Source organism: Bos mutus, chromosome 20, assembly GCF_027580195.1.
Source record: "Bos mutus isolate GX-2022 chromosome 20, NWIPB_WYAK_1.1, whole genome shotgun sequence".
Classification (NCBI taxonomy): domain Eukaryota; kingdom Metazoa; phylum Chordata; class Mammalia; order Artiodactyla; family Bovidae; genus Bos; species Bos mutus.
The window spans coordinates 26,487,134-26,631,312 of record NC_091636.1 but is presented as its reverse complement, the minus strand read 5'-3'; the positions used below and the strand labels follow the sequence as shown (position 1 = coordinate 26,631,312).

Genomic DNA, 144,179 nt, shown 5'->3' with positions numbered 1-144,179 from the left:
TCTGAAAACACCAAAAGCCATTGAAATGCACACTTTAGAAGATGAATCAGTAGTATGACTTGTCAATTTTATCTCAATGAAGCATTTCAAAGAGAGAGAGAAAATGCTGCTAAGAAAAGGGAGGCAGAGATAAGGACGGACAGAGAGTATTCTTCAGAGAGTGCCTGAGTCACTGGCTCTAGATTTTATTCTGCATATTCCATCCTGCTCTTCCCAAATTTTACTTGTTGAGCCAATAAAATCCCAATGCCTCCTTTTCCATTCTTCCATTTCCTTTTTTCTTTATTAATCTAATTCAAGTTGGCCTTCTGTCACTGTTATAAGAGGAGTAGCGGTTATATTTCTAAGGCAGTGGTGCTGTGCCCTCCATCATGGGACTCTGATCAAAATGACCACAGGACTTTATACATGATGGATGCTTGATAAATGTTTATTAAACATTTCCAAACTTAAGTGACAGAGTTTTCTCTATGGGGGGTTGAGTCCAAAGATCCTCTTCTTTCAGCTCAGGTTGGTTTTCTTTGATACATTAATGCCAAATTGTTTACAAAATCCTATCTGGAAGAGTTTTCTGGCATTCATAATTGCTCTTGAAAGAAAATGTAAATTTTCACTTATTGCCTTAAATTTATCTAAACTGTATTGATAGGCTAGTAGGTCTATTACTGAGTATTTCTGCGAGTCTCTAGGCAGGGGGCAGAGTTTTGAAAATGAAAGAATTTTTCCAAACCCAAGCAAATGTGATAATTGCGGGTCATAGTGGACAGCAGCACGCATGGATGCTGGCAACTGTGGTACCACTGGCCCAATACAGGGCAGACTTCTCTAGCAAAGGCTTACACACACCCACTCACTTCCGTGTCTCTGTAAATACAGTTTGTGTTGCCACATATTCTTTTGCTATTTCTGGCCTATGAGGTCATTAAGAAAAAACTGCTAGTGAGTTTCTATTACAGCCATTCTAATATGTGATAAACATTCTGCTTGTGCAGCACAATGGTTACATTTGAATTCCATATGGACCACATGTATATCAGTGGTTCTCAAACTTGAGTGTGCATTGTAAATCACCTGGAGGGCCTGCTAAACACAGATCCCAGGGCCCTATTTCTGGAGTTTCTGATTCAGAGACTGGGACCTGGGGACCCCACTTGGAGTGCCACTGAGATATAGTGTATGGTTGAATGCTTCATTTTTAACTGATGTTTAATTGTCTTGTGGGTTATTTAATTTGATTATATAAATTGGAATGTGACCCAGTGACCTGGATGTGAAAGTTTCATAGCTCATTTCTAATTCATGAAACTCCAGTTTTAAATCAAATGGTGATTATTTCAGTTTTCAAATGTTCCATTGCAAACATCAGTTTTTGTCCAGATCTATGGTTGCTCTTTCCATGTCGACTTAATCCCAATGTCATTATAATCTTTATGGGACCATTGGAAATGTAAATTCCCAACTGGACAGGGTCTGGCAGAGAAAGGAGAGGAGGTGGGTAGAATGGCTGGATTCTAAACTACCAGCTGCACAGCTATCTAAAAATAAGTCCTCTAAGTCAAAAAGACCGGCTGAGAGATGAAAATGAGATGATTAAGAACATTTTGCCGAACTGCCTCTGAGGTATATAAGTCTTCATGTGACATTTCCTTATTTTCCTTCACTGGGAGAAGCACAATCTGCTGAAATGCCTAAATACGAAACTTTCTGTGACTTCAAATAAAATTATGAGAAAGGGCAAGTCATCACAAGGGACAGAAGGAATTTCAGTGCTCAGCTTTAAAATGTGCTAAGATTAAGTCCTCCAAAAGAGCAGTATTATGTGCATATGTGGTATGTAGGAACCCAAGACATCTTTACACACATGTATCTGTGTCATTTATTAGACTTTGGGGTCTTACAACATTGTTAATGGAATCTGTACAGAGAATGGCACATTGAGTGTACAGCTTGAATTTTTACAATCTGTACACACCTTTGTAATCAATATCCAGATAAAAGAAGTCATTGCCATCTTCCCGGAATCCTCCCCATGTTCCCTCAAGTTACATTCTCCCCTGTAGGTAACCACTATCTAGTATTTTGACAGCATATATATTTGCCCTTTATTTCCTTTTTAATTAAACAGAATCACACAGGGCATATATATATATATATATATATATATATATATTATATATTCTTCTTCCTCGTTTCTGAGCACAGTGAAGCCCTAACACATTGTAAAACTTTAATGTTGTGATTTAAAAAGTAACACCCCTGGTAAAGTTAAAAAAAAACAAATTTCAAACAATGCCAAAAGATATAAAATAAAAACAAGTAGGTATGTGTGCTGTTTAGTGGTAGATAATTCACTTTCACTGGTGTACATGTTCCATTGTGTGGGTATACCTCAATCTATTTATCCTCTCTACTGCTGATGGGCTTTTGGGTAATTTCCAGTTTGAGACTATTATGAATAGAGCTATGGACTTTTTGAGCTTCCTAGGTGGTGCAGTGTAAAGAATCCACCTGCCAATGCAGGAGAACAAGAGACATGGGTCTGGTCCCTAGGTTGGGAAGATCCCCTGGAGGAGGGTATGGCAATCCAATCCAGTGTTCTTGCCTGGAGACTCCCCATGGACAGAAGAGACTGGTGGGCCACAGTCCATAGGGTTGAAAAGAGTCGGACATGACTGAGCACGCACACATCCTTCCATACTTGCCAATGTAGGCGACTGCCAGAGATGCAGGAGGAGATGCAGTTTCAATCCCTGGGTGGGGACGATTCCCTGGAGGAGGAAATGGCAACCTCCTGCAGTACTCTTGTCTGGAGAATCCCCTGGACAAAGGAGCCTGATGGGGTGCAGTCCGTGGGGTCGCACAGAGTCAGACACAATTGAGCGACTGAACACATACAGATTTTTAATATACTTCTCCTGATAAACACATGTATGTGCTTTTGTTGTTTTGAGAATGGACCACTAGGTCATAGATTGTGCATATGTTCAGCTTTAGTAGACACTGGCAAATCCTAGTAGTTTCAATAGGGGTTTTCCCATTGGAAACAAAAATATATAGAAGTTCTAGTTTCTCCACATTCTCAGAGATACTTGAGAAATTTTCATCTTACATTTTAGCCATTCTGTTGTCATGCAGAATTATCCCACTGTGGGTTTAAATGTACATTTCATGATGACTAATGAAGATGAACACATTTTAAACTTTTTTTTTGGCCATTTAGACATATACCCTCTTTGATGTTAGTATTGGTTTGAGTCTTTTGCCCATTTTTATTGATTAATAGAATTCTTTATATATTCAGGGTATATCTTTGTCAGATATGTGTACTGTGAATACCATCTCCTACTAGTAATATTTTTTTTCCACTCCTGGTGTTTTTAAATTATCTTTTATTTTAAAAATAATTATTACTTTGGGTGCCCTGTTTTGGGAGGTTTTTTGTCTATTGCAAGTTTACAAAGATTTTCTTCTCTATTTTCTTCCAAGATTATTGTTTTATCTTTCATGTTAAAATCTACAATCTTTGTGTAATTTTTATCTGTGGTATGAAGCAGAAGTCAAAGTCCTTTTATTTTCTCAATGGGTGTCTAGCACCATTTATTAAAAAGACCTTTTACCTCATCTGTGTCGTTTATGGACCTGAAGGCCTTCTATTACATATTTTTGCAATTTCTTATTCAAGATGGCTTTTGGATATTTTTTTTCTTCTTTGTTTTCACAAGCGTAATTCATGACTTTGGCTCCTTTACCTGAGGCCTCTGCCACAAACATCCTATTTGGCATAAACTAGTTCCCACTCTGGTGCCTCTTCTCCTCTTATTATTCTCATTAATTCTAGGTTAATTTCCTAAGCAACATTTGCATCATATTAAATTAGTTAAAAGGTATATTCATTTTCCATGGCTGCTGTAAAAAATTGCCACAAACTCGGATGCTGAAAACAACAGAAATTTATTCTCTCCCATTTCTGGAGGCCGTTAAATCTAAAATCAATATCAATGGATAAAATCAAAGGTGTCAGCAGGGCCACACTCCTGCTGGACGTTCTGGGAGAGAGGCTGTTGCTACTGTCTTCCAGCTTCTGGCAGTTACTGGCGTTCTGCGGCTTGTGGCTGCATCACTGTGACCTTTGAGTGCAGCATCTCCAAAACTGTGTTCTGTCTTCACGTCACCTCCTTCGTGTATGTGCTCAAATCTTTTTCTAACCTCCTCTTACAAGGAAGCTTGTGTTTGTGTTCGGGTCCTCTCTGACTCACCACCCCCCGCCATCCACGCCCATAAGCTGTCCTTCTCAGTCTTACTGAGTCAGGATCACCTGGGGAACTTGGTGACACTACAAAGGGCCTATCCACTGAGACAGGGCCTCTGCATTTTGTATGAGTTTTCCATGAGACTCTAAGGCACACTGAAGTTGGAGACCCACTGAGAAGGACCCACTGCTGTATGACACCATCAGGATATTGACAGTACTTGCTACAGGGGTGTGCCGTGAGGCTGCAGAAGAGTTTCTCAGACTCGAGAGAGCATTGGAATCACCTGGGGGCTTTGTTAAAATGAAGGTTCCTGGCTTCACTACTTGGAATTCTTATACTGTGGGTCTGGGGTGAGGGCTCAGAAAGTGACATTTCATTCTGAAGCAGATGTTGATCTACCATTTACAGGGAAGTTGTTTTGGAAGGGATTAACTCTTTGACGCCTGAACTGGTATTTGAGGGGAGAACAATACTTAAATGAGGAAGAGAAGAGAGAGACAAGAAAAGAGGAAAGAGAGGAGGGTGCAGGGCCTTCACAGAATGAGAAAAAGCAGAGAAGTAGGAATCTAACCACCATTTTGGTTTTTGCAAAAAAAGAGTATTCAGTTTGGCTAGTGCTCACATTCAAAGTGGGAGGCAGGTCAAGGCTGCATCAGGTAAGGTAGGTCCCAGCCTCAGCAATCAGGGGCCCTGACATATGAACTTCTCTGTACAAATCAGAGCTGTGAGGGTGTGTTATCACTTCATATGTTCATTCTGAAGCACTCTGACTCCAGTGGACACTCAAGTCTTCCTATCTGCCTGGTCATGAAAGCCCTGTGTCCTAATCAACACCTGCCACCTGAGGGGTTTTTAGAACTTTTGTTCTAGATCTTTGGGGCTCCTTTGGTGGCTCAGATGGTAAAGAATCCACCTGAAATGCAGGAAACCTGGGTTTGATCACTGGGTCAGGAAGATCCCCTGGAGAAGCGAATGGCAATCCACTCCAGCATTCTTGCCTGAAGAATTCCACAGACAGAGGAGCTTTGTAGACTACAGTCCATGGGGTTGCAAAGAGTCGGATACAACTAAGCAACTCAGCATGCATGCACATCATAGATCTGAGTTGGTTCAAACTTCTTTCAGTTCCTCACGTGAGTACTACATCATCACTGCTTCTTAAAACATACCGGACAAGAAAAGCATGTGCTCCACTTGGCTGCTCACTCTCCCCTACCACCCTCCTGGGCTGCTTATTGTCTATTACCCCTACACAGACTTCCATGCTGCTGCTCAGCAAGGCAGCTTTTTAAGTTCTTCTGATGCAAAGTCTGGTCAAAGCAGGCTGAAGCCCAGAAGGCACTCAGTTTAAATTCCAGGCTGAGGAGTGGTAGCTGGAAAGTGGTTATTTATATATTCCTCAGCTTGGAATAGTAAAACATTTTAAAAGGTATGGTGTTTAATCATGTCTGAGCCTGAGGAATGCAGAGCTCCTGTGAGGAATTCTGCTTCGTAAGGATAAAAATAAGAAATTGGGAGCTTCTCCTGTCAAGCTTTCCAAAGTGTGTTTGAATCTCTCACCCACTCTGCCCCGCTTTCTTTTCTTATAGTCTAATTTGCATTATGAAATATTGTCCTTAAGACCCACGTTCATTGTACCAAGACTTTGAGAATTCAGCCTCCAAATCCCCTCACCATTCCATGCAGGTCTCCCCTGTGTGTTTCCAAGGCAAAGAGAATAAATGCACATTTACTCCTCAAAGTACAGTGCTTGGTTGTATTTTCTATCAGGTAATTACCATTACTTTGGATTTCCTTTCCATTTACCATGGTCCATCTTTAAGAGATATGTAGTTTTCTGGATTCTCATATTAAGGGGGTAAATCCACCAACAAAAGGTGCTGAAAAGTAAGATGGCAAATTCCTTTTCCAGGAGACCAAGCTCATCAGTTCTGTCACATTCTTAGTCTCTCTTTACCCAGTGTCTGAGAATTTGATACTTGAACCTGATCTTCTCAAATTGCGGTGCAATATATGGCAATTACATCATCTGAAGATCTTTCTAAAGGGGAACAACTATTTTTAAACAAGGACAATCCTGACCTTAAAAAATAGTATTATTTAGTATGCAAACTTTGGAATCAAATTTCAAGGCACTGTAGGGTCCAAGCACCATTCAAACAGGTTTAACCTCAGACATGCAGGTTTGTACAAGGCACTCTGAAAGGTCACATTCTAAATGACAGACCTCTCACTTGAGCTGGGCCTGACACCCAGAATCAATGGAAGAAAAGACTGTCATTGTCATGGTCATAATTCACACTGTGTCTTGTAAATGAAACATTGCCTCCATAGAAAATAAGGAAAAGGAGTGTTGTTGATTATTTAATTTACTTCTCATAGGAACAAACATTTTATTTTTGGACTGTCTGTAAATGTTATTGAGTCCTCCCCCGATTTCTTCATGCTTACATGCCATATCATATTCAACTTTATTTTGGGTTCACAATTCTCAGCCAAACTTCCCTTGTGGAGAAAGAGAGACATGATATTGAGAAATCATACAAGAAGAATGATATTCAAGGCCCAGGTATATTCAGCATTAGTCAAAACTTCATTAAAATGCAGTTTCTAGTTTGGGGTCACTGCAGTTTATGATCACATGAAACACAAAAATAAGTCAAGTGGTGGACAACTGAACCTATAAGACTATGTCAGAGAAATAAAAATATACATATATACGAAATAGGTAGTTGTGGAATATTAGAAAGCTGTAGAGTATTTAGAGAGTTTCGAGTTCAACAGCCACTGCCTATTTCTACTACCACTGTTTTGCACATAATGAAACAGAGATACAGAGATGTAGAATTCATACAGAGATGATGAATTCTGTGCTTAAGTGGGAGTTGAACTGGGACCACAGCCCAGCACTCCTGACTTCTGATTTAATGCAGTTTCCACTAAGGTAAAAGGAGTGATTCAATGACAGAGGTCTCTGGATGAACTGATCTATGTGACTTCCTAATCTCTTAGCCTCTGCCTTGGTTTCTTCAAAGCAGGAAACGTGCTTTGCCTTCTATCTTCTAGTACGTGAACCAGGCATGCATGGTCAGTTGCTCAGTTGTGTCTGACTCTTTGCGACCCCACAGATTGTAGCCCATCAGGCTCCTCTGTCCATGGAATTTTCCAGGCAAAAATACTGGAGTGGCTTGCCATTTCCTCCTCCAGGAAACCTTCCTGACCCAGGGATCAAACCGGTGTCTCCTCCTGCATTTCAGGTGGATTCTTTACCTCTGAGCCACTGGGGAAGACTATTTGAATCATGTGGACATGAATTCCTGTTGAATGTGTATGTGCAAATCATTCTTGGTGATTTTGAAGGACGAAAAGATGAAACATTTTGTTCCTCATCAGGAAGTCCTTGACTTGTACTACCTAATGTGGGTGTAGAGGCTCTATACTCTACATTTGAAGAGAGAATAGAAAATCATCAGTTCTGACTTAGCTGGCATCTACTCTCTGAAGCAAATGCTAATGTATGCTTTCTTAAGATTCTCTCTAGATATAGGAGCTTGCAAGTCTGGTCTTACTTCTGGCTCACTCTTCATTTCTCTCCATGCCCAAGCAAAGCTCTTATATGAACCCCTTAGATCCTGTTACGGACTGAACTCTGTCTCCTCCACATTCATACAAGGAAATCTTAATTTCTCTGTGACTGTTTGGAGACAGGACCTTTAAGAAGGTAATTAAGGTTAAATTAGGTCATAAGGGTAAGGAATTAATCAGATATGCCTGCTGTCCTTATAAGAAGAGGAAATGACACCAGAGAACATGCTTGTCTGTGTATGCAGAGAGAAGGGACAGCATGAGGACGCAGAGAGAAGGCAGTGTCAGAAAGAGAAGCCACACCAGAGGTCAGCCTGATGATGCCTTGATCTTGGACTTAGAGCCTACAGAAATGTGAGAAAATCCCTTTCTGTTGGTTAAGCTACCTCATCTGCAGTATTATGTTACTATTCCTAGCAAACTAATACAGATTTTGTTAGGGTGAAGCAGAGAACTGCCATAACAAATGCCTGAAGAGTGGACGTGGATTTGGAACTGGGTAATGCATAGAGGCTGGTGAGTCCTGAGGTCCTTGTTAGAAGCTTAGAATTGTTGTGAAGAATTTATTGGCAGAATTATGGACGTTAGAAATTCTAGTGAGGGCTCAGAAAGAAGAGAACTGTACATAGAAAGCTTCTACCATCTATCTTGTTTAGTCGCTAAGTCAGGTCCAACTCTTTGAGACCTCATGGACTACAGCCCACCAGGCTTCTCTGTCCATGGGATTTCCTAGGAGAGAACACTGAAGTGGATTGTTATTTCCTTCTCCAGCAGACCCAGGGATCGAACTTACATCTCCTGCATTGGCAGGCGGATTATTTACCACTGACTCATCTATGAAGCTATTATCTATCTTAGAGATACACATATCATGATGAACAGAATGCTGGTAGAAATATAAACATTAATGGTGATTCTGGTGACATCTCAGTGGTAGCAAGGAATATGTTATTGGTCTGTGGAGGAAAGGTGATTCCTGTATAAATGGTAAAGGACTTGGCTGAAATGTATTCTTGTGGAACGTAGGACTTGTCAGCAATGCAATTGGGTATTTAATTGAGATTTCTAAGCAAGGTTTTGAAGGTGTGGCCTGGTATCTCTTTACTACTTATGGTAAAACGAGAGACGAGAGAGAGAAACTGAAGAGTCTGTTAAGCAAAAAGAAATTAGAACCTGAAGTTTTGGAATGTTCTTAGTCTGTTCATATTTCAAAAAATGAGAAGGCATGTGGCTTGCCAATCATTCCACAAAGAGATGGTCCATGTTCTTAATAAGTTATCTCAGCAGAAGCTCAGAATAGAGGTGGGATTATACCAGCGAGACACTGTCAGTTTGAACACAGAGATCAAGACAGGATGAAATGAAGGAAATCTTTCAGATTTCCAGGATTCTACAGGACAGGACAATACAGCTATCCGCATGTGAACATGATTTATCCCTCAAGAAAAGGGAAGGACCCTCTGAAAGGCAATTCAGAGATTAGCAGGCCATTCCTACTGCAGACCTAAAGCTTACACTTTAGGGGCAGAGAGGAGAGGCTGTTACCTCCTCAGTTTCAGAGGGTGGGACCATCTTCTTTCTTTCAGCAGAAACAGGCTACCCTCGCCCAGTGCCACAGGGGTGGGGCATCACAAAAACATGTAGAACTGGGGTCTGCCATCTAGGGCTAAAAGGTTGCTGCTGCTGCCCCAGTGGGCCAGAAGGCAGAACATGGAGCCAAAGATTATTCTCATGTTTTAAGATATAATGGAATTTGCCTTGTGAAAGTTTTGGACTTGCTTGGACCTGTCTTCCTTTTCTTCTTCTGATTTTTCTCTTTTGGAATGAAAATGTTTACCTTATGCCTGCCCATTGTATTTTGGGAGCACACAGCTAGTCTGTTTTCTCAGGGTCACAGCTGGAAGGGAATTTTGCCTTTGTATGAATTTTACCTTGAGTTTCATCTACACCTGCTTTAGATGTCATTTAGTGGGACTTTCAACTTGGAATTGATGATGAAAAGGGTTAAGACTTTTGGAGCTGTTGAGACAGGGTGAATGCACTCTGTGTATGAGAAGAACACAGATTTTGGAGAGCTAGAGGGACAAGTGTTATAGACTGAACTGTGCCCTCTGCCAAATCTGTATGTTGAAACTCTATCCCACTAGTGCAACTGTATTTGGAGACAGGGCCTCTGAGGATGTATGAAGGTTAAGTGACATCATAGGGAGACCTTGGTCAAAGAGAAGTTGGGCCCTTATGAGGAGAGGACGAGACACCAGGGAGCTCTCTCTAGACTTACACAGAGGAAAGGCCTTGAGAGAGCACAGTGGGAAGGTGGCCCTCTGCGAGGCAAGGAGAGGGGTCTCACCAGAAACCAACCGTGCTGGACTTGATCTTGGACTTTGACCTCCAGAAATCTGAGAAAATAAATTTCTTTGGTTTAAGCCACCTAGTCTGTGGCATTTTGTTATGGCAGGCAGAACAGATTAATACAGGTTCATTCTGACTTTTGTCTGCTTCCTTTATTCACTGACACCCTTTTTTCTTGACATTGATGACCCTCTCTATACTCTTTCAAATCACATTTTATATATTTTCTTTTTGGGGTCAAAATATGCCTAATTTTAAAAAATTATCCCCAAACATCAGTGACTAACTGTGCCTAATTTATTTTTTGCCCTCATGACTCATTCTACATGCTATATATTGTTAGTATCAGTATCATCTACCTTAAATTTTTAAAAAGTTTACACACAGTAAAATTGACTTTGCGCATCACATTTTAAAAATAAAAGGCTCCAAATACACAGAGAGGAATGCAATAAACAAATGAGCAAAAATGCAAGAGCTCACACCAAAACCCACAACTTTGGGTATTTATACGGCATTTTCAAAAGTGCACAATCCCATTGTCTCAAAAACACAGGATCCATAAAATGAAAATAATTTAAACAAATTAAACAAAATGCTGGAGTTAATCACTGAAAAACTTAAATTAGGAGTCATTATTTTGTAGTTCAAAGAAAAATAAGTGACAGCTAAAATGTTTTAGGTCAGAAGGACTGATCAGAGTTGTACTTTAAAATGAAAAAATATGAATTCCTTACCATTGGAAATTTGGGACATATGTATTTATATAGAAGCAAGGTACTCTGCAGCAATTGTTGCCAGAGATAGGATATTAAATATTCAGGTTTATGGAGTTTGATGGTTTAGTAGGTGTATTAGTGTGCAGGACTGCCATAACAAAGTACCATAGGGTGGTTGAGTTCAACAACAAAGTTATTATTATTTTTTTTTTTTTCTCATTCTGGAAGCTAGAAGCCTGAGGTCAAGGTGTTGGTAGGGTTTCCTTTTTCTATTCAGCTTGGAAATGGCCATCTTCTCCCTATGTCTCTACATGGTTTTCCCTCTGCATGTGTCTCTGTTACAATCTCTTCTCCTTATAAGAACACCCTTTGTCTTGTACTAGGGCCACTTACATGACCTAATTTTACTGTAATTTCCACTTTAAACACTGTATCTCCAAATATAGTCACATTTTGAGGTACTTGAGTCTCTGGGTTTCAACCTAGGGATTTGATGGGGAAGAGGGGACACAATTCAACCCCTAACAGTAGGGATTTCTTTATCAACTTATCTCACTATCAAAAGTGAAAGAAAGGAAGTGAAGTTGCTCAGTCGTGTCCGACTCTTTGCGACCCCGTGGATGGTACCCTACCAAGTTCCTCTGTCCATGGGATTTTCCAGGCAAGAGTACTGGAGTGGGGTGCCATTTCCTTCTCCAGGAGATCTTCCCGACCCAGGGATTGAACCTGGGACTCCCGCATTGTAGGCAGATGCTTTACCATTTGAGCCACCAAAACGGCTCTCTAAAGTGAGTTAGAAGTTCCTTCATCCACAACAAGCAGGAAAGTCAGGATTCAAACCAGGTGTGGGGACTATAGACCCCATTGATCACCACATTCCTAAATTTTAATTTATATCCAGATGTTCAAGCTGGTTTTAGAAAAGGCAGAGGAACCAGAGATCAAATTGCCAACATCCACTGGATCATGGAAAAAGCAAGAGAGTTCCAGAAAAACATCTATTTCTGCTTTACTAACTATGCCAAAGCCTTTGACTATGTGGATCACAATAAACTGTGGAAAATTCTGAAAGAGATGGGAATATAAGACCACCTGACCTGCCTCTTGAGAAATCTATATGCAGGTCAGGAAGCAACAGTTAGAACTGGACATGGAACAACAGACTGGTTCCAAATAGGAAAAGGAGTACGGCAAGGATGTATATTGTCACCCTGCTTATTTAACTTATATGTAGAGTACATCATGAGAAACACTGGGCTGGAGGAAGCACAAGCTGGAATCAACATTGCCTGGAGAAATATCAATAACCTCAGATATGCAGATGACACCACCATTATGGCAGAAAGTGAAGAGGAACTAAAAAGCCTCTTGATGAAAGTGAAAGAGGAGAGTGAAAAAGTTGGCTTAAAGCTCAACATTCAGAAAACGAAGATTATGGCATCTGGTACCATCACTTCATGGGAAATAGATGGGGGAAACAGTGGAAACAGTGTCAGACTTTATTTTTTGGGGCTCCAAAATCACTGCAGATGGTGATTGCAGCCATGAAATTAAAAGATGCTTACTCCTTGGAAGGAAAGTTATGACCAACCTAGACAACATATTAAAAAGCAGAGACATTACTTTGTCAACAAAGTTCTGTCTAGTCAAGGCTATGGTTTTTCCAGTAGTCATGTATGGATGTTAGAGTTGGACTGTGAAGAAAGCTGAGCACTGAAGAATTGATGTTTTTGAACTGTGATGTTGGAGAAGACTCTTGAGAGTCCCTTGGACTGCAAGGAGATCCAACCAGTCCATTCTAAAGAAGATCAGTCCTGGGTGTTCATTGGAAGGACTGATGCTAAAGTTGAAACTCCAATACTTCGGCCACCTCATGCGAAGAGTGGACTCATTGGAAAAGACCCTGATGCTGGGAGGGATTGGGGGCAGGAGGAGAAGGGGACGACAGAGGATGAGATGGCTGGATGGCATCACCAACTCGATGGACATGAGTTTGAGTAAACTCCAGGAGTTGGTGATGGACAGGGAGGCCTGGCGTGCTGTGATTCATGGGGTTGCAAAGAATCGGACATGACTGAGCGACTGAACTGAACTGAACTGATAATAATGTATTATATGATAATATATAATATTATAAACTATATCTTAAATTGGTTAAACATGTTCTATTTTGATAGAATATGCAAGGGCAAACTATGATTCCCATGGAAAGGGAATGGCAATTCACTCCAGTATTCTTGCCTGGAGAATCTCATGGACAGAGGAACCTGGTGGGCTACAGTCCGTGGGGTCGCACAGAGTTGAACAAGAATGAAATAACTGACACACACACACAAACTATGACTGAGCCCAATGGAGTTTTGTTGTAATTTGGGGTATTTGGTAGATGTACTTGGTTTTCCATCTTGTGTATACATGATGAAGAGGGTGAAATGATGCTTGAAACTTTACACTCTTTTAAGTCACTAGGGTCACAGTTAGCTTATTATTTACTTAAAAGGTAAAGCAAATAAATTCCTAATTTGCTCTTGAGGAAGTTCTTAAGCACAGGGGAGAAGAGAACCAAAGCTTTTCTCTCTGGGTTGGCTCTGGGATGGAGTCAGTGAGGTATTTTGATGAAATGCAATAATGCAACTTCTAAAAGAAATACTGTGCACAGTGGAGTATCTATCTATATATATAGAGAGACACACACATATATGTATATACACACACATACACACACATACACACATTATACATATATATACATACACATGTATTATATAAGTATGTATACACATATCATATGTATACATGGTATATGTGTATATGTCATGTATACATATGATACATGTGTATGTATCACATACATGTGTATGTATCACAAATACAACATATGTGTATCTATATATATATGCTATATACACATATATACACATACATATTTTGTGTATGTATAGCTATGCTATATATATAGTATATACAATATATAGCATATTATATATACAATATATACTATATGTATATATAAACATATACATATTATGTAAATTATATATTAAATGTATAAACACAAGTAATGTTCTTAGTCACTCAGTTGTGTCTGACTCTTTGTGACCCTTTGGACTGTAGCCCGCCAGGCTCCTCTGGCCATGGGATTTTCCAGGCAACAATATTGGAGTGGGTTGCCATTTCCTCCTGAAGGGGCTCTTCCCAACCCAGTGATCAAACCTGCGTCTCCTGTGTCTTCTGCATTACAGGTGGATTCTTTACCTGCTGAGCCATCAAGGAAGCATACAAGTAATATATAATATTAATACATTACTATTATATACCCATATTATTTATATTTTAATAGTTATAACAATTATATTTAGAAATTATGTATATGATATTAATATAATCATAAGTTGGGGGCTGAGATGGTGCTTGGAGAATACACATATATACCAAATACACAAATACATACATAATTCATGTATAGTACACATAATATACAATATATAGTATTATATATTATGTAGATATGTGTGCATCCTTCAGGCAGTAACCTGCATTTAAAGAGTTTTAATTAATGCTTTACTCTACTCTCTTAGGCATTTAGCAGAGGGGAACTTACACTATATGGACACACACCCCCATTCTCAGTATTACAAAAATTACCTACTTTTTTAACAGTGACTACATATAATAACTATAGTGAAAATATTTTTACAACAGTCCTAACCTAAAGATGGGCATTATAAATGTTATGGGAAGTTAAAGAAGATTCTCCAGCAGGTTGAAAATTTCCCACAAAAACTCTCTCAGAACTCAGGATTTGTGAGACATGGGATTTGTATGGCACTCAGGATTTGTAAGACATTTGTTATCTTGTGTAGGAAACATCAGGTTGGACGTCATCATTTCCCTTATTTTTGCAGATGATGATCACAGGGAAAGCCAAGTATGGAAAAACCTGAGCAAACATTAGGGTAAGACTGAGTGCAGCATAACACAGATACTGGGTATAAAGAAGGTATAACCCCAAAGTAACTTCCTAAACAAGTGTTTCCATCCTCATCATACCTTCTGACAAAGGTCAGGCAGCATGACGTGACCAGCAATAACAAACTGTAGCCCTTGGCTTTTGTGCTGGCCCCTGTTTCCTTCCTGGGATGTACAATAGTCTGCTCGAGATTACATAGGGGAGAGTTAGCAAAAACCTTTAGTCTAGATTTTCTAGGTCTTGATTTTTATACAATTACACTTCCCTACAATATATACATTTCTGACTAAAAACAGACCGAAGGAACGTAGTGCTGTATCATCTTATTCATGCATTGGTTGTACTGGAGCATTGTTTTTCCTCTGACTCCCCTCCCACCCTGAACAGAGCTACAGAAGAATGCTCTGCCTTGGTCAGCAGGGGGTTTTTCAAGAGTGGGTGGGCTGTCCCCATTAGACCGTCTAATTCCATACCACTGTCCTTATTGATGGGGCACATTATCAGTTTGCCATTCATTAATATAACTGGGTATAGAACACTTTCATGGGAAAACAGACAGAAAAAACCTGCTTTCTTAGAGCAGAAATCAGAATCACTTGACTATCCTCGCCAGATTACCTAAAAGTTACGCCCTCACATTTCTTCCCCAAAGCTCCTTGTGTAACTTCTCGTGTCCCTTATCCGTCCATGGGTATCTACCATGATGAACATCATAAAAGGTAGAGCTAATGGACTGAGCCACACAACTGACTGTTGGTAGACTAGAACTCACTGATATAATTCAAAATTAGAAAGATGATGACTTTGGAAGTGGGATGTCTGTGTGAAAGATGAGAACAAAGAACAAGTAACATTTCTAATTTGGGTCTGACAATGCCGGTGAAGTTAATGGGAAATAGAACCAGACCTTTTTCTCTGATGACAATCATGAATACTCATTTTAAAGGCAGAAGAAATGAGTCCAAGAGCAGAGATCATTATTCAGTTCACCAATCCTAACTTCAGTTACTAGGCTCGGCTGTATTATTGAAAAAGTTATTTCCCCTGCCTAAATTAAAATCAATTTTTTTGCCATTAGCCTGTTGTTTACCACTTCCCACCTGTGGCTAGTCAGAATGAAGAACCTCTTTTGATGACCAGAATCAGCAACTCTGTATAGGAGGTAAAATCATGTTCCAGAATCTGCTTATAAGTCAAAATCTTGAGAATCTATTGAAGCGACGTTCTCCTTTATCAAATATTCACTTGCATGCATGTGCACACACGCACAGACACACACACACTCTGCCATGTTAGGGACCCATGGGTTCATAGTAGCAATATCATGGGCCTTCATGGACTAGATGAATAGCTGTGATGTTGAATGTGTCCTTGACTCCCCTCCTCCTCTTCCATCCCTCGCTAAGCTGCCCCTTTATGGCCTCCTCCTGATCTTCTGCCCCTGGCTGTCTTGATCCCTCTCACTCTTACTGCAGCCAAAGTCCACTATCAAACTTGTCCACCTAGCCCGTTGCTCACCTGCTTCCATCACTTCCAGGATTTTCCTCTAGTCACGGATAGAGCCCCCACAGTCTGGGCCTTATCTCTGCATCCTCACCTTTCCTCATATCCTGACTGATACCCAATGCCCTGGAAGTTTCAGACTTTGTGAAACTTCCTGCACATATTTTTTTTGAGCCCATAATATTATTTTTAGTAGTCATATCAGCCTAAAACCCATATACCCTCCTCACTCCTAGTCTTTATTTGGTTAATTTTCTTTGGCCATCCATCATGTCTTGGATATATCCATATTGCTTATCACACTGCATTCTAATTATCTGCTTAGGTTTCTGTCTTTTCCACTAGACTGACTGTAAGCTTCTTGAGGGTAGGCCCTTGTATCTTATTCTTACTTGTATCCTCAGATATTAATAAAGGGCTTTTATCGAGTAGGCATTTGATAAGCATTTGATTGTCAAATGGATAAAAAATGAATAAAGAAAAGATGCTTAATATTTAATCACTGACTTTTCAACTCACTGTGCTGTCCCTTTTGGGGTAAAAGGTAGTCATTCTTATGCATCTCCAGGATGTAAAAGGGAACACATATAGAAAGGTAAGCTAAATGAATGGAGAAGGAAATGGCAACCCACTCCAGTATTCTTGCCTGGGAAATCTCATGGACAGAGGAGCCTGGCGGGCTGTAGTTCATGGGTCACAAAGAGTCAGGTATAACTTAGTGATTAAACAACAGCAAACTAAATGAAATGAAATATGTGAAAGAACTTAGTAGAGTGCTTGACATTGCATAATGCTCAATGCTGATTCTTTTCCCCCTTACATTAAATTATATAATTATATAGAAATTTAATTTATTTAAAATTTTATTACATAAATTCTTACAAAATGTAAAGTTATATTATTTTATATTTAAAATATAGCTTATAAATTGTAATATAATATACAAATATTTTATTAAACCATCTTTCAAAGTAGAACCAAAAATTAAGGAAAAATATTTTATTGAAGTTAATCAGCAGTTATTTTGAACATTCTGTCTACATGCCAACCACCATGCTAAGGTACTTCAGAGGGCAGGATTTGGATTTCCCTGCCTTCAGGGAGCTTATAATCATGTGGACCTCACAGTAACTGAGCTCTCCATCATGATTTCTCAGAACCCTGGAGCTACCCAGTACAATTTTAAGTATATGTTTCTAGATCAAAATTAACTGTTACTTCATCCTTGTTCTTTTTTTTTTTTTCAATCTGGAAAGAAGTCATTATTTTTATAAAATCATGGATGCCAGGGACAGAAATGATCTCTAATTTTAGATCTTATCTAAGAACAATTTATAAGGCACATTCTGTTATACATGCCATCATTCAGACATAGATTATTCAACCTCAGCCTGATCTGAGACTGCCTCTCTGGTACACCCACAAGAGAGGAAAAGGTGAAATGCCTTTGACTTCTTGGGGCTAATATACTCAAAGTTTATGTGGGGAGGAGGCTGCATGACTGTCGTCACATGGGGTTGGGGAATTGGAACTATGAACTCCAATGAGAATGTGGATGTTGGGAACTTGACAGTAAATTCCAGCTAGCCCTAATTAGATAAGCAGGCACCAATTCTCCCAGGAGAGTGTCCTGAGGGCTTTACTAACTTACAGCTGACTCCCCAGCCTCTCAGGCCGTAGCCCTGAGAATGTTCCCTGAAGGCACAATCTTTCCCAGGGGTTGAGCAATCCCTGACCCAGGCAGGAAGGTTATCAGTTGACTTGGCCTCTCCCTGGGTGGAGTCAGAATTAGTCTGACTTCCTTGAGCCCACAGTCCTTGTGTTAGGGATGAACCCTTGGCACCCCACAGCCATCACTCATGAATCCACCTCCTTGACCATATTCCAGTCTATACAGCTCACTATCTTCTGCCTTGGTTTCCTGAGTTACACTCACTCTGTTTTCCTTCTTGAGGTGTAGTTGTGCTATGAATCCAAGGCAGCTCAGAACCCGATGAGCTTTCCATTCTTTCAGCCTCTGAGAGATTACACTTGTCTCTGATAGTCCAGCCACTTCCTGGTATCCTGGTTTAAAATGGATAGCTTATCTAGACATATGGCACCGCCACCTCCATCTCTGTTCAACTCTCCAAGTGTCTCTAGTTTTGATGATGTCAGAGTTTGACACTCCCCTTTGGACACTGACCTCACCTAGATACCTCCAGAGCCCTGTGACTTTCTTCTGAGACTCGGCATGACTCACAGTATGGGTTACCTCCTGCCGCAGAGGTGTGATATTCTAGGTGTCATCCTGGGTCACTCTCAGATGGGGCAACGACCACCAACAATGGATTTGGGTGTCCCTATTCCACTTACATGTTGACACAGAATCTCATTTTGTGGTGGCGATTAAGACATGATATAGAAGGGCACAGAAGAGGGCTAGGAGAAAATCAAACACTAGCCAGCGAGAGCAATGTAGGGAGAGGGGATTATACAAAAGATGACGGAGGAGGAAAGGGAGCTGGTCATGGCTCTTGCTATAACCCAGAGGCAACCTCAGGTGTGGCTAGTCTGGATGGGGAGAAGCTGCAAACATTTGCCTGCAACAGCAGCCCTTCTCTTTTTATGTGTGAAATTAAACGGGTGAGAAAAGTTATGGAGAATGTCCTGTAGCAACTCAGCTGTGCTACAAACCAATCCCCTGTCCTGACAATCAGCTAGGAAGAAACACAAAGGTAAGGTGATTTTGGAATAGGGATTTGTTGTTCCATTCGGAAATGCTTTCTACAAAATAACAATCTCCTTTTCTCCCATCAGAGAATAGGAATGATGGGAACATTTACATTTATTTCTTCTCATTTTTTGCTGCTATAAATATTACAAAGTAATAAGTAAACAATAACTTGCATAACATTCATAAAGAGAAAAGAAGAACATACTAGCAGTTTTACTGGGCAAGCACTAAGTGATTTTCCTTCTGATTTTGATTTGGAGAAGGGGTACGAGATCTTGGAAGAACACAGACATAGGTGTCAAATGACTGTTAAAAGATGAATCAGATTAAAAATTTGTTGATTCTAGTTGGGCTGTGCCAAACTGGAAGTGGTTAGGAGCTCTACCCACAGGAGCTTGGGAGAAGACTTTCACAGAGAAAAGGCAGAAACAAAGAAAGGAAAATATTGATTGGCTATAGTCAAAAGCCTAGTTGACTGTTTGCAATTGATTGTCCTTAGGTTGGATTTCCTAACCTGGAAATGATACGTTATCACTTATCACTCCAACCTTCTAGGCTTAGAAGTTGGCTTGCTTAATTTGGGCACCAGGGCATTAGAGCCCCCCAGTCCAATGGCCTCCTTGGTTAATTAATTTAACTTGACCCAAGTTCACACTCTGTCATTAACTAGCAGTCTATCACTGCTAGTGATATTAAATATTCTTATTTAAAAAAATGTTCATATTGAACAAAACAGATATTAACATAGCAAAACTCCAGGTACTTATCACTCCAAGTTAACAATTTTCTAAATAATTTATTTCTTTATTTGGCTGTGTCAGGCCTTATTTATGGCATGTGGATCTTCATTGCGTCATGTGGGATCTTTCTTTGTGACGCAGGCTCTCTAGTTGTGGCTTGCGGGCTTCCTTGCTTTGAGGCACGTGGGATCTTAGTTCCTCCAACAGGGATTAAACTCACATCCCCTACATTACAAGGTGAATTCTTAACCACTGGACCATCAGGGAAGTCCACAAATTAACAATCAACATTTTGTAGTAGTTATTTCAGATTTTTTAAAATTAAAAATGACCAGTTTCCCCTCCTCCTTCTTAGAGTTAACTCCTACTTTGAGGTTGGTGAATATTAGTTCTATCCACATTATAATGCACTAATTCGTTCTTTAGCAAAATAGTGTTATTTTTTGTGTTTAAAAATTTTACATAAATAATGTCAAAATGTTTATATCAGCTTCTTGCTCTTAAATGGATGATTCTGAGACTCATGCATACTGATACTATAGAATGGAATTCTAATCCATTCATTTCAACTGTCACATAGAACCTCAGAGTATGGCTATCCTATAATTTGCTTAGTTATTCACCTGTTTGATGACCATGAAGCCTATTTCCATTTTTAAATTATGAAAATTATGCTCCAATGAACATTTCATGCATGTCTCCTTGTGCACCGGTGCAAGAATTTCTCTAAAGCATATACTCAGGGGTGGAATTTCTAGGGTAGAGTGAAGGTACAGCTTCAAATTTGCTGTGCAATGCCGAACTGTTCTTCAAAGCTGGTGTACCAAATAATCCTTCCAGTGAGAGTTGCCAGCTTCCCTTCTCCCCAGATTCTGGTTAAACTTGGTACTGCCAAACTTGGACATTGCTCCCAATCCAATAGGTAGGACATATTATCCCACTGCTGTTGTAATGTGTATTTTCATATTCATATATTTTTTTGTCCAGATAGATTTCTTTTCCTGGGAATTATATGCTTCTATGTGCATCAATCGCATTCCTAGCAGGAAACAGAAGGCACACTTAGATTAGAATAATTTAAAGGGACTGTTTACACAGTTGAGGGCAAAGGTTTTTTTTTTTTTTTTTTTTTATGGATAAGGAGCTTCTTTGCTAGCTGTTCAGTTCAGTTCAGTTTAGTCGATCAGTTGTGTCCAACTCTTTGTGACCCCATGGACTGTAGCACCCCAGGCCTCCCTGTCCATCACTGACTCCTGGAGTTTACTCAAACTCATGTCCTTTGAGTCATGAGCTGGATGGTGATGCCATCCAGCCATCTCATCCTCTGTCGTCCCCTTCTCCTCCTGCCTTCAATCTTCCCCTGCATCAGAGTCTTTTCCAATGAATCAGTTCTTCACATCAGGTGACCAAAGTGTTAGAGTTTCAGCTGCAGCATCAGTCCTTCCAATGTAGTTCACTATAAAGGTTTTCATTTTTTATTTGTTGAGAGAGAATGACAGTCTGTTAAAAAGGAAGAACTGTGATGTTTAAAGGTCTCTCTTTTTCCTTTTCCATTTTATTCCTGGCAGTGGGATTGGGAAAGAGTTCTGGGGCAGCAGGAATTTTCACTTTGAATTTTCTCCCCAAAAAGGGTACCACTGGTTTATCGTCCAAGAAAGATCCCCTAACTCTGCTATCTTCATTGCGAAATATGCTGTTCACATTTTGATGGGGGCGATTTTGCTGCTGTATCTCATGTTGAGTACTTCTATTCATTCATTTTAAATTATGTATCTCTTCCTTCTACTTTTCCTCCTTCCTTCTTTTCCTCTGAAGTCAGTCAAAGCTGTGTTCAAATTCCAACTCTGTCACATAACCTCTCTAAGCTACAATCAAGCTATAAGAGCTTCCTTATCTGTAGGGGAGTAATAATACATACACATATGCATAGACATTTATACAGACATATGGTTCACAAACATATGCAAACTGGGCACATACCATATGCTTAACAAATGGTAGCTTTCTGTTGCTGCTGTGAGTAAACACCTACTATAGGAACCTGCAATAGGCACTAGGGATAGAAGATAAATAAGGTTTAAGGCCTGCTTTACAGAGGTATTTGGATATATTTGTAGGCCAAGAAGTACAATGATGTATTTTAGTCACCATGACAAAAGTCTGAAAAAGATGAAAATGGGGCTGAAGGAAGGAAACTGGGAGGAAGTTCAAAAAAATCTTTAAGAGGAAATGATAGTGAATCAAATGCTAATGAGTAAGTATCTCCCAGGCAGACTGGTAGAAGTTTTCCAAGCAGAGTCTGCTCTATGAGCAACAGTATGATGAAGTAACTCATCCTATTTAGAAGCAAGCAGATTGGCACATAAGGTGCAAGCCAGGAGAATAGCTGAGAAGGTATAAGGTAAGAAGGAGGGAGAGGACAGAGGCTTTTCAATGCTATTCTATGGAAAATGCATTTTGAATAAAGTCCTGTGCACATAGTACACATAAAAAGTTATTCAAGGGTTCACAGCAGAAGAGTAGTATAATCTGATTTGCATTTTTGGAGGAAAAAATTATTCCAGCATCATTTGGCAAACTAAAAGGGTTTGCATAGTGTTTAAGAGTCTGTGCTCTGTTGGCTGACAAAATAGGTTGGAACTTTTGGTCTCCCCACTTATTAGTTTTGTCAACTTGGGCAGTTTATTTAACCACCCAAAGCCTTATGTAAAGCCTTACCCTGTCTGTAAAACGGAAATAATTATATGCTTATCTCAGAGAGTTGTTGGAGGATTAAATGACATAATTCACACAAACCACTTATGTAGTGCTTGGCATCTAATAAGCAAAGTTAGGAGGTAGAAACCCAAGGACCTTCCTGAGTTTATAAGTCTTTGGAACCATCTTACTCTATCCCAGAAGAGAGCTTACTCTTTTGAATTGCCTCAGTCCTCTCGACTAGCTATGGGGCTAAATTAATTCTAGTAAAGGAAGGGAAATAAATATACAAAGTAAAACAGAAATAAAAGACAACACCAACTGATAAAGAGTTTGTGATCTTTTCATGTGATGAAACAGAATGTGCATAAAAAGATTTCAGAATATGGAAATGCAAAGACGCCAAGTAGACATAATGCTAGTGGAAGGACATCAAGACAGAATACAGTGAATTTGGCCTCTCTCTGGGAACCATTGCTGAATGAGTCAGTCGTGGACACTGCATAATTCATTTTTATGACTTGCATTCAAAAAAATTTTCAGTGCAGGCCTAAATAGTCCATCTTGAATATTTAAATTCAAAACTAGTGTATGACATTGCTACTATATCTGTCTTGGCCTTGTTGAAAAATGGAGATCCTAGAGAAAAGATGGAAGTAGAAGAATGGAAATGGTGACACTGGAAATATTCATTTTCCTGGCACTTTTCCTCTAGTTTGGTATTCACTCCACTCCAGTGGATGTAAATATGGCTTACAGTTCCTTGGACAACGTACAGACATTTCTGGGCTTCCCTGTTGGCTCAGCTAGTAAAGAATCTGCCTGTAATGCAGGAGACCTGGGTTCGATCCCTGGGTTGGGAAGATCTGCTGGAGAAGGAAACAGCTACCCACTCCAGTATTCTGGCTTGAAAATTTTATTTTTCAAGATGAAGTTAAAAAAAATCAAGGAAAAGAATGTCAGAGCATGTGTATATGAGTGTGGTTGCATAGAGGGACACACCCCAAACAGGGCGCCTCTCATGATGTACAACCTGGATACACAATTTGCAGTCAGTCAGGATCTAAGACCTTGAGCAAGTCCCTTTGCTCCTGTAGCTTCAGATCCTTATGCCAAGAAAGGGAGTTGGGTTAGTAGATCTCTGAATCCCCTTCCAATTTTAAATGCTATAAATTTATATTACTTGCTACTATTTAAGATGCTTAAAAATCAAACAAAATTCAACATGTACTTTCTAAGAAAGGTAGTGTTTATCGGTTTCATAAAAAGCAAAGAATGAGAAAACGAGAATAGCAACTCTATTGAAATTTCAGATTTTTACATGTTCAGGGTGAATGGGGTAATGTACCACAAATATGTCCTTGTAGGAAAAGTATACAGTGATTCTTACAGGATGGGAAATGGAGTGGTGGGGTTGGGATAAGAGCAAATCTTGCCCGTAGGCTAAATCTAGTTCATTGCCTGTTTCAAGCAGAGAAGTCACGGACTAAGGTCTGTGTTTCAGAGAATTGCTTCTAGTGCAGTGCAGAGGGTCAATTTAATAGGAAAGGCAGACCAGTTTGAAAAGCATTCTGGGAGACAGGAGAAGAAATGGTAAGGGTTTGGACCTGGGCTGTAGTCAACCTGGCTTACAACTGAGATTTCACTGGAACATGGCCAAGATCATTCATTTAAATTTTGTCTATAGTGGCAGAGGTGCGTAGTTACCTTAGAGACTGTACTGCCCACAAAATTTAAAATGTTTATTCTCTGGCCCTTTACAGAAATCTTTGCAACCCTTACTATAGGAAATCAAACTAGTTTGTCTTAATTACTACTCATGGAGTCCTGCCCTTTATGTAAGATAACTCCACTTGAGGAAGGGTTTGGAAGCTCCCTCCAACTTGAGGACTCAGCAAGGACTGCATCTTGACACTACTTTTCATGGGTGTGGCCACTGGATCTTTAAATCTGACTCACATTGGCATTTCAGGGGGCCCTTGAGCTAAAAATGACTCTACTCAACAAGCACCTCTTTTCTGAAATGATATCAGTGATGGGCATTTTAGGTTAGAGAGCCTTTGGAACCGGGGACTTGGTCTCTTAAAATAACTGCCGAACTACATGCTGCTGTGATGTGAGGGGCAGACTCGGTGAAGGCCATGGCCGAGAGGATGGCTGGTGTAGAGCAGGGTGGTGATGCCCTGATCCAGGTCCTTATCATTTCTTGACCTGACTCCCAGGATCTCTTTAATTTTACTTAATTTTATTTTCTTTAACTTTTAATTTCCCTTAATTTTATTTCCTCTGTACCCCTTCATGTACCCTGTGACTGATTCTAAATTCCATAAGGGCAAGATCTGAGTGCAATTTATATTTTTATCCACTGCCTACTCCACTCCCTTTGTCTTTTTAAATAATGAAGATGCTGAAGATGTTGTCCGTTCCATTGATTTCTGTATTGCCAGGACCAGTGGTGCTGGAACAGTATGTGCCTTCAACCATATTATAGAGTGAATGGATGAATGAGTAACTGTGCTTTTATAATTAAAAATAATGTTTTTTGAAACTAAAACAGGATTGAAACAAAATTTGTATTTAGCTTAAAGGATACTACCCTAAAGATAAGGGAAAAAAGATTCTGATAAACTTGGGTTCTTGTCCTAGGTCTGCTGCTATGTGATAATAAGGAAGGTATCTTCCTTAGAAGATACCAAGGAAGGAAACTTTTGGTCTCATTTTCTTCATATGTTACAAAAAAGGAAATTAGTCTTTAGGACCTGTACATTTCTTTCTGCTTTAATGTTCTTATTTTATTGCGAATCTCCAAGTCTTCTTTTAATGCTTGGTGCCAGTTAGTATAGTATCAGGATACCTTAAATAGCACAATGAATCAAATAGGAATTTGTCCTCTGAAAAGTTTTAATAGAAAATATGAGCTCTGAGAAAGGGTTTAGAGAAGGGAAAATGCTTTCTAATTAATTAGAATTTTATGGTGACCACAGGGAAAATTTTAGAAAAGTGTACTAGCTTAGGGGAGATGGGTGAGAAAAACAGCAAAAATAAGAGAATGAATATGAAAACAAAGGGAAAATATATCAGTTCTTCCCATGAACCGTCTTTTTCCATATATGCAGGTGACCCTACATTTCCATGTGTAAATTTTGGAGTTCAAATCATGGTGGGTACGGTTGTATTTAAACATCTATGCTTGCAACCTTGATGTCCATCAGCAGACGAATGGATAAGAAATCTATGGTACATATACACAATGCAATATTACTCAGCCATTAAAAAGAATACATTTGAATCAGTTCTAATGAGGTGGATGAAACTAGAGCCTATTATACTGTGTGAAGTAAGTCAGAAAGAAAAACACCAGTACAGTATACTAACGCATATATTTGGAATTTAGAAAGATGGTAACAATAACCCTGTATGTGAGACAGCAAAAAAGACACAGATGTATAGAACAGTTTTTTGGACTCTGTGGACTGATATGGGAAAATGGCATTGAAACATATAAATTATCATATGTGAAATGAATCACCAGTCCAAGTTTGATGTATGATACAGGGTGCTTGGGGCTGGTGCACTGGGATGACCCAGAGGGGTGGGATGGGGAGGGAGGTGGGAGGGGGTTCAGGATGGGGAACACATGTACACCCATGGCAGATTCAAGTCAATGTTTGGCAAAACCAATACAATATTGTAAAGTAAAATAAATAAATAATAATAATAAAATAAGCCAATCTGAAAAAAAATAAACAAACAAAAAAATAAACATCTATGCTTTGTGATTTTGGAAAAGATTCTCTCTCTTGCTCTCTGTCCCTCTGTCTTTTTCTCTCTCCTCCCACCTTTCTCTACCTCATTTATTTTTTCCACACTGACTCCATACAACCCAGAATATTCTCTCAGCTCCCAGATCTCTGGTCCATTTAATGCACATGCCATTTAGTAAGGGTTCAAAGATTAATAAGGCAAATACATTAAAATGCCCTTAGCTTGGTAGAAAGGCCTTTTTAGCTGGCTGGGAAGTTATGATTCTGTGAAACTCCAAGACTCCCAGGAGGAGAGCAAGGGGTCTATTTAATTGGCCTCTCCCTGTCTGTGTCTGCGCTCAAGGGCACAAGGGCACTTCCCCTGGGAGGTGGTGGGGAGGAACCATTTTGCTTCCATGGCGTGTGAAATTTCCTGTGAATTTTATTTTAGTAAAGATCAAGGCTCTGAAGAAGAGACTTGACTTGCTGACAGCTCCATAAATTCATATTCCATACTGTCTGTGCACTTGGTATTCAGTGGGAAGACTCCTCACTGTTCTAATTGTCAGCTACAGTGCCTGCTAGGAAAAAGTAACATCTCTTCAGAGGATCCATTTCTTACAATGAAAAGAAACCAATCAATCACCAGGAACTAAAAAAAAAAAGAGAGATTAACTAACAGACTTTCATTTTTTAGATCAGTTTCACCTTTACAGAAAAAGTGTAGAAAAAACAGAGTGTGGCATATCCCCCCACCCAGGCCCCCCAGTTTTCCCTATTAACATCTTACATTAGTGTGTTACATTTGCTGCAATTGGTGAATGGTATTAGTGTATTATGTGAAATAAAGTTCATAATTTACATTAGGGTTCACACTTTGTGTTGTACTGTTCTATGGATTTTGACAAATGGGTGATGACATGTGCCTATCATTACAGAGTCATACAGAGCTGTTCCACTGCTGTAAAGAATCCCTTGTCTTCTATCTCTTCATCCCCTCTTCTCTCCTTCCCTTCCCCTGAACTCTGACAACCACTTTTTTACTCTAAGATTTGCTTTATCCAGAATGTTCTATAGTTGGAACCGTATAGCATGTAGCCTTTTCAAACTGACTTCTTTCACTTAACTGTATGCATTTAAGGATCGTCCAGTTCTTTTGTGGTTTGGTAACTCATTTCTTTTAATACCCAAATAATATTCCATTATATAAATATACCACAGTTTGTTTATCTACTGAAGCACATCTTGACTGCTTTCAAGTTTTAGCAATTACAAATAAAGCTGCTATAAACATTAGTGTGCTGGTTTTTATGTGGACAAAAGTTTTCAACTCATTTGCATAAATATCAAGGAATATATTGTGGATCATATGGTAGGAATATATTTAGTCATGTAAGAACCTGTCAATCTGTCTTGCCAAGTGGCCCTGGCATTTTGCATTTCCACCAGCAATGAATGAGTTCCTGTATTCCACATCTTCAACAGCATTTGGTGCTGTGGATCTGGGCCATTCTCACAGGAGCAGAGTGGTATCTCATTGTAGTTTTAATTTGCAATTCCCAAAACTCAGCAGTGGCAACAGGACTGGAAAAGGTCAGTTTTCATTTCAATCCCAAAGAAGGGTGATGCCAAAGAATGTTCAAACTACTGAACAACTGCACTCATAGCAAGGTCATGCTTAAAGTCCTCCAAGCTAGATTTCAACAGTACGTGAACTGAGAATTTTCAGCTGGATTTAGAAAAGGCAAAGGAACCAGAGACCAAATTGCCAACATCCACTGGATCTTAGAAAAAGCAAGAGAGTTCCAGAAAAACATCTATTTCTGCTTCATTGACTACACTAAAGCCTTTGACTGTGTGGATCACAACAAACTGTGGGAAATTCTTAAAGAGATGGGAATACCAGACCACCTGACCTGTCTCCTGAGAAACCTGTTTGCAGGTCAAGAAGCAACAGTTAGAACCGGACATGGAACAACAGACTGGTTCCAAATTGGGAAAGGAGCGCATCAAGTCTGTATATTGTCACCCTGTTTATTTAACTTATATGCAGAGTACATCATGCAAAATGCTGGGCTGGAGGAAGCACAAGCTGGAATCAAGATTTCTGGGAGAAATATCAATAGCCTCAGATATGCAGATGATACCACCCTAATGGCAGAAAGTGAAGAGAAATTAAATACCCTCTTGATGAAGGTGAAAGAGCAGAGTGAAAAAGCTGGCTTAAAACTCATCATTCAAAAAACTAAGATCACTGCATCTAGTCCTATCACTTTCATGGCAAATAGATGGAGAAAAAATGGAAACAGTGACCGTCTAGTCTCTTGGGCTCCAAAATCACTGCAGACAGTGACTGCAGCCATGACATTAGACACTTGCTCTTTGGAATAAAAGCTATGATAAACCTAAATAGGGTATCAAAAAGCAGAAACATTACTTTGCCGACAAAGGTCTGTCTAGTCACAGCTATGGTTTTTCCAGTAATCTTGTATGGCTGTGAGAGTTGGACCATAAAGAAGGCTGAGTGCTGAAGAATTGATGCTTTTGAACTGTGGTGCTGGAGAAGACTCTTGAGAGTCCTGTGGACAACAAGGAGACCAAATTAGTCACTCCTAAAGGAAATCAACCCTGAACGTTCATTGGAGGACTGATGCTGAATCTGAAGTTCCAATACTTTGGCCACTTGATGCAAGAACTGACTCATTTGAAAAGATCCTGGTGCTGGGAAAGATTGAGGGTAGGAGAAGGGAGTTACAGAGAATGAGATGGCTGGATGGCATCAATGACTCAATGGACATGAGTTTGAACAAACTCTAGGAGACAGTAAAGGACAGGGATGCCTGGTATGCTGCAGTCCACGGGGTTGCAAAGAGTTGGACATGACTGACAGACTGAACAACCACCACCACATAGACATACCATCACTTCCTTCTCCTTTTGTCTTCATTGCTTTGCAGAGGATGAGATGGTTACATAACATTACTGACTCAATAGACATGAATTTGAGCAAACTCCAGGAGATAGTGGAGGACAGAGAGCCTGGCGTGCAACAGCACATTGGGTCACAAAGCTAGTGACTGAACTTTAAGAACATACAATATTGAGCATCTTTTCATATGCTCTCTTGCTATTTGTATATCTTTTGCCCATTTTTTAACTGGGTTGTTTATTTTCCTATTGTTTACTTTAAGAGTCCTTTGTATATCTTGGATCAGCAGGTTTTAATGAACTCCTTCTGTTGTGATGAGACTCATGGGAGCCACAGAGGTTACTAAGCATATCTTTCCTTCATTGGGCTCATGATTTATTTGAGAATCAGCACCAAAATTAATGCACATCAGAGAAGAGCATAAGACAACAGGTAATTGCCACCACAAATGCATTAATTTTAGTCTGTAAGATACAATGGAATCTACTTAAATTTGTTTTATAGCCTTCTAAGTAGAGTGGTCTAGTGGACTAGATAAAGGTCCATCTAGTCAAAGCTATGGTTTTGCCAGTAGTCATGTATGGACATGAGAGTTGGACTATAAAGAAAGCTGAGCAATGAAGAATTGATGCTTTTGAACTGGGGTGTTGGAGAAGACTCTTGAGAGTTCCTTGGACTGCAAGGAGATCAATCTAGTCAATCCTAAAGGAAATCAATCCTGAATACTCATTGGAAGGACTGATGCTGAAGCCGAAACTCCAATACTTTGGCCATCTGATGCGAAGAACTGACTCATTGGAAAAGACCCTGATGCTGGGATAGATAGAAGGCAGGAGGAGAAGTGGACAACAGAGGATGAGATGGTTGGGTGGTATCACTGACTCGATGGACATGAGTTTGAGCAAGTGCTGGGAGTTGGTGATGGACTGGGAAGCCTGGTGTGCTGCAGTCCATGGGGTCACAAAGAGCTGGACATGAGTGAGTGACTGAACTGAACTAAAGTAGAGTGGAGTGTCACAGGTTTCTCATTTTTACTTATTTCATGGTTATCTAGATCCCTTTCTTCCACTCCACACATACAAATTGGCAATTAGGAGGCTAGTGTTTGATGCGATTTGTGGAGGAACACCTAGTTTTAGGTTTAGGTTATTTTCTAAATCTGTCTTATAATAAAAGTTTATTTTATTTAGCTTGTTAGTTTATTTTATTTAATTTTTCTTCCAGAGCCCAGAGAGTTTTATATTTAAAATTCACATTATAGAGATGTCAGAAGGAAGAGAAAGAGAGAAAAGACTTCAGAAAATATTTGAAGAGGTAATAACTGAAAACATTCCTAATATGGAAAAGGAAACAGTCAGCCAACTCCAGGAAGCACAGAGACTTAGGCAGGATAAACTTGAGGAGGCACATGCCTAGACACATAGATATCAAACTGACAAAAATTAAAGACAAATAGAAAATATTATAATAAAAGCAACAAGGAAAAAGCAACAAATAATATATAAGAGAACTCCTATAAAGTTATCAGCCAACTGTTTAACAGAAACTCTGAAGGTCAGAAGGGAGTGGCACAATATATTTAAAATGATGAAAGGGAATGATCTACAACCAAGAATACCCAGGAAGGTTCTCATTCAGATTTGACAGAGAAATTAACAGCTTTACAGAAAAGCAAAAATTAAGAGAATTTGGTACCACCAGATCAACTTTGCAACAAATGCTAAAGGAACTTCTCTAGGTGGAAAAAAGGCCACAACTGGAAACAATAAAATTATGAATGAATACCACAAAAAAAAAGGAAGAAGAAGAAGGAAATTACAGTCACTTGCTCCAGAAAGTGGGCATAAAAGAACAAACCTGAACATAATAAAAGACTTATATGCAAACCATCCGCTAACATCATACTCAACAGTGAAAAGCTGAAAGCATTTCCTCTAAGATCAGAAACAAGACAAGAATGTCCATTCTTGACACTTTGTTTCATCATAGTTTTGGAAGTCCTAGCCATGACACTCAGAGAAGAAAAAGAAATAAAGAGAAGCCAAATTGGAAAAGAAGAAGTAAAACTGTCACTGTTTGCAGATGACTTGTTACTACACACGAAAAATCCTAAAGATGTTACCAGAAAGCTACTAGAGCTCATCAATGAGTTCAGTAAAGTTTCAGGATCCAAAATAAATGCATAGAAATCTGTTGTATACAGATACACTAACAATGAAAGATCAGAAAAAGAAACTAAAGAAACAATACCATTTACCATCACATTATAAAGAATAAAAGACCTAGGAATAAACCTACCTGAGGAGGCAAAAGTGCTATACTCTGAAAACTATAAGATGCTGATAAAGAAATCAAAGATGACACAAGCAAATGGAAACATACACTGTTTTTGGATCAATGTTGTCAGAATGACTATACTACCCAAGGCAATCTGCAGATTCAATGCAAACCCTATCAAATTACCAATAGCATTTTTCACAGAACTAGAACAAAAAAATCTTAAAATTTTTTGGAAACATAAAAGACCCTGAATAGGCAAAGCAATCTTTAGAAAGAAAAGGAATGGAGCTGGAGCAATCTGCCTCCCTGACTTCAGACTACAGACTATACTACAAAGCTATAGTAATCAGAACAGTATGGTACTGGTACAGATAAAAGCAGAAATACAAGTCAAAACAGGACCGAAAGTCCAGAAATAGACCCATGCACCTATGTTCAATTAAACTATGACGAAGAAGGCAAGACTAGATAAATGAGAAAAAGACAATCTCCGCAATCAGTGGTGCTGGGAAAACTGGACAGCTAAATGTAAAAAATGAAATAGGAACATTATTTAATATCAAACACAAATAAACTCAAAATGGATTAAAATAAACTCAAAATGGACCTGTAAGACTGGATACTATAAAACTCTTAGAGGAAAATACAGGAAGAACACTCTGATGCAAATGTAGCAATATGTTTTTCAATCTGTCTCCTAGAGTAGTGGAAATAAAAATAAAAATAAATAAATGGGACCTACTTAAACTCAAAAACTTTCGCTTGCAAAGGAAACTATAAACAAAATGGAAAGACAGCCGCAGAACGGTAGAAAACATCTGCAAATGATATGACCAACAAAGGATTAATCTCCAAAATTTACAAACAGCTCTGGTGGCTAAATATCCAAAAAACAACCCAATCAAAAATGGGTTGAAGATCTACAGAGATTTTTCCAGAGAAGACATACAGATGGTGAACAAACACATGAAAAGATGCTCAACATTGTTAATTATTAAGGAAATACAAATCGAAACTACAGTGAGATATCACTGCACACCAGTAAAACAGCTATCATCAAAAAATCTACAAACAATAAATGCTGGAGAGGGTGGAGAGAAAAGGGAACCCTCCCATACTGTTGGTGGGAATGTAAATTAGTGCAGCCACTATGGAAAACAGTATGGAGGTTCCTTAAGAAACTAAAAATAGAGCTATCACATGATTCTGCAAGCCCATCCCTAGGCATATATCCAGAGAAAATCATGGTTCAAAAGGATACATGCACCTCAATGATCACTGCAGAACTGTTTACAATGGCCAAGATAAGATATGGGAGCAACCGTCATCGACAGATGAATGGATAAGGACGATGCGGTACAATTACACAATGGAATCTTGCTCAGCCATAAGAAAGAATGAAAGCATGCCATTTGCAGAAACGTGGATGCACCTGGAGATTATCATACTAAGTGAAGTAAGTCAGGCAGAAAAAGACAAACATAATGATACTGCTTATATGCAGAATTTAAAAAATGATCTCATTTACAAGACAGAAACAGACTCCCAGACTTAGAGAATGAACTTACGGTTACCAGGGGGAAAGATGGTTGCAGGCAGAGACAGATTGGGAGTTTGGGATTGACATGTGCACAATGCTATATTTAAAATAGATAGCCAACAAGGATCTACTATAGAGCACAGGAACTCTGCTCAATACTCTATAATAACCAAAATGGGAAAAGAATTTGAAAAAAAAATAGATACATGTATATATATAACTGAATCATTCTGTGTATACCTGAAACTAACATTGCTGTTCAACTACATTTCAATATAAAACAAAAATTAAAAAAGAAAGCCCAAGGAATTTGTTGAAGGATGTACCACTGATTTCAACTCATACCAGGGTATTTGACTCCAAGTTCAATGCTCTAGAGTGAAGTTCTGTCTTATGGTCTGAAGATTGTTATCCATAAGTGACACTGCTTAAAAAGAGTCTAGATCACTAAGTCATGTTTATATTGTGCTTTATAGTTATCTCTAGCAGACTTACTTATTTGTTTAACTGCATCTGTCATATTTATTCACAGCCAGATTTCCATTATATTGAATTCATTAAGTTTTATAAGATTTTCAAATTTAATATAATCAGTTAAAGATATAGGAAATAGTAATTGAATACATTAGATAAAATTAAGTGAAAACAGAATTATTAGTGTGACTAATTTTGCTATGCAAATGTACTCAGATATAAGAAATAATATTGGAAATTTATAAACTAAAATGTTAACAGATATTATGTCTAGGAGATAGCATTATGGATAATTTTAGATTATCTTTTTTTCACTTTCCAGATTTTCTCCAGTGACCTGCTATTTTTGTAATTAGGGTGAAGATAGACAAATAAATGCCATTAAAATGTTACTATAACCTTCTCTGGAGAAGGCAATGGCACCCCACTCCAGTACTCTTGCCTGGAAAATCCCATGGATGGAGGAGCCTGGTAGGCTGCAGTCCATGGGGTCGCTAAGAGTTGGACACGACCGAGCGACTTCCCTTTCACTTTTCACTTTCATGCATTGGAGAAGGAAATGGCAACCCACTCCAGTGTTCTTGCCTGGAGAATCCCAGGGACGGGGGAGCCTGATGGGCTGCTGTCTATGGGGTCGCACAGAGTTGGACATGACTGAAGCGACTTAGCAGCAGCAGCAGCAGCAGCAGCAGCAGCAGCATAACCTTCTTTGCTATAAATTCTCCAAGATTCTTTGGGCTGACATTAACTGGAAGTGAAGATCTCCACCATTTCTTCTCTGTGAGAAGAGGACATCATGAGGATATGAAATGGAACACACATTGACCACAGCAGCAGAGGTGCATCAGTAAGGGTTCCTAGGATCCTGCCTCCCCAGAGCCCCTCAGGCCAAGGTTGAAGCCAAATTGGGTTTTGTAGAGATTTTACCCAGTGCTCAGGAAGCAAAATTGTTGGATAGTGAACTTAAATCAGGTCCAAAACAGAACCAAAGAAACAAAATTCACCTTCAAAATATGGAGGCAAGAGCAGACATGTGGCTCAATTTCCAGTTAGGGCTGAGCCAAACTGGAAGAAAGGAGGTGCAGAAAACAGGAGCAAAATGGGCAGGAAAATAAGGAGTTTTGAGCAGTTGTTATGAACAAGTCTATAATGGCTGTAACACCTCCAGAAGGGTTGACTGGCTGGTTGGTTATCTTATCCTTTGTCTGGGGTAAGGACGGATGGAAACATCCTAAGGGAGAGGCCCACAGGCTTGCATGTTATAAAACTATATATATGCCCATGCATGTTCTGTATTAATAATATATGTAGATAATGCAGTTAAAACAACCTAATTACAGTCATCCAAAGTCTTTGCTGGAGGAGATTTGGATGGGTATTATAATCTGAGGAATAGAGGAAATCATGCCACTAGAGGTTCATTACTTTTTGTTAAATTTTTGGTGATCTAGGATTCCTCTTAATAGGATTTATTACGCTCATCATCTTAACTCTGCTGAGCCCCTTTCTGACACAGTGAAAAGTAATCTTTCCACCAAAATTCATTCCCTCTGACTCATTTTTCTTGCCCTCTAGAGAAGTTATTGATATGCCATTTCAATTGATTGCTAATGCTAAGGTCATACTGCTTCCCAGGAGTATGTGCATTTCATAAAAAAATTAATAACAAAAATCCTATCCCCAAATAATGAATCTCTGATGGCATAAATTTTACCTCTTCTGAAAGAAGCACTAAATGGATTTTTATCAGGTCTTCCCAAATCATACCACCTAAGAAGACTCATTCATGGCCTCTAGTCCAGAGCAAGGCACACATGCTCTCTGTATCTTTAAAGGCACCACCCAGGTCCTAACAGTTTGGTTCAGCACACTTTTAAGAAACTTGCTCAAACCTATTCATCTTATCATAGTTATCCTTAATGTTTGGGAGCCAGTGCTCTTTTAATTGTCTGGAGCTCTATGATCTTTGTTTAATTAATGTTTGCACAAGTTTTAAGAACTTTTATTGATGGAAAATATGACTCAGAGTGACTTGCTGCATACCATGTTGTTTTGAGGTCCTGATACCCAAAGATCTTAATTTTCTTAGGAGTACTTGGGTTCTAATGGCGTTGTCTACTATTGGTCTACTAAAAGTGTGTTTACTTTTGCCAGAGATTTTTGGTAAGTCATGAGTTTCAATTCTAGAGAAAGAATTTCATTACATAGCCAGAAGCCAGGTCCAGAACTGAAGAAAACTTTAAGGGTTTTTGATAAGAGCCTCCATCATCCATAGCAAAAGGAGGGAAATCTTTTGACCCTGGTGGATGAGAGAAAAATCATAACATTTCCTTTGACTTGCCATTCCAGTGACTTTGAACAGACTCATCAACAGGACAAACAAAAATGAAGTTTAGACTCCCTTGTCTAAAGCCAGAACTACATCTATTCAATGGAATTTCTGCCTATGGAACTCAGAGCTGCTGCTAAAAAGCACGTGGGGAAGAAGTGACATGAATGAGCACAGTCAATCCCTGGTCGTTCAAGCACTGGCTTTGCAAAGTGTGGAGCAGCTGAATCTCGGTTCCCCTTCTCTTCAAAGTAGTGACTTTCAGCCCAGATCCCTGCAATTTCTTCAAAGTTCACATTCCTTCCTCACAAAGTATGATCGGAGATAGGAAGAACTTTTTCTGAGTGTGTATTGGTTGAATGTATTCTTTTAGAGTTGGATTCAAATTTTACTTTTCCCAGGAGGCTTTTCAACCCCTTAAACAGAAAATCCAACTGAAATTCTTTAAAGTCTTTGCAAGAAGAGATCTGAGTCCTGTGTATTTATTGTGTGATGTGCATCTCTCTCTCTCTCTATCTTTCTCTCTCTCTCTCTCTCTCTCTCTGTGTATTGTTGCTGTTTAGTTGTCTAGTTGCTAAGCCGTGTCCGATCCTTTTGCAACCCCATGGATTATAGAACACCAAGCTCCTCTGTCCTTGGGATGTCCCAGGCAAGAATACTGGATTGGGTTGTCATTTCCTTTTCCAGGGACTCTTCCTACCCCAGGGATCAAACCGGCACCTCCTGTACTGGTAGGCGAATTGTTTACCACTGAGCCACCAGGAAAGCGTGTGTGTGTGTGTGTGTGTGTGTGTGTGTGTAAATATCCTCTATCAGAGTGTAAGCTTTTGCAGAAAGTAAATAGATTTGTGGGGAAGTAAAACTGGGTGCTTAAAAAATGGAAATTTTGTTAATATCTTCAAAGAGTAACTTTTAATTTCAGAAACTGTAGCTTAGTAAGGAGGCTGGCTGTGAAGAATCTAGGCTACATTTTTGGGGTTTGGAGGATGCTTCATCTCACAAGTAGAGAAGAAGTGATCCCAGAAGTGTTTCTTCCACCGGGGAAACAAGGCAGGATTTATTAGGATGTTGCTGGCAGGTTTGAGGAGAGAGTTTGTGTACTTTGTGTCATTTTCTTGCTCCATGAGCTCTGGTCCCAGTGTTTGTGTGTGTGTTTGAAGTCTGCACAGGAAGTTTGGGTTATGAGAGCCTCACTGCTAGATGAATTCCAAGGTCCTGGGAGTATGAGCCAAACCATGGGCCAAGAACTGTGCAGAATGCTGGTCATTGTTTGGAGAAGGGAAGGAGGGAAGGATATATCCTGGCCCAGTGGCAACGAAGCCAATGGTTTGGGGTCTGGGAGGAAGATGGGAAGAACATCATGACAGAACTATCATTAGGATTTCCTTAGCTGGCTGGATTTGTCTAAACTCCAAGACACCTGGCCGTGACCCAGTGTGGTAAGAACAAGTCTATGAGAACCTGGACCATAGTCAGCGTGGAAAAAGATGTTGCTTCACTGCGGAACGATTTTTACAATCTGCAATTTGCTATCGGCCAGCAATCCTCCCACTGACTGACTTGAAAAGAATTAAAAATAAATTTAGAATTTATGTATAATAGAAACTTTATGTGCCATAAAAAACTGTTTGTCTGGGACTGCGCTATGATCCTTGTCTGAGCCACATCTTCTGGAGTTTGTGTTTGGTGATGTGTTGATTTAATTTTCCAATCTTTGCCAAATGAAATAAACACCCCTATTTTTGATCTGGTAACACAGAGTGGATGGCCAAAGGGATTTGTGATCAAAGGTTGTCCTCCCACCAGGACTAACAGTTGAATGCTGTAGTTTGGGGTATTTTAGCTTCAGATTGGTCGATAGTTGGGCATATCCTTAACAGGGAGACATGAAGTAAAGTAATGGTAAAACAAATAATTCTGACTATGCCCAGCTAGTCATGGAATTGGCTTCAGTTGCATATACTTTCATTTAAAGTGGGTCAGCGGAACTCAGAATGTTCTGTTTGTAGAATCTTAGTTTGTTAGGATTATACAGAGCAAAATTAATTGTGTTTGGCTAACACAGTGAGAACGGCTTAATATTTACTTGGTTTTCAAAGTCTTCTGGAGAAACTATACTGAATCAATTCAAATCAGATAAGATGTGAACAGCGTCTGAAAATGAGCTATTCATATTGCTGAATGCCTGGTCCAAAACCCTGCCAAGCTCTGATTTTGGAGAGAACTCAAGTTTTTTTTTTTTTTTTTAATCCTTGAAGATGGCTGTGGCTTCCTCACGTGCACTCTGTCGGGGATGTGGATCCCACATGTAGGAGTAGCCAATCTCACCAGCATCCCCACCAGCCATCACCTTACTGGGAAGCTGCCATCTGATTTGAGAATGCATTCACATCTCCTCTGATGCTCCCGTCCTCACATCTAGGTAGGTGGACATGTTATCTCTGCTAATACTGAATTTCAGAAGCTTCTTAGATCTTCACACTATTATAGGAATACATATGGTAAACCAGTCCTCCTCCCGAAAAAGAAGGAACTAAATTTCAGGTAGGAATAAGTGTTTTGTTTTGTTTTTTGTGAAGGTGTTTGGATCACTTTCTTTAGATACTGCATGTTTGAGGGAAAACACCGATGGCAAATGTAAGAATAATCCTTGTATTTCTAAATTGTGGGTTTCAGTTCTAAACTGAATGATCTCTGCATGTTAAACAAAGTGGGAAACTGAGACAATGGAGAACTTCAGAAATACGTATGGTAGTAGTAAGCAGTGGAAACGGAGTCACAGGCCTACGCAACTTAGATCCCACTTTCTTCTAAAAATCCCAAACATCAAAAAATTCTAGCTTAAGTTTACCTCCTTTCCTTGTGTAGGTTACTTTGATTTTTCAAGAAGATTCCAATAAACTAAAGATCACTATTACCACAGAAAGCCATCGTCCAGTCTGTTTGGAGTGGATATATTAACCTAGATAAAGCCATTGTAAAGCCTGTTATTCAATTAACACAATTGTATAGAAGAGTCTAATTGCAGGGCTAGAAACAGGAACCTGCTGTTTGAACATTCCTGAACCATTAATGTTTGCAATTTTAATGGCTATAGCTAGCATTTCCCCCATTTCCCTTAAGTGGAAAGATCTCTTGCTGTAAATATTTATCTAACATATAGCCACGCACATGCATACACACAGAGTTACCATATATGCTTAAAGTTTCCAGTGTATATTCTCATTGGTACCATTTCATATTTAAGTCCTTAGAAAATATCAGCATTACAGCCTAGATTCCTTCAGCATTTTAGAACAGATTGACCACTTTGCTGTAAGACAGACCCCCAGCTACTGCGTTCCATAGGAAGATAAAGAATAAATATTATTTCCAAAGAAGTCATTATTTAAATTAAAATGCTTTTGCAAGCTCTAACTAAACTTTTAAACCAGTACTCCACTATGGGTAAAAAAATATTAATAGCTTTTTTTGCAATGGTGCCTAGAAAATTTGCGTGCACTCCATTATACTGAACCACTTTCTTTAAAATCACCATTATCCTAATTTAACTATCATTCTATGTAGGCAGATTTTAACAAGTTATGCAAAATTTCCAACATACACAAGGATAGAGAAAATAACATTATAAACCTTCATGTATCCATCACCAGTCTTTAGAAATTAGTAACATTTTGGGACTGGGTTTTGATTCAAAAGTTTGGCAGAGGATATCTTGAACAAAAAGAAGTTCACTGACATATTAACCCATTCTCAGTTTGGAATTCTACTAATTTAATAATGGCATATTCAGTTCAGTTCAGTTCAGTCACTCAGTCGTGTCCGACATATTCAGTGGAGAAGAATTCTTGGTAAACTACAGGGGGATGTTATATCCAAATTTTGAAATAGGAAGATGGCCAACGTAGAGAAAAGGATTCCCATTTCACTGTTTCATTCATTTTAACCTCCAATTACTAAGCAACTATTACACGCTAGACATTGCCAGGCACCAGGGAACAAAGATGCTCTCACTGGTCCCAGCCTTCCAGCCGCTGACAGTCTAGTACGTGGCGGAAACCAGCCCTACCTTACAGCTGTCCTCCACCTTAAAAGAACAGAATGGGCTGGAATGGAAAAGAGAAATCTGTTTTTGGTTTGATGGGAAGCTCAAAAACAGAATCTCAAAAAAACACACCACAAAAAATAAGAAAATTACCATGGAAATGACTACAGTTCAGAGGATAGACTAAAGAACCAGCAATGGCTTCAGTTCAGTGGCTGATATATGGGTTATAGAATTTCAGCTGAATTGAGTCCAACCATAAACCAACTTATTGGACTCAAGTCCTTAAAATGTTAAGGAAGATTGATAAAGACAAAAATTTTAAAGGGTTTTTTGCAATCCAGGAAGTAAGAGCAAAGAAAAGAAGTTTTTATTAACCCTCAGAAGAAATATTCTTCTAAGACTTACAAAGAAAAGAAATTGTATTTTCTTTGTATACTTTAAGTAGGCAAATCTTATTTCTATCTTTAAATATCTTCAATAGAAATGTCCTCTTATCTGCTGAATGAATGAGGAACAGCTTGCAAGATTAAGTATAGCAAATGCTTAAAAAAGGACCGGTTTCCTGTTGGGATAAACAGTGGGATAGAGAGAAAAAAGAAAAAAAAATGAGAGTGAAAGGAAGAATAAATGAGAATAGAGGGTTGAGGCTATGATGGATGAATAAATAAAGCTAGCAAAGTAGACTGGTGAATCGTAATAAGCATAAACTTGGCTTCCCTGGTAGCTCAGATGGTAGAGAGTCTGCCTGCAGTGCAGGAGACCCCTGTTCGATCCCTGGGTTGGGAAGATCCCCTGGAGAAGGAAATGGCAACCCACCCCAGTATTCTTGCCTGGAAAATCCCATGGATGGTGGAGCCTGGAAGGCTACAGTCCACGGGGTCGCAAAGAGTCAGACACGACTGAATGACTTCACTTCACTTGGCAGCCTAAATGCCTGGGCTCAAATTCTCCTTCCACTATTAGTTAGCTGTTAAGCAAGTGACTTAACATCTCTATGCCCCAACTTTCTCCTCTGGAGGGAATGTATGGTGGGGACAGTAATAGTTCTGCATATAGTGAGCTTGTTGGGAGTATTATTTAAGATACATAGGAAGGTACCTGTCAAATAATCATTACCACATAAATGCTTGTTATTTATCAATTTGCCCTCTTCTCACAATTCTTTTTACAAACAATAGCTTACTCTTCACTTAATAGCCTCAACGTAGGCTCCTGCATGTTTGCTTTTTGGGACAAAGATCCAGATAAACAAATTCTGTCATAGTTTCTTTAGAAAGCCCCAATTAACTCGTCAGATAAGGCCACCAGCATCTGCTTTCTGCAATCCTCTAATTGTCATGTAAAAAGAAATCCCAATAAAAGAAATAAGGTATTTGTGATGAAGTGTGTGTGTGTGTGTGCATACATAGGAAAAAGAGCAAGAGAGGGAGATGGAGAGATTAATACTCAAATATTTTGAAGTTTAGGAAGCAAAACTAGGTCAGAAATAGAAACCACAAGTATGGACATATTCAAACCAGAATTATATATGAACTGAGCAAGAAAGAATATTATGTCCTATTGTGGTTTATCCACAAATTGGAGTGCTGGCCCAAACCTGGAGATTCTAAGCCTGTTTTCAACTCATAAATTCCTGTGCTTTAGAAGAGCCTAGTGACTCTCCTAAAATGTTGACAAACCAAACACATTTCTGTGGGTAATGGGTCTACTTTCTATACTCAGAGAGGTGAGAGCAGGGCTATTACTTCAGTTCTGTAGGATGCTGAGACAACAGACCCCAAGACCTAGGAATGGATCTGGGTTCCCCCTCAGGGCAAAGACTTTTCCTGCTGCTGCTGCTAAGTCGCTTCAGTCGTGTCTGACTCTGTGAGACCCCATAGATGGCAGCTGACTAGACTCCTCTGTCCCTGGGATCTGCCAGGCAAGAATATTGGAGTAGGTTGCCATTTCCTTTTCCAATGCATGAAAGTGAAAAGTGAAAGTGAAGTTGCTCAGTCATGTCCGACTCTTAGCGACCCCATGGACTGCAGCCTACCAGGCTCCTTTGTTCATGGGATTTTCCAGGCAAGAGTACTGGAGTGGGGTGCCATTGCCTTCTACAAGACCTTTCCTAGAGCTATTTAAAGACACTGTTCATCTTTTTGCATTCATTCTTTTTCACTCTGGTGGAAGAGTGTCTATTGTTAAATGGGCCTCAAGATTCCTTGATCCAATGAGCAAGCTTCTGTTCTCTGCTGCTAGCAGACCCCTTATCTGCCTGGCTCCCCAACTACCAACTGTATCTGGAAAGTTAGGAAAGTGGGCTGCAACAATACCTCTTGGATACCTTTTTGGTCATTCCTTTAAAAAGGAACTGGCCTGACATGTGTACAATTTTTCATTCAATATCATTTGACGGAAGGGCACCAACACCTCAAGTAATATCCCAATCAGTCTGTGGGGAAATTCCATTCTAAGATTAATTCCATTCCCCTGTCTCAACAGTCCTCTTTTCAAATCAGCTAGTCTGAATTGACCTAGTCACTCCAGAACCCTAAGGTATAAGGACAAATTCTCAGATTTTTTTTTTCTCTAGGCACCTAGAGTCCTTGTAGAGATTGGGCATGTGGAGAAGAAACTCAAAAAGAAAAAAAAAATGCAGATAGTCATGGGAACAGGAAGGGTCATCTTACTACCAGACAACACAGTTAGGGGAAAGCAGGGTTCTATCACCAAGGAGTTTGAAAATTTTCATTCACAACTCCTATGTAGCTCATTTTCTTCATATGCAACCAAAGATAATGATATATACGCGGTAGAGTTGTTAAAAGGATGACATACCAGATGGAGAGCTTGCTAAATTTTCCGCTGAAGTGGGAAGGGCACCTAAAGGGTGGGTTGTGTGTGAGGGGTGCTTCCTGCATGCATACCTTCAAGACCTTCTGTAAAAGTTTAAAAAAACCACCAAAAACCTTTTTTTTTGCCATGAGGATTGTGAGACCTTACTTCCCAATGAGGGACTGAGCTTGCACTCATTACATTGGAAAGCAAACTCTTAACCACTGGACTGTGGGGAAGTCTCTGTGGGTCTGTGCTGTGGCATGTGGGCTTCTGTTATTGCAGCCATGTGGATGGATGGGCTTGTTGTGGTGGGTGGGCTTAGCTGCCCGTGATATGTGCACTTTAATTCCCCAACCTGTGATCAAACCTGCGCTCCCTGTACTGGAAGGCAGATCCTTAACCCCTGGACCACCACGGAAGTCCCAAAGTAAAATTTCTTGATTCATTTTGATATTTGGCAAAACTAATACAATTATGTAAAGTTTAAAAATAAAATAAAATAAAAAAATAAGTTTTATTGTAAAAATGTAGAGCTAGTTTATATTCTAAGCCAAAGATATAATTCTTCTTTCCACTTCTCCAAGTCTCTAAGTAAAATGTTTCCCTGAGATGACTATGTTCATGCTATAGCTCTGCAGACCCCTTGGGCTCCCTGATGTGAGAATCTAACATAATGTGTATAAGGAACAAAGTTGGTCCCCATTATAGGGTAGGTGTGAGTTTTTATTGCAATTACTTTTATAAACATTATTCATTTACAACTCTCCAAGGGACAGACCTAGTGAGAACACACACATTTTCCAGCATGAACCTTGGACAAATTGATTCTGTTTTGTAAATGGAAAAATTCGATCTAAACCTCAAGCCCTTTTCATCTCTGGTGTTATGTTTACCTATTTCACTGAGATCAGCTATTCTTGTGTGTGACTTTCTTACTAAAAGTATAAAATCTGCAGTGGGAACCTATGGCTGCTCGTTCATTTCTTCCTCCAGTTTTTCCATTCACTCACTGGATCAATTACTTTTTCAGTCAAAAGTAATCTAGCACTTATTTCAGTAAGTATTAAGTACATGACTACATGAGAATTATGAAAAATGAGACAGAGTACCCATAACCTTAAAATGCATTTTCCCAAAGCCTTAGAGGTACAAAGTTGCAGTGGGAAACAAGTCATCATCATACAAAAAATGAATAAAGTGACCAATTATAATATGAATTGGCCCATTCTAACATTCCTCTCTTTAAATCTAAAATCCACCTTCACTCATAATGGCAATGTTTTTGTCTAATAGTTTTTTAATAACTAGCTGTTATTGTAAGAGGGTGGGAAAACAATGGAAAAATTGAAGTAAATTTACAACTTTACAAAATATTCAGAATTTTCTAACATGGATGAAATTGAAGTTGGAGGTATAGTCAATCAGAAAGGAAACTCTCGACAAGTAAAAGTCTAGCAGGGTTTTATCAGTAAATTATTGAAGAAGAGAAAAACTGACAATGATAATGACATGATGGGATTTTCAAAGAGAAAGCAGTCCTTAATAAAGCGGGCACAATGGATTAAAGACAATCTCTTTAACAAGTGGTGCTGGGAAAACTGGTCAACCACTTGTAAAATAATGAAACTAGAGCACTTTCTAACACCATACACAAAAATAAACTCAAAATGGATTAAAGATCTCAACCTAAGACCAGAAACTATGAAACTCCTAGAGGAGAACATAGCCAAAACACTCTCCGACATACATCACAGAAGGATCCTCTATGACTCACCTCCCAGAATATTGGAAATAAAAGCAAAAATAAACAAATGGGACCTAATTAAACTTAAAAGCTTCTGCACAACAAAGGAAACTATAAGCAAGGTGAAAAGACAGCCTTCAGAATGGGAGAAAATAATAGCAAATGAAGCAACTGACAAACAATTAATCTCAAAAATATACAAGCAACTCCTGCAGCTCAATTCCAGAAAAATAAACGACCCAATGAAAAAATGGGCCAAAGAACTAAATAGACATTTCTCCAAAGAAGACATACAGATGGCTAACAAACACATGAAAAGATGCTCAACCTCACTCATTATCAGAGAAATGCAAATCAAAACCACTATGAGGTACCATTTCACGCCAGTCAGAATGGCTGTGATCCAAAAGTCTACAAGCAATAAATGCTGGAGAGGGTGTGGAGAAAAGGGAACCCTCTTACACTGTTGGTGGGAATGCAAACTAGTACAACCACTATGGAGAACAGTGTGGAGATTCCTTAAAAAACTGGAAATAGAACTGCCTTATGACCCAGCAATCCCACTGCTGGGCTTACACACCGAGGAAACCAGAATTGAAAGAGACACGTGTACCCCAATGTTCATCACAGCACTGTTTATAATAGCCAGGACATGGAAGCAACCTAGATGTCCATCAGCAGATGAATGGATAAGAAAGCAGTGGTACATATATACAATGAAATCTTACTCAGCCATTAAAAAGAATACATTTGAATCAGTTCTAATGAGGTGGATGAAACTGGAGCCTATTATACAGAGTGAAGTAAGTCAGAAAGAAAAACACCAATACAGTATACTAACGCATATATATGGAATTTAGAAAGATGGTAACGATAACCCTGTATAACCCAGCAAAAGAGACACTGATGTATAGAAGAGTCTTTTGGACTCTGTGGGAGAGGGAGAGGGTGGGAAGATTTGGGAGAATGGCATTAAAACATGTATAATATCATATATGAAACAAATCGCCAGTCCAGGTTCGATGCAGGATACAGGAAGCTTGGGGCTGGTGCACTGGGATGACCCAGAGGGATGGTACGGGGAGGGACCAGGGAGGGGGGTTCAGGATGGGGAACACGTGTATATCTGTGGCGGATTCATGCTGATGTATGGCAAAACCAATACAATATTGTAAAGTAATTAGCCTCCAATTAAAATAAATAAATTTATTAAAAAAATAAAGTAAATTTCAAACTGAGAAAGCATGAAAAAATAAAGCAGACACATTTTTGAATGCTTTTGAAAAATAATCCTTTTTATGAGCACATTGAGAAACCCAAACCTGAAGTAAAAGTAATTATATTGTGCTATGAAGCAATTTTATTAGACAAATTGTGCCCAAAATCCTGAATAGTTTTGTTCATTTTTTGTCCTAAGATTTAACACATAGCCATAATGGTAATCTAGAGTTTATTAGATGTATTGTAAATAAGTTGCCTTCATAATTTTTAGTTACAATTTTCAAAGCCAGGTTTAAATTGAACTTTTTATTTCCCACCATTTTCTATGTCCACTTTGGCCCTCTTTTAAATGGATTTTGTCTGGTTATAGTTAACCTCAGATAATGAGAACCTCATACATACTCACAGGCTATATTTAAGTAAATCTTATCATTTTCAAATACTTTCATAGATCTTGTCTTATTTCTCATAAGAACCCATGGTTAATTGTTTTCCCCATTTTATATAAGGCAATATTTAAGAAAGAGTAAAGTTGCTAGTTTTCTTAAAACTTTACCTTTTTAATAACCACAAAAATCTCACATTTCCCAGAAATTCTGATCTATCCTATCCTTTGGCATGGGGGGCTTCAGCCTTTGATCAAGAATCATCAATCATTACAAAGTAGAGTCAATATCTATAGGCACTCTGAAGGCAAGATTTGGCTAAACTTTCCCTCCTAGAACGTGTTACAAAAATAATCTGTGTTCCTAGGCGTAAATACTATTGAACACATGATTAAAACAATCTGAAATCTCAGTTTTCTAGCATGTCTTACTAGGTCGTGTACCTGTCCCTTCCCATACCAGGTTAGAAATCATTTGCGCCAGATGACAGAAACATCAAGTGGTCACGTTGGCTTGAGACTTGGGCCTCTGACTCTGTCTCGGTAGTAGTCTCACTACTGGAACTCGTTTAGGGTCTGTGACATTTAGGAGCCACTGTGTTTTAAACAGAGAGAGTTAACCCATGGGTCCAGCAAGGCACAGAAAGCTGAGAGTACATGAGCCTTTGGTCATTCTGCAGGAACTGAGAGGCCTAAAGTATTACCATGGCCTGGGAAAATGAGATCAGATGTACTTAGGATGTCAAAAGATGGGCATGATTCAGAAAGAGGCAGTGTTTCCAGGCAGGGGAACAGAGAAGGCAGAAGAGGAGGGTTTAGACCACAGTGGGAAGGGCTAATGACAGCCAGGCTAGGTGGCACATATCTTCATTGAGTAGGCCAGGGGAAGGTGGGAGGAAATTTTCAGCCTTTGAAAGGAGGGTGAAACAACGAAAGTAATTGAATGGTTCTCTATAACAGGGGAGGGTCCTAAGAGATAAAGGGTGAATCTAGACCCATGAGAAGTGAAGCAAAAGTCACTCAGTTGTGTCTGTCTCTTTGTGACCCCATGGACTATACAGTCCATGGAATTCTCCAGGCCAGGATACTGGAGTGGGTAGCCTTTCCTTACTTCAGGGGATCTTCCCAACCCAGGGATAGAACCCAGGTCTCCCACATTGCAGGCAGATTCTTTACCAGCTAAGACACAAGGGAAGCCCCAAAATACATTAAAATACACAGATATGGGATAATCTGAGAGCTAGAAGTGTCCTCTAATTGAACATTTTTTCCGTGCATTCCATAGATGATCAAGACCAGAAAAATGAAAGGGCCAACTAGGGATGGTGGAGAGGAAACACCAGCAAAGCAAAGAGGGCCAGTCCTGCCTCAAAGAAGAGGCAGCGTGGTTTAAGTTAGCAAGGACCCTGGGGTCCTCTCATCCTGCCATCCTCCCAGTCTGCTTCACTAGCCCTTTGGAATTCCTCCCTGGCTTCCCCTTCCTCTCACTGGAGTGCAATCTCTCCATTGCGGATGGATCTCCCTGGATATTTGAAGTATTATAAATCTAAATTAATCTGTCTATTGGTTGACCATATCCTGGATCGGGGACTGTAATTTGCCAACTGATAACTGGGCCATTTTTAAGGGAACCTGGTGCCAATTGGGCCCAGGCTTTCCATAATCATTAACCACTGAGACTTTGGGGAGGGGTAAATGCAGTCTGGTAGCTGTCATTTCCAGAAGCGGAAAGGACAAGCCATTGGTGCCTGAAACCTCAAAGTAAGTCTGGGGTTATTGCTGAGGGCTTACAAAGACTGTTACCTTTGTCCACCTGACTTTGCCCAGCTTTCATTATTCTTTTGAAATTATGTCCACAAGATAAAAAGAAATAAGGGCAAATAACACCTGTTTAGCCTCTGATTCTACTTAGAAAAGCTGTCATTGCATCATGTCTAGGTCTCTGCAGTTATATGACTGTGATCACGTTTTCTAAATCCTTATTCAAACATTTGCTATTTATTGGAACTTATTGTATGCTAGGCACTGGGGAGGCTACAACAAAAAGATAAGTTCCCTGCTCTGAAAGGACTAAAAGACCGACAGAAAGAGTGACATTCAGAAAACAATGACATTAAAATACTGTGCTGGCTATAAGGAACTATATTTTTAATGTAATGATTTCATATGCTTTAGAGAAAGCTCCCTAGAGTTGAGGGGAATTTATTTAGTTACTATTTTTGTAATTACTCATAAAAGTTACCTGCAACTTTCTTTTGAAAAATGCTTGGACATTCTAAATGAGTCCAACAACATTTTTTATAACCTTTTATTCCCGCCAATGTGAATTTTCCTTCTTTCTTTCTTTCATTTTTGCTTGTAGAGAAGCAGTGAGGGGCAGGAGGAGTGGGCAGACAATGCTTCGATTACAGAGCCCATTCCATTGGGGAGTTATGCAACCAAGGGGAAAAATGCATTTTCCACTCATGAGGCCCTTTGATCATTTTGGCTCTTACATAACCCCCTAACAGCTGGAGCTGTAAACTTGAAAATTGGCAAGAACATCGTTCATATTGCGAAAGAAAACTCGAGCCACATTTGAGGAGAAACAGCTAGATATTTTCAAAGCGATTCCAGTATTTGTGTTCTTTAACATTTAGTGAGTGCTGGTGATGTTGGGGTGCTTTAGGCCAAGTTTCTTGCCCAGGAGGAGTCTTGACTGGGAATGCTATGAGCTGGGCCTGGTGCGGGAGCACGGGCCATGCTTTCTCATTCTTCTTTTCATTGTTGAGCTCTGGTCTGCAGCAGCCCTTCTGCCCACAGATGACCAAATGAATGCTTGCTCCAAAGTTCGGGGCAGCCAGGAGTGGATTCATATCAGTCCATCCACTCCTCTTCAGCAGCCTCATGGCACTTGCCGGCTTCTCACCAATGTCACTTCCTGTAAGCATCTTTCAGCAGGATCTCCCACTGCCTCATTCTGTTATCCCCCCTGTCCTCCTGGGTTCCCTACCTCTCTCCCACCTACTTCCTCTTCCTTCTCTTTTGTCTCTTCTTTCCCTTATCCCCTTCTCTGGCTCTTCCTCCATCTTCCTTTTTAATATCCTTTTGGATATTAACTTGCTATTCCCTGAACTGGAAATAAACCTGTATAAAACCACTTGTTTCTTGCTACAACTTAAGCATTGCAATTAAAAACAGTCAACTAAGTTCAAATCCACTGCTTCACTATTAATAACATCTTCAAAAATTTATTAACACCTAAAACCAAATGCAGAAATTGGTTTCCAAAAAGGTCGTTACACTTCTAACTTGCAGAAATAAAATTAAAGAGAGGCAAAATTATGTTTTTCATAGTGAAGCAAGCCACTGTTACTGGAAAGTCATTCAAATATGTAGAGTTTTGAGGTAATAAGAAACTCAGGCATCTAAATTCTTCCCATTATCCCTTCTCCATCAGAAGATTGTGCACATGTGGAATTACATGATGAGCAGCAAAGGTTGCCTTAAGAGAGACCTCGCATATGCATCTCCAGGAAAGGCAGGTTGCAAGGGAGGGGTGTGATACTTGCCACCTTGATATATTTGGATGTGGTTGCTGCCGGGACATCTGGCCTGAGGTCCTCCAGGATGGCTGCTCTGAATAGAGAGGCTGCCATGCCCTCATCCCCTGTTTTTCAAGGATAAGTGAGTATCTTATATGGGAAGCCCAACATGGCTCCCTGAAGTAGAAGCCACCTTTGTCTTGACCTGGAGGCCTCCTATGCTGCTATCAGCCATTCTGAATTCTGATGAAATAGAAATATAAAAGGGAAAGGGCTAAATTAACAGGAGTGAGATTTAAGTTTCCCACTCTTTTGCTGTCAGTTCAGTTCAGTCGCTCAGTCGTGTCCAACTCTTTGCGACCCCGTGGATTGCAGTATGCCAGGCTTCCCCATCCATCACCAACTCTTTTGCTGCACCATGATTCAAACTGCTGCTCCTCTATTTGTAAGCACAATCAGGGTTCTCATGGTTCTGAAGAAGCTTTCAGTTTTCCCAGCTGCATCTTTCAACGCCTTCCCATCTTTGTTCTTCCTTCTGTGGTCTTTGTGTATTTGTGCCTGCTGTAACCGCACATCATAATTGCAGGATGGTGCTTTGAGCCCTGGCATCCCTCTACTGCAGAATGCTGAAGCTGCAGACTATAAGAAATGCCTGAGGCAGGAAGGCCAACAGGAAGCAGTGGGTCTTCTCAGTGCTGTGAATTACTTCCATATCCTTCTAGGATCAGGCCAGTCTTCTGGAAGCATCTTGAAAGGACTTTTAGGAAGGAAGAGGTATGAGCTCTCAGGCATACAGCAAGAGGTTATCTTTAATTTTTGAAGAATTTTGATGTAATATAAAGATAAGTGGTACAATGAGGCTAATTTTTTTAATTTAAATGCTATATATGTTGCTTATCCTGGTGGTTGTGAACTGCTCATTTCTTTAAAGGTTGAAGAAAGAACTACTTTTGGTTAATTTTTACTTTCCACAGAAATGTTACAAGTATATCAATCAGGCATACTTTGGTAGAGAAATAGCTCACAAATCAGGAAATACACTTTCCATGAGGTTTAAACTGGTAGATGCTCAAAGACTGTGGTAATGATGCCAACGATGATGGCACTGATGATGGTACTTACCGCATTGTGTGGCATTTGCTGTGGAACTGAGAGCTGATGGTTGACATCACTGGCTAGCAGTTTGAAGGCAAATGCAAGGCTTCTGCTAGCCATTGTCTCCTATGATTCTCCTGTGCAATCTATCTATGACTCTGCCAAAAATAAACTGATTATTTCAGAAAGTTTGCTGGCTTTGTTAGACCTTCACTTGTGACTATACAACTTTTTCTCAAAGGAAGCATTTTTAGTTAAAGGAATAAAGAGCTCATGAGTTTGCACAGGATGGAGGGTACATCTACTTCTCATCTGCTGGAAAGCTGATGCTTTTAGAAATCTTTGCCAAACTACTTTTTCTGTCCTCATTCAAAAGAATCCAAGAAAGAACTTGATGTGAAGTGAGATTTTTAATGTTTTCTATGGCTTATTTTCCCTTCAAACAACTTCCTCTCCAATGTTGATCATGATGATAATAACTGACATTCACTGAGTTCTTGTGGATACTCTGTATACTTAATCCTCATAAAACCTCATGTTACTGATGTCCATTTTATAGATGAATAAACTGAGTCACTGAGAAGTTTAATAATGTACCCATGATCATATAGATAATAAATCATATATCAGATTTAGACCCAGGCATTCTGGCTTTAAGTCAAGCTCATATCTTGATGTTATGCTGCCTCCCTTGATGGAGGTAAAAATAACTGCTGTTTAATCAACAAAGATTCATGGAGCTCTCGCTACGTGCCAGGGTCTGAATTAGGCACTGAGAAGACTGAAATAGAAAAACAAATATGGCCACAGTCATCATGGCATTTAGAATTCAGCAAAAGAGAGCAATATTAAGCTAATAATTATATAGTTAAAAACTATCATATTTCATGGCTTCCCAGGTGGCACTAGTGGTAAAGAACCTGCCTGCCACTGCAACGGATGTAATAGATCTGGGTTTGATCACAGGGTTGGGCAGATCCCCTGCAGGAGGGCATGGCAACCCACTCCAGTATTCTCGCTTGGAGAATTCCATAGTCAGAGGAGCCTGGTTGGCTACAGTCCATGGGTCACACAGAGTCGGACATGACTGAGGCAACTTAGCACACACATTATACACAATGAGAGCTTTTAACAGGGGACTCATTAACTCTCTGAATAAATCACACTTAATGTGATATCTGAAATAGCATGAGATGGCAAGATTAAGGGAGGAGGTAGGCAAGGGGTCAGAAGCATAGAAACTTTATCAGAGAGAAAGGCTGGGGATTTCCATTGTCGCAGTAAAGTTACAGTGACCACATGGGATGCATAATTCTTCATTAATATTTCCTTTAAGTATAGAATAAGATTTGATTTTTTAAATATATACAAATGGTCATGACTAGACCATATTCTAATTAGGGAATCAGTTGCTTAGTCATAAAATGCCTGATGATGATAAAGCACGTCAAGTAAGAAATGCTGTTGGAATGATTGGGAAGAGAAACTCCAAGGAAGCCAGAAGTGACTGTGTCCAGTGGGAAAAGACACACAGAGAGGAGATGGTGAACTGCGCAAAGGCAAAGGATGTTTTCACATTAAAAGGGCATTGTTATTTGTTTCCCGGCTCAGAGCTATAAACATGAATATTGCATTTCCAAGTAATCCATAAGAATCCAATATTAAATGAATTATAAAGCCAATTAAGTAAACATTATAGAACATATAGAGTAACCAAATGGATAGGAACTCAGGACATAGACTCAGATATGCACAGAATACAGTATATCCTAAGGATGGCATTTCAAATCAGTGGAAAAAAGATGAGACTGAGACTAGCAACTATTCATTTGGTTCAAAATAAAGCCAGATTCCAAATTTACTCTTTACATCCAAATAAACTCCAGATAGAAAAAGTTGAATAATTTTTATGCTATTAAAATCATTTGAAGAAAACATGGGTGAATATTTTTATAATCTTTGCTTATTAAAGACCTTTATTAGAGTACTGGGCCCAGTTTATAGACTCCTCCAGAATGGTTGGGCTATTGAATTCTTCTAGAAGTTACAGAAGACTCTTCAGGAAGATCGCCTTCTACTAACCCCACCCCTGTAGCCTCAAAGAGGAGGGTTGACTTTACTAAGCTCTATCATAGCTTCCTCTTGCTTCCTTTTGATTAAAACTTCTGCCTACCAATAAAGCATGTAGAAAATTCAGAAACTACAAAGTTAAAATTGGACTCTATGAAAATTTAAAATTTCTGTATAACAAAATTCATGGTAGGCAAATGTTTTAGGGCCTTCTAAAGAAAAGTACTGAAGCATAATTATAATGTGAATTAGCACTGATGGTTCTGCCCCTTATAAAAATTATCTTAGAACTTCCCTGGTAATTCCAGTGATTAAGACTTTGCTGTCCAGTGTGGGGGATACTGGTTCGATCCCTGCTTGGGGAGCTAAGACCCCACATGCCTCACGGCCAAAAAACCAAAACATAAAACAGAAATAATACTGTAACAAATTCAATAAAAACTTAAAAAAAAAAAAACTCTTAACAATCCCCTGAACTCAGAATGTCTATGAATTTGGATGGGGGAAAAAAATCTTAGTTTCTCCAACTTCCAGTAGGTCTGACTAAAACTTAGTATGTCTTTCGATTATGAATACAGTCAGTAAACTGCATTAGTATTAGTGTTGCCTACATCACTACTAGAAATCAGATATTTTTATATTAGGTTATAGTTGTCACTCTATACAGTCAGCAAAAATAAGACCTGGGACAGACTGTGGCTCAGATCATGAACTCCTTATTGCCAGATTCAGACTTAAATGGAAGAAAGTAGGGAAAATCACTAGACCATTCAGGTATGACCTAAATCAAAGCCCTTATGATTATGCAGTGGAAGTGACAAATAGATTTAAGGGATTAGATCTGATAGAGCCCCTGAAGAACAACGGACAGAGGATCATGACATTATACAGGAGGCAGTGATCAAGACCATCCCCAAGAAAAAGAAATGCAAAAAGACAAAACGGTTGTCTGAGGAGGCCTTACAAATAGCTGTGAAGAGAAGAGAAGTGAAAGGCAAAGGAGAAATGGAAAGAAATACCTATTTGAATGCAGAATTCCAAAGAATAGCAAGGAAAAATAAGAAAGCCTTCCTCAGTGATCAGTGCAAAGAAATAGAGAAAAAAACAGAATGGGACAGACTAGAGATCTCTTCAAGAAAATTAGAGATAGCAAGGGAACATTTCATGCAAAGATGGGCACAATAAAGGACAGAAATGGTATGGACCCAACAGAAGCAGAAGATATTAAGAAGAGGTGGCAAGAATATACAGAAGACCTATACAAAAGATCTTCATGACCCAGATGACCACGATGGTGTGATCACTCACCTAGAGCCAGACATCCTGGAGTCTGAAGACAGGTGGGCCTTAGGAAATGTCACTACAAACAAAGCTAGTGGAGGTGATGGAATTCCAGTTGAGCTATTACAAGTTCTAAAAGATGATGCTGTTAAAAGTGCTGCACTCAATATGTCAGCAAATTTGGAAAACTCAGCAGTGGCCACAGGACTGGAAAAGGTCAGTTTTCATTCCAATCCCAAAGAAAGGCAATGCCAAAGAATGCTCAAACTACCACACAATTGCACTCATCTCACACACTAGTAAAGTAATGCTCAAAATTCTCCAAGTGAGAGAGACTTCAGCAATACTTGAACTGAGAACTTCCAGATGTTCAACTTGGATTTAGAAAAGGCAGAGGAACCAAAGATCAAATAACCAACATCTGTTGGATCACAGAAAAAGCAAGAGAGTTCCAGAAAAACATCTACCTCTTGCTTTTGGTATTATTAACCACATCAAAGCCTTTGACTGTGTGGATCACAATAAACTGGAAAATTCTTAAAGAGACTGGAATACCAGAACCACCTTACCTGCCTCCTGAGAAACATCTATGCAGGTCAGGAAGCAACAGTTAGAACTGGACATGGAATAACAGACTGGATCCAAATTGGGAAAGGAGTACACCAAGGCTGTATATTGTCACTCTGCTTACTTAACTTATATTAAGTTAAATATAAATGGGGCTGGATGAAGCACAAGCTGGAATCAAAATCTCTGGGAGAAATAACAATAACCTCAGATACAGAGATGACCCCACCCTTATCCAGAAAGTGAAGAGGAACTGAAGAATCTCTTGTTGAAAGTGAAAGAGGAGAGTGAAAAAGTTGACTTAAAACTCAACATTGAAAAAACGAAGATCATGGCATCCAGTCCCATCACTTAATGGCAAATCGATGGGGAAACAATGGAAACAGTGAGAGCCTTTTTTGGGGGGGCTCCAAAATCAGGGCAGATGTTGGCTGCAGCCATGAAATTAAAAGACACTTGCTCCTTAGAAGAAAAGCGATAACCAGTCTAGACAGCATATTGAAAAGCAGAGACACTATTTGGCTGATAAAGGTCCATCTAGTCAAAATTATGGTTTTTCCAGTAGTCATGTATGGATGTGAGAGTTGAACCATAAAGAAAGCTGAGCACTGAAGAACTGATGCTTTTGAACTGTGGTGTTGGAGAAGGCTCTTGAGACTCCCTTGGACTGCAAGGAGATCAAATCAGTAGTCAATCCTAAAGGAAATCAATACTTAATATTCACTGGAAGGACTGATGCTGAAGCTGAAACTCCAATACTATGGCCACCTGATGCAAAGAACTGACTGACTGGAAAAGACCCTGATGGTGGGAAAGATTGAGGGTGGGAGGAGAAGGGGATGACAGAGGATGAGACGGTTGGATAGCATCACCAACTCGATGGATATGAGTGAGCAAGCTCTAGGAGTTGGTTATGGGCAGGGAAGCCTGACATCCATGGGGTTGCAAAGAGTTGGACACGACTAACTGAACTGAACTGATAATTGTCACAGCTATCATTTGCCCTCAGTACTAAATTCCAAATTTAGGGTAGTTACTAGACCCATTGTTAGATCTCTTTATTTGATGAGGCAATAAAATATGTATGTGTGTGTGTATATATATATATATTTTTTTTATATTGCACATTTGTTTTTAAAGTTATTTTACTAAGTGCAAGTTAACATAATTTGTTTCTATGTAATCCTGTGTATTTTATTTTACACATGTAAAATCCAGGGAATTCCCTGGTGGTCCAGTGCTTAGGACTCCGCACTCTCACTGCTGATCGTTCAATCCCTGGTCAAGGAACTAAGATTCTGGAAACCTCACGGTGCAGCCAAAAGGAAAAAGAAATCTAATCTACAAAGGGGCCGGTGGGCTTCAAAACACTGTCTCAAGAGTCTGCGTTATAAAGTCTAAGAACTCCACATTAAGGTAATGAGAAAGACAGTCATCAGACATACATACAGTCTTTGTGGCCAGCGCCCTCAACCTCAGCCTCATTCACTAGGTGGGTGTGTAGGGTGTTGGCACCACATATGACATGGTGTGTCTCACGCTCCAGAAGTGAGCCCAGCAGGTGGAGAGAATGTGGGGGTCAGGGGGTACCCAGATAATAGTAGTCAGTCTGCTTCCAGCTGGGGAGGTCAGGTCCCATAACTGATGTTGTCAGAGCAGCGACTCCTCTGTTGAAAGGGTTTCTCCATTTTATTACAGTGGAGGATGGCCTTGTTAGTCGCTCATTTGTGTCGGACTCTGCGACCCCACAGACAGTCAGCCTACCAGGCTTTATCTACATGGGATTTCCCAGGCCAGAAAACTGGAGTGGGTTACCATTTCCTTCTCCAGGAGATTTTCCCAACCCAGGGATCAAACCCGTGTCCCCTGCATTGCAGGCAGATTCTTTACCATCTGAGCCACTGGGGTGATCTCTTAACCCTTTGAGACTGGCACTGAATCTTGGGCTGATAGCCTTAATATATACCAAAAGTCTTAGAAATCAGTGAGAAAAAGAATACCCCATCAGATAAGTAAACAAAATATAAACAGGCCATTAAAATGGTTAAATGTGGAGAAATGGATTTGGCATCACTAACAATCAAGGAGTTGCAAACAAAGCAAGATTTTTAAAACGTCCATTGATTTGGCAAAGTTTAAAAAATTGACACAAAACTCAGTTTGATAAAGATATGGGGGAAAAAACACTTGTGCCTTGTTAGTGGGGCTGTAAATTACTATACTTTTGGGGAAAGTTCAGTTTAACAATATTTATGTAAAATGTTATTTATTCATACCATATGGCCTAATAATCTCCCTTTTAGGAATTTACCCTCATGAACTAATCATAAATATGTGAACTAAAATATGTACTGGAGTGTTTATTACTCCCTTATTTGTAATAGCCCAAAACACTGGAGGCAGCCTCAGTGTCTTCTATAATACAGCAGGGTCGTTCATAAAGATATTCTGTTTCATTTTCCTCATATTTTAACCCCATTCCAAGAAAATGGGCATGGCCTTGTTAACCCATGAAGCTTCTTGGCCTCAGGAGAGGTGTGTGTTGTACAATGGGAAGCAGAAGTGGCCATCTGAGAAAGTCTTCCTTGGCTTTTTTTAAATATGAGTTCATTTTCTTCTTAAATATTTATTTATCTTTTTGACTGTGCCAGGTCTTAGTTGCAGCATGCAGCTAAGTTCCCTGACCAAGGATTGAACCCAGGCCCCCTGCATTAGAAGCTCAGAGTCTTAGCTACTGGACCACCAGGGAAGTCTCTGGAAAATGAATTCATTTTCAAGTGATTAAAGCCAGGGAAGGGGAAAGTGAGACAGAAAGAATGGAGGCGGTTTTCAGAGAGGAGACAGGGCTCTGTGAATCCTGTGTGTTGCTGGGTCATGGGCTCTGCTCCCAAGTTTTGCTCAAGGGTGGAAAAAGAATGGGGGTGCAGAAAGGATGCTCGGCCTGAGACATCTGACCCCAGCAACCTTGAAAACGATGAGCAGCTATAAGAACCATGGTCCCCGGGCTTCACGGAGACATTTAGGCTGAATGGATTTGATCTGTGCAGTATCTGGAGAGGGTTAAAGGCCAGAGAGCTACCTCTGAATATAAGACTCCTTGTGTTGGGGGTGTGGGGAAGGTGGGAGCAGGGTAGGAGGAGAGGGAGATTCAGTGATGATTGCCTTTGATTATCCACCAGCCTGGATGAAAGTGAAGAGTGAAATTTAATTTGATTCATAGAAGTAACCGATGTGGCATTTCCTGCCCACCTGAGTTCTTAACTTGTGTGAAATCTGCTACAATGTCTTTCTTGCTAACTCAATCTCCTTTCTGATAATTTAGTAGCAGAGGGCTCAAGGGTGGGCAGCTAGGGCTGCCCCATGACACACAGTCTCCTGCAAGCTGAGAGAGAAGTTTTTGCACAAATGTGATGTTCAATGAAAGGAGAAACACAGGGGTTTAAGAAAGATGTACTGATACGTTGTTATAGAAGCCATGTATCAACTGAAGGAAACCAGGGAGAAACTGCTACATGGTTCCAAAGAACAACTGTAAACCACCTCATAAATAAAGGCAACCAGAGGTCTATGAAATCTATGAAATCTTTGTACACTTTTCACTCGCGGGTAGAAAGTAGGTCAGAACCTATTCCAATCCACCCCCAGGTGAGGGTCTTGGACCACCAGAAACTACGCAATTGGACATTGCCACAGAACTCTGGACTATTAAAGGCTATTGTGCCTTCCACACAAACTGGAACAGAACACTTGTCCTTTGAGAGTCTGAACAAACATGGATCCAAACACACTGAGAGTCATCAAGCGTTTAAAATCAGTCGAGAGGGTGCCCTGTGGACACAGGCTTCTCATGTAGGGTTTAAAAACCTTAAAGCAGAAATCTCTTTGGCCCTGGCTCTGGAACTAGCCTTCTGGAGGTAGTTTGAATGCAAACCTGATTTACCTTTGTGAACTAAGCTGGCACATGCATTCAAGTCTAGAGCTGAAAGTCATGAAACAGGAAAACCTAGTCAAATATGAAGGGTAACTAATTTTGGGCTTTTATTTCTTGGTTTGGGGATAAAGTGAGTAAAACCAGTAAATGCCTTTTTTTTTTTTTTTTTTACTTTCTTTTTCCACAAACATTTTCAGTACTCTGATAAGGTAAACAGCATATCATTCCATGAGAAACTCCAGTTACCAAAAAAGGCCTTTAAGAGATGAACTTGGTAGAGGGGTATTTCAGGAAGATCGGCAGACTGACTATCAGTTGGGCATATGATATCATTTTCTTCATCTGACAATTAAAAATTCCTTTGGAAAACTCTAATTCAAAAAGATAGATGCACCCCAATGTTCAGAGCACCATTATTTACAGTAGCCAAGATATAGCAGCAACATAAACATCCATCAATAGGTGAATGAATAAAGAAGTTGTGGATACACTCACTCACACACACACACACACAGATACATGTACATACATACTCATACAATGGAATACTGCTCAGCTATAGAAAAGAATGAAATAATGCCATTTGCAGCATCATGGATGGAGCTAGAGATTATCACACTAAATGAAGGAAGTCAGACAGAGAAAGACAAATATGATATCATTCATATGTGGAATCTAAAAAAATAATACAATTGAAGTCTTTTATAAAACAGAAATAGACTCAGACATAGAAAAAGTTATGGTTATCAAAGGGGAAAGGATGGGAGGGACAAACTGGGAATTTGGGATTAACAGATATACACTGCTATATACAAAACAGCTAAACAACAAAGAAGGACCTATTGTATAGCACAGGGATGTATTCAATATATTGTAATAACCTATAATGGAAAAGAATTTGAAAAATTATGTATATATATATATATATATATGTACACACATAACTGAATGACTTTGTTGTATACCTGAAATACTGTAAATCAACTATACTTCAATAAAAAAATGCCCCAAAGAACTAATCATATATTTTAAGATCAACTATAACCCAATCCATCAGTGTACAACTCTTGATTATATAAATCAGGTTCTAAGATAAATTGTCCACTGCAAAGTTTGGGGAATCTTTTGACTTTATAACTCAATGAAGACATTATCGATGATGACAGCAATTGATTCTAGATCTTTAGATCTTATTAGATGCTAGGTTTTCTCCCAAGCAATTTATCTGTGATAATTCATTTAATTCTGTCACCAACCCAAAAAGTATTTAATATAATTTTATTATATGTAAATTTGTCCTGGATCATATGACCAGTGAGTTAGATGAGAATCAGCTCTTTGTCTGACAGCAAAGGTCAATTTAAATTTTTTAAATTTTACTTTAAAAACTGACAGAATTCACAGCTGATAGTTGACACTATTTTCATACAATATTATGTAAGTTTCAGGTGCATGACATAGTGGTTTGACATTTAAATACATTATGAAATTATCACTATGATGAGTCTAGTAACCATCTGTCACCATACAAAGTTCTTACAGTATTACTGACTATATTCCTGTGCTATACATTATATCTTATGACATATATTTTACAACTGTAAGTTTTATCTCTTAATCAGATCAAATCAGTCGCTCAGTCGTGTCCGACTGTTTGCGACCCCATGAATCGCAGCATGCCAGGCCTCCCTGTCCTTCACCAACTCCTGGCGTTCACTCAGACTCACGTCCATCGAGTCAGTGATGCCATCCAGCCATCTCATCCTCTGTCGTCCCCTTCTCCTCCTGCCCCCAATCCCTCCCAGCATCAGAGTCTTTTCCAGTGAGTCAACTCTTCGCATTAGGTGGCCAAAGTACTGGAGTTTCAGCTTTAGCATCGTTCCTTCCAAAGAAATCCCAGGGCTGATCTCCTTCAGAATGGACTGGTTGGATCTCCTTGCAGTCCAAGAGACTCTCAAGAGTCTTGTCCAACACCACAGTTCAGAAGCATCAATTCTTCGGCGCTCAGCCTTCTTCACAGTCCAACTCTCACATCCATACATGACCACAGGAAAAACCACAGCCTTCATTAGACGAAGTTTTGTTGGCAAAGTAACGTCTCTGCTTTTGAATATGCTCTCTAGGTTGCTCATAACTTTCCTTCCAAGGAGTAAGCATCTTTTAATTTCATGGCTGCAGTCACCATCTGTAGTGATTTTGGAGCCCAGAAAAATAAAGTCTGACACTGTTTCCACTGTTTCCCCATCTATTTCCCATGAAGTGGTGGGACTGGATGCCATGATCTTCGTTTTCTGAATGTTGAGCCAACTTTTTCACTCTCCACTTTCACTTTCATCAAGAGACCTCTTAATCACCATTACCTATTTCACCCAATCCCCCACGCTCCCACACCTTTGGAAACCACCCTCTTGTTCTCTGTATCTATGAATCTGTTTCTATTTTGTTTGTTCTTTTGTTTTTCAGATTCCACATATAAATGCAATCATACTCGATTTGACTTTGTCTGACTTAGTTCACTCAGCATAATACCCTCTCAGTTCAGTTCAGTTGCTCAGTCGTGTCCGACTCTTTGGGACCCCATGAACCACAGCACACCAGGCCTCCCTGCCCATCACCAACTCCCGGAATTTATTCAAACTCATGTCCATTGAGTTGGTGATGTCATCCAACCATCTCATCCTCTGTTGTCCCCTTCTCCTGCCCTCAATCTTTCCCAGTATCAGGGTCTTTTCAAATGAGTCAGCTCTTCACATCAGGTGGCCAAAGTATTGGAGTTTCAGCTTCAACATCAGTCCTTCAAATGAACACCCAGGACTGATCTCCTTTAGGATGGACTGGTTGGATCTCCTTGCAGTCCAAGGGACTCTCAAGAGTCTTCTCCAACACCACAGTTCAAAAGCATCAATTCTTAGGTGCTCAGGTTTCTTTACAGTCCAGCTGTCATATCCATACATGACTACTGTCACAAATTCAAGATGGTTTTTCTTTATATGGTGAGTAATATTCCATTTCATATATGTATACTACATCTTCTTTATCCATTCATCATCCATTGATGGACACTTAGGTTGCTCCCATATCTTGGTTATTGTAAATAATACTGGAATGAACACAGAGGTGGCTATCAATTTGAATTGGTGCTTTATTTTCTTTGGGTAAATATTTCAAAGTGAAACTTCTGTATCATATAACAGTTCTAACCTTTTGAGGAACCGCCATACTGTTTTCCATAGTGGCTGTACCAATTTACAATCTCATCAACAATGCACAAAGGCTCCCTTTCTCCACATCCTCAGCTATAGTTTAATATAGTTCCATTTGTTTATTTTGCTTTTATTGCCCTCATTTGAAGAGACAGATTATAAAGAATATTACTAAGACCAATAATGTTGAAGTCAATGTTTAAAAACCATCATAGACTAGCGTCTCTATAGTGAGCACACTGAATCCCTTCATTTGCTTTAGCACTCCTAGTCTCTGCAGCGTCTCTTCTCCAAGCTATATCTAACAAAAAAATGGAAATGCAGCATTCGAAGGTAAGTGAGCCATAGCCACTGCTCTGACTTTTCATTTTGCACTCAAACCGTTTAAAGAAAAATAGTGACAAAGGCTCTAATTGGGTGGAAATGGTGTGAGGGAGGATTTGAGTGTTTCAGAATGTAGACTGACAGGCCCATCACATGTCTTTTAACAGAGGCACGCCTGCTACTCTGTGGCGTGTCAGAGCCTGAAGGCCAGCCTGTGATGCGCCTATCACTTTACTGAAAGGAATCCCACATGCCCATCCCTGTAAGTGTGACAAGAACCCCGGCAGCCAGCTGACCCATGTGCCAGCCCCCGGACACCCGTTCCTACCAGGGGAGAGGGGGCCAGAAGGACGATGGCATGACCGGGCACGGTCAGTATGCATGAAATCTGAGAGGATCACATAGTTACGAACAAACCGCAAAACGCAGCCTCGTTCATGTTTGTTCCTTGTCATGGTTGATGACATTTGCCATAGAGCAGAGATCCTCAATGAATGTTGATGTTTGATAAATATTTACATAACAGTGTGCCTCAGTGCGTTGTCTCTGCTATAAAAATAGACACAATATAAATAACGTATTGGATAGGATGTTTGGCTTTCGCAAGTTATAGCCTCATAGAAATGGCTCATAAAATGTTTGGGCTGGGAGGAATATTAGATACCATAGACACTCCCGACACCCTCATTATAGATGATAAAACAGGTTCTAAAAATATAGTGACTTCTCCAAGGTCATAAGTACTTCTTTAATATTAATGCTATATAAACATAAATTATACATTGGAAAAGACTCTGATGCTGGGAGGGATTGGGGGCAGGAGGAGAAGGGGACGCCAGAAGATGAGATGGCTGGATGGCATCACCGACTTAATGGACGTGAGTTTGAGTGAACTCCTGGAGTTGGTGATGGACAGGGAGGCCTGGCATGCTGCAATTCATGGGGTCGCAAAGAGTCAGACACAACCGAGCGACTGAACTGAACTGAACTGAAAAATGTATAGCGGTATAGGGAAGGTTAGTACTTGTTTTTAGAAAGATTTTTTTCTTTTTTGGAGATAGGATCCAAAATCGAAACCGATTTGAAGTCCATCAGTTTAGATTTTCTCCTCCTGTTATGGATATTATAGGAAAAGTGTGTAATCTGTGCCTGTAGACATCTTGTATAGTGTAGCTATTAGCACTGTGCCTGGAGGAAATAAGCATCAACAAATATTAATTATCATTATTATTATTCCTAACAGTAGCTTGTGACTGCTGTTAACACAAGTATGTCCAAACATTTTCAATGTATTATCACTATTTATAAGACATTTTAAAGCATGCTTTCCAAAAATATATATTATTTAAACTTAAATTGTATATTGGATTGTTTAATATATACATTATAAAAATGCATGAAATAGAATCAAAAGGGTAAAATGAAAATAAAATATACATATTTGCATACATGAGGTTCCTTTTACCAATCTGTGACTTTTTTTCATATGTTTCAATGTTCCCATGATAAGAAAGGAAATGAGAAGAAAAATATTTAAAAAGAAGAATTTTCTGTTTCTACTCCTTACAAACTGTCTTGTGGTGTCTCTTTGGTTTTCTAACTTGAAAGTACAGAGTTTGATTGATCATCTAAGACATGTTCCTTGACTCCCTTTACTTTCCAGGGGGCAGGCAGTTCCCTCATTAGCCCACGTCCAATGCCTCTGAGAGTGAAGCTTACAAGAAGAGAAGAAAGTTATGCTAAAAACTGTGTATCCATGCTGTGGGGACCTAGTAGGAGATACACTTTGAGAGCTATTATTTCAACCCTCTCTTCTTCTTGACTCACACCCAATAAATCAACAAAGTCTGCTGAGTTTTCTAATGTCAAGCACATATTATTAAGTTTTTGCTGTTGTTTAGTCACTGTCGTGTCCACCTCTTTCGCGACCACGTGGACTCTAGCCTGCCGGACTCCTCTGTCCATGAGATTTCCCAGGCAAGAATACTGGAGTGGGTTGCTATTTCTTCCTCCAGGGAATCTTCTTGACCCAGGGAAGGAATCTCCTGCATTGGCAGGCCAGTTCTTTGTGGATGCTAAATGGTGTTGCAGAAAGGCCATTGTGACCTTCACCTTCATCTTATCCTCTATAGAATTGAGAAAAGAACAACAATGAACAAAATCCCTCCCACCGACAAGATCACAGAACCATGAGAATCCTTCATAAAGTACCTGGCAGCCAGGACAAAAGTAGTAGCTTGTGGAGGGAACACTGTTGGACTCCAATGTTACACACTCACACCAGAGTTTGCAGACTATTCAGGAAGGAGGAAATCAACTGATGAACAAATTAAACGGATTTTTTTTAAGGGGAAAATAACTCTTAGAAATAAGGTTTCTGAAGCAAGAAACAAATATTCTTACTTGGATCTGATCAGAGCCAAAGGGACCTAGAGCAGAGGCAGGACCTGGCTAGTCCAGAAGACAGTCCCTGAACTCCACTGGCTGAAGATACTGGCCTGCTCCCAGGTTAGGAGGAACTGGCACCTGCAACATCAATGTATCTTTTAGAGGTCGTCTTTCCCAGGTATGGACTAAGAACTGATTTTTTAACTAAGTATGGTTTCTATTATTTTTATCACACCCTCCTGTCATCTTCATAAACTTCTGGGTTAAAAGTTCTCCTTGGGTTTAATTCTCTATGGATAGATTTGCCAAATTTGCCTGGCTTTCAGAATCATTCTAGCGACCAGAGTAGGAAGCACAATTTAATAGGGAATCACTTCCTTTTCATCCGCAAGTCCCCAGCGTCTAGCACAGTGCCTGGCACACTCCGAGTGTTTGGTGGTATACGATAAACTTCTGAGCCAATCCCAGCATTTCTTGGCAACTTCTCCTCTGCTCTTCTGAAGCTTTTCCGCTCCTGGCATGCGAGTCTGTTTAACAGCCCCTGAAGGTATCTGGCTTACTCTTACTACTTCATGCCTCAATCTGAAGTAATGTTCCCTTGTTCCCTTCTCTTTCTCTGCTCTCCAAATGGAACATTCCCATAAATCTTGCTCAGAACTCAGATTCTCTGGGGAACTACCTTGATGGTTTAGTATCCTTTTTCTTTTGGGCTCGTTAGTGACTATGCAGTGCCACAAAGCCTGTAGTCGTGTTTCCCATGTCTGTTTTCTTGCTGGACATTGCAGGTATGCAGTGCCAGTGGTGTGAGGTGGCGTGGGATGCTTAATAACCTGGGAGTCGGAGACCCAGGAGCTGAGTCTCAACTCTTTCTCCAATCAGCTATTCAACCAGGAGTAAATCATGTTCCCTTCCATAAAATTCTTCCTTCCTTTGTTGAATAACAGGATTCTAGCTTTATTTTACAATTGCTTTCCCAACTATATTGTGAGGTTTTTGAGGCCTTTTGATTTTTATAATAGTATTCATGAGTTTGACAAGTGCTCCATAACTATTTGTATGATTTTTTGACCATTCTGACCAACTAAAAATGAACTTCTGGTTCTCAATTTCAAGGTTTTGTATGTTTAGCACGGTAAAACACCCTGGAGTAAAGGTCTATAAATGTGCATGAGGAGGAGGCAGGGCACTGGGCAGAGCTGGGCTCTGGTTCTAGTCCCAGGTCTGTGTTCCCACCTCCCTCAGGTACTAATCCCCAGCCCCAGCCTCTTCATTGTAAAGCTGGCAGGTGACTCTCTACTTTACTCTCATTTTAATTTCCCCAAATGTAATTCCCCCAAACAGCACAATCCTCCAGTCTCAGAAAGCTGCATTCTCTTGTCCAGCCTATCCACTTTTCTGTAGTCAAAAGCCTTGTTACATGAAGGACAAGGATAAATCGTGGTCTGTGCTTAGAGATACCAGCACTTGTTCAGCCCAGTGCCCCTGACAGGTTGCCAGAATGACAGGAAATTCAAGGAAGCAACTGAAAGCAGGGGAAGGGACAGGAACAGAACACAGCTGCTCATTTAGTCCTTTAGCAGTAAGACTGAAACACGCTCTTCTGGCAGCTAAAAGGAAGGTGACAGGAAACCTGAGAACAGGGAACTAAATTATCACTAATGCTTCCAGTGATACCTCAAACCTTCTTGTCTTCCTCTAGCTTTGATTTCACAGCCAGACACTTAACAGCCCCGGTAGGTAATACGTGCCTCACTTGTACTGGATTGGAAGAGGATTAAGAAGTCTGGATTCTATTTCACCCTTGAAACCTCCATTTGCTTATGGACTGAATTTACATAGAATGAAATCACAGAATTTGACTATTACATATAAAATGTTACTAAGAAAACAGAAGGTGAAATACAGGCTGTACTTGGTCATTTTTGTACTTAGTTCAAGGTGTAGATCAAACTCCAATCCTTTGTTAATTCACTGATCAACACGAACATCCACACATTCATGAAGTAGACATTTTTTTCAGCAGCATTATGTGTCAGGCACTGTTGTAAGTACGATGAGGACCAAGGTGAAAAAAAGAATTAGTGAGCCCTGGAGGTTATTGTATCCAGTGAGGAGACAGAACAGACCATTATGATATGCTGTGATGGAAAACGTTCTGGAGTCACATTAGGCTCCAGCTCAGCCCCTTTATGTTTCCTTCATGGTACCCAGTCTAGCGTGTAGTTATTTTATTTAGGTAGGGGCTTTGTTCTGTCTCTCCAATTAAAATTTAAACTCTAAAGATCTTGTCTGGTGTTTCCACTCTTATATGGGCTGTGCTTATTTGCTCAGTCATGTCTGACTGTACCTCACACCTAATCTAGAGCCTGACAATAGTAAATGTTCAACAGTATTTGTCAAACAAACAAATTTGTCTGTTGTGGAATTCAGTTGTTGACTAAGGAAGTCAAAACCCTGACTATGTTAACATGTGGCACTAACCAGAAAGCTGGAATCATTATGAACTAAAATCTGAAAGTTAAAATTTTAGAAGGCAGATATCTAGATTGTATTATAATTACACAGGGCATATTGCTGTTCATTTGCTAAGTTGTGTCTGACTCTTTGTGACCCTATGGACTGATTCACTATCTGCTGGAGTTTGCTCAAATTCAAGCCCGTTGAGTCAGTGATGCGATCTAATTATGTCTAGGTAATACTGTATGCATATCTCTGGATAACAAATGTCTGCTTTCTTTTTCTTGAAGGGAATATTCAAAACACAAGCCTTGCATAGAGACCCCTGAGGAAAGAGAGGGGAAGCCCTTAGACACAGACATGGAGGTTTTGCTGTAAGCTGACACCTGCTTCCCTGACCAGCTACATTTCAGGGCAGTAGGTTATACATTCTGAGAGAGGAAGGAAGACATTACAGTTCTTTGCCTTCTTTGTGGGAAGCCTTGACTGGTGTGATGGTCATTCACAACAATCCATCTTTTCCTAGAAGGCCCTCTGCCTTTCCCGACCCACCTGCAAGGTTGGGGCTGCTTAGTAGGAGTTTAGCAGTGCTCACACTCTCCTGTTGAAGGGCGCAGTGCTGGCGAACAATGTGGTCACAGCCCCTCTGTCAACAGGTGCGACCCGCTTAGAAAGCCTTCCCGGCCTGGGGTGTGGTGGGGTGGGGCTTCAGCCAGTGTGTGCCTTAGTGGCCGTGCGCTCACCACTCCACAGAACAAGAAAGAACAGGGCTGCTTCTCCACCCCAAGGGCAGTCAGCTCGGGAACAGGGCCGCATCACAGCTCAGCAGGTACACGATGCTCTGCGGAGGCCAGAGCCTAAGGGGAAACTCATCCTCTCCCACAGAGCTTGTGCCCGAGACGAGAGAGAACAGAAATCCGGGAACCCGTGGTGAGGAGTTCATGCTCGTGACCGACTGACTTCCACCAGGAGTCTGACGTTCCCACTTGTTTCTGGCACGGAAGAAGGAAAGCGAGGTGGGGGAAGGGAGAGAGCCAGGCAATTACGGTCAGAACTCAAAGCCGGAGTTGCGGTGGAGACTCACGGGAAGCCTGTGGCACCTCGTGAGGACTCTCAGGGTACCTGCAATCGGAGCTCAGGCCTCCTTCCTCACGAGGGAGAACCCGAGAAGACCATGTGGATTCTAAGCCCCCGCACACCTCAAGCAGGTACATTCTCCACAACAGAAAAACAAAAATCTACTTCATTGTGGTACACAAACTTCTGGATACAGAAAAGTTTTTGCTTGTTTGTTTGTGTAGAAGATAAAGATTGTCAACAGGTTTGAAATCTGTGACTAGAGACAGACATAAGACAGTGACCTCAAAGACAACATTAGAATCCAAGAATCCAAATACCAAACTGAATTCCTTTACAACTTTTTCATGCTTTTGACTCGCAATTCCTCACAACTGAGACTTAAAATATTTGTTGACAAGATATGAATGCTGGTTCATCTATATTGTGTGATGATAAAGTTGATATAAGACCAGATGTTAATGAAGCTAGAAGAACACTACCCTAGCATCTCCTAGAACACTGCACCCCAAAACTGTAAGTTATCAGGAGTGTTTTGGTATATAATAAACTATTATAAATGTTATTATATTCAAAAATTTGCAAATGTTCAGTAGCTTTCAGCTCTATTATCACTTTGGCACTGCTATAAATAAGAAATTCTGGAAAACCTTATTACAAACACCTAGAAATGCTGTTGAAGACTCACGAACAGCCTTTTAAAAACATATGGTGCCTCAGAGAGAGAGAGAGAGAGAGAGAGTCTATAGTGATGAAAACCAGAGTGAACTGAACCAGAGCGATGCACGTGTAATAGAGACAAAAGCTACTCTGTGAGGTTCCAATACTAAGAACTCAAGACCTGGGTTTTGGCCCATGTGGAAGAATGAGAAGCAAGACTTTGTCCCATATAAAGTGTGGAGAAGGAACATAGTTCCACAAGCTCTGTACTTATGATGGGTTATAGCCAGGTGAAAGGGTGGCCTAAAAACACTCTTCCCTGGAAAAGAGACCTAGTGGCAAGAAAACTTGTCAGTCTAAGTGACAAGAAAACTGGCTTGAAGTGAAAAAAAAAAATCTCTCTGGAAAGTCATAACCATAAGCCTGCCCATGCAGAGATTAAGGATTTGAATCACATCATCTGCACAGTCCAGGGAAATTCATTCAATAAATTAAATTGAAATGCTTCTGGATCAGAAGTGTTCCAGAGGCTTGGAAAAAGATAACACAAATCCTCTATGGAGAAATGTACCTCAGTCTATGCCTTTCAGAATCGGTACATATAAAAACAGTCAGATATGAGCTCCTTGTTACATTTCTTCAAGAAAAATAATATCAAATGATCATTCCATGTTGCCTCCATAATCCCATCCCTCAGGCCTGTGCCTCTTGAGGTTTCCACTCTACAGGTTTTACACTCATGAATGCCAGATGCCCAAGTCCCTGCATGCTGTCTTTCCTCACTCTTACCAGAGCCTCGGATCCACACCAGTAGCCTGGACTTTTCAGCTGTACACTTGCAAGACACCGACAGGTCATTTGTAGCTTATCTCCACCACCACACATGCCCATAGCTGTTTGTGGGACTGGATCAGGACCTGACTCCTATTTCTGTCCTGCATTGCTATAGCTAGCCCCTGTAGCTGTGCAGCTATACACTACCTGCCCTGAATCCTGTCATCAGCACATTCCAGTGTGCATTAACCCACAGCTGAAAGTCTTTTCTCACTAAAGTCAGTCCATAAAGTCTGGAAGAGGTGACATTCATCATATGGGCAGACATCTATGCAAGGCTACAGAGATCATGAAGAATCAGGTAAACATGACCCTACCAAAGGAACACAGTAAAATTCTAGCAACTGACCTATATAGAAATGGAGATTCATGAATTGCTGACAAAAATTTTAAATGATTGTTTTAGCAATGTTCAGAGAACACTACAATAGAGTACAGATAAACAATAAAATCGGGGAAACAATACAAGATCAAAATGAGAAGTTCAACAAAAAGAAAACATAAAAAAGAACCAAACAAAATTTGAAGCTGAAGAATACAATGACTGAGCAGAATAATTTAATAAAGAGCTTCAAGAGCACAACTGACTAAGCAGAATAAAGAACCAAAGACTCAAAACCAGATAATTTGAAATTATCAAATCATGGAAACAAATGAAAAAAGAATGCAAAGAATGAAAAAAATCTATAGAACTTATGAGATTCCATTAAAATAAACAATCTATACTATTGGGAATTCCAGGATGAAATGAGAAAAATGGAGACAGAAAGCTTATTTGAAGAAATAATTGCTGATAGCTTTCCATATAAGGGGAGAAATTTGGGTATCAAGTTCACGAAGTCATATTTCCAAACAAATTTAATCCAAAGATGTCTCCAAGATACATTAAAACAAAACTGTCAGAAATGAAAGATATAGAAAAAAAATTGAAAATAAGAGAAAAGAAGCATATCATCTGTGAAGAAACCTTCATAGGCTATCAGCAGATTTCTCACCAGAGACTTTGCAGGCCAGAGAGAGGGGGATGATATATTCAAAGCATTGAAAGAAAAATCTACTGACCAAGAATACTTTACCTGGCAAAGTTATCCTTCAGAAGTGAAGTAGTGATAAGGACTTTGCCAGACAAACAAAAACAGGGAGTTCATGATGACTAAACTTCAGTTCAGTTCAATTGCTCAGTTGTGTCCAACTCTTTGCGACCCCATGGGCTGCAGCAGCCCAGGCCTCCCTGTCTATCACCAACTAGTGGAGTTCACTCAAACTCATGTCCATTGAGTCAGTGATGCCATCCAACCATTTCATCCTCCGTCGTTCCCCTCTCCTCCTGCCTTCAATCTCACCCAGCATCAGGGTCTTTACACCGAGTCAGTTCTTCGAATCAGCTGGCCAAAGTACTGGAGTTTCAGCTTCAGCATCAGTCCTTCCAATGAACACCCAGGACTGATTTCCTTTAGGATGGACTGGTTGGAACTCCTTGCAGTCTAAGGGACTCTCAAGAGTCTTCTCCAACAACACAGTTCAAAAGCATCAATTCTTCTGTGCTCAGCTTTCTTTATAGTCCAACTCTCACATCCATACGTGACTACTGGAAAAACTATACTAACTAAACTTGCATTACAAGAAATGCTGAAAGGAGTTCTTCAAGGTGAAACGAAAGAGTGCTAATTAGTATGAAAACATATAAAAATATAAAACACACTGGTAAAGGTAAATATATAGTCAAATTTGATAATGTACTATAATTCAATGTGGTATGTTAACCACTTAACTCTAGCATAAATGTTAAAGAACAGATGAATTAAAAGTAACTATAGGTAAAATAATTTGTTAATGGATATACAATAAAAGAAGAGGTAAACAGTAACATCAAAAATAAAATGTGTGGGAGGAGTAAAAGGATAAAGATTTTGTAGACAGTTGAAGTTAATTTTTTATCTGCATTGTTGTTGTTCAGTCACTCAGCTGTGTCCGACTCTTTGTGACAACATTGACTGCAGCACACCAGGCTTGCCTGTCCTTCACCATCTCCCGGAGCTTGCTCAAACTCATGTCCATCAAATTGGTGATGCCATCCAACCATCTCATCCTCTGTCGTCCCCTTCTCCTGCCTTCTGTCTTTCCCAGCAACAGGGTCTTTTCCAATGAGTTGGCTCTTTGCATCAGGTGGCCACTGTATTGGAGCTTCAGCTTCAGCATCAGTCCTCCCAATGAACATTCAGGGTTGATTTCCTTTAGGATGGACTGGTTTGATCTTCTAGCTGTCCAAGGGACTCTCAAGTCTTCTCCAACACCACAGTTTGAAAGTATCAATTTTTTGGCACTCAGCCTTCTTTATGGTCCAACTCTCACATCCATACATGACTACTGGAAAAACCATAGGTTTGACTATATGGATCTTTGTTGGCAGAGTAATGTCTCTGCTTTTTAACATGCTGTCTAGGTTTGTCACAGCTTTTGTTATAAGGAGCAAATGTCTTTTCATTTCATGGATGCAGTCACCATCCACAGTGATTTGGGAACACAAGAAAGCAAAGTTTGTCACTGTTTCCAATGTTTCCCCATCTATTTGCCATGAAGTGATGGGACCAGATGCCATGATCTTAATTTTTTTAATGTTGAGTTTTAAGCCTGCTTTTTCACTCTCCTCTTTCACTTTCATCAGAAGGCTCATTAGTTCCTCTTCACTTTCTGCCATAAGGGTGGTGTCATCTGCATATCTGAGGTTATTAATATTTCTCCCTATAATCTTGATTCCAGCTTTTGATTCATCCAGCCTGGCCATTTCACATGACGTACTCTGCATATAAGTTAAATAAACAGGGCAACAATGTACAGCCTTGGTGCGATCCTTTCCAATTTTGAACCAGTCTGTTGTTCCATGTTCAGTTCTGTTGCTTTTTTGACCTGCATAGATGTTTCTCAGGATGCAGGTAAGGTAGTCTGGTATTCCCATCTCTTTAAGAACTTACCACAGTTTGTTGTGATCCACATAGTCAAAGGCTTTAGCATAGTCAATGAAGCAGAAGTAGATACTTTCTGGAATTCTCTTGTTTTTTCTATGATCCAGCAGATGTTGGCAATTTGTTTTCTGGTTCCTCTGCCTTTTCTAAATCCAGCTTGTTCATCTGGAAGTTCTCTGTTCACATACTGTTGAAGCCTAGCTTGAAGGATTTTGAGCATGAACTTTCTAGCATGTGAAATGAGTGCAATTGTGTGATAGTTTGCACATTCTTTGGCATTGCCCTTCTCTGGGATTGGATTGTTATATTTATAAGATGTGTTATGTGTTCCTCATGATAACCACAAAACAAAACTCTACAGTAGATACACAAAAGACAAAGAGAAGGTATCTAAGGTGTATTACTATGGAATACCATCAAGTCATTTTAAAAGATGGCAAGAGAGGAGGCTATAGTAGTAGTAGTATTTTGTAGTTCCTACAAAATAGCCAAAAACATTAAGATGCCATTAAAAAGACCATGCATGCATGCTAGGTCATTTCAGTCATGTCCAGCTCTTTACAGCCCAACGGACTATAGCCTGCCAGGCTCCTCTGTCCATGGGATTCTCCAGGTAAGAATGCTGGAGTGGGTTGCCATTTCCTCCTCTTCCCAACAGAGATCAAACCCAAGTCTCTTACTTCTCCTGCATTGGTGGCCATTAGTGCCACCTACCATGCCTATCGGGGCTTCCCTGGTGGCTCAGTGGTAAAAGAATCTGCCTGCAATGCAGGAGATTTGGGTTCAATCCCTGGGTCGGGAGGATCCCCTGGAGAAGGAAATGGCAACCCACTCCAGTATTCTTGTCTGGAGAATTCCATGGATGAGGAGCCTGGCAGGCTATATATAGTCCATGGGGTCACAGAGTCGGACATGACTGAGCGGTTAACACACACACCATGCCTATCAATAATTACTTTAAATGAATTAAATTCTGCAATCAAAGGTATTTAATGGTTAAGTGAATAATCAAGATCCAGCTATATACTGCCTACGAGAGTTACTTCTGTTTTAAGGATGCACATAGGCTCAAGGAGAAGGGATTGAAAAAGTTATTATATGCACATGAAAAACCAAAGATGGTAACAATAACCCTGTATACGAGACAGCAAAAGAGACACTGATGTATAGATCAGTCTTTTGGACTCTGTGGGAGAGGGAGAGGGTGGGATGATTTGGGAGAATGGCATTGAAACATGTATAATATCATGTATAAAACGAGTCACCAGTCCAGGTTCAATGAACGATACTGGATGCTTGGGGCTGGTGCACTGGGACGACCCAGAGGGATGGTACGGGGAGGGAAGAGGGAGGAGGGTTCAGGATGGGGAGCATGTGTATACCTGTGGCGGATTCATGTTGATATATGGCAAAACCAATACATTATTGTAAAGTTAAAAAAAAAAAAGAGCAGGGGTAGTTATACCTATATCCAACAAAATAGATATTAAGTCAACACAGTAACACAAGACAAAAATCATTTTGTAATGATTAAGAATTTTTACCAATAGAATATAACAATCTGTAAATATTTATGTATTCAACATGGAAGAATCTAAATATAACAAGCAAGTACTACCAGATCTGAAGGGAGAAATAGAGAATTGTATAATAAAAGTGGTCTTCAATACTCCCACTGTCAATAATTGATAGATTTTTAAAAAACTATTTAATCATTGTTTATTACTCATATATCAACTGATAGATTATACAGATAAAAAATTAATTTGGAAACACTGGACTTAAACTATACTTTTTTTCCCTTTGGCCACACCACATGGCTTGTGGAATCTAAGCTCCCCAACCAAGGATTCTGAGTGATACATTAATTAAAATGTAGACTCCTGCTCTCATAGTTCTACCATTTAACACTATTTTTTCCTTTCTCTGTAGTTTGGAGTGTCTGCCAGTGGCAACATTTTTCATGGCACAAAGAGGAATGTTGAAATTGGCAAATCTCAAGCACTGAATAAAAAATCAACATTGCTCATTTGAACTAGAATTTTATATATAAGTGTTCTGATCTGGGATAACTTCAAGAAATGATATATTGGTTTCTTCCTCTTTATACAAGGTATAATTGTTATTAGGAATACATTTTTATATTTCTCAAAGCCAAAGATTTTCAAAACATAATATGAAATCCACTTAATCAATTATTCTTCTTGCCACCTGACAGCATGTTCAAAAATTATCAATGAAATCCGTTGAAATGCTCAAGCAACCTCTTCAGATGATGTTGTTGACCACAATTCACCTTTATGCTCTGCTTCACTAGGCATGGCCTTTTATTCCCCTTGATTTGCAAGAGTTAACTTCTGAGCACTATCAAGGAGATAAGACAGGAATCAGAAGCTTTAGAAAAGTAAGTGAATCTGTGTTTGTGAGATAGACAATGAAAATCTATGTGACTGAGCATTCACAGAGTCTGTGGAATACTCTGCTCTACACAGTGTTCTGTTTCACAAAGTTTTGTTTTGCTGTGCCCACAAATTTTTAGGGGTATAAGGTTTATATTAGTATTGGATTCAACTGAATACAAGACAAAGCCCCAAATAACAGTGATTTATATAAGAAGTTTCTCCCATTCTCTTTCCCTTTCTTTCCCCTTCTCCCCCAGTTCCTTACTCCCTCTCTCAAGGAAAATCTTCAGAAAGGCAGCTCCGGGCTGGTATTCAGGAGCATGATATTGCTGGGGAATGGAGGCTCCTGCTTGCTCTACCAGAGCTATGGTATGGTCTTGTTTTTCATGGCCCAAGACTGCTCTTATTCCATCATATCCTTCTCAGACATCAGTACAGAGATTGGGGTAGAAGGGAAGATAATGCACGTTTCTTTTAAGGAGACTTTCTAGGAACACGCAACACAAGCAGCTTCCACCTCATTGGCTAGAACTTGGTCACGTGATCACATCATACTGTGAGCCTCAGAAATGCAATCTTAGCTGGGGAGAAACACAAGCAGTTTGTAAGGACACATGAAAACAAAGTGGCCAATTAAATCAGATAGTTTCCAAATAAACCTTTTTTCTTTTTTTAGTATAAGAGTATGATATTTGAGACATATTACAGTAAAATTGCATTTACTTCTTTTCTGAAAGTCAAGTTTATCTTGATAGTCTATATTTTTATTTGCTAAATCTGGCAAACATAGGTAGAAATTAGGGTATCTCTACTAAAAGGAAGAATCAAATAGATACTGAAATAGGTAAGCACTGGTCTCTGGCACAGCTACTTGAAAGGACCTGATGCAATTAAATATTATCTGGCTATGGAATTAAAAGACAGACATTGGGATGGGAATATGAAAACTTCTGAGATCATCTTCGCTATCTTTGATTATAAACCTAGACTAATAAATCTTCACTAGTAAAGTCAATGTTTGGGATCATCACATAAAGTACTTCATCTCTCAAGTCTAATGTTTGCTACTGAGACTGTGAAGTACTTTATATGATTTTCCGCACATATAATAATAGGAAGATACTGACCATGACAAAAACATCTTTGAAGATTGCCTTTATAGTCCTGTAAGTAAATTATTACTTATTCTCAGCCCGATTCCTCTCTTTGAGTCTGACACAAGGTGTGACCATGTTCCCTTCTGAATGATCCCTTTTTACTTGTCATGGATGTTAAATGTTAGTTCAGACTTTCTATTTATTTAACTCATTCAGTTTACTTTGGAATAGGAGGGGAGCTCCCAGGGACCACCAGTTTTATTTTTGGCACAGGCTGAGCTTCCTAAATACAGAAGCACTTTTCTGTCAGATCATAAGGTCATCTCTGAATGGGGCAGCTTTCTTTCCTGAATGGGCCTTCAGCATCCAGGCTGGGTCTGACTCACGACAGAGAAGGAACGCTTTGCCTTCTGTTTACATTCCATTTGGTGGGAAGCAGCAAGCAACACCTTGAAGATAAAGCCATGATACTCATCCTTTCCTGCTTTCACATCCTGACCCCATACACTGACCATCAGAACTATATCTGATAAAAATGCACTTAGATGCTTTTTCTTGTTCTCTCTCTCTCTCTTTGAAATCTTTACCTATTTGCTCCTCTGACCTCAACAAGAATATTTGTAGCAAGTTTTCAAATTATAGCATTTTTATTACAAAAAGTAGAATTAAAAAGGATGACTAGAATTTTAGGGACTATTACTTTTCTTATCCCTTTGGATTCTAAAGCTACCAAATGATTCATAGTTCATTTCCAAGCATGAATACTATTCTCTTGCTACCTCTAAGGCATGATAAGGAAAAAAAATCCTCAGAGAGCAAACTGAGGAACAACATATTTGTGGTTCGAGCTAGATGAATGGAAAAGAACAGAACACTCAGTGGATTAAATAGGCTCCTCCAAAGCTAGGCTTAGTGGTTGAATGGTCGCCCAGTTTATATTAAAGGACTTACTTCCATTTACAAAATGATTCCCTTTGTGTGGTTCAAGGCTTAATATGCTGGGCATTTCCCCAGCCCTAAGCACTTATTTTAAAAAAAGCTTTCCATGTCAAGGAAATTCAGGTTCAGAAAAGATAAATTTAATGATGAGATCTACAACTTGAAGTTCTGGCTAATTTCAGGTGCTGAACATTCTCCAACCATTTTTACTGGAATGGGAGGGATCCATCAAATGTTATGACTTGGTTCCAGTTGTGTTATCACCTTCAATCGGATGAAAAATGCCCTTGGAACTGAGGATGTGCATTCCTGAGAGTGCTTACATTCAACATATGGTTACATGAGGCCAAGCTTCAAGATGAAAGGGAAGGAAATAAGACTGTTGCCCAGAAATTTCTAAATGTTGGCAAAATATCAGGATGAATGATTCAATTTTTCACTTTTATCCACCCCTGTGTATAAGTATCCAAAATTGAAGTTATCTTGGTAGGTACTTTGACTTGGCAATAATAGACATTATAAGCTTCCTAAGATCATGGCCTGTAGGATGAGAATGCTAATATTAGAATACTTGAATTATGACACATTCTCCAGTGCCATTACTGGCAGCTATGGAGCTTTCAGTGCAAGGTCTGATCATTGATCATCTCCAACTCCCGGTTCTCCATGTCAAGCCTGCCATATGGTTGGCACTTAGTATGTGTCTGGTGAATGAAATATAATGACTAACAACGCAGTGGAAACTTTAACCACAATAGCTGTTACACTCAGTAGAAATAGTTCCAAAGAGAAGCCAAGAAAGAGTTTTAAAAATGCAGTTCTGAAGAAAGGAGCTAAAATAAATATGAAAACCAAGACATAAAGCCAAATACATCAGTAACCGGGCTCCACTGACATACCTGGTTAGCATCTCATTGAACTTGGGTTTCATTTGGAGGAGTGTACTCTCTATAAACACAAAGACCCATATAACAATAAACAAGAACAGTTCAAAGGGCAACATTAATTAGAAAGGAATGGCTTTCTTTATCATTTGCTGCAGAAGATATTTAAAAAGGAGCTCACTTTCTAATCCACAGCAAGGCTGAAATCTGTCCCTTCTCTTCATTCCTTTCACTCATCACAGCCATTCATATTCTCTTCCTTCTCTTTAACTTCCAAGACAATAATATTCGCTCCTCCCTACCCCATAGGGCTTTTCGCACTGCTTTCCCTTCTTTGCAGTATTTCTCTTAGCCCTTTATTGTATAGATAAACTTCTTTCCAAGTACCAATTATCAAGTCCCTTTAGGGAGACTACAGAGAAGGAAAATTGGGTTACAAAAACTGCAGAATTCTCTTAGGCGCGCTGGATGAGTGTGGAAGTCTATACATATTCTCAGATTAATCACTTTTGTCTCAGTGCTGTCATTTGAGTCAGTCACTTAATAGGAATCAGCATTTGATGTGTAAAGAGAATGAGATCCCATATTGTGTGCAGTGATAAACACAATTTCTTGTATAGCCATCACAGACATTTTAAGGCACAGCAAAGCTCACTCTGGCAGATGATTTATCTGCTATAGTATGGTAGCAAGGTAGGTAAGAAGGATCATACCATTTTCATGGCACAGATTTGTTACAAGGTGTTTTATTAAAGGACCTGGCATCTTTGAACTTAACAGTTGCTAGGCTAACGTGTGTCTTACTTTACGCAGCAGCACTTACTGGTGAAGGGTGGACAAGCTGCTTAGCTTTATGATAATCGTAAGTATTCAGGCCAAATGAGATGTCCCAAACTAAGCCGGGTATTTCCCATTTATCCCCTGGTGGCAACACACCTTGCGTGACTATTTCTAGTGGCGGCTCTTAAACAATTTCTTCTATCACTTAATGGCACTGGTTTAATATGCTCCTTTCTAAGGTCATGTCTAGCTCTGAAAAAGTGTCTTTACAAAATCATCTCCACTATAAATGTTGGAGATGTGTTATTTATTAAACAGATATGAGGTCTAGGCACTGACTGGCTATTGCCCATATTGTGATATCAGGTTAGTTTCATAAAAATACACTAATGCAATAAAAGTAAGCCTTTATTTTAATGAAAACCAGAACATTATATAGTCTGGCAGAATTTCAGATGTTGTTGATTATACTTGATTATACTTGAAGAATCCCGAGGCTTTAAAAATAGTAGTAGAGGGACTTCCCTGCCAGTCCAGTGGATAACCTCAGTGCTTATCAAACCAGGTTTGATCCCTGGTTGGGAAATTAAGATCCTGTATGTCGTGTGGGGTGGCCAAAATTTTTTAAGAAATGAAACCTTCAATAAACATAAAGTATTAGAAACCAGTAGTAGATGTGGAGTTTCATGGGATTGTTTTTTCTAGTATTTTTCTCTCCTGGACCATTTCACTCCCTTTTGAATTGTGTTCTCCATGTTCCTGTCATGATTATCCTATGTCTGCAGTAAATGGTTTCCATCTAACACATGCTTACTTTCAGTTTGCAAGTGTGTCCCATTGGGCACCTGTGTGTCCCTCTCCAGAATCCTCTTCTTTCTAGCCACTGCTGCACTGGGCAACCTAGTCCCTGCAGGCTGTGACCAGATCTGCACAGCTCTCCTGGGTCAGTTTATCTCTGCCCTTATCAGATATTGCTTGCTTCCTCTTCTGGGCTTATCTGCTTTACAAAACTGAAGATGCTGGCTTATACATTCACAACCGGAAGCATGAGAGTGATAATTCCCGAGGTCCATCCTTCAGCACAGGGGATGGGAACAGGAGTGCTTTCCTGTTCGTCCCATGTGGTTAGTTCTGCAACACTTGTTTATAAGATTCCTCAGAAGGTCCCAGCAGAATCAACCACCAGTTTCCTGTAGCAGAAGTCAACTCAACAACATATTTTTGCATAGGTTTTCCCTTTTTTCAATGATTACTTCCCTTCCCCCTCTTCTGCTCTAAAGGATCACTTTCCCAAAAAATCATGGGCATGCCGGGGTCTATCTCACACTCTGGGGAGACATAGGCTCTAATAGGCATTTATAACACTTGGGGGAATCCTCTTCTTATCCTTTGGTAAGGAAGAGTTACATAAAAGTCCTTTCTATGTTCTTTGCTTGTTTTGATTACCAAAAATGTATGCTTTAGATAGGAAAGTTGTATGTTGACACTGTCCAATCAGTAGGTACTAGGTACCTGTGGGTATTGAGCCCCTGATATGTAGTTAGTCCAAATTGAGATGTTCTATAAATGTGAAACGTATGCCAGATTTTGGAGAGTAATTTTTATATGGATTATATGCTGAAATGATAATATTTTACATATATTGGTCTAATCAAGTATATTATTAAAGTTGATGTTGCTTTCTTACATCTTAAATGTGGCTATTAGATAATTTACCATTTTATGTGTGGCTCACATTATATTCTTATTGGACACTTTTATAGGTAAAAGGAGATTTTAAGAGACATATGAGTCAATTGCAATGCACTGACTTTGAAGCTTTAATTAAAACAAAAATTATGTCTAAGTCAAAGACAAGTAGTATGTTATCACTTATATGTGGAATCTAAAAAATAAAATAAACAAATGAATATAACTAAACAGAAACAGACTCAGATACTGACCATAAACTAGTGGTTACTAGTAGGGGAAGGAATATAGGCCAATATTTTATAGTAACTTTAAGTGAGTAAGTAAGTGAAGTCGCTCAGTCGTGTCTTACTCTTTGTGACCCCATGGACTGCAGCCTACCAGGCTCCTCTGTCCATGGGCTTTTCCAAGCAAGAGTACTGGAATGGGTTGACATTTCCTTCTCTGTAATAACTTTATGTGGAATATAATCTTTAAAAATATTGAATCACTATGTTATGTACCTCTAACTAATATAATACTGAAAATCAAGTACATTTCAATAAAATGTCTATGTAAAAACTATGAGACAATGAGAAAAAATTTGAAAACTGCCTGAATATTTGACATAATGAAATATTGTTAAATATTTAGGTGTGAGGAAAGTCTTAACACTATGATTTTGCTTTTGCTTTTTAAAGTGCCTATCTTTTAGAGATATACACCAATATATTTATGAGTCAAATGACATGATGTCATATGTTCATGTCAAAGTAATCCATGCATGGGGTAGGGAAAAAGTGGGTAGGCATATAAATGAAATGAAACTGGCCTTTGGTTGATCGTTGGTAAAACTAGGTAATGGGAGCTATAAGTTTATTATTCTATTGTCTCTACTTTTGCATATGTTTTGAATTTTCTATGATAAAAGGTAATTTACCAAAAAAGGACAAATTTTATTAATGTCTAGTGATAGCAAGGCACTGACATATCTATAAGCAATTGATATGTACATGATAAAGGTTCCACTTCAGTTTCTTCTCAGCCTCTTGACAAGAAGAAGGTTACTTGATACAGCTTTATTATAGTAGATGTACACTAGGAGTTTTCTTTGTGTGGAGAAGTTAACGTGACTAAGTCATGCGAAGGGAATTAATGTATATTGAATCCCAAAATGATCTTGATATTAATATCATTCAAAGAAAGGTAGCTTTTGTTATATTATAAATATAAAATATAAATAATATATTCATAAATATATCCACAGAAAATGTTTGCATGTTAATCTCTATATTTATTTATGCTTATATATAAAATTAACTGCATAGAATATAAATAAGATACTTATAATTTTATTTATAAAGATATTATTTATCTATAAACATATAAGTGTGAAAGGAATTTCCTTTTAAACTATGCCTTGTTTTCTACTCTTCTTTCCAGTCATTTTCACTAAAATGTTTTAAAAATATATACACTCATTTTCTCCTGCTACAAAGTATTAAAATCTGATGTTCTATCTTACAAGCTTTTCAATGAGTCAATGACCACATTGTAATAGTCCTAAGGCAGAGCAAAGTTTAATATAACCATTAAGATATAAGACATGTTTGAGTTCCATAGGCAAGTACTCTAATAAAACATGCCTGAACTAATTGTACTCTGGTAGGCTGATATTTTGTAGCCTGTTTTTCTAAACTTTTAGTTCAGGAGTGGATTTGTGAGTGGGTGAGTGTGATGTGGTCGGGTACGTACCTTTTTGAGCCCTCTCTCGGGATAAAATGAACAGTGAAGCTTGTACATGTAGAGCGTTTTCCATCTGCTTTCTGATCCCTAATTGATTAAGTGCACTTGACTTCATTGTGCCCCTGGCTGGGAGTCAGGACGCCACCATGCTGTCTACCCTGGGCTTATTGCACAGAACTTCTCAGGCTGCGCTGTGCATGTTAAATCTGTCCAGAGCAATTACAACTAGGGGAAACAAATACCCAGTCCTTAAAAGCACTAACTGAGAACACTCCATGCCATTCTTACCTTGCCTTTTCGAGAGTTTCTCAAATTGAAGGACATTTTCTGGTCTAAGAACCTATTAGACCAAGTACTTCTCAAGGGATTTCATTACCAGCCCCTATGTCTATAAAACTTGGCATGTAGAAGATGCTCAAAGAATGTTTATGAATGAAAGCATGACTCTGATTTACTGTCTAATGGGTTATTGATCTCATATCTTATATAGCAGAGAGATATGGCTCTTTACTTCTACAGTAGCTCTATTGATTTATAAATTGAGTTGTACTCAAATCTCAGAAGAACTAAAATCTATTTCTCACATTAAATTGTCCATGCTCTAGGACCCATAAAATCACCAAGCTTTAATCCAAGGTCACCTTGATAATATCTAGGTCTTTAGGCTGTGTCCTGGGGGAAACTTAGATTTCCCTAAATAGATAAGAGACTTCTGAGAGGACATAGAGGAACTCCATCTCCTGTCAGCTCCAGCTGGAGTTCAACTCAAGCTTATATTGTGTGCGAGGAAGGAAAAAATGGATCTTGGCTATGCAAAGTTCAAAAATCACTGATCTTGACCAGTTGCTTTATTTTACAGGGAAGAAATTGAATTTCAGAAATATTCAGTGGTAAGTTCAAGCTCACATTGTTAGCTAGAGTAAAACTGAGGCTAGAACCCCTCCAGGCCAAATCCCTGCCTGACCCCTTCCCCGGGTACCTATGTTGTTCCATGGCAAAGTTACACTACTTTCCTTCTTTTGTGATCACATTGACCCAAATGCATTTTGGATATATTTGTACATTGTTTAAAGTGATCTTACATTTCCAGCTTGAATATATCCCTTCTATTTCCCAAAATGTATTGTAGTGTTCTTGCAGATGGAAGCCAAAACCTCTATTTTCTTGGTACCCTATCTCCTATTCCCAGTGGGGTTTCAGTAAGTGTTCAGGAAGTTATTTATGGACCAACTGACTGACAGCAAATGAAACCTAAGATATATGGAGGTTTGGGAAAACTTTGGGGCTTAGCCACAAGGACAAAAGATGACAGTTTCTGCTGTGTAACTTGGAGACATTGTTTTGATAAACAACTGCACAGGTCCACCAGTTTCCTAATTTAGAAAAATCCCCAGTTTTCAGAGTGCTTGGAAAATCAGTCACTAGTGCACTTCGTACACTTTAGAAAAAATGAGGATAAGTGTTCATAATTTCTCACCCATAGTGGAGAAAAATAGACAGATGAGAACAGAGCTGGTGGATTAACATAGCAGTTAACGCAGACTGTGTTTGAGCTAGGATCGAGTTGACCTCGCTGAGATTTAAATGGTCACTTAAATTGCTGCTGTTTTCTGGTCTTTCAAACTTTCACAAAGGGAGAAAGGGTAGACTGGAGTGTTTTCATGGGTACAGTTTGGAATCAGTCTAGGTTTTAATCTCAACTTTATTGATTGCTAGTTGTATAACTTCAGACAAGGTACTCAATCTGGCTGATCGTGTCTCCTCTTCTGTTAACTGGAGATAATATTTCCTCAATAGAGTTTATACAAAGAAGTGAGATACTGCATAGGCAATTGCACAGTACCTTGCTGTGTGAAGTGCTTACTAGCGATTGTGAATACTACTGCAGGGGATGAAGGTAGACTTTTAAACTGTTGTCCAACCTGTGGTTTACTGATTCTAAGTTTACTTAGTCTGTTGGTCCATGTCCAGTTCTAACTGTTGCTTCTTGACATGCATACAGATTTCTCAGGAGGCAGGTAAGGTGATCTAATGTTCCCATTTCTTGTTGGAGAAGACTCTTGAGAGTCCCTTGGACAGCAAGGAGATCCAACCAATCCATCCTAAAGGAAATCAGTCCTGAATATTCATTGGAAGGACTGATGCTGAAGCTGAAACTCCAATACCTTGGCCAGCTGATGTGAAGAACTGACCCATTGGAAAAGACCTTGAAGCTGGGAAAGATTGAAGGCAGGAGGAGAAGGGGACGACAGATAAGATGGTTGGATAGCATCACTGACCCTATGGACATGAGCTTGAGCAAGCTCTGGGAGTTGGTGATGGACAGGGAAGCCTGGTGTGCTACAGTCCATGGGGTCGGAAAGAGTCAGACACGACTGAGCAACTGAACTGAACTGAACTGAAGAATTTCCCACAGGTTGTTGTGATCCACAAAGTCTTTAGCATAATCAGTGAAGCAGTAGTAGATGTTTTTCTGGAATTCTCTTGCTTTTTCTATGATCCAATGGATGTTGGCAATTTGATTTCTGGTTCCTCTAAATCAAGCTTTTTCTAAATCCAGCTTGAATATTTGGATATGCCCTCTTAACCAACTCTTATTCATCATTCATGACTCAATCATTTGGCTGAGTTTAGCTAAGGGTCTTCTTCAGTGTGCTGTCATACAAATCATCTAACTAGTCACCATATGACACTGAAATAATGTCTTAATGTGTTAGTATCTTCTATGAGGCCACAAGCCTATTAATAATTTCTGCATTTACATCTTATATCTAGTTCATAAAGCACAGTAGGTATTCGATGGATGTTTGTCGACCCCTGGGCTGGGTACGATGAGAGCAAAATCTGGTATAAAACGTGATCCCTAGCCTGCTACTGCTGCTGCTGCTAAGTCACTTCAGTCGTGTCCAACTCTGTGCGACCCCATAGACAGCAGCCCACCAGGCTCCCCCGTCCCTGGGACTCTCCAGACAAGAACACTGGAGTGGGTTGCCATTTCCTTCTCCAGTGCATGAAAGTGAAAAGTGAAAGTGAAGTCGCTCAGTCATGTCCGACTTTTAGCGACCCCATGGACTGCAGCCTACCAGGTTCCTCCATCCATGGGATTTTCCAGGCAACAGTACTGGTGTGGGATGCCATTGCCTTCTCTGGATCCCTGGCCTGAAGAAGTTGAAACATCCTCAGGATACGGGTCATGATTTGTTAAGCTGAATACGCATTATTGAGTGGAGCACCATGCCCATGGAAGCATTGACTAAAGTTCTAAAAAATGCACTGTCTATCTAGGTGGTCTACTACTATGTGCTAGTTAATTGCATTTAGACTTGCTTAAAACCGAGAAATAATGTCATATACATTCACATTAACTTCCACTGGATACCCAATGTTACTTAGAGCAGTAGTTCACAGTAGAATCAGCACCATCTGGGAACTTGTTAGAAATGTGAATTCTTATACCCTCTGGCCCAGACCTACTGAATTACAGACTCTGGAAGGAGAGGCTAGCAATCTGTGTTTTAAGTCTTCCAGATGATTCTAATGCACCCTAAATCTGAGAACCACTGCCCTCCAGAAATAGTTTGCCCTCCAGAAATAGGTTTGATAGGCTCCCTTGGTTTGACTTTGAATTCCAGGAAGATGAATATAACTCATTAGATACCAGCACATTATTCTAATAAAGATGATGCTAGCTATTGAATATTCTCATTCACACACAAGTTACATTTGCATGAATTTGCAGACTTCTATATAACCTGACCCCTGGAGGAAGAAATGGTAACCCACTCCAGTATTCTTGCCTGGAGAATTCCATGGACAGAGGAGCCTGGTGCTCTACAGTCCATGGGACCACACAGAGTCAGACACGACTGTGACTAACACACACACATATAACCCGACTCCTCCCCAAACCTCCTTGGAACTGTTGTCTCAGGGTCACTTGAGATGTAGTCCTCCCAGGCTTGAAGTCTTAAAAATTCTCACCAAAGAAAACAACATTCAACTTTTAGAGTTGACAAGAGGAGAAAGAGGGCACCTTAACCGGATTTCTCTCACAGCAATAAGGGCAAAATGGTGGTATAACCCACAAGAAAAGTGGAACTTGGAGGAGCAGTGAGCTTTAGAATAAATGTAAAGAGCTTGAACTCCCCTCTATTTGTCCATTCCCAGATGCCCAGGGTCAGCTCATAATAACTTCAAAACCATTTGTGGAATGTAGTGAGTACAGGTGCAGAGTTGCTCTTCAAGGAGGTTTATAGTTTCAGGGAAATCCAAGTAATGTAAATCTATTCACAATCTATTTCATATCTGGCAAAGCAAGTTCAATACTTATAATAGTTATCATTTTCTCAGCCCTTTGTATTAATATATTCTAGGTTCTGGTCTAAGTTGTTGAGAAACATCATCTATAATCTATAAACTATACTAAAATGAATATTGTGATGTTCATTTTATAGAAGAGAGACATGAGATTAAAAAATTTACCCAAGGCCACATAGAAGGGAAAGAGGAGGAAATTGCTTTTTTTTTTTTGAACCATTTGCCCTTTAATTTGAATTTAAAATCAATTTCTTTAAATATTTTGGGCTTCCCTGATAGCTCAGTTGGTAAAGAATCTGCCTGCAGTGCAGGAGACCTGGGTTCAATCTCTGGGTTGGGAAGATCCCCTGGAGAAGGGAACAGCTACCCACTCCAGTACTCTGGCCTGGAGAATTCCGTGGACTGTATAGTCCATGGGGTTGCAAAGAGTCGGACATGACTGAGCAACTTTCACTTTCACTTTAAATATTTCAGTTACAAGTTTTAAATAGCGAAGACAAAGATGCTACAGGCACTCAGCACTGGTTCTCACCCCTCCCCCACTCTTATCCCCAGGCCTTGCTTCTTCATTCAAGATATAAATGGGCCCTCTGCACTAAATAAATAGCCTCTGGCATCAAGTATCAGCAGCCTCAGGCTTGGATGCAGCTGCATATAAAGCTATGAAGCCTAGTGGCTTTCAGGATAAGATGTGTGCTTTTAACCATGCTCTAAAGAATTCCAATGATTGTGCCCAGATGCCAAGGCAGCATCTCAGAGGTGACATTAGCCATTTCCCCACTGTGCACTAGCTTCCTGGGCTGGTTTCCACCACAGTCCATCCTTCCCCACAGCTGTATTCTGTGTAGGAAGGGTAAGGGCCTGCACCCTCAGGACCATACTACAGAAATAAACAGAACCTCCTCTTCAGCCTACAGAACCAAATCTGACACCAAAGCTCATGCTCTCTGTCACACATGGCTGCCAGAGCTTGTGAGTTCACCCACCCTTGACCTTATGATCTAACTCTGCATTGTAACTCCCCCAGCACTCGTATCTTATGCCACTGACCCATGATCTTCCTGACTTTTCTGTAATCATTTTCCCCACCTGTTTTGGATCTCAGTATTTAAATGGACATTGCCAGTCTGGAAGAATTTCTCTTGAACCCAGGCAGGAAAATATGAATGGAACAAAACAAAGGATTGTGCCACTGTTTCTGTGTCCTGGCTTGTGCTGGCCTTTTCTAGAGCCAGAGAAAGGGACTGTCAGATGTTTGATAGTAAGAAGCTTTTAAAAAGGCCAACCGGATCAAAAACCCTCTCTTTGGTCATTTTCTCTTCTGGAACAATTGATCAAATGCGGTTATAATTTAACCTTTTTGGCTATGATGCTCACTATCCATACAACTGAAAGCTTTCCTAAGGGTGGTAACTCAGTAGTACATTGTCAACCATTAAAAAACTTAACTGGAAGTAGTTTTCAGGGTAAAAAGAAAGTTTTAAGAAATGTGAACCGAAATCCACAAGGTTTGTTAGGAGAGAGGCGAGAGAAAGACATGTGAGCAGGGCAATCCACAACAGACTACGCCAGTGTCCCGTTAGGGTGCTAGTGACTACGTTCCTGCGTAGCAACAGGCTTCCAGAAGGAAGAGAAATAGAAGTGAGCAGAGTGGGCGTGGGGTACTGAAGGCCAGCTTCTCCCTGGGCCGGTCTCACTTTTGCTCTTGCAACCCTCCTGTTCCCACTCCAATTAAGAGGTATTTCTCTTTACCGAACTTAGTTGAGGAGCAGGAAAATCCAGAGGAAGTTGAAGGATCAAGGAGAATTTGCAGCTCTTGATAAGCCTTCCTCCATACCTTCATAATAGTTCTTTGTACTTATGGGGTCACTTCAAACATGTATATTTTAAAATACAAATTCTGAAATGAAATGGAAAACCTCAATGCCGAGGAGAAGGGGAAATGATTTTGTAGAGCATGGATGAGTGAGTCTTCACATCCCCAGTGCGAGGCCACAGACCTGGGAGGGCTTACCAATAGATGTGCAACAATCATCATGAAACCAAGCAGAACCCCTGTGGGGCCCTCCCAGGTATGCAAGGCTTTCAGTGCACTCCAGTTTCTTTCTTGTAGAGAAAGGGCTTCAGCCTCTTGGACTTTCCCTGAGTTCCAAAGGACTGATTCAAACAATTACTAATTAAGGAAGGGGGGAAATGCAAAAAGAAACAGCAGTGCAGGATAGGGCAGGGTCCGGGTGCCCCCTCTGGGGATATGCATAGCAATCTGATATATATCTCTGAATTCTCCGGCCTCTACCCATGTGGAGGATGGTAACTTCAGTCTGACTGCAAGCACAGGGATCCCAGCGTGATTGGAATCAGAAGGCTGATGACTGGGATTTTTAGAGTATCACCCCATTACCTCACAGCCAGCCAGTCAGAAGAAATTCACACACCCTGCAGCCCTTCTCCCAGATTTTTAAAATAAAAGCTCTTCCCTGAAAAACTGCTGGGGGCGCAGGGAGTTCAGGCTTTTTGAGCACAACCTGCCCATTCTTCTTGGTTGGCCCTTGTGAAAAACATTTCTCTGCTCCAAACTCCAACTTTTAGGTTTGCTTGGCCCTACTGTGCACTGGGCACACAAACTTGAGTTTGACAAAGATAATAATAATAAGGAGGCTGTGGATATAATATCAAAGGAGTTAAGGGGAACTCAAAGTTCCGCTGAGTGTAAGTCTGCTCAGAATAGTAAAAGAGAAGGCTAAAAAAATCAGGACTGCACACAATCTGGGCTTGCAGACCAAAATCTTTTCTGACTTTCTGGAATTTTGTAATGAGCTAGATGGTCTATACAGGCACAGAAACAGGAAAACAGAAGGTCCAGGCAGGATCTCTTATCACAGAATCCTGATAAGAAGAACCTATAGACCATCAATGATGAACATTCTTTAGCCTTCAAGTGAACAAGACCTGGAGAACCCAAGCCAAAGAGAAGAAATGAGCTTAATATTTATGAAGATATCCAGGAAGGGTAAAAACCACAGGTAGTCTAAAGGACTCATTTTACTGGAGAACAATTAACATTATTAAGAAAGTCTTTTGTATTATTATCTCAAATCCTTCCCAATGCAGATTGAACCCACATAGATTTAGGCAATAGTAATTCAAGAAAACAAGTTACAACCTACTATTAAGAAGGAAAAAAATAGAATTAGTGTTTTCTACAGTCATATTTGTTTTCATTACCTGGTTCTCTGCTTATATTTCTAGTTAAGAGAAGGCTTTAAGTGAGAAAAAGGTCTCATAGCTCATTAGTTTCATTTTCTCTCTTGCTCCACTAGCTCTAAGAGGGAAGGGCTTTTGTTTTGTTTTGTTTTGTTTACGACTATCCCCAGAGTCTAGAAATAGTGCCTGACATTTAATAGATATTTAGACATTCAATAAATTTTGAAATAATTAGACTTGCAGTATCATCTATTATCTAATCACAACTCCTTACACTTACACACTATACCCTTATTTCTGAAGACAATCCTCATCAAACATGAACCTTGATGACAGTACTCTCCTTTCTCAAACTTTTCAAAGGATGCACATGGTTTAGGAGAACATCATTATTCCTTAATAAGCTATTCAAGGTACTTGTCTACACACCTGAAACTAACAAAATACTGTAAATTAATTATGGTTGTGATTTAGTCTCTCAGTCATATCTGACTCTTGTGATCCCATGGAATGTAGCCTGCCAGACTCCTCTGTCCATGGGACTCTCCAGGCAAGAATACTGGAGTGGGTAGCGATTCCCTTCTCCAGGGGATCTTCCCCACCCAGATATCGAACCCAGGTCTCCTGCATTGCAGGCAGCCTCCTTATCAACTGAGCCACCAGGGAAACTGACACTTAATAAACATTTAGACATTCAATAAATATTGAAATAATTAGACTTGCAATATCATCTAATCACTCTCCTTGCCTCTTTACACTTACACAATACACCCTTTATTTCAGGTCAGTCGCTCAGTTGTGTCCGACTCTTTGCGACCCCACGAATCGCAGCACGCCAGGCCTCCCTGTCCATCACCAACTCCTGGAGTTCACCCAGACTCACGTCCATCGAGTCAGTGATGCCATCCAGCCATCTCATCCTCTGTCGTCCCCTTCTCCTCCTGCCCCCAATCCCTCCCAGCATCAGGGTCTTTTCCAAAGAGTCAACTCTTCGCATGAGGTGGCCAAAGTACTAGAGTTTCAGCTTTAGCATCATTCCTTCCAAAGAAATCCCAGGGCTGATCTCCTTCAGAATGGACTTATTAAGTGTAAATTAATTATACTTCAATTAAAAATAGGAAAAAAAATAAGCTGTTTTGGAAAGGGCTATATTCTGTATTCTGGAAAGGGCTTATGTCTTCAGATTCACCTGCCAGAGCCTGTGCCTTCTGCATCAGGACTGTGGTTGGCCTGGCTGATGCATTTTCTCTTCCTAGGACACTCCCTTCCCAACTTCCGCTTTCTCTTGGCAAACTCTTACTTATCCCTTAAGATTCAGAATGAATGTCACTCCTTCTGGGAAGTCTTCTCAGACTAACCCTAAATCTGGTTGCTTACTTTGGCACACAATGCTACAAAAATGCTTCTATCAACATGTTTAAAATATACTGGATTATGAACTTACATGTTTGTGTTTTCTACTACTGCGTTCTCTATAATTACTTTTAGGTTAGGTACTGTGGCTTAGTCATTTCTCTATCCCCAGTGCCAGATAGCATGTTTGTTGCAAAATCAACACAATATTTGGGGATAGGAACACTGAAAAGGTTCTGAGGCATTGGTGACATTTTAAAAAATATTTTAAATTAAATGTTTATTTTGGTTTGTAAGTCAACGTTATTTTTAAATAACGTTGATGATCACTAAAAGTTTCATCTATTAAGTACTACATGACACAGTCTGTCTTCATTATTTAGCTTTCTTTTTTTTATTGTGGTAAAATACATATAAGATGAAATTTACCCTATTAATCATTTTTAAGTATAAAATTCAGTGGCAGTAGTTGCATTCACAATTCTGTACAACCATCATTATTTTCTCATTTCCAGAACTTTTCTATCGTCCCAAACAGAAATGCTATACCAATTAAACAACCTCCCATTTCTCCTGGCCCTAGCCCCTGACAACCTCTACGCTGCTTACTGTTTTGATGGGCCACTCTAGGTACCTCATATAAATGAAATTATACAATATTTGTTCTTTCGTGTTTGGTTTATTCACTTTAGCAAAACAGTTTTAAGGTTCATGCATGTTGTAACATGTATCAGAATTTCATTCCTTTTTAAGGCTGAATTATAATCCATTGTATGGATATATCATATTTGGTTTATCTAATTCATCTACTGATAGATATTTGTGTTATTTCCACCGCTATTGTGACTAGTACTACTGTACAAGTATCTGTTTGAATTTCTGCTTTCAATACTTTGGGACATACACATTAGAGTGGAATTGATGGATCATAAGGTGACTCTGTGTTTAACTTTTTGAGGAACTACCAAACTGTTTTTTGCATTGGCTACAACATGCACATTCCCATCAAAAATGTACAAGGCTTCCAATTCTTAGGAGGCCTCACTACCGCTTGTTAGTTTCCATTTTTAATAATGGCTGTTCTAATGGTATGACTTGCGGCATGTTGATGGCATTAAAATTTGTTTTTTGCTATATTTATATTTTCAATTTTGAGAATGAAATTTGAGTGATAAATTCCTATGCTTAAATTTTGAAAAATTAGAAACACTGTTATTTATAAAATCCACATGTCCCTCAGCTTAGGTAGGAAAATGCTCAGTTGTGTCCAACTCTTTGAGACCCCATAGACTGTAGCCCACCAGACTCCTCTGTCCGTGGAATTCTCTGGGCAAGAATACTGGAGTGGGTTGCCATTTCCTTCTCCAGGGGATGTTCCCAACCCTGGGATCAAACCCTGGTCTCCTGGACAGCAAGCAGATTCTTTACCATATGAGCCACCAGCTTAGGTATAGTTTTACAAAAAGTAGAGATACACACACATATATATATACATATATATACACATATTATATGTATATACACATATAAGTAAAAAGTAGGAGGGAAAATGATTCTCATTTTCTGTCACTCAGCAATTTCCTGAGTTAATAACCTTTACAATGCAGTCTGTAAGTGCTTCTGAAAACATATTTAATTGACAATTGTATGAAGCAGGACTGTTCTAGTAATAATCTCCAGTGAAACTTATTCCATATTTTTGCATTAGTTTGAGCATTTTTATGATTTTAAGGATGGAAAAAAGCTTACAGAAAACCACACATATGCAAATAGTGAATATGAAAATATGCACAGGAAATATTGCTTATTTTTATGAATTTTTTATAGCACATTAAAGAAAAACCAATGTTTTTGCAGTATTAAAGTTCACAATTTCAGCAATCTATTAAGGCCTCTAGAAGAACATTAGTTACGGCAGGGAACTCCAGCACTTTAGAGAGTTGCCAATGGAAAAAGGTTTCTCTCTCACAGACTTAACTGAGAGAAGCGTTTAACAGGAGGCAATTTTATAATGTGACTACAATACTCTCTGAAGGCAATCACACACTCAGAATTGGTTGATTTATAGGAACTTGGCCTTAGTGTCCTAAAATGAGTCTTTGACAGACAGCAGTATTTTTATGAGACAAAAGGTAGGAAGGTGATCATCCCTGACACTCTGTGCTAGTACCATATAAGTACCACTGGCAGTTGTAAGATTTTGTGAACTTTGTCATATGGTTACCTAGCAAAATTCTTATCATGACCCTATGAAGTAGGCATTGCTGGGTCTAATACCTCCAATACCTCCATTTGTGGGCAGCAGACCCTGAGGCCAAGAGTAATATCTTTCCCTAGTTCACAGAGCAAGTCAGCAGATGAGTTGGGCAATGTGTATTAGTAGAAGATGCATGAGCTTTGGAGAGAGACAGTCAAGTTCAAATCCTGGCTCTGGCACTCTATAGTTGTTTTCTTGGAAGTCTCCTCAAATTCTTTAAGTCTTAGGTTCATGTCTTATAAAATGAGATTAATAATATCTATCTATCTCACTGCACTGTTTCGAGAATAAATATTTAATAATGGGAAAGAGTTTTAGCAAACTCTGGGAGATAGTGAAGAACAGGGAAGCCTGGCATGCTGCAGTCCATGTGGTCACAAAGAGTTGGACACAACTGAGCGACTGAACAACAACAACCAGTATTCTTGCCTGAGAAATCCCATGGACAGAGGAGCCTGGCATGCTCCAGTCTATGGGATTTCAAAGAACCGGGCACAATGGCTGAACAACAACAGGAATTATTCTGTTACATTTCTCCCAGCCACGCCCATGTAAGATATCAGTAATCAATCATAGCACACTTTCACACAAAGCTGGGGCAACCTAAGAATCTTTCTCAAGCTAATATGGTGGGCAGCTATACCAGCTGAACAGGGTAGGCAGCAGAGGTGGGACTTCTTTGTCACCCTGCTCCTCAGAGCTGCACTCACTGCTCTTTGCTTTCACACTCTCTGTCCCTCGGGAATGTTCTTTATCAGCTTATATGAAAAGTCAAGACATTTTGTAGCTGGGTCCATTTGCTTAGAAAGTCCTCGTCCTCTTTCCCCTCTTCTGTCGATTCTAAGCTAATCTATCCCCATCTGCCTGTGACACTATCCTTGAGTGTGCAAGAGGCAAACAGAGGAGGAGAGGTTATTTACATGGAGGAGGAGTGTGGGATAAGAAAAAAATATCCAGACCAACATGGGTCTTTGCTATTGTTTTTCCTAATTTTTTGGTTGTATTGACCTTTTTGAGATTTGTCTGGTAACAGTACAGGTATACCTTGTTGTATTGTACTTCACAGACACTGTGGGTTTTTTGTTTTTTTAACAAAAATTGAAGGTTTGTTGCAACCCTTTGTTGAGAAAGTCTATTTTTCCAACCATATTTGCTCACTTTGTCTCTGTGTCACATTTTGGTAATTCTTGCAATACTTTAAGCTTTTTCATTATTACTGTATCTGTTGTGGTGATCTGTGCTCAGTGATCTTTGATGTTATTTTTATAATTGTTTGGGGACACCAGAAACCTCACTCATATAAGCTAGAAAACTAGCTTAATAAATGTGTGTGTTTTGAGTGCTCCACTAACTGGCTGTTTCCTTATCTTGTTCCCTCTCTTCAGGTCTGCTTAATCTCTGAGACACAACGAAGTTGAAATTAGGCTGATTATTAATCCTACAATAGCCTCTATGTAGTCAAATGAAAGGATAGTCACATGTCTCTCTCAAAGGATAGAGATGATTAAGCTTAGTGAGGAAGACATGTCTAAGCTGAGACAGGCCAAAATGTAGGTCTTTCCCACCAAACAGTTAGCCAAGTTGTGAATGCAAAGGGAAAATTCTTGAAGGGAATTAAAAGTGCTACTCATAAAAAACACATAAAAAAAATCAACACATAAGAAAAATAAGAAAGTGAACATTGCTGATACGGAGAAAATTTTGGTGCTGGATAGAAGATCAAACCAGCCACAATATTTCCTATGCCAGAGACTAATCCAGAGCAAAGCTCTAACTCTCTTTAATTAAATGAAGACTGAGAAAGATGAGGCAGCTGCAGAAGAAAAATTTGAAGCTAGCAGAGCTTGGTTCAAGAGATTGAAGGAAAGAAGCCATCTCTATAACATAAAATTGCAAGGTGTGGTAGCAAGTGGTGATGCAGAAGTTGCAGCAAGTTATCCAGAAGCTCTTATTAGAATAATTCATGAAGGTGCTTTCATGAATCAACAATAGATTTTCAATGTAGATGAAACAGGCTTCTATTGGGAAAAGTGCCATCTAGGACTTTCATAGCTAGAGAGGAGGAGTCAATACCTCGTTTCAATGCTTCAAAAAACAGGCTCCCTTTTGTTAGGTGCTAGTGAAGTTGGTGACTTTAAGTTGGAGCCAATGACTTCCCTGGTGGCTCAGATAGTAAAGTGCCTGCCTGCAATGCAGACAATCCAGGTTCAATCCCTAGGTCAGGAAGATCTCCTGGAGAAGGAAATGGCAATCCACTCCAGTATTCTTGCCTGGAAAATCCCATGGACGGAGAAACCTGGTAGGCTACAGTCCATGGGGTCGCAAAGAGTCAGACATGACTGAGTGACTTTAATTTCACTTTAATGATTATTTGCCATTCTGAAAATTCTAGGGCCTTTAAGAATTATGCTACATCTACTCTGCCTGTGCTCTATAAATGCAAAAACAAAGCCTGGATGACAGCACCTCGACTGACAGCATAGCTTACTGAATATTTTAAGCCCACTGTTGAGACCTGCTGCTCAGAAAAAAGATTCCTTTCAAAATATGACTGCTCACTGGCAATGTACCTGGTGACCCAAGAGCTCTGAGGGAGATGTACAAGGAGAGTAATACTGTTTTCAGGCCTGCTAATACAACATTCATTTTGCAGCCCAAGGATCAGGGAGTAACTTAGACTTTTAAGTCTTATTATATACAAAATACGTTTTATAGGGCTATTGCTGCCATAGACAAAAATTCCTCTGATGGATTGGACCAAAGTCAGCTGAAACCTCCTGGAAAGGATTCATCATTCTAGATGCCATTGAGAACACTCATGATTCATAGGAAGAGATCAAAATATCAACATTAACAGGAGTTTGGAAGAAGTTGACTTCTACCCTCATGGATGACTTTGAGAGGTTTAAGACTTCAGTGGAAGAAGTCACTGCAGAGGTGGAAATAACAAGAGAATTAGAATTAGAAGCGGAGCCTGAAGATGTGACTTCATTGTTGCAATCTCATGATAATACTTACATAGATGACTTTTCTGGAGATGAAATCTACTCCTGGTGAAGATGCTGTGAAGATTATTGAAATTACAACAAAGGATTTAGAACATTGCATAAACTTAGCTGATAAAGCAGAGGCAGTGTTTGTAAGAATTGACTCCGATTCTATTAACAAAAGAAGTTCTGCTGTGGGTAAAATGCTATCAAACAGGTTTGTATACTATGGAGAAATGATCCGTGAAAGGAAGAGTCAATTTCTGAGGCAAACTTCAATGTTGTCTATTTTTAAAAACGATCACAGCCACCCCAAACTTCAGCAACCACCACCCTGATCAGCCAGCAACAATCAACATCAAGGTAAGACATTTCACTAGCAAGAAGATTACAACTCAGCGAAGGTTCAGATTATATGGATAGCACTTTTTAGCAATAAAATATTTTTAATTAAGGCATGTGCATTGTTTCTTTAAATAGAAGGCTGTTGACTGCTTAATAGACTATAGTGTAAACGTAACTTTTACATGTATTGGGAAACAAAAAAAAATCTATGTCTTGCTTTATTGCAATATTTACTTTATTGCACTTGCCTAAAAATCTCTGAGGTATGCCTGTATTCACTGAAGTAGTCACATCCTGCAATCTGAAGGTTAGCTGTTATGTAAGCATTTGCAGAAAGAAAAATAGAGGCACTGCTCTGTTCAAGGTCACCCCATGAGACATAAATGAAAGTGGCAGACAGCTTGAGGTTGTCACCCTTGATGAATCTGAGGTTATAAAAATGAATTCTTGCATTTTAACCTCTGTGTAATTTTTTGAAGTCAACTCTTCTTGTATTCTTTAATCTCATGATCAAAGAATGCAGCTTTTCAAAAATATTTCAGGATTGAAATTTCATTTTCCCTGAGTTAAACTGGGAAGAAAGCAGGAGTTCTTATTTGCCCTAATGGTAAACAAAGAAAATGTTATTCCTCCAGTCTCTTGGGCTCAAATGTGGCTGAAAGGATTTCGCTTCAGTTGGGAAACAAAACAAGAATAGCTATCCCATTAGGTTTACCAAATACTTGTTAGCAATTGGCTTAAAAGCTTCCTTTGGAAATCTTCTTGACTTAGAGTCGGTGTTCAGATGGTGAAGAGATTTCTTATTCCACCCTTAAACAGTGCTTCGTCATCATCAAATTCACAACCCTGCTTTGTCTCCAAGATTCATTTGTCACCAAGACTTGTCCTGGACCACATTTCCTTCAGTGATTCCTTTATAAAACAGATGGAAAATGAATAGAATATTGTCACAAAGTCTAGACATAACTAATCAGGTCTATTTCCTAATACCAATATGTTAGGGTGTGGAATAGTGGAGACAGAATGTACTATCTTGTAAGCTCTCAATAAGTGGTTATAGATGTGGGCTACTTGAGCTAGTACCCAGGACAACATATGTCATTTGAGGGTCTCAGTGGACTCACAGTAACAGAAGACCTTAAAGAGTCCCTCACAATCCTGAGACCACCCACTGGGCTGCAGAACCTAATCTAAGCAGTTCCTTTTTGACTACCATTTGGCTCTTGCTCTGCAAAGAACAAATCAATCTAGGGTAAGTAGGATGTTTTAAAAGCTTCATTTTTGTTTCTTAAATGTCTTTGTGAGTTGAAGGAACATTTAAAAATAAAAACGACATTTGTTTCTCAACAGTCACAGTTCAAATGGCATGTACAAGTCTCCCTGCGGTCATTTTTAAAACTTGAAAAGCTTTTCATGTTGCCTTTTAAACAGAGAAGCAATTTGAACATGAAGGAAAGCATTTAGCATTCCAAAATAGTGAGCGTGAGTGTCAGCCCTTCCGGAGCGCTATCAAGTAACTTTGGTCTGCAGGACTGAAGAGTCATTTCTGTGGACACGGCTTACACTAGAAGATCCACTTTACAGATGCGCATCAATTCTCATTATCATTGGAATGGACTCTGGGGAAAATTAGGAGAGACGAATTTATCTTCAGCATTTTCTGCACTGCGGCACAACGGGAAAGAACATGGCCTTCAGACAGACGCAGACTTCCATCCCAGCTCCACCAGTGACCAGCTGAGGGACGCTGGGCACTTATTCTAGCCCCTTGAACCTTGACTTCCACAGAGTTAGCAGAATTACGACACCTACTTTGCAATCCTTATGTTCGATAAGATACAGGACATGGAACGATACCAGCACAGGAACGGTTCGCAGTGGGCGTTCATTCTTTCCCCCGATCTCCGCCCCCGCCCCTCGCTCACCTCCGCAGTACTGAGATCTCCACTCATGGCAGCCCTGCCCAGCGTTACGTAGCTGACTGTATTTTAGGGTGGCATTCCCCATTAAAATTTACGTGCACTGTGATTTAATTGTGTCCTCGGGTCCCTGCCGTTTCTGCCAGATAGGCTCACCACTGTGATATCCTTACATACAAGTCAAGGTTTATTAAAATGGGTGCCAGTGGTTAACCTCTTACTCCTCCCAAAATAAGAGTAATATTTAGCCCAGAACTTTCAGAAAAATAATGTCTGAATCCAAAGCCCATAATGGGTGGAGGGGTGGTGGGTGGGGTTCAGTCGAAGCTGGAGGTTAGTTTAAGAATATGTGTGTATGGAGACATTTTTCAGTTTTCACCCTTCAGAGCATACCCACAAGTACCTCCCTTCTGCTTCAACATACCTAAAAGTAGATGCATAAGACTAGTGACCAAGTGTTGGCAATGCATATTCATGAGGTCTCTCTGACCCTAGCCCGTAGTTTATACTCTTGAAGTTAGAATACTAAGGTCTCACCCAGAGGTTCAACCCCACCTAGGACTCAGGAACATTCATGATTTCTAGCAAGGCCTGGAAAGGACATTTCTCTTGACAAGCTCTCAGGCTCTGCAGCCTTCTGGCCCTTATGACAGCAGTTGGCCCTGCTCTGGCCTTAACGACAGCTTCCACTGCTGGCCTTTTCCTTGGCTCTTCTATCACCAAGCTCTGCCTTGCTCTTCACTTTCAGGAACTGACTCCCTGTACGGTGGCTCCATGATGACCTCAGATCCTCCCTGCCTGATATTCCAGTTTCTTCAAAGCCATCAATCTGCCTTCCTCCTGGGCCAGCCTGCCCCACTTCCTGTTCTCTTAGGACCTAAGATTCTGTCCCTGGCTTCTACCCTCCTATAAAGAGCACACTGGGTTTGGGAAATTATTGCATAACCAATGTCTGTGAAACTATAGGCTTGGAAAATACAAATAAATGGTACCCTGTTCTTTTTTTTTTAATTTAATTTTATTTAACTTTACAATATTGTATTGGTTTTGTCATATATCAAAATGAATCTGCCACAGGTATACATGTGTTCCCCATCCCGAACCCTCCTCCCTCCTCCCTCCCCATACCATCCCTCTGGGTCGTCCCAGTGCATCAGCCCCAAGCATCCAGTATCGTGCATCGAACCTGGACTGGTGACTCATTTCATATATGATATTATACATATTTCAATGCCATTCTCCCAAATCATCCCACCCTCTCCCTCTCCCACAGAGTCCAAAAGACTCTTCTACACATCAGTGTCTCTTTTGCTGTCTCGTATACAGGGTTATTGTTATGATCTTTCTAAATTCCATATATATGCATTAGTATACTGTATTGGTGTTTTTCTTTCTGGCTTACTTCACTCTGTATAATAGGCTCCAGTTTCATCCACCTCATTAGAACTGATTCAAATGTATTCCTTTTAATGGCTGAGTAATACTCCATTGTGTATATGTACCACAGCTTTCTTAGCCATTCATCTGCTGATGGACATCTAGGTTGCTTCCATGTCCTGGCTATTATACACAGTGCTGCGATGAACATTGGGGTACACGTGTCTCTTTCCCTTCTGGTTTCCTCAGTGTGTATGCCGAGCAGTGGGATTGCTGGGTCATAAGGCAGTTCTATTTCCAGTTTTTTAAGGAATCTCCACACTGTTCTCCATAGTGGCTGTACTAGTTTGCATTCCCACCAACAGTGTAAGAGGGTTCCCTTTTCTCCACACCCTCTCCAGCATTTATTGCTTGTAGACTTTTGGATCGCAGCCATTCTGACCGGCGTGAAATGGTACCTCATAGTGGTTTTGATTTGCATTTCTCTGATAATGAGTGATGTTGAGCATCTTTTCGTGTTTGTTAGCCATCTGTATGTCTTCTTTGGAGGAATGTCTATTTAGTTCTTTGGCCCATTTTTTGATTGGGTCATTTATTTTTCAGGAATTGAGCTGTAGGAGTTGCCTGTATATTTTTGAGATTAGTTGTTTGTCTGTTGCTTCATTTGTTATTATTTTCTCCCATTCTGAAGGCTGTCTTTTCACCTTGCTTATAGTTTCCTTTGTTGTGCAGAAGCTTTTAATTTTAATTAGGTCCCATTTGTTTATTTTTGCTTTTATTTCCAATATTCTGGGAGGTGGGTCATAGAGGATCCTGCTGTGATGTATGTCAGAGAGTGTTTTGCCTATGTTCTTCTCTAGGAGTTTTATAGGTACCCTGTTCTAATAGAAAAATGTACACTGAAGATTGGAAGGCAGCTAATGGTGAAAAGCATTAGCACTGATGTCAGACAGACTTGGGGCTGAATTAGGCACAGCCCTACTGGTCTCAGTGATTTATTTACATTCCCTGCTCTGGTTCCCTCATCTCAAAAATTGGACTAACAATATTTATCTCAGAGAGTTGCTGCAAGGATAAAAATCACAAAATGGATATAAAATCAGTTCAGTCACTCAGTCATATCTAACTCTTTGCCACCCCATGGACTGCAGCACACTAGGCTTCCCTGTCCATCACCAACTCCCAGAGCTTGCTCAAACTCATGTCCCTTGAGTTGGTGATGCCATCCAACCATCTCATCTTCTGTCATCCCCTTCTCCTCCCAGATAGCTCAGTTGGTAAAGTATCTGCCTGCAATGCAGGAGACCCTGGTTCAACTCCTGGGTTGGGAAGATCCACTGGAGAAGGGAAAGGCTACCCACTCCAGTATTCTGGCCTGGAGAATTCCATGGACTATAACCCATGGGATTGCAAAGAGTTGGACACGACTGAGTGACTTTCACATGCATATAAAATAATTAGCACAATGCCAGACACAGAGTAAATGCTCAAGAAAACGCAGATAATTTTATAAGCATTATCATAATGACTATTGAATAAGAGGTATGCATGAACGCAAGAGAGGAGATTTCTGCCTGTGGACTTCAACTCATCCAAAAATGGAGAGGCAAAGATAACATGGGTTATATTCTTAAATAACCATAGTCTCTGAAGTTTGAGAGAAAAATTGGGAAATGAGTTGTCACACCAACAGACAGCTGTGGTACACACAAGGGGGCCTGCCTCCCAGCCAAGGAAGACACTTTCTGAAAAATTGGCAAGGCAATAAGATTAGAGCCAGGGATAAAGGTTTTGCTTTGGGATGAACCCAAAACACAGAATAGAACTTTAAGCTATTTAAAAATGGCTGTCAAACATTTTAGCTTAATTTTCAGCTGTATTTTGGAAGACCACATCATAAGCTTCCAGAATATAAGTCATTAGGTACTTCTAATCTCAGATATAAAACTATACATTTTGCCCATGAAGCATCAATCATGTTTTAAATTTCCTATATTTTATGATACATTGCTATCTTGGAGCTTTGCAGATCTGGGGACAGAATTGCTCCTCTCAAGGTTAACTGATTCCTAGAGATGGCTAACAGCTTGCCCGTGGGCATGCCTTTCATATACAACCAATGAATCCCAAATCCATACCCCCACCTGCTTCCTTTTACTGGTCCCTGCTCTTGAGGATAGGATCCCTCTGCTCTAAACCACTCCAGGATTCAGGTACCTGATAGGTAGACTCCCCCAATATCTTAGCGTCTGCTGAAATCACTCAAATTACCCAGTCCTAAGCTCAGCTGCTTAGCCTGCTTGCCCATTCCTTCTTGCAACCACCACAATAAAGTTTTGTGTCCAATCTTTTCCTCACTCTTCTGCCTCCTAACCAGACTTGGTGTTCCCCAAGTAGCTCTGTGTATTGACATTTGCCCTTTCCTCTTGAGAACTGTGAGTAACAAACTCTTATCTTTTTGGTGGCAGTTGTCTCCTGAGCTGTTGGTCTCACCATCCTTGCATAACAACAAAGTCCCAGGTACATTTTTAAACAACCCAAAGCAAGGGAAATCTGTATTCAGAAGTCTCCAGATTCTGGCTCCATCAGCTTGGTCATTTGTATCTCATGCATAGCCTCAGTTTCCTCCCTTATAAAAGTAAAATAGCAGTTTTATCTCACAGAGCCACGGGGAAGATTTATACACATGAAAAGTCCATCACTGTTAATGCTTAACTAATGTTTGTCCCTGCATTTGTTCACTCACCAGATCATTCTTTACCATCCACCTGTAACCTATAAATGCTATTCAATTATCACTTAGTTTGTGCTAGTCAATTATGAGTAAATTCTAATGTCTTTCCACATGTCTATAGCCGCTGCTGCTGCTGCTAAGTCGCTTCAGTTGTGTCCGATTCTGTGTGACCCCATAGACAACAGCCCACCAGGCTCCCCCGTCCCTGGGATTCTCCAGGCAAGAACACTGGAGTGGGTTGCCATTTCCATCTCCAATGCATGAAAGTGAAAAGTGAAAGTGAAGTCTCTCAGTCGTGTCCCACTCTTAGCAACCCCATGGACCGCAGCTTACCAGGCTCCTCTGTCCATGGGATTTTCCAGGCTATAGCTGCTAAGCACCATCATAAAAATCTCACTCTTTTCACTGTGTGTGATCTCATTGGGTCTCCTTCCCTTGGGTGCTTTGCTTGATTTCTGCTGCAGTTGCTTGAAAGCAACGCAGGTTTGGAAAAGGCCAGTCTCCCCAGTTCTGCTGGACTCTATCAATCTTATCAAGCAATTCTGTCTGCAAAAGGAGAGTCAAAAACCCTTCTGCCAGGCAGCTAAAGAAATCACGGCAGATAATTAGTAAAATAAACATCTAGTACAAAAATAAATAGCAGATAATTAGTAAAATAAACATCTAGTGGCTGGCAAACTAGTACAGCCACTATAGAGAACAGTGTGGAGATTCCTTAAAAAACTGGAAATAGAACTGTCTTATGATCCAGCAATCCCACTGCTGGGCATACACACTAAGGAAACCAGAAGGGAAAGAGACACGTGTACCCCAATGTTCATCGCAGCACTGTTTATAATAGCCAGGACATGGAAGCAACCTAGATGTCCATCTGCAGATGAATGGCTAAGAAAGCTGTGGTACATATACACAATGGAGTATTACTCAGCCATTAAAAGGAATACATTTGAATCAGTTCTAATGAGGTGGATGAAACTGGAGCCTATTATACAGAGTGAAGTAAGCCAGAAGGAAAAACACCAATACAGTATACTAACGCATATATATGGAATTTAGAAAGATGGTAACGATAACCCTGTATACGAGACAGCAAAAGAGACACTGATGTGTAGAAGAGTCTTTTGGACTCTGTGGGAGAGGGAGAGGGTGGGAAGATTTGGGAGAATGGTATTGAAACATGTGAAATGTCATGTATGAAACGAGATGCCAGTCCAGGTTCAATGCACAATGCTGGATGCTTGGGGCTGGTGCACTGGGACGACCCAGAGGGATGGTATGGGGAGGGAGGAGGGAGGAGGGTTCAGGAAAATTTTAATTAAAAAAATTAAAAAAAAAAAAAAAAAAACATCCATAAAAAAAAAAAATATTCATACCGTTTTGACCCAGTGATTCCACTCCTCAGCATCTATTCCACATTAAATGTTGTGTGCTGTGCTAAGTCACTTCAGTCATATCTAATTCTTTGTGACCCTATGGACAGTAGCCTGCCAGGCTCCTCTGTCCATGAGATTCTTCAGGTGTGAATACTGGAGTGGATTACCATGCCCTCCTTTAGGGGATCTCCTGACCCAGGGATTGAACCTGTATCTCTTGCATCTCCTGCATTGGCAGGCGTGTTCTCTACCATTAGCACCACCTGGGGAGCCCTAAACATTGTAACACATACATAAATTAATGTATATATTCACTGTAACACTGTCAGCAATCTATAGGAAAATGACTGAATGAATAAAGGATGCCCACAGAAAAATATGCTTTGCAAGGAAATTGTTGGCTTAGGAGAGATCCATGATATGTGATTAAATGAAGAAATAATAATAATACAGTGAAAATTAAAAAAAAAAAAAAAAAGAAAGAAATCACGGCAGATAATTAGTAAAATAAACATCTGAAAGCTGCAGATCATTTGTACTGCACTCTAAGCATTGTGGGTGTTTTATCGCCTACACTCTTCTCATTAGAGAACAGGGGCTGATAAATGCTAAAGTAGAAAGAGAGTTCCTGAAATCAGAGAGCCAATGTCCTCACTGGACTGATATGTCCATGAGGATCAATAGAAAGAAGGAAAATGATCAGAGAAACTGAGTGTGGCAGAGCTTCCCCTTGGGGCCAAGTTTGAGACAGATGGCAAATGAGGCAACCTTAAGGGAGAGAGACAGTCCTGCATTTTTACTTGTATCCTGAGGAACAAGACCAAGGAGAACATGGAGAACTTGCCAAGAATTGTGCAAAAGGAGCTGGTCCCAACCACAGGGACCAGCTGGGAGTCCCTGGGAGTCACACTGGGAGATGGTGGCCATGCGGTGCCAAGACCCGCTCATGGCCTCAGAAGTCCTGCCCATGAGTGAGGATCCTCTGTCTACATCATGGCCAATTCCACTGCATTCATGTAGTGGTCATTTGAAATACCGTTTTCAAAGAATTCTAAACTCCGAACAGCTATATGAAAGGGGTTATTATCGATGACAGAATTATTGTGCTTCCATTTCCTGCTTGAAGAGTATGCACAAATATTTTAAAGTGCAGAGGTATGGAAACAGAGGAGGTACCATTCCTGGTTTTGCTACTTGCCTTCTGTGTGAACTTGAGCAAGCCGCCTGATTTCTTGATCCCCAGCTTCTTCCTGCAAAATAAATAAAATATAGGGCCTACCCCACTGGGTTGTTGTAAGAGTTAGAGAAGATTTGCATATAAGTCTCTCAGCACGGGGCCTGATGCATAGTAAGTGAAAGTGAAGTGAAAGTCGCTCAGTTGTGTATGACTCTTTGCTAGTTACAGTCCAATGGAATTCTCCAGGCCAGAATACTGGTGTGGGTAGCCTTTCCCTTCTCCAGGGAATCTTCCCGACCCAGGAATTGAACCAGGGTCTCCTGCATTGCAGGCAGATTCTTTATCAATTGAGCTATCAGGGAAGCCCCAATGCATAGTAAGTGCTCAGTAAATATTACTGGTTAATATTTGCCCAGGCTCCTCAGGTTTCTCATATAAGTAAAATTATAGGACTTTTCCTGAGGCTACCCAGACTACCCAGGCCTCTGCTACCCAAGACAAGGCTTTCTCTAAGCATGGGTGTGTCTGTTGACTTGAATGGGAAGGCCGAGGCTGACTAGGAAATTCCCATGATGGTAACAAGTTCTTGCAGAAGAGTTATAGTGTTTTATGTCATTGTTTTAAGATTGCACCAGGCTTGATGTTGTTATTGTACACCTTGGGTCATAGTCTACAATTTGCTCATCTGTGGTCAGACGCTTGGACTAACCTAGAGATTTCCGAAGTGTTGTATAGATCACTTATGTGTCTTGGATAATTATTACCTAATTAACAACTTAGTGATTATTTTTGAGTTACTATGTACACAGTATAGAATTTCTCCACGTACATTCTCTTAAGCTTTTGGATGACAAACTTAAGAACTGAGTGCCTTATTTATTTTAAACTTTTTTGGTTCTTTGTTAAAACAGTCCCCCTATTGTGCATGTCTTGTATGAGAGCTGCTGTCAGTAGCCATGGCTCCAGTCACCATTGAAATAAATATCAACATAAGACATTCCTTTGTCAGTCAGTTCAGTCACTCAGTCGTGTCCAACTCTTTGCGACCCCATCAATCGCAGCACACCAGGCCTCCCTGTCCATCACCAACTCCTGGAATTCACTCAAACTCATGTCCATCGAGTCGGTGATGCCATCCAACCATCTCATCCTCTGTCGTCCCCTTCTCCTTCTGCCCCCAATCCCTCCCAGCATCAGGGTCTTTTCCAATAAGTCAACTCTTCGCAGGAGGTGGCCAAAGTATTGGAGTTTCAGCTTTAGCATCAGTCCTTCTAATGAACATCCAGGACTGATCTCCTTTAGGATGGACTGGTTGGATCTCCTTACTGTCCAAGGGACTCTCAAGAGTCTTCTCCAACACCACAGTTCAAAAGCATCAATTCTTCGGTGCTCAGCTTTTTTCACAGTCCAACTCTCACATTCATACATGACCACTGGAAAAACCATAGCCTCGACTAGATGGACCTTTGTTGACAAAGCAATGTCTCTGCTTTTGAATATGCTATCTAGGTTGGTCATAACTTTCCTTCCAAGGAGTAAGCGTCTTTTAATTTCATGGCTGCAATCACCATCTGCAGTGATTTTGGAGCCTCAAAAAGTAAAGTCTGACACTGTTTCCCCATCTATTTCCCATGAAATGATGGGACCAGAGGCCATGATCTCAGTTTTCTGAATGTTGAGCTTTAGGCCAACTTTTTCACTCTCCTCTTTCACTTTCATCAAGAGGCTTTTTAGTTCCTCTTCACTTTCTGCCATAAGGGTGGTGTCATTTGTACTAACTTCCAATTAAGTCTCACCAAGCTGTGCAAATATTAGGAAAAATCAGGTGAAATTCTGAATTTAAACAAGACCTGGAACTTATATCTTCAGTTTATCCAATAATCAAAAGAAAAAGGGTCTAATAAGTACTCATTACTTTTCAAAGTTCTATTCTTTTCCTGCCTTTTCAGGTTTCCAAAAATCAACAACTTTTGCAATTAGCGTAGTACTCACTCTTTATACTTTTTGCTGATGGTAAACACACCCACTACTAATTAGTTTGGGACAGCTGTCTTGTTTGAGTGGCTAAAATACTCCCCCGCCCTCTTGGATATAATTCATTATTTGTCTGTTAATAATAACTGAGATGGCTGGATGGCATCACCGACTCTATGAATGTGAGTTTGAGTGAACTCCGGGAGTTGGTGATGGACAGGGAGGCTAGGCGCGCTGCAATTCATGGGGTCGCAAAGAGTTGGACACGACTGAGTGACTGACCTGAACTGAACTGAACTACTGTCAGGATCTGGGACCAGAGCAAAATCAGGGGGTCAGGACATATAAAATAATCCAGAGCCAGGCTCTCATGCTGGAAGGCTAGTTACATAAGAAAACCAGGCACTGCCAATGCAAAGTGATGAGACAGAAAGGGAACTGGACTTGCCAGGTTTTCATCTATAATGAAGGCCTTTGTGTTCAGTGGCCAAGTCATAGCAAATACGATGCAGATGCAGGCATTAACATACTGTGAACACTAGAATGCTGTGTATTATAAGGAGCTACCAACACTGCATTTACTGTTGACATTATTACTTTACTTGAACACTGATAGACAAAAGAACTTGTGACATGATTTAAAAGTTGTGTCTAGATATTCTCAGAATAAAGTAAATTTCTATAGTCCTCTGAACTTTTGGGGGGGTAATTGAAAAAATATCTTATAATCCCAATTATTTTGAAAAAAAAAGTCAGATCTGTAGAAGAATTGAAAAGCAATTCGAGGAATACCCATTTAGTCTTCATCAAGATTCCCCAGTTGTTATCATTTTACCACGTAGTGCCCACTCTCAGTCTCTTTTTATTTATAATTAAAGGATGTGAAAGTCAATAGTTTATATTATGATATCTCACTTGTAAATATTTCAGCTTATATTTTCTAATACTATGATATTTTTCTAGCTAAATAGTATTATCTCAGAGAAATTAACATTTATTCTGAAATAGACAATGTGCTGTCCACATTTAAATATCCCCAATTAACCCCGTTATATTTTATAGCAGTCTTAAAAATCAAGGATCCAAGGATCCAAAATCCAAGGATTTTGTTATCACATTGTATTTGGTTGGTATGTTTCTTTAGTCTCTTTTAACTTAGAAAATGTTCATCAACTCCTGTCTTTTTTGTTTTTCATGACATTGACTTTTTTTTTAAGCGTCCAGGAGCTATCGTACAGAGTGTCTTGCACTCTGTATTTATTTGATTGAATTCTCAGAACTACACTTCTTTTAAACATTTTTGGCAAAAATACTACATATGGTAGTATTGCATATGTTTTACTATTTCAGATGAGGGGCACAAAATATCAGGTTGTCCCTTTACTTGCATCTGTGATAATGCTAAGGTTGGATTTTGCTGAGCTATTTTAGTGAATATGCTTAAGAGCCCCGACACCAAGACTTCTGGGTGCTTTCTTTAGCATGCTAATCCTTCCACAGCTCCCCACTGAGACACATCCCACCTGACCACGCTGGGGACCAGGTTGAGGCCATCCAGGCATGACCAGTAAGGGTACTGATGGAGGAACTTCTCTTTGGAGCCACCCATTTGTATAACGACAGATTTAGCCAATCCACTCAGGAGAAAGCTTCACTGGCATTTTACCACAAAAGGTGCATGTTAAGACTTATCCCCATAATACCTGGTTTTTCCCTTAAAGATGGCAGGTCATGTACCATCTGGTTCTCAGTTCTGGGCATGTCTAGGTGGGCACTGATAAACCCACTGAAACATTATTACCATTTGGTTTTGTCCTTTAAAAGTAAATCATCAGCAGTTTCAACACCCAGATGACTAAATGGCAGAGACCACAGCTACAGACAAAGATGGGAGTTGATATTCTGGGTGTCACTGAAGCAAACATATAACCCCTTTACTGCCAGTGAGGCAAACACGTCATTCCAACTTCTCTCTGGGAGGTACAGAAGCTTGTCATGTTATGGGTCCCAAAGCTCAGCCTGCATACAACTTTGCCAGACCACTCTTTCCTCTGGAGCCAGTTCCCTTAAAGTTACTCAGGAGGGCAGGGCCAGAGAGTTTATCTCACTGTGCACCATACATTGAAATGAAGGCAAGACAAAGACAACTGATTTACCTACACTTCTGGCAAAAGATGTACAAGTAGAACAAACCATTTCACTCCACTGGAAAGAATTCATCAGAATAGACTTGGACAAATTATGATCTTCAGGTCATATGAATGTGCACCACAGAAGATGAAGGTTGTAACCTCCTTGGTTCTACTTGACAAACGATAAACAAGCATGGCTGCCTGTCTTTCTCCAACTTAACATTCCCAGTGCTTTCTAAAGGTCTTAATTCTAGTTAGGATGAATCCAAAGAAAAGATGTAAGGGAGAAGAGGCTGCACGAGCAGTTTCACTGAGTATAGCAATAATCCCTGCACTTTGTAGCTGTATTGGTTTCCTATTGTTGCTGTAACATATCACACGTTTAGTTGCTTACAATATGCATTTATTCTCTGGAGGTCAGAGTATAAATCAGTTTCATTGAGCTAAAGCTAAAGTATCAGTAGAGGTGGTTCATTCTGGAGCCTGTGAGAGTAGAAGCTATTTTCTTGACTCTTTCAGTTTCTAGCAGCCACTTTTATTCCTTGGTTTGGGGCCACTTCCTTCTTCTTCACTGTGCATCACGCCAGTGTTGGTTTCCTTCACATCATCTTCTTCAGTACTCAAATCTCCCTTTGCCTCCCACTAAAGACACTTGTAATTGCGTTTAGCACTCATCCAGATAATCCAAGATAATTCTCCCATCACAATACCCTTAACTTAACCTTGTCTGCAAAATCCCTTTGACATTAACTTTGCCAAGTTAATATTCACAGGTTATGGGGATTAGGATGTGGACATCTTTGGGGGCCATTATCCACCCTACCCCAGTAACCTACTACTATATGTACTTTTCACATGTGCGTCACTGGGTTCTCATGACAACTGTTACTGTAGCTGATTTTGTTATCAGTTTCATTTTTAAGTGAGGAAATAGGAACTCGGAGAGGTTAAGTGACTTACATTTAGGAAATGAATGGAACTTATATTCCAACTCAATTCTCCCAGCTCTTCATTCACTGCTCCCTCCTACTAAATAGCAATGAAAGGCAAAAAAAGTCACAAGAGCTGGGGATTTCCAACAGACTGGTATATCACCCAATCAAAGTATGGGAAGAAAACCTATACAGACATTTCTCCAAATAAGACAAACATAGCCAACAGGCACATGAAAAGATATTCAGCATCACTAATTCTTGTACAGCTGTGTGTATGCAGTAATTCTTGTGCATGCTCAGCCAGGTTTTACTCTTTGAGACCCCATGGACTGTAGCTGCAAGTCTCCTCTGTCCATGGAATTTTCCAAGCAAGAATACTGGAGGGGGTTGCCATTTCCTATTTCAGGGGATCTTCCGCACCCAGTGATCAAACTTGCATCTCTTGTGTCTCCTGCACTGGCAGGTAGGTTCTTTATCACTGTACTACCTGGGATACTAATTCTTAGAGAAATGCACATTAAAACTACAATGAGGTACCACCTCAAACCAGTCAGAATGGCCATCATCAAAATGTCTACAAATAACAAATACTGGAGAGGGTTTGGAGAAATAGAAACCCTGCTACACTGTTGGCGGGAACGTAAGTTGATGCAGCCACTATGGAGAACAGTATGAATGTCCCTTAAAAAATGAAAAATAGAGCTACCATACAATCCAGCATCCTAGTCCTGGGTATGTAGCTGAAGAAAATCATAATTCAAAAATGTACATATATCCCAGTGTTCATTGGAGCACTGTTTACAATAGCCAGAACATGGAGCGAACCTAAATGTAAAATAAAAACAGGAATGGGTAAAGAAGATATGGTACATATATACAATGGAATATCAATCAGCCAAAAAAAGAACAAAATAATGCCGCTTGCAGCAACATGGACGAACCTAGAGTTTGTCATTGCTGAGTGAAGTAAGCCCGACAGAGAAAGATATGGTGGTGCTTATATGTGGAATCGAAAAAAATGGTACAAACAAACTTATTTACAATTCAGAAACAAAGTCACAAATGTAGAAAACAAACTTATGGTTACTAGATGGGAAAGGAGGAGGAGGGATAAACTGGCAGATTGGGACTGACATATACACACTGCTATATACAAAATAGATAACTAATAAGAACCTACTGTACAGCACAGGGAACTCTCCTCAATACTCTGTAATGGCTTATATAGGAAAAGAGTCTAAAAATGAGTGGATATATGTATATGCATAACTGATTCACTTTGTTGTACACCCCAAACTAATACAACATTGGAAATCAACTATACTCCTATAAAAGTAAAAAAAAAAAAAAAAAAAAAAGGCTGGAGTATCGATCCAGGTCAAGTCAGGGAACAGAATCCGCACGTTAAACAGAAAGAATTGACTCTAAAAATTAAACCATATACAGGCAGTCTTTGTTTTTCCTGGTAACATGGGACTGTAAAAGTTATTGTGCAAGCTGCAGCTATAGAAACTGATCTTAATAATCAATGGGAAAACTATGATTGTTCTATGAACTTTAGAAATTATTGTCAAAACATTAATGTCTCTTATTGTTGATGTAAATGTATAAGGAAAGGAAAAACATGCTAAAACTGATATTGTTTCAGTTCAGCTCAGTCACTCAGTCGTGTCCGACTCTTTGCGACCCCATGAATCACAGCACGCCAGGCCTCCCTGTCCATCACTAACTCCCGGAGTCCACTCAGACTCACGTCCATCGAGTCAGTGATGCCATCCAGCCATCTCATCCTCTGTCATCCCCTTCTCCTCATGCCCCCAATCCCTCCCAGCATCAGAGTCTTTTCCAATGAGTCAGCTCTTTGCATCAGGTGGCCAAAGATTGGAGTTTCAGCTTTAGCATCATTCCTTCTAAAGAAATCCCAGGGCTGATCTCCTTCAGAATGGACTGGTTGGATCTCCTTGCAGTCCAAGGGACTCTCAAAAGTCTTCTCCAACACCACAGTTTAAAAGCATCAATTCTTCGGCGCTCAGCCTTCTTCACAGTCCAACTCTCACATCCATACATGACCACAGGAAAAACCATAGCCCTGACTAGACGAACCTTTGTTGGCAAAGTAATGTCTCTGCTTTTGAATATGCTATCTAGGTTGGTCATAACTTTCCTTCCAAGGAGTAAGCGTCTTTTAATTTCATGGCTAAGCACCCTATAATTAAATTCCCATGTTTCTAATGCTTTAAAAGTGTTTCATATCTTTATAAAATGTTTAAAAGAGTAATTTATATAGCACAGGGGAATACATGATAAATGATGAAAAAGAAAATGAAAAAATATGTATATGTAACTGAGTCACTTTGCTGTATAGGAGAAATCAATGCAACATTGTAAATCAACTATGCTTCAATAAAACAAAAAGAGACAAAAAATAATAGAAAAGGGGGAAAGTTCACTCAGACAACGATGGAGAAGTAGGCAGGGGTCAGCTCATGCCAGGTCTTACAGGCCACATGTGGTGGCTTTGGGTTGTGTTCACTTAGCTAAGCTGAACAGTGTTTCCCAGAAATTCCTTCGTTGTATGATTCGGGGTTAGCTATACCACAGGAAATATTTTGTGATAGATTCGGAAGGCAGAAGTGAAGCACCAGCCATACTTTTCATGCACTAAAGGTTAGCACAGGGCTTCATGGGCTGTGGTGGATCATGCATGCTATCTTAGATCGATTAGCTCATCTCATTGGTGTAGGGCAGCACTCTGATCTACTGCTGTTCAAACTCTTGCCAGATCCTCTTCTTCATGTCCTGGGCCATGAGAGGACAGCTCTATGGCCAAAGTTGAAATTAGAGGTGTGAGAGACAGACATGGGTTCCAGTTTATCCTTGTGGATTCCAATTCATCCTCATGGGTTTCAAGGTCCACCTCCATCTGGACTTTTGATCACCAGCCTTTTGCTCTATGATAACTTGAAGTTCAGATCTAGACTCAGAGGCAATGGCCAAGAAAGACTACTCCATCAGCCCACAACTGTGCAAGGACTACTGTTTCTAATTAATCACTTTCTTAAAAAAGAGAGAGAGAGAAGAATTTGAACAAGTGCTTGGTTGTCTTCTTCCAGTCTCATAATTTACCATGCTTATCAAGCATCTTATTTGTGCATCAGCAAATTATCATTCTCATTTCTACATTTGGGTCAGTTCTCAACATTTTACGTCTCATGCTTTCGATGTCATAAAATATCTCCTAGAGTTTCTTTGATGTGAAGTGTCTTGCCAGTGTCTTTTCCTCTCAGACACCTTCATCCTTCAAACCAAACCCACTTTCCTCATTTATGCTGTAAGTTTGTCTTCTGCCTACACTTCCAGAGTCTCTTGAAGGACAGCAATATCAGTGTTTGGTCAGATGTTTATCCTATAACTCCATTCTGTTCAATTTAAATTCCCCTTCTAATATTACCACTTTTCCTTTTTGCTGCTGCATTTTCATCTTTATTGACCAGTTCTCTCTTTCTCATCAAATGCCACGTGGGTCTATCACTGTGAGTCTGGGAGACAATGCAACCGCATGCTTTGCTGTTTGTGTGTGGGAAGGGAGCAACAGATGCAGAGTGACCAATCAAATGGATTTAGAAAGAAATAATGTGCTTGGTCACCAATCATGGTGCACATCTGTTATTTATATAAAGATTTGTGGACTAAAGAGCTGGCAACAAAGTCTGTATGTTATGCAATTGCTCTCAGTTAATATGCTATTAATATAGCAACTAAAATTTGACTGTGTTGTTGGGAAATTGGAATAATTTAACTCTATTGCAGTAACTGAAACTCATATCTATTGTAACTGTGCAAAGCAAGAACTCCCTGCGCCAGACAAGCCAAGAGGCAAGAACTGGAGAGTGGCACACTGTACAAGTGGTAACAGCAAGGGCAGCTGTTACCGCAGATGAGGGATAAAGGGAAATTATTAAAGTTTAGAGCCTGGAAGAAGCCCGTGGGAACTAAAAGGCATCCTTGAGGATAACTCAACCGCCACTCTGAGTAAAGAAATGATACTACAAAGACACAGACCAGAACAAGCAGCAGCGAAGAAACAGCAGTTTCCCTTCTCTCTCCTGCAGACTGCAAGTAAATTGAGGCTGGACCTCTTATTTCTAGTCTCTTGCTCCTTCTTCTCTACTGAGTCACCCTCTAAACCTAACCCAGATGACTCTCTGCAAGTGTCAGGGAAAAGCCCAGAGAGGGTTAATGTCTGCAAGCCAGTTCCTCTGTCTGTTCTCTCCTTCTTCTCCAGGCAGTTCATCTGGATGAGGTCTTTGATGCCAGGGAGCCTCTGAAGTCTCACCAAGTCTATGTAAATCCGGCCAGCTCATTTACACTGATAATTGACTTTAAAAGACTGTTAGGGCTTGCCTCAACTGTCACTTTTTTTTTTTAATATATGTATTGAACAGAATTCCTTTTCTTGGCCTTCCTGAAAGGAAGACCTCTATACTTTAATATTTTTATTTATATTTTTAAGTATTCACATATATGGATGATTGATACTTGGTATTGAATACAATAACTATGAATCATGTATATTTGTGTGTGTGTGTGTGTGTGCTCAGGCGTGTCTGACTCTTTGAGATCCCATGGACTGTAGCCCTCCAGGCTGCTCTGTTCATGGGGTTTCCCAGGCAAGATACTGGAGTGGTTTGCCATTTCCTTCTCCAGAAGATCTTCCTGACCCAGGGATCGAACCCACATCTCTTGAGTCTCTGGCATTGGCAGGCAGGTTCTTTACTACTGCACCACCTTCTGAAACTCTATTAATTTTTAATAGAATTAAATCAGCCTAGTTCTTAATGTGCTATTATTGCTTGAGAGGATGTTTGTTCTCAAAGGGCATATTTTCTGTTAGACAAATGTCCATACCCTAAGCAGAAACAACTCATGGGATCTCTAGTCATAGTATGATGTTTTACAACAATTAGATCAGATCAGATCAGTTGCTCAGTCATGTCTGACTCTTTGCGACCCCATGAATCGCAGCACGCCAGGCCTCCCTGTCCATCATCAACTCCCAGAGTTTACCCAGACTCATGTCCATCGAGTCAGTGATGCCATCCAGCCATCTCATCCTCTGTCATCCCCTTCTCCTCCTGCCCCCAATCCTTCCCAGCATCAGAGTCTTTTCCAATGAGTCAACTCTTCACATGAGGTGGCCAAAGTACTGGAGTTTCAGCTTTAGCATCATTCCTTCCCAAGAACACCCAGGGCTGATCTCCTTCAGAATGGACTAGTTGGATCTCCTTGCAGTCCAAGGGACTCTCAAAAGTCTTCTCCAACACCACATTCAAAAGCATCAATTCTTCGGTGCTCAGCCTTCTTCACAGTCCAACTCTCACATCCATACATGACCACTGGAAAAACCATAGCCTTCATTAGACGAACCTTTGTTGGCAAAGTAATGTCTCTGTTTTTGAATATGCTATCTAGGTTGGTCATAACTTTCCTTCCAAGGAGTAAGCGTCTTTTAATTTCATGGCTGCAGTCACCATCTGCAGTGATTTTGGAGCCCAGAAAAATAAAGTCTGACACTGTTTCCACTGTTTCCCTATCTATTTCCCATGAAGTGATGGGACCGGATGCCATGATCTTCATTTTCTGAATGTTGAGCTTTAAGCCAACTTTTTCACTCTCCACTTTCACTTTCATCAAGAGGCTTTTGAGTTCCTCTTCACTTTCTGCCATAAGGGTGGTGTTATCTGCATATCTGAGGTTATTGATATTTCTCCCGGCAATCTTGATTCCAGCTTGTGTTTCTTCCAGTCCAGTGTTTCTCATGATGTACTCTGCATAGAATTTAAATAAACAGGGTGACAATATACAGCCTTGATGAACTCCTTTTCCTATTTGGAACTAGTCTGTTGTTCCATGTCCAGTTCTAACTGTTGCTTCCTGACCTGCATACAAATTTCTCAAGAGGCAGATCAGGTGGTCTGGTATTCCCATCTCTTTTAGAATTTTCCACAGTTTATTGTGATCCACACAGTCAAAGGCTTTGGCATAGTCAATAAAACAGAAATAGATGTTTTTCTGGAACTCTCTTGCTTTCTCTATGATCCAGCGGATGTTGGCAATTTGATCTCTGGTTCCTCTGCCTTTTCTAAAGCCAGCTTGAACATGAGGAAGTTCACGGTTCACATATTACAGCCATTAGTCTAGCCCTATTCTGAGCATCAAGGAAAGAGTTAGGGGGAACCAAGTCAACGTGACAGTCTTGACTCTAAGCTTCAGATTGTCCCAAAAGCATCTGGACAAATTCCCAACAAGAAGAGAAGATGGTGATGATAATTGCAGAAAGAAGAAGAAGAAAAAAGTATTTAGCAAAATCTTCTCTCTGTTCCCATGGGCAAAGAAAACCACAGGCTAACTTTCCCTACAATTCAAAACCCATGGCTTTACAGTATCTGGAGACACTGCCAGGGTGTCTTCCAGAGGCAGAAGCAGAAGCCAGGTGTTGGTCCTCATTTTATTGCTGTCTTCTGTCTACTCCTAGATGATACAGAGTTAGTCTTTTCCATGAGCTCCTCGTGAATCTGCAAACATCATGCCTGGAAGCTGCATGTCAACATGCATGGGTTCTGCTGTATTCTATTCCTTTGGATATTACAAAGCTTTCAGTCTGTCTGATGGAGCCCACCCCATGCATGACGTAGAAATCCCACATGTGCTCTGCATTTATCAACATTTCAGGGGCATTTTTGTCAATATTGATGTCCCTGCAATCAGAATGATTGTAGCACAAAGCTTGTTCCTCAATTGATGGATCAGGCTTTCGCTGCCCTAGACCTGAAGAGAAAGAACAGATCCGCCTCCTGGACATTTGGGTCCTGAATAGATGCTGCTGCTGTCCATTCCATTAGGCCAGGTGTAAAGAGCAGAGAATGAAACAGTTTGCTAAGTAGGATTTTAAGGAAGAGATTCTCATATCCACTGACAAGCAGTGAAAATTCAGAGAAGGCATCGTGACAGAATCTCAGTTTCCCACTTCTTCCCCTGGAATGGTGACCACTCTTCACTGTTCTGATGGCATTTTATAGTTGCCACGTGCTTTCCAGTTTTTCACACTAATGCTGAATGCTCCTACAGACTCTTCCCATCATGATCACTCTCTTAACAGTGAAAAGGCTGGGTTTTTAGAACAGGCGAGAATCTGAGGCAATTTCATCCAGTTCTGCATCTGAATAATCTCTTGGATAGAAGTGGCCGGAGTAAAACCTAACTCCTTGTTTCCTAACCAAGATTCCCCCAAACACGCTTTCTCTAAGGAACCTTCCTTCTCTATGCTAACTTGTTTTCTTCTTAATTACATACAGCAGTTATTCATTCATTCTGTTATCTGTGCAGGGTTGAATCCTCACTGTGATCTGGGGGCCCGTAGGGAAAAAATTATACTTAACATTTCTTTACATGTCTCCTGCATAGTCCTGGGCATGCAGCCGATCCTCTAGGAGTTCTTGTTGACGAGTGATGGATTGCCAGCTTTCTTGAAATGCCAGTAATTTTCTCTCAGTTCCCACCATTAAGTTCCCATACTCTACTCTATTTTTATAGTTACTTCATATATTTCTCTATTTTCTTAGTGTATATGCTCCACTAAAAATGTTTCTCTGCAATTTTGTACATTTGTTGCTTAGCATTTTTTAAAGTGTATCTTTGATCTATCTGCTGCTATTCTCCACAACAATACATAAGCTCCACAAAGGAAAAGAAAATCTTTCTTTTTAAATGACAAAAATAACCAGTGTATTACACAGTAGTAATTCAAAAATTCCTTTTTTGAGCAAATGATTGGAGGATTTCTAAGTCATCCTAAAGTAAAACGACCTCTAAGAGGAGGTGGGATAGCTTATCCACTGTCGTTTTTCCTCTGGCCACCAAATACCTTCCGTGGGTAACTCAACTGGACAGTGTGGTCAGGTTCTCAGAGTCGTCCCTCCCTAAAGAATCAGATACGAATCCAACAACAAACACATACGCATACATACGCACAATGGGCATTTTCATTACCATGGACAAACCCTGGAGTTTCTTCTGAGGACTAAAACCTATATGCAATCTACAATGTTCTCTGAATTTTGAAACCATTTAATGTCACTGGTACACAGTATTGACACCAATAAAAATGCATGTATCCATTTAATAGTGTTTCTTTTTATAATAAGACAATTATAATCTGACAATGCTGATGCTTTCATGAGCACTCCATTTCATACGAGTAGATTCTAAGCAGCTGGACAATACTCCGAATTTCTGCAAGGCATCTGTCAACCATTTCAGATGAAGGACAATTTTCAAGTTATGTTTCCCCCATTTTGTTTGTTGTTTGGAATTTTGTTTTGAACGTTTTTGGGGGGGGATGGGAGAAGGAATCTGCCAAAATTGAATTTAAAAGAGTTGGGCTATTTTCTCTGGCAAAATTTCATTGGGTAAGGTCAGTGAATAGCACCTGCTTGTCTTGTGAATTTGCATGAACAGAACAGTTATGGATTTATTCCATACCTAATGTCAACACATTGTCTCAAAAAATGCCCATAGGGAGGGTCTCTCATCATTTGTCATCTGGGCCTGTCTGCTCTTCTGGCTACTCTTGAAGGCCATCTGGCTACTTAATAAAACCGGTATATCTCTTGGGGCTGTTCAGTGATGCCTACATGCAATTTAGCTTTTTCATAGACTTTTCCATATCTATCCTGATAAACATACTGTGTGCTTCCCAGAAAACGTCCCTTGCCTCTTGTCTAATTTCTTTGCTCTGAGTCTTGAAAATACATATATAAGGGCTTTAGTGTGTATAAGCAAAAACATATTGAATGCGTAGTAATTGGCAGTGGGAAGAAGGTGTAAGATTGTGTTCTTGGTTCTTTTCAAGTATGTGGAAAGCAGAGTCTGTACTTTATGATCCTCTGTTTTAATATGAACAAGACTTGGGATAGGGTGGAGGTTGACTATGGAGCAAGTGACTGGTTTCAAGGACACTACACAAAGCCTGAATGTATGGGCCTCTTGGAGTTTCTTGCAAACTCCCTTCCTCTAATTGGGACTCCAATCTGTCTTCTGGGCCCAGCTTGAAGTCCTCATTTATTCAACAGGTATCAGATATTTATGGATTACCTACCGTGTGCCTGGCCATAGGCTAAGTGTTGGGGAGATAGTAAAGAATACGAAAGAAAATTTCTGGCCCTCAGGGAACCTACCTTCTAATGGGAAGTGTGAAACAGACAAAATGATAAATCAGCCAATAAACAAACAGGACAAATAAATCAGGCATGATTGGTGTACCCTCTTTCCTCCTCCCCCCATTTCCCTTGGCATTCACCTCTACACACAAAGGGCAGTTTCCTGCCAGTACTTGTGACTCTGCCTAAGGGCTTTTTTTTTTTTTAATGGTCAGGAGACTGTGCTTGGCCCCTAAACAGAACAAGCTGGAAAGGCCAGAATGTCAAAACTCCTCAATTGATGGTAGACTGGGCTCAGTACATAAATTCTCCAGCTTCCTTGCCATTCAGGTGGGACAACTCTGAGATATGTTTCACACTGCTGTCAGCAAAAATTATGAAAGACTTTGAAACAGGCAAAAGAGATGAATTCAAGATGCGGTCTGGCAACCCTTGGGGCTTTGTCTCTTTTCTAAGGGTGTGCAGCTTGGACAGTCTTTAACTAGATACTCCACCACTCTGCAGAGGCATATGCTAATTTGAAGAGTACTGATCGTGAAGCCAATGTTTCCCACTCATGACAAAGTCAATGGATTTTTATCCAGCAGAGAATAAGTTAAATTTTCACTTGAACGTGTTGTAACATCTTACTGGTTCCCTTGTCAATGAAGAGTTGAACACAAGCTTTATACATGTTTATGTTTATGTGAGAGACATGATTTGCCTTTTGAAAAATTTCCTGCAATACTTCCTTCCAGAGTTCCCTGGCAGCACTGAGCTCCTCTTGTCTTCCTTCTTTTTCCTACCTCCCTTCCTCATTTTTCATCTGTTTCCTGGGATTACCTCCTAAAGAAAAAATTCTTTAACTAAGGGTCTGCTTCAGGAGAAACCCAAGACAACAGATCAGTCCTACATTCTGCATTCCTGAAGTAGCACCCATCACCTCCCTGACCTTTCCTCCTGCAGTACCTATAATATTCTGTGACCATTTTGTGAGAAAAGGGGAAAGGATGTGCTGGCTACTTCAGAGACTGACATATAGAGACACAAATAATGGAAGTAAGAGGATTTGGCAGTAGGAGGTCAAACCACAGAGGACCTTGAGATGTAATTCCTCCTCCAGGGCTTGGACATCTTCAGTGAAGCTACTAAACTTAAAAAATGCTTTGATGTCAGTCAATTTCTGACTCTGAAGAAGCAGAACTTGATGTCTGTGGATGGTACAGGGACAGAACTGAAACTGCAGGAAAACAGAAGCAGAGAAAATGATATGGAAAAGTCTTCATTTGGGAACCTCGAGGCAGGTGCAGTGAAATCTTTGCTGCTGCTGCTAAGTCACTTCAGTCATGTCCGACTCTGTGTGACCCCATAGACGGCAGCCTACCAGGCCCCTCCATCCCTGGGATTCTCCAGGCAAGAACACTGGAGTGGGTTGCCATTTCCTTCTCCAATGCAGGAAAGTGAAAAGTGAAAGTGAAGTTGCTCAGTTGTGTCCAACCCTCAGCGACCCCATGGATTGTAGCCCACCAGGCTCCTCCATCCATGGGATTCTCCAGGCAGGAGTACTGGAATGGGGTGCCATTGCCCTCTCTGGCAGTGAAATCTTTAAGAAGCTCCTAATAACAAAAACATGACCCTCTAGTTGGTCTGTGTCCATTATCTTTTCTTCCTCAAGAGACTTTAAGATGCAAGAACAGATTATATATATATATATATATGTGTGTGTGTGTGTGTGTATATGTGTGTGTGTGTATATATATATATATAAATCTTATTCTGTCCCTTTTAGAGACTTAGCACAATGTATTGCCCCTGGCCCTTGGTGAATTATAATGGGCAATTCGAAATCTAAAGTTAGCAGTGTTAATAAACCAGATTTACGCAGACAAACTAACAGAGAACCACCGTTCACATGCAGAGTCTATAAACTGACGCTGGGCAACAATTTGCCAAGGTATAACCCAGGATCAATGAGAGAGGAAAGTAGATTGGTTGAATGCTTCTTGTGGAGTTTCTAAGACTCTAGATTTTTCTAAAAACTCTATGTCAGATAAGAGCGTGATAGCTGCACGACAGAGCCAAGCCACCTTTCCTAAAGTGTTTGTCTTCTTATTTGCTAAGGCGGGCAGTAGTACGAATCCACTTTGTCTATGAGATCAGCCACTTAGAAGTCAAATAGAAACAGGGCACAATCATGCTTCACCACTTTGGAATCAGAATTACATCCGTCATACACCTGTTCTGCTCATCGTGGTCCCACCCGGTACATTGATAAACCATTACTGAGTTGGAATTTATCCCAAGACTGAACATTTTGGGGCCCAGACTCTTTCTGACTGAGAATAAAAGGCTGCTAGAGAGCAACAAAACATTAGAAGGATCTCGTTCTTAACAATATTTTTAGTGGAATGAAACATTCTCGTGGATAGAAAAACATTTTGACTTAAAAATCTATTCATTCCTACTGTGAGTTTAAAGGTCCGGTACTATCGTTTGTGGAAAAATAAGCCAGACTTGAGAGTTGAAGGAATGTCTTACAGATTAATGGATAAGTACATATGGAACAAAGAGCCAGGTTCTCTTTCAGTTGGGTTGCTCTTTACTATGGATCTATGTTGAGGAATTTCAAGAAACTAGAGAAAATGTCTCGGCAAGACCGCACTCTGCAATTCACTATAACGTATGCTAGTTTTGATTGTAAGAAAGCTTCCATAGGTGGCTCCTATGTCAGAATTAAGATATTGGTCAAAATATCCAAGCGGGTGAAACATTTCACTAATACCAGCCAGTTGAGACTTTTAAGACCTGGGGAAATGTGGATATCTTAAGGCACCATCTCCTAGTTCAGGACCCAGCACAAAATAATGTTTAACTATCCTTTAGTGGTTGACAAGCACACTCTTGAATTTGTTAGCTATGGATCATGGACATCTTGACCCAGAACACAATCTTTGTAATGCAGTCCTGGACCAGCAAATAGAAAGAAAATGTTGGGAAAACAGCCAGCTTCCTTGCCAAATAAAGAACCATCATTGTTACAGGAGAAAGACTACTCTGATCTTGCATCAGGCTCTCTCCCATTCTGGGCTTCTCTCTGTCTCTCGAATAGCCATGCTCTTCTTGCCCTCTGGGTTTTACACATGCTATTACTGCTGTATCCCACCTTCCCTTCAAGATTCATCTTGAGCATCACTTCTTCAAGAAACCATCTCTGAACTTTTCAACAGAGAAATCTCCCTAACACACACTTTCATGGTACTGAACACCCAGCCTCTGTGGTGTTTAGCACAGTTGTGATCTTGATGCTTGCCCTCTCCCTTCATTAGCTCCATCAAGGCTAGAATTGTATCTGCTTTTCCTCACGCATGTGTCCCTAGCACCTAGCATGATGCCTAACACTTAGAAGGTACTCAAATACTTGTTGCATAAATGGCTTCATTAGGCTCCCTATAAACTTATCCACCCCCACCTTGCCTTGATGCCCTTGAGAATCTTCCCAGATGTTGTCTCCCAATTTCTACTTCTCTTTTTTGCAAGTGGTCACTTCTGTGAACCCTTCACTTAGGGTTTCTTCAAAACTCTTTGCTCAAATGTTCTCTGGATTTCTAAGTTCCTTTTGTTTACCATGAGCATAATTTCTCCTTTGCTCAAGGGAATGGTGTTTGGGGATAGTGTGACTTGCCAGGTCAAATATCAATCAGACTTTGAATTTAATTCCCCTGCAACGTCAAGGTTTGCAAATATCCTCAATTTCTGTCTCCTCATCCACCCTAATTTGAGACTCCAGTGATAGCCCAAGAAGAATCATCCTCCCAAGGAACCCAGTTTTAAATCCTTCCATTTCTCTGCGTGTTGCTCCTGAGGTCATTACTGCTCTTTATATAGTTGATAAGAATCACTACAAAGAAGATTCCACATGCTGTATGCTAAGTCTCTTCAGTCGTGTCCAACTGTTTGCAACCCTATGAACTGTAGCCCGTCAGGCTCCTCTGTCCATGGGATTCTCAAGGCAATGAAGTGGAGTGGGTTACCATGCTCTCCTCTGGATCTTCCTGACCCAGGGATTGAACCCATGTCTTTTATGTCTCCTGCATTGGCAGGCTGGTTCTTTACCAGTAGTACCACCTGGGAAGACCCAAGAGATCACTCACTGCCTTTTTCCCAGGGACTCAAAATAAGGACCTTTACCAGGCATTGAAATAAGAAAGTGTTACTATTATCTAATGACTCAAAAATTAAATCTGTGCCATCTGCAGGAAGTAGAAAATAATTTAAGTGTGAGTCCATCTATTAACCCTGATATGCGCACAGAAGCAGAGGCACCATGGCCTGCCAGTCAGAACCCAGGCCCCCCGGGGTGGGGGTGAAGGAGGGGTACCTCTGACCTGCAGGTGTATCTTCCCTTTGCAATTTTCCCTAAGTTTTACATTTGGGACAATCTATCTTCTCAATGGTCTTCTTTATGATTGCTATTTGCTGTCAGTAAGCAGCAAAAGGAAAGCAGGTCTGCTGGCCCTTTGCTGCTGCAAGAGTTGGTCTGACCAACCTAAACTGCTATGAGAATAGCTATGGATCCTTATAAGAAACTGGACCCAAATCTTCAATATCCAAACCCTGTGCTTCTAATATTCTTCTTAGGCTTCCAGAATGAAATTTCTCATCCTTCTTTCCTTTGGCTGACTATCTGGCAGGGTTAGGTTCTTATGTAATGGGGAAGTGGGTAAGGCAGGAGGAGGAACATGACTACTGCATTTATAAAAAAAAGGACATTCTTTTTTAAATTTAACTTAATTTGTAATTGGAGGATAATTACTTTACAATATTGTGATGGTTTCTGCCATACATCAAGATGAATCAGCCATGGGTATACATCTGTCCCCTCTCTCTTAAACCTCCCTCCCTCCTCCCTTATAAAAGATCATTCTGGACTTGGTGGTCCAGAGCTACAGCTGAGTTATATAACATGAAGTTGAGACAGCATGGAAGGTGGAAAGACCACATTCTTACTGATTGACGACCCTATTTTCAAGATGGCAGAATAGCTAGCTGTATTTAGAATTATTTTTCTCATTCCAATATCCTAGAGTTCATGTTTAACAAGATGTGATAAAATATCTAATCACTACTGTTTATTTTTTCAATTTTTAGTACATAGGTTACAAGGCTCTGTGGAAATAGAGAAAAGTCATCATTCAGTCTATGCCCCCATTTATCTCACAGTCATTTCTTCTTGTGATTTGACTGCTTTCTGAAGACATCATTTACTTTATCCCTATTTTCCCCATATTTCCTACAAACAGGAAACTATCCCCACACTTCTTATGAATAGGAAGGGCTTTATTAGATTTGAGGTAAACATTTAGGGACAGAGTACATTCCCTATAACATCACTTTGCACTCCAAATGAACTGCCCCACTATTAATGATGCTAGACTGAGTATCAGGGACAATCCGATTCTCCCACTGCTAATTTCTCCCCTTGAGTAATAGAGTGCGGTTTGAGCACCATACCAATGTTTAGCTCTTCATCAACCACCTACCTGATGGTTTCAGCCTCAAGATCTTTGGCACATGGTATCAGATGGAGAACTCATCCTTACTGATCAGCAGTGAGTGATCTGCCTGAATCAAAACTTTCATTTGTGGCTGCACAGCAATGATTTTATAAATTTATTATTTTCATATGTATCAATTGTTATTCTTTTGTAAAGCAGAGCTCTCCCTTACCAACTGAATTTGTTTGGTTCCAGAAACACACTTTCTTCCAGATAGACAGGATAATTGCTAACCTTTTCGCCTTTTAAATTACTAATCGTCAAAAGTTGATTTGGTTTAACAGTCTCCTCAAATAGTGACCAACGTATTTTTTTTCTGTCTTTCTCTTTGAGCATTCTTGGAGAATCATGGGTTTTCATTTCATAGTAACAAACAGTATTCTTTCTGATGTTCAAATTGTCATATCTTTGGCTAGTTGGAACTTCAAAAAGCTGGCTTCCATACCATTTGATAAGATCCCACTAATCTGTGAAAGCTTCTTTTGCTCATCATTTGTGCCCTCCCTACCCTAAACCAGAAATCAGATACATCTTAAAGGCTCTTGGTTCCCTTTGGGGGAGCAATGATATTAAAAACCTGGGCATGATGAGTGTGGATGCTCCCAAGGTGACCTTCTCTCTAGACAACTTCTGTGCTGGAGAATAAATTACATGTCTTTTAAACTACTAGCTCATACTGATATTTCTAATTTATTTTTAACATTTTAATTTTACTTCTTTGATTTTGTAACTAAACTTTTCTTTCACATTAGAAAATTTTAATTCTAACAACATTAATAACAATCCTGAATGTCATTTAGAACTTATTCATGGGTTTTGTCTATGGAATATATCCCACAACAAATATACCTTCTACCCCACTTTCCTCCCCTGTGGTAATTATTTTTACTAAATATTTGTTTGTACTAGCAAAGAATAAAGGATTCTCCAGAAAAAAAGCTCTGCTCCTTCATATTTTTTTATAATTATAAGCAAATGCATATGTTCTTACCATCCCACTTTCTCACACAAATAGTAACAAATAAATAGCAGCAAATAAATAGCAGTTATGTTCCTTGTATTCTTTTTGTTCCTTGTATTTTTAACATACAATGTCTTAGAGATCTCTGCATCTTAGTATACAAGAATCTAATATGTTTCTTTTCTTTTTTTTTAATGGTTGCATGTTACTATATTCTAAGAATGTATTAATACTTTTCTCAACCAAGTACCCTACTGCCCTCACTTAGGTTTGTACTGGCAACCTTTTGCTATTATAAACAGTGTCACAATGAATAATCTTCTCTATACATCATTTTGAACTTGTTCAGGGTTATCTGTAGGCAAGATTCTTAGCAGTGAGATTTCCGAAGCAAACAGCAAAGGCATCTGTAATTTTGATAAAATCTCACTAAATCTCCTTCCTTCAAGGTTACCAGGTTCCTTCAATTTTGCACATCCACCTGCAATGTATTTGTCTATTTCCCAATAGTCTCACCAATACATGCAATTTTGGGGTATTTTCCACTAAAGTGCAAAATGTGATCACTGTACTATTCAACTTTGTCTTATGATGAATGAGTTAGCACCTTTTCAGTTGTTTAGAGCCATTCATATCTCTTCTTTTGTGTATGTGAACTGCTCATGCCCATTTATTTTACTATCACTGAAAAAATTCACCTGAATTTCTAGATGTTCTTTGTGTAATAAGATAATAAAGGAGATTAGCTCTTGGTCTGTGGCATGAATTGCTAATACTTTTCCAAGTTTTGGCTTTGCTTATGGTGTTTGCTTTTATGCTGAATTAAAAAAAAAAAAAAAACAAAACAAAACACTGTCTTTTTTTAAAAAAGTGATTCTGGATTTCCAGTTGCTCTTAAAGTCATATATGCATAAAGGGAAAGTGAAAGTTGCTCAGTTGTGTCCAACTCTTTGCGACCCCATGGACTATACAGTCCATGGAATTCTCCGGGCCAGAATACTGGAGTGGGTAGCCTTTCCCTTCTCCAGGGGGTCTTCCCAACCCAGGGATCGAACCCAGGTCTCCCGCACTGCATACTTGAATGCAATTCCAATATGTGTTAATAAAATCTTAGGGAAAAATGTTGTTTCACATTTGATGTTTGCTGGGACCTTTCTTAGAGATATTGTACCATGCATTTTGTGGTGGTTTAAAAGAAAAGCATGTGTAAAACAAATCCTATAGCTTGGAAGTGTAGAGGAGTCAAGAAGAATGTTGTGTCCCACAAGAGATGATACAAATAATTCTAGCTGCTTGGGGTAAGACCCAGACTCTGGCCATAGAGGGGTAGCAACATAGGAAAGTAGAGTGAAGATAAGAGTCCAAACATGATTCCAGACTGACTCAAACTCTGCTCCCTTGATTTCTGCAGGCTCATTCTCTCCTGGGCCCTCACACTCTTATTTCTATTCTTTCTTAGACAGACACACTAGCGTTTCTCCCTGAATAATCTCACTAATCCAAAAACACTCAAGATTGAACTTCTAGTCCAGGCTTTTTCAGACACCCAGGCCTGACTCCCCTTGCCTGCAGAATGCCCTACCTGAATGTCCCTGGATAGCTTAAAATGCACATGTTAGTAAACCTCATTTATTATTTTCCACCACATTTCCTGTTTCTTATGTCTCTTCCTATCTGGGTTACTGTTATCATCATCTGTTCTAGTCACCCAAGTCCCAGATCTGGGAAATAGCTGAAATCCTTCATCTTACTCTCACTCAATTCCATAAATTCCTCTTCTTCATCTCAGTCTTCCTTCCCTGTTAACACAAAGCCTCTCTCAGTCCTTCTCCATATAAATCTTAATATGGCATTGCTTTTATTAAGATAATTGCATGGCTTTCCTCTGACTATAAAAGACTAAAGACCTAATTCTTAAACTAATAACAATAAGTTTATACTAGTTGAGAAGTCATTTTGTGCCAGTCACTGTTCTAATCACATGTATTACCACATGGTATTTAATTCAGTTCTCATAGCAACTTTATGGTGTATGCAGTATTACCACCCTCATTTCACTTATGAGGGAACTGAAGAACTTGCCCTAGGTACCTTGGTGTGTAAGTGATTGGAATAAGAATTAAAAAGCAACAACAAAGTCCTACTGTATAGCACAGAATACTATATCCAATCTCCTGGAATAAACCAAAATGGAAAAGAATATTTTAAAAAAGAATGTATGTATGTGTTTATCAGTCACTTTGCTGTATAGCAGAGATTGGTACAACATTCTAAGTCAACTATACTTCAATTAAAAAATAAGGGTAAAAAAGCAGGTTGATTGCAGAGTTATTCTCCCTCCCTGATGACCTTCCTGTCTTTTCTGGCTTCATCTTCTACCATTTTCTTTGTTTCATCAGAAATTCCATCTACCTCTTTTCTGAACTTATGATATTGTTCCTGGTTTCTATACCTGTGAACACACAGGTCCCTCTGCTTTCTGTCTGAATCTCCTCAGATTCCCAGGAAACTCTTACACATCACTTTGAGAAGCATTCAGCCTCACATGGAAGATTTGATTCTGACTTCCACAGAGTTCTTAAAACACCCCTCACCTTTATCCCTACTAGTACAGTATCATCCTGTATCCCTACTGTGACACTAATTTTAGGATCTTGCAACAATTTTGGATGCATGATGTTTTCTCATGAAGTCTAGGTTCTTGGAAGACAAGAACTATGTCCAAATAAGTATATTCAATATATGTTTACTGAATGATGAAATGTATAATAAATGCTGCCCATCATCTTACAGCCCTAGATATGAGGTTGACTCTCTCTTCTCAACTTCCAAAGCTATAAATAAAAGTTTTAATAGCACTTGGAAAAATGCAGTACTCCCCCCAACTGCCAATGTTATCCCAATATCCACATTTTTTTTCCCCTACAACTTGTGTCTTATCTTTGAGGAAATGGTGTATTTTTTTTTTCTCTACTTTATTCCAAGTGAAGTTAATTTAGTTCAAAGACCCCTAGATGTGACCATTTATGGAAAGATAGTGCTAACTGATGAGTGGCTCAGAGGTAAAGAAACTGCCTGGCAATGTAGGAGACATGGGTTCAATGCCTAGGTATGGAAGATCACCTGGAGAGGAAAACCCACTCCAGTATTCTTGCTTGGGAAATCCTGTGGACTGAGGAGCCTGATGGGCTACAGTCTGCAAAAGAGTCAGACATGATTCAGCAATTAAACAACAACAAATCCATGAGTAGGGGTAAAAGGAAAAGTCCAACTATTCATGCTGGAGGGCAATTTCCTCTCACAACAAAGTCACTTTTCAGTATCATTACTTGATTTCTGTTTTGCAGAAACACCTTTGAACATACTGTTTTATCGCTTACTCTGCCAAATAAATCAACCAATTCTCCTCTAACATTTTCCCTTTCTAAGCATTCCTTCAGCCTGCCATCACCAGAGACCACTCGTCTGCACAATGTCCCAGTGAGGTCAGGGTGGATGGCATCATCTTTGTCATTTTAGGAGGGGGCAGACCCAGCATAGAGCCTCAGCGGCTTTGCCGAAGGTCATGGGACAAGTCAGCACTGGAGCTGGAGTCAGATGGGAGGAATCCTGGCTCTCAGCCCTGGATTCAGACCCGAGGTCATGTTAACCCAGGAACCCTTTTCCCTTAGTGTCATGCTCTACAGGAGATAAGAGGGTGGGGAGACAATATGGCTATTAAAGAAAGGGTGTCTTTTCTTTGCCAAAGCCAACATGATTAAGAAAATTCTCTTGAATTAAGGTACAAAGAAGAGATATGTGTGCCCCACTTATTTTATTTTTTGGCTTTTTTTCCTTGAGTAGAGGAAATGGCCATCTCTGAGGTCACCATAGAATTGATACCTTGTGGTTTTGATCCACTAAAAGCCTGTCCCTAACACAAATTTTCCAGTTTGCCCTTGGGAATGTTTGAATTTGGAATCTTCAGAGGGGTGATTGTTGGCTTCTGTGCTTTCACCCTCCATTAGAGAAATGATCCTTGGCTGTTGCCTAAGCCAGTGTACCACCTAGCAGCTGTCTGCAACTTCTTTCTCAGATATGAGGAAGGTGCAAGCGGCTCCTCTCTGTAGTTGCTCTGGGAACAGGGACCCCAGCAGCCTGTTGAGGAGGAAAGTATTCTCAAAGGCCATTTCTTGGCAGGCAGGAAAATTTCCATAAAGCTCTTAAATATAATAAAACACAATTAAAGTGCCACATTGAGTTAACTCCCTTTGAAGTTTCACACTTGCATCATAAACCAAGTCATAAACCAGGATTCAAATTGGAGATTTCATTCCTTTTTACAGATTAATTCTCATTAATTATCTACTTGACCCCTCCTGGCGTAGAGAAGTAAGTGCCTGGCGCACCATCATTTGCTCTGATAAAAGGTAGTAAAAGATGAACTCACCACTGACAATGGAACTCTCACACACAGAATGTCATTCTGTAGCCAGAGAAAATTAGAACCTATGTTTAGAAATCATATTCTCATAACCTCAGAAATATGAATACATCCTGCATTTTTGTCTTTTTAATCACTGAGCCCTTCAATTTTTATGCCAAGTGGTAAGTCCTCTGATGAAAAAGGCAGCCCCTTAAAAGCAGGTTTCTTGCTAACCTAGTGTATACATCTTAAAATCATAGTCCCAGCCATGAGACATGGTGCAGGACTAGGTTTTTTTGTTTGTTTTTTGAAACTAGCATGGAGAAGTAAGCTTTTAAGCCTTCGTTTCACCTTATTATGCAATTTTACAAACCTATTAATAACCACATGGATAAAGAATGATTTTCATCAAGACCTGTAAGAATTCACTAACTCACAGGTTATGTCACAAAGACTGATTACTTGTGACTCACATTTAATGAAAGCTACTTTCAATGAACTCTCACTGAATCTCAGTGCTAAAAATAACCTGCTTTTTGTGCAGGGACATTTCTTTGTGTCTTGCACACATCGTGTGTGTTTAGGCTGTCTACAAATAGTTTATGTGTTCCTTCTCCTGATCTGTAGAGACTGAGGTGACCCCAAGGACATGTGCGCTTGCATCGCGTGCTTCATCACTCTGTCATGTCCATCTTTGTGACTCCATGGACTGTAGCCTGCCAGGCGCCTCTGTCTATGGAATTTTCCAGGCAAGAATACTGGAGTGGGTTGCCATTTCCTACTCTAGGATCTTCCCAACTCAGGGATCGTACCCGTGTCTCTTGCATCTCCTGCATTGGCAGATAGGTTCTTTACCACTGCGCCACCTAAGCAAACCTGCTCTAAGGACAGGAGCACCTCAGTGAGTGACGGTATTAGCAGAGGATTTGCGCTAGTGGTAAAGAACCCGCCTGCCAATGCAGGAGACATAAGAGGTGCAGGTTTGATTCCTGGGTTGGAAAGATCCCCTGGAGGATGGCATAGCAACCCACTATAGTATTCTTGCCTGGAGAATCCCATGGACAGAAGAGCCTAGCAGACTTCAGTCCATGTGGTCACAAAAGAGTCAGACATGACTGGAGTGAGTTAGCATGCACGCATGCCCAGAGGGCTAGAAATGAATGATGATTGGTATAAAGAGGTAGTCAAGGAAAGGCCTTGAGCAGACCTGAACTGCTGTTTAAGAAAAGACGACAGAAGAAATTACGATGGATAAGAAAAGTCACAGGTTTTTTTAATATAGACTTTTCTTAACTTTGAGAAAGTGGTTGGACTTGACAGGAAAAAGTTGGCTTAAAGCTCAACATTAAGAAAACTAAGATCATGGCATCCAGTCCCAGCACTTCATGGCAAATAGATGGGGAAACAATGTCAGACTATTTATTGGGGGCTCCAAAATCACTGCAGATGGTGACTGTAGCCATGAAATTAAAAGATGCTTACTCCTTGGAAGGAAAGCTATGACCAACCTAGACAGCATATTAAAAAGTAGAGACTTTACTTTGTCATTAAAGGACCATCTAGTCAAGGCTATGGTTTTTCCAGTAGTCATGTATAGATGTGAGTGTTGAACTATAAAGAAAGCTGAGCGTCGAGGAATTGATGCTTTTAACTGTGGTGCTGGAGAAGACTCTTGAGAGCCCCTTGGACTGCAAGGATATCAAATCAGTCAATCCTAAAGGAAATCAGTCCTGAATATTTATTGGAAGGACTGATGCTGAAACTCCAATATTTTGGCCACCTGATGCAAAGAACTGACTCATTCGAAAAGACCCTGATAATGGGAAAGATTAAAGGCAGGAGGAGAAGGGAACAACAGAGGATGAGATGGTTGGATGGCATCACCGACTCAATGGACATGAGTTTGAGTAAATTCCAGGAGTTGGTGATGGACAGGGAGGCCTGGCATGCTGTAGTCCATGGGGTTGCAAAGAGTCAGACATGACTGAGCGACTGAACTGAACTGAATGAGAACTGGTTATATAGCACAGGGATTTCGTTTTTTAAAATTAATTCATTTAATTTAATTGAAGGCTAATTACTTTCCAATATTGTTGTGGTTTTTGCCATACATTGACATGAATCAGCCATGGGTGTACATCTGTCCCCCTTCCTGAACTGCCCCTCACACCTCCTTCCCCATCCCAACCCTCAGGGTCAACCCAGTGCACTGGCCCTGAGCACCCTATCTCATGCATTGAACCTGGACTGGTGATCTATTTCACATATGGCAATATACATGTTTCAATGTTATTCTCTCAAATCATCTCACCTTTGCCTTCTCCCACAGAATCCAAAAGTCTGTTCTTTATATCTGTGTCTCTTTTGCTGTCTTGCATATAGGGTCATTGTTACCATCTTTCTAAATTCCATATATATATGCATTAATATACTGTATTGGTGTTTTTCTTTCTGACTTACTTCACTCTGTAAACAGGCTCCAGTTTTATCTCCCTCATTAGAACTGATTCAAATGCATTCTTTTTAATAGCTGAGTAATATTCCATTATGTATATGTTCCACAGCTTTCTTATCCATTCATCTGTTGATGGACATCTAGGTTGCTTCCATGTCCTGGCTACTATAAACAGTGCTGCAATGAACACTGGGGTACACGTGTCTCTTTCAATTCTGGTTTCCTCGGTGTGTATGCCCAACAGTGGGATTGCTGGGTCATAAAGCAGTTCTATTTCCAGTTTTTTAAGGAAACTCCACACTGTTCTCCATAGTAGCACAGGGAATTCTACACAGTGCTCTGTGGTGACCCAAATGGGTACGAAAAATAAAAAAAGGTGGATATACACACATACATACATCCACCCACACCCACACATATGTGTGACTGATCCACTTTGTTGTACAGCAAGAAAATAACATTAAATTACCCAAAAAATTAATAAAGAGGATATTTAAAAGATAGATTAGTTATACATTCTTTGGATTATAAATAACATGCCAATTCTAGCAAATTTAATCATAAAAGGAAAATATTATTACACAAGACTAACTCATCAGACCCACAGGTAAGTATGCAGCCAGGCTTTAAAAGGGAAATCTTGGTAATCCCACCGGCATTCTCTCTCCAACTTTCATCTCATTTATGTTTCTCCCAATCTACCTGCTTGCTTTGTACCCACAGTCCAGCTTCTGCTCCTTTGCAACGTGGTAGAAACATTTATTCCTTCCTACAAAACTCAGTAGCCAACAGTTTACAATGTTGTATCTCCTTTGTCTAGACCAGTCTGACAGAAGTTGGAATCTAAATTCTCCAAAGAGAGTTTCTAATTGGCTCAAGTTGAATCAGATGCTCACTGGGTGTAGAGGATGGGCTGAGGTTGGGGTGAAGTTATGATCCAGATCCCCCCCTTGTAAGAATGTGAGTGGGTGTTGGAGAAGAAGTAGCAACTCCTAGAAAATGGGCAGAGTGAGTTGGGTTGGTAAGACAAAACGTAGACATGTACTACAAAGAAATAAGATGGATAAGATGACTCATGAGAAAGAGATAAAGTAAACTAAACAAGGAGAAACAATGGCCATCTAGGGAGAAACTCTGTAAAGAAAATTCTAGAAAGTGCTTGATATAATTTCATGGCAGGTGCATCAAGGCAAACAGTTTCAGAACATTATTATTAGAGTTGGAGAGCTTATGTTCTTGCCACATTCACGCTGATGTTATGAACCAATGACACGAAGAAAGATAATCAAGGTCATAGCAGGGTGTTGGAGAAGGCTCAGTGTTTTCATAGGTTTTGGCAGGTGAAACCTGGTACATTCATCTTATTTGGGGAACAGGGATGGGTAGTAATGGAAAACAAAAGGCTGAAGACTATCCTTCCACCCCTGCTTTCAGTGACTGCAGAGTCATTTCTCACAATGTCGCCAGAGCTCAGGCAAAGGAAAGCAATTGTGAAGGCAGATGTGTTTACTGAGGAAATGAGTCTGCTTTTTCACTCACCACGTATGCAATCTGGCTGAATCAAGTATTTCACAGGGCTATGTAGCTATGTAAACAGTTCCCCACAAAGAGCACCAGCTTACCCTGGGGTAAAAGCTTACAAAGCTAATGTTCTCATAAAGAGTCGTTAAAAATTAGGGATGGAGGAAATTTATGAGGTCATCCCCCCTTCCCTTTGCCAACCAAGAAAGAACGCTCCCCAAAATGGTCCCTGGTGAATCTTGTCTAGTCATTCTTTGAATAAGAATAAAGAGAACATTTTAAGTCTTTCTTAGATTGTGTCCAGGGGATGCACAAGGTTGTCTGTTTTTGTAGTCTTAAACCCAACCACTTGTTTGGTTAAACTGAATTTCATTTTTCACTTTATAGAAATTGGCCTTGGCCTTGGCCATGAGCATAATGCACAACTAGAAAGTGAGGGAGAGAGGAAGAGCTGCAGCCACTCTGCACAACAGCAAGGGACAGAAAACAGCCAGGAAGAGTAATTATGCAAATGTCCCTCTGAAAATCTTGAGAGATCTTAGAAAGCTTGACAGTGCATGGACAGAGAGGTAGAGAGTCTCTAAACACATTTTTGTGTGTAGTGGGGATTCACACCAGGAGACCTCACTCTGTCTTATTGACTAGGAGCCTGACAGGGGTCATGCTATGTCAGGAGAAAATGTTCTCAGCTCTTCTATATGTTAAAGGGAGAGGAACAGGCTTCCCTTTAACCCTCAGCATTCAAATCTCTCTTTTATTTGCTGAACAAGGACTAAAGTTGCAACAAAGAGGAATTTATCCTGCTTCAATACATTCTTGATCCCCTTTTTAACTGTTTCTGACAAGAATGAACATGACTCCTATTCTACTAAACTGTTCAGGGCTCCAGGACCACAAAGTCGTTCGTGACTCCCCTTTAGTGATAACTGGTCTCTTCTTGTTCATCTGAGCCAACTTTTTATTCCTTATCCAACATTCTAACACCCTTTCCCCCATGCCCTTATTCTCTTGACACCCCCTCCAAAAAAAAAAAAAAAACATTATATTTTTAAAACAAGTCACAAAGCATTAGGGAACAAGAAATAGTTGTTGGAAGGAGAAAAGATTAGAGCAGGAAACACCAAACCAAAACAAAGCATAGGAATCTCAGCCACTTCTTTCCCATCAGATGAGTGACTCAGCCCCACAAGCCAAACAATTTGTAGATGACACCCCAGTGTGCGCCAACTGCCTCTCTGTAGCTACTTTGTTCAGGAAAGGGACAGCCCCCTGTTTTGAGTTGTTCACCTGGAAGGAAGCAAAACAAGAGACCCTCTGCCCAAAGCTTCTCTGGGGATCACATTGTACAGAGAGGCTCTTGATCCTTGGGTCCAGCCTGGATAGAATTACTTGCTGGAGTTGTGAGGCAGTACAGTCATAGGGAAACAAGATGCCTAGAAGCCTCCAGGGATCCCAGATGTCCATTTTACCTTTTCTGAAGAGGTGGCGATAATTTTTCTGAAGCTTTTCCGGGGCTAGTGATTTTTACAGCCTGCAGAATATGGCCAAAGGCTCTCTTCAACATGTGTCTGAGACAAAGGCAGCAGAACCATTTCTACTGTTGTGGTAAGGTATATTACATACCACAGGAAAATAAGGCCCATGCTCATACAAAAAGTCAAAAATACCTACTTCGCCTACTCGAGAAGTCTGTGAGTATAAATGGGTAACTGTGGAATGAAGCCCTTCTCACATTTGCAAGGATGGGTACTTGGGAGGCAGGAACAGACAAAGGGAGTGTGTGTACACACATGGCAAGTGTGTATACTTGGCGCCAAGGGTCTACAGTTAAGGGACACTCAAGGGCCTATAGGAATCAGCACAATCAACAATCAGTTCAAGTTTCCGAGTCCTGCAGGCCTGTACTGGAGGCCAGTCCCATCTAGGATGCCCACTGACCACCCCTCTGTCCAGTACAGGGAAGCAGCAACACTTTGGAAGAGAAAGTAAGACAAGGCAAAGGAGGATGGACTGGGGTAGAGAGAAAAGAAAGCATTTCTTATCTTTGCTTGGGGAACACATGTTCCCCAAGGCTCTGAGAAAACAGAGCTTTGTTCACATCTGTATATACTAATGACAGTGAGCTTGGCTCCATCTTAGGAGACCAAATGGCTTTGTGAGTGCAAGGGAAGAGTGGGCATACGAAATTATTGACCACACATGAGGGAGTGGGTGAAGCCAGCTGCATTTCAGACTTGATAGATGTCTTGGAGAACTTTCCAATGTGTTTGGTTCAGCAAACCCCAAAACACATGTCACTAAGGAACTTATTTATTTGCCTTTATTTTAAACCCCTGTGTATTTTTAGGACAATGGAATCCATATGTTCCTGTTTCATTTCACTTAACTCATTAAAGTGATGTTCAGTGAGTGCCATTTGATGTCCACAGAGTCTTCTGTTACCATTTTATGAGCATTTTGAAGCATGTGCATTCAGAATCCAGGAGCCAGCTAAACCAGATCTGAACAGGACCCAGCTTGGCTTGAAATTTAAAACTCTTGAGGCTCCGTTGGATCTCATTTTTGGCAAAATCTCTCCTCTTGTCCCAGATCCATCGCCAAGGAGGCTGCTGCAGCAAGCCCAGCCCCAGAAGAAGGGTTAAGGGAAGTGTGTCAGAACACTTAATTGAAACAACAAATCCAAGCTATGTCTCAAACACATGCCATGCCTGAAGGAAAATTTTTATTTTAAAGATAGTCCCTTCTAGCTTTCATAAAATGGCAGCTCAAAGAACCACCGCCAGATTGAATCAAGACAGGGAGAGCTTGACAACAAATCGTGATTTGTTAGATGTGAAACTCAAGTTTCTTTGCTCATGGAGACTTCACCAAACACTTTATATTTTTCATGGAAGTAATCAGAGAAAAATATAAAGTGCTGGATAGGATCTATATAAGCAATGAAAAACAGAGAAGAGCATCATTTACAAGCCAAAGCCATAAGTAATTTTTTAAAGATGCAGTATGGATTGGGCTGGATAGAGGGAAGAGGGACTCATCTGTGATATGCACATGCTGTGGAAGGAAGTGTGTCTTTCAGAAAAGTACTGGAAGGGAAAGAGACAGAGGTCAGCAAGTTAAGCATGGGCTCTACCCATAGGGAGCTTACAGTTTAGCAGGGGAATTCACGCTCGGTGGCATTTGACTCTTGGCGACCCTATGGACTGTAGCCCACCAGGTGAGACAGACATTAAATCAGCCATCATAAGAGTAAAAATATCTGATTGTAAATCGTGATTGGTACACTGAAGAAAGAGAAGAGGGTGACGAAGAGGGAATCCGATTGAGTGCGGGTCCGGGCCTCTCTGAAAGAGGGACATTATCAAAGGACACATGAAGAATGAATACGGTCAAAAATGGGCCCATTACCAAAGGAAACAGGGCCAAAGGCCCTGAGGTGGAAGGTGGAACCGGAGAGGAAGAACACAACCAGATGCACTGGCCACATCCACCCTTAAAGCTGCTGCGTTGCATTCATCCGCGCTGGACTCAGTTTCCCCAAGCTACATCGTCCGCCAGGCTACGCTATTCTTTTGTTGTTGCCGTGAAACTCTGTGCCCTGGCTTTTTAAGGCTGTGTTCATGCATTTTTTATTATCTACCTGTTCCAAACACAGGTCTCAGGTCTCTTTACCCTCCTAGACAGTGGTTCTCAAAGTCTGGCGGTCTCTGGACTAGTAGTATCATCATCACCTGGAACTTGTGAGAAAGGAAAAAAAGGGGCAAAGGGCGATACCTGACACTGGAAAGCTGGCCTGGCACTCTCCATGGGCCATGTTATTCCTCTACTGAACAGAAAAGAATCTCACCGAATACCAATCCCATGCAAGGTTACTCTGAAACCATGATAAAATAAGACAAAACAAGGCCACTTCATAATCTTATCTAAATACAGACAAAACCAAGGTCATTGTGCAGCCCACAAGTTACCAAACATCCCCTCTCTTGGCCAAAATGAGCGGCTTCTATTTCTCTTCCAAGTATAGCTTATCCTCTTGTGAGTCTCCCCTCCCTAAAGATAAAACTTTCTGAGATATCTACTCATGGAATCATTCCCCTTTTCTGGCAGCAACCAGTTGAGAGCAGACTCACTCCTGCTTGAACCTTCCTTCAAGTCTTTCAACAGAAGCCCACAGCCTACAGCAGGGTCTTCTGAGCACCCTCTCCCTGACACATCCATGGTTCCCTGAGGTGTGTGTTTCTCCTCCTGGCAGCAAATAATAAATCCAACTTATTTAACTACAGCTGTGTTCCTGGTGGTCTTTGGCTGAAGGACATTGGCACTTGGGTCCAACCCTAGACCTAAAGAACAACAGTAGATCTAAGGGTGGAGTTCAGCATAATGAATAACAGAAGGATGACCTAATGAATAATAGTAGGTCTGGGAGTTTTGTCCAGCATCCTGTGTTTTAATAGGCACTCCACATGGTCATGACGCACACTTCAGCTTGGGACCCACAGCTCTAAGGCAACGATTCTCAGTTCTAGTTGCCCACTGGAACACAGATGCCTGAATCTCCCAGAGATTCCAATTCAATTGGTCTGGAGTAGGGTCTAGAAATCTGTATAATTTTAAAATCTCCCTAGATGATTCTGTTGTGCAAAGTCAAAAATCACTTCTGTAAAACAGTGATGTTGGTGGGTACACCACTGAAGGATAATGTCTATGTGCAATATTACTCCAATCAGAAACAGTCACTTACTGCAGTTGACAAGCAATTTCTGGGGAAGCCCAGTTGTAATTCTGCCCTTAGCTATTCATGACTTGCCACCACATTCTTCCAAAGAGGGTCAAAATCTTGTTCTAGGGGAGTTTGTCCTGGCTTCTTGGCCACATGTCAACAAATGTGCTTGTCATGTCTTCTGCATCTGGTTACCTGCCTTCCTTCTTTAATTATATAGACATTCCTCAGCCATGCACACAGGGTTACTTTATATATTAATATCTCTATCCATTTCTAAGAGGCATGCTACTTTTTTAAGAATAACCACAGCTAATGCTTATCTTGTACTTAAGTTAGTGCCAGTCAGTAGGCTGACAATCTTACAGCCATCCCAGTGAGGCAGATACTACTATCATCTGTGTTTCACAGAAGAGAAAACTGAGGTTTGCGGGAGGCTACGTAGCTGCCCCAGTCACATCGGCTGAATGGATGGAGCCAGGCTTCACATGCAAGCTCCCTGTTTCCAAATCCACATTTCTAACCACCCTTGCTCACTCTCCTCCATCAGATGTCCAGATCCCCTGTCTGCTTTCCTTCTTCTTAATCTTCTTTGTGGATTCTCCTCTCAGCATGGTGTTCCCAAGCTTTTGTGGGGTGGGGTGGAGATGGGGAGGGATGGAAAGACTTCCAGCATGCTGAGATTTTTGTCCTCTCAGGAACAACAAACTCTTTCTCTATATCCCCTCCTCCACTCCCTTCCCCATGGAACTGTTCCTCTCTGACCACAGCTGTATAGCAAAAGGGAAGTGGTCTTGCTTGGTATTCAAACAGTATGGCACCCATTCAAACTGCTGCCCTGGTACAGAAGGACTTGTCAGCACTTTAGAATGTTTTAATTGGTTCCTGCCTCACAGTTTGTGGGTTATGTTAACATCATGGAATACTTTGGAATGAGACATCTATTTATTTTTCTTCTTCCCCCATTTAGATCTCTAGAATATGATTTTCAGGTTCACCCCACTCATTCTTTCTTAGATACTTTTGATCAGCTTCTGTCCTTATATCTTTCAGAAACAATTTTTCACCAGAATTTCCAATTCTAATATTAACTTTTATTTCATATTTAAATCTATAAAATTTGCATGTGTTTTAGAAATGATGATTGACATTAAAATTATCATTGACACTTATGGGTGTATCTTTCAATCTTAAATTTGATATAGTGTTAGTAAATTCTCAATAAATATTACTCCTCCTTCTCTTTATTCCACTACTACCTTATATCCCAAGAGTACCAGTCCTTGCCTGATATCTGAGAATGAGAAATACTCAGGAGTTCTTTTCCCCTGGTTGCATGGGCAGGTTATTACTTTTCCCCATTGCTAGGAGAATAATATTCACTGATCATTGCATTATCCCTCAAAGAGAAGCTACTTCTCATCCATGGTCCTGCACAACAGATCCTGAGAGTATACTATCTGCAGTGAATTCTGCTCTATACCAGGGGCACATCTTGCCTTCAACTGGCACCCAAAGCATGAAGACTATACACAAAAAACCAAGTAAGAACAGGTGACTGTATACATCACACCACTCCAGCACTGTTACCAACATTTTGTCTGCCTCAAAGCAGAACTTGGAACTTCCTCTGCAACCTTATAAAAGCAAATCCAACTCCACAATGATAACGATTTTTTGGGTAGAATGAGAATGTCAGTTTTATGCTAAATGGCAAAACTCAACAAGAATCCTGACTAGACCTCTTTAACTTCTTCAAATTACAACTTTGACTGCCAAACATTATTTTCCTCACCATCCTTTTTCCATTACTTTCTCTAAGTTCTCTGGCTCCAACTCAAAGCCCTCTCCAGGAAGGGGGTTATTCCCTCCTCGTCATATTTCCATGCCAACACACACATATGCACAAATACACATACACACAAACTTTCCCCTGGATCTTTCCCTTTTCTTGCATACAGATCTTTAGCTTTTTTTCCCCAGCCTTTTCAAATTATTTACATCATCACAGCCATCAACTCTCTCCCTACCTCTCTACCTCTTAACATTCACCTTCTTCAATGCATCCGAGGTTTTGAAATAATAATTACTTTTCACCTGATATAAATGTGTGTGTTAGAGACAGAGAGAGGAAACAGGCACATAAAACAAAATATAAGTGCTAACGTGATAAGTAGACCCAAGATAACACGAGAATGAGAGCAAATAAGGACTGCCCCCTGCGCTGATCCCAGAAGGATCAAGGCATGCCTGTTGCTCTCTACATTTGGGGGTGTCTGGAGACAGTTTGGTTGTCACAATCAGAGAAGGAGTGTGGTGTACAACCAACACCTAGTTTTTAGAGACCAGGGATGCTGCTTAACACCCTACAATGCGCAGGAGAGACTCCACAACAAAGGATTCTCTGGCCCTAGATGTCCACAGAAGTTGAGAAACCAGGAATTCTTTTAGAAGTAAAAGGTAACTGAAGTTTTGAAGAATAAGTGGAAATTTCCAAGCAAATAAGTGGAGAGAAGATTCCAGCAGAAAAACCTGAATGACAGAACTTTAGGAGATCACTTTGATAAGAATTTGAGAACTATTTCAAATATGTAGAGAAAGTTCATCTCTATTTAGGATGTGGACAGTCACAAGAAAATGTTACTCCCACTAAAAAGTAAGATAATTTATAAAATCACTATCATTTTATGTGTCAGAGAGCTGAGAATGCAAAGCAATTGGACAAACTGAAATCAAAAAGTGGACAAATTCCTCCTAAGAGAGATGAGGACCATCGCGATTTTCATGTTTGGTAGAACAGAGAGGAGAAAAGAGTCACAGATAAGGAGAAGAAGAAAACAGCTGAACTTAAAAAACATTTTCTAATTGGTGAATAATTATTTTACAGTGTTGTGTTGGTTTTTGCCATTCACCAGTGTGAATCAGTCGTAATTATATCTATATCCCCTCCCTCTTGAGCCTCCCTGGCCCGCTCCCCTCTGCCCAGGTCATCACAGATCATCAGGCTGTGCTCCCTGTGTTCTGGAGCAGCCTCCCACGAGTCATCTGTTTTACACACGAGACAGTATATGTGTCGATGCTACTTCTTCAGTTCGTCCTTCCCTCTCCTTCCCTCTCCATGTCCAAAAGTCTGTTCTCTATGTCTGCAACTCTATTTCTGCCCTGCAAGTAGGTTTTCCAGTACAATTCTTCTAGATTCCATACATACGCATTAATATACGATATTTGTTTTTCAAGCTCTAGGTTAATCAACCTCACTGGAACTGACTCAAATTTGTTCCTTTTTATGGTTGAGCAACATTCCATTGCCCATGTGTACCACATCTTCATTATCTGTTCATCTGTTGATGGACACCTATGTTACTTTCATGGCCTGGCTATTGTAAATAGTGCTGCAATGAATACTGGGGTACATGAGTCTTTTTGAATTGTGGTTTTCTTGCGGCATATGCCCAGTAGTGGGATCCCTGGGTCTAACTACCATACGACCCAGCTGATCGTCTAATGAATTTTTGGAGGCTTAACCTAGGCTGTGTATGAGAACTTAGAATCCCTGAGAGTATTTTTTGCTTTTTAAGTACTTTCTTAAACCACAAGTTCCTCCAAGCTCATCTTGTATATTTCCAGTCTCAGCCATTGCTCTAAGGATTCCTGCATCCTTTAACTGAATAACAGTATTAGAAACCAAGATCTGAGTGCTAGGTATTTTTGTTTTCACATTGTCCTGATATTTTCCTTTAATTCTTTGAATGCATTTATAATATTCGTTATAGTGTTAGATCAGATCAGATCAGTCGCTCAGTCGTGTCCGACTCTTTGCGACCCCATGAATCGCAGCACGCCAGGCCTCCCTGTCCATCACCAACTCCTGGAGTTCACTCAGACTCACGTCCATCAAGTCAGTGATGCCATCCAGCCATCTCATCCTCTGTCATCCCCTTCTCCTCCTGCCCCCAATCCCTCCCAGCATCAGAGTCTTTTCCAATGAGTCAACTCTTTGCATGAGGTGGCCAAAGTACTGGAGTTTCAGCTTTAGCATTATTCCTTCCAAAGAAATCCCAGGACTGATCTCCTTCTGAATGGACTGGTTGGATCTCCTTGCAGTCCAAGGGACTCTCAAGAGTCTTCTCCAACACCACAGTTTAAAAGCATCAATTCTTCGGCGCTCAGCCTTCTTCACAGTCCAACTCTCACATCCATACATGACCACAGGAAAAACCATAGCCTTGACTAGACGAACCTTTGTTGGCAAAGGAATGTCTCTGCTTTTGAATATGCTATCTAGGTTGGTCATAACTTTCCTTCCAAGGAGTAAGCATCTTTTAATTTCATGGCTGCAGTCACCATCTATAGTGATTTTGGAGCCCCCAAAATAAAGTCTGACACTGTTTCCACTGTTTCCCCATCTATTTCCCATGAAGTGATGGGACCGGATGCCATGATCTTCGTTTTCTGAATTTTGAGCTTTAAGCCAACTTTTTCACTCTCTGCGTTCACTTTCATCAAGAGGCTTTTTAGTTAGTCTTCACTTTCTGCCATAAGGGTAGTGTCATCTGCATATCTGAGGTTATTGATATTTCTCCCGGCAATCTTGATTCCAGCTTGTGCTTCTTCCAGCCCAGTGTTTCTCAAGATGTACTCTGCATATAAGTTAAATCTTTGCTAATGCCAATATAGCAAGTAAGGCTTACATTTTTTTTTTGTTTCTTTTGAATGTTTTGCTTGTGTTCTTGTTATTGTTGAAAGTTGAATATTTTATATAAAACACTGTAGCAAATCTGGATTCAGATTCATGGAGATTGTTTTTTAACTCACCTGGATTCAGTTTGTGGAATTGATCTCTCCAATTATGAGCAGTCACTGATGTCTCTGCTTAAATTTTTTATTCTTATTTTTTCACTTAGAGTTGTTCCTGAGTTTGCATAGTATCTCTTTTGTTGACTGGTCAGCCAGTGATGGAGCAGATGCTGTGCTTAAATGTCCATTATAAGGCACCTACCCTTTCCTTGTGGATCTGTATGTGGATTAACAAGCGCATTCAAAGTTCAGGCTTTATGAAGTCTGCCTCAGATTCTATCCTCTGCCAGGACCTCTCAGGTCTCTCCTGTACATGGCTGCTGCTAAGTTCAGTCGTGTCCAACTCTGTGGGTCCCCAGAGACAGCAGCCCACCAGGCTCCCCCGTCCCTGAGATTCTCCAGGCAAGAACACTGGAGTGGGTTGCCATTTCCTTCTCCAATGCAGGAAAGTGAAAAGTGAAAGTGAAGTCGCTCAGTTGTGTCTGACTCTTAGCGACCCCATGGACTGGAGCCTACCAGGCTCCTCCATCCATGGGATTTTCCAGG

The 144,179-nt window shown here is 40.1% G+C and overlaps 1 long non-coding RNA gene across 1 annotated transcript; it reads left to right on the top strand.

Annotated features, from left to right (window-relative positions):
- The first annotated feature begins 36,436 nt into the window (after positions 1-36,436).
- On the top strand, positions 36,437-98,565 carry LOC138984194 (uncharacterized). Its single transcript, XR_011461459.1, has 4 exons — positions 36,437-36,561; positions 38,089-38,252; positions 94,455-96,419; positions 97,752-98,565. It is a non-coding gene; the product is annotated as an uncharacterized lncRNA (long non-coding RNA).
- Positions 98,566-144,179: the final 45,614 nt, after the last annotated feature.